General features: G+C 32.4%; 1 protein-coding gene across 1 annotated transcript; it reads left to right on the top strand.

The window, feature by feature from the left end:
- The first annotated feature begins 27629 nt into the window (after nucleotides 1-27629).
- On the top strand, nucleotides 27630-135108 carry LOC124357498 (fat-like cadherin-related tumor suppressor homolog). Its single transcript, XM_046809351.1, has 43 exons — nucleotides 27630-30994; nucleotides 48695-48801; nucleotides 49738-49945; nucleotides 51533-51594; nucleotides 52469-52624; nucleotides 56594-56746; nucleotides 60980-61187; nucleotides 64155-64294; nucleotides 65137-65378; nucleotides 67203-67447; nucleotides 67820-68006; nucleotides 68137-68365; nucleotides 68852-69104; nucleotides 69708-69928; nucleotides 70669-70862; nucleotides 71226-71493; nucleotides 73345-73500; nucleotides 74667-74838; nucleotides 75510-75731; nucleotides 78717-78953; nucleotides 83337-83525; nucleotides 83714-83899; nucleotides 83986-84291; nucleotides 86521-86729; nucleotides 92391-92535; nucleotides 94567-94728; nucleotides 96024-96323; nucleotides 96415-96678; nucleotides 101408-101659; nucleotides 107969-108139; nucleotides 108290-108529; nucleotides 108783-109169; nucleotides 110934-111148; nucleotides 111242-111376; nucleotides 117246-117389; nucleotides 128315-128566; nucleotides 129296-129627; nucleotides 129715-129865; nucleotides 130696-130906; nucleotides 131942-132161; nucleotides 133081-133168; nucleotides 134087-134189; nucleotides 134327-135108. The coding sequence occupies exons 1-43, from the start codon at nucleotides 27631-27633 to the stop codon at nucleotides 134443-134445; spliced, it is 11805 nt and encodes a 3934-aa protein (XP_046665307.1). The 5' UTR covers nucleotide 27630; the 3' UTR covers nucleotides 134446-135108.
- The last annotated feature ends 9071 nt before the right edge of the window (nucleotides 135109-144179 follow it).

The raw sequence follows: 144179 nt of genomic DNA, 5'->3' as shown, positions 1-144179 counted from the left end.
TAACCAAACTGCTAAAATAAAGGATAGTTGAATTCGTGTATACTATTAGATTCAGTAAGTTTGCCAACTCAGTAGTGCAAAATTGTACATATAAAAAGCAATAATTACAAAAAGAAGATTTTTCCGGACATTTTGCCATCGTTCAGTGAAACAAGAGTAACATCAGTAACACTACGTTTCGAGATCTGAAATCTGATTTCTTCTTCAGGTAAAGAACTAACCTAATACATGAAGAAGAGATCAGATTGCAGATCTCGAAACGTAGTGTTACTGATTTCTTGTTTCACTGAACGATGGCAAATGTCCGGAAAAATCCTGTTTCCTTCCCAATCCTTTCATCGTCAAAAATAAACTTCAAACAAAGTACAAAAAGAAGTTAAATATAACACATGTAGAAAGATCAAGCAAGATTTTATCATTAAACCTTTAAGTTGTTACTTTATTTACTTTATTTTTTTCCTTTCAGTCATAGCTTTTCTTAATTAAGTCTAAGGTTGTTTAAAAGCGGAAATCCCACTGTATAATAATCCACAAAAATATGTTTTACCTTTGGACTGCTCTTAATTTAATAACTAATATAAAACAAAAACTTCTTACTTTAATTTATGTGAGCAACTTAAATCAAAGTCTATCAATAAGTGGAATCATCAGCCAGCCAGAAATGTACCTGCATATATTTAACCAAGTATTAGACTACGTTGTTCGAGTTAGAAGCTTAATCTATACGTAAGCAATGGGGGGGGGGGGGTGGGGGGGGGGGGGGGTGGGGGGGGGGGGGGGTGGGGGGGGGGGGGGGTGGGGGGGGGGGGGGGTGGGGGGGGGGGGGGGTGGGGGACTCTCAAAACTAGCACGTGTAAAATATTACTTCTATCGCATCTCTGAGGTAGATGATAGTAATAGCCAGAGAAATCCATTTCGGCATCATATTTCTTCTCGCTGCTCCATGTCGTGTTTCGAATATCTCCGGAAATAATTGTTGATATAAGTCAAACATAATTTCCTGTATAGGGTAAGATAAGGAAATTACCCCGCTTTTTCCTATTTAAGCGTTCTAGGATTGATTCTTGTTGTATAAACAGTATTGTGTTCCCTGAATGTGTGAGATAATAAGTAGTTGAAAGAATGCAGCAACTTATTTTGTCTCAATGCTCTATTTATGTTTCAAAAGAATTCTAGAGGGGCTTTTTCTGATATCCTCACATAGGCTAGGAACCTTTCTACAGCTTTTTTTCTCTGTGGTAAAACTACTATTTAAAAGAGAATTACAATATCCGAACACAATCCTTTCTCATTGCTCCCAGTCACTTCCAAATGAGACATTACTCAGACATTTACTTAATATTACGATGCATACCATGACAGTGACGTATGTTATAATCGTTGAAAGATAACTAAGACTCAGCAAATTATTCCGTTTCGTTGCTCTATGTGGTGCTTTAAAGAACTTACATGAGAGATCTCAGGAACACTGTAATAGAGACACAGTAAATCTCAAGTAACTTATAGTGATTTGGTAAATTATAACTACTGCAATTATTTTTATGGTGTTGCTTCAACACGAATTATTATATTTCCTTCAATAAGGACGTTACTCGTGTCATGATCACTACAGATTATGCTACTAAACAGCTTTGAGGTAATTTATGGCCATTAAATGAAAACTACACCTCTATATCTTATTATATATTATTTCATCTCATGTTTCAAAGGAATCTTATACGAGTTTTTCACAAAGCGTAAGTTTTACACTACAACTTAGGGTAACATTTTATTTTAAAAGTAGCAATTTGCAAATTTGTGCCTTTGCTACAAGGTGCATTTTTTATTTTTAGATGGATCTAATTTGGATGTCATTCGGAGAAATATAATGAAGATATATGTTGCATAGAATATGTGATTTAAATAATGGCCATTGTAAGAAAACTACATCTCAGTCTCGTAATGTAGTTTCCAGAAAATCTTATTCAGTCTCGCTACTCGATGTTCTATTTCAAAGGACAGCTACAGGCGCGATTTATGGAAACCCAGAAGGAATTTCCCTCTGCAACTAGGAGGTTATAGAATTTCACGTGATTTGTAAAATTCCAAACTCCGTTCTCAATCTTCTCCCATTGCGCTAAGATGCACTCTTTTTAACATTCGTCCAATAATGTTGACATAACTCCGAATACTAAAAGTGATGTTTCCTGGCATTTCTGTTTCAATATAAATGTAAGACAACCGTACATCCGCAATATGCTTTGCCTGGCTTCTCCATAAGGATATATATATATATATATATATATATATATATATATATATATATATATATATAATTTTCAAAGTGATTTCTTAGTCAGATACTTTTCCAATAATTAAAACAATTACTTGGGACCACTCTGGTGCAGTCCCTATCTTTAAAAAAATCATAAAAATCGGTTCATTAATGTTCATATTTTCAAAAAGGGAATATTGAGAAAGAATAGAGTGTATACAGGTAAGGGACCGCGTTGGTTTTCAACGGTTCGTTATGAGAATTAATTGTGCAGAAGGTTTTGAATATATCCCAGAGCTTTTGTGAATGAAGGTGGGGTATTATGGATATGCTCTGTCTAAACACATATCATTATTACGTATACGAATATTAAAGTTTTAGTGTAAAATCGCCTTGGTTTGTACCACTCACTATTGAGTACCATTACAAAAATCGTCTTATTTCATGATTACGCAAAAATTACATTCTTTGGCTTAACACAGTATTACTATAGGCGCATGGTAATCAAAATTATCTTCTAGTGAATTTTATATGGCTGAATTTTTCTTACGTGTAACCGGTTCCTTATGATTCATGGTTGTGTATAGTAAGTTATTATAGTTTAAATAAGTTATAACAAACAAATAAATCTAAGTACAGATATAGTATAAACTGAAATAACCTTGAAAATCTGTAACAATACTCAGTATTAAATTTATATTTTTGGTTTTTACCAGATCCCTATTTCATACATACATTAAATATATGTAATACACATATGTATGTTTGTTGATATAATATGGGTAATGTACACAATATATATAAATACATATGGGCAATGTAAAATCGATGGCAAGTTACTTGTATGCGTAATGGATTCGAGGTTAGGCCGACATACAATTTGACATTTTTACTTGTACACATGATCTTACAGGTTCCCCAACGAAGTTTTTGTAGAGGTTTGCAAAGGGCTTTGATTCCCTATTTAACACTATTCCCTATTTATCAGTGCAGGCCAACATCTTTTTAATATTGATTGGCTTTTAAAATACATCTTGTAAACATTTGAAAAATAAATCTTTATTTATTTGACAATTTTGAGGAACATCAAAACTTACCTGATGATTCAGATTTTTGGGGGAAAGAATCATTCATTTCGTTTGTTGGTTGTTTGAGTCAAATTGTTTTTGACACCCTGTAATTTTTTTAAAGCCATGGCCATGGCTGAAGGTATTAATTGATGTAATTAATAAAATTGTTTTCATTGCTGCAAAAAAGTTTTTTATAGAAATATAAAAGCTCTTCGAAATACTTATAATTCAAATACTGCATAGTATTCGCGTATTTTACATGTATTTCAATTTTACCAAACTAAAGACACAAATACTGTGCAGTATTTGAATTATAACAGTGTTGTCACCTTATGAATATATTTAGTGTTGTTACCTGCTATACAAAGAGTGAACAGCAGTTATGTTATGTGAAAATTAGTATGTCGGATAATCATCAAATACTTTACGTATAAGAGTGCTGCCCATAGATTTGACATAGCCCATAGCGACGCAACGTAGAAAAATCTTTAGCTAGTCACGTTATAAATATAAACATATATATTACTAATTATTTTTAGATGGTGAATTTTAGAGAAATAAGTTACTTCGTCTGCATTTGGTCTTTAACTGAAGGTATGTGAAAGTTTCTTAATATCACAAATATTATATTTCACTACTGTTATACAGCTGTCCAAGATCATTGCATGACGTCATCAGCTACCCTTATCTGGTCCCTGAGGAGACATAAACCCCTGAAGTCTTCAGTCAATCATTGGTATTACTTCACAGTATCACAGTAGATTCCTTCCCGAGAGAAATCTACACATAGTCAATATCACCAGTTAGTTGCACCTGACTGGGAACACTTTGGACTCAGCAGTAGGAACTAGGACATAACTTTATTGCAGGCAAATAATGCGATATTTCAGAATTTCGAATAGCTTAAACCCTTTTTTGCATTAGTTTCCTTATACCTTTATTCACAGGTCACAAATGTAAGACAGAATTGCGTTTTAATCTGTGAGAGTTTTATTTCCTGCAATGTCCGGTCAAGAAAAAATCAGTATGTATAAAACATATTATGTACGATATATGGATGTAAAAAGATAAGTTATAAGAAAACTACTAAAATAATAGTTCCCATACAAGAAATAAGAATATAATTCATGCATATAATATTTAGTATACTTTTATTTTAATTATACGCAAATAATAACTGAATTTTTAAAACAGCATATAAACGTGAAATTATAATATATCGACCGGAACTAACGAGTTTTGTTTGCAGTTTGAATCAATAATAATAACTATCAATAAATAATAAATCTGATATAAAATGTGATTTATTTACAGATTACTTAATATTTTGCGTAAACGCTTTTTTAATAAATACAGATGTACGATTTTGTGGATATTGGAAACCAAATGAGATTTTCAATACTTTTTAAAAGTAAGCTTGTGTTACATACAAATATACTGTGAATTATTGAATGATTATTCTTTTATCGTACTAGTAAAAATAAATGTGTACAGTATGCTTTAATATTTTAGTTTATAATTATAATTATTAATATAATTATATATATATATATATATATATATATATATATATATATATATATATATATATATATATATATTTATCGTATTAATCTGAATGAGTTGTGATGTAGCAATAAAACGCCAGGTCTTCTCGCACAATTATTGGCGTATGTAAAGGTTTTAATCATTGTTTCTCACAGGATCGGTGCACGGTCTCAAAAACTACATACTTAACGATGCTGGTGATCGGTTTTCTGCTAAAAATTAAAAGTTGTTATATATTGTGAGATCTTTGTACTTCAAGTGCTACCGACATGAATACTAATAAAAATAACAAGTTCTTTATTGTGAAGCGCTTTACAGTTTACACTATTATACACTAGTATTCCTATCGAATCCTGCTTCATCTAATCTCAAAAGTTCAGTATATGTTGGTTAATGATGAGTAGCAGCCTTTGCTACTCATAGTAGATACATAGTACATATACAATGTGTAACCAAGGTTTCACAATGAAAAACGTACTAAAATAGGATGTATAAACTCTTAATTAAAAGTCATAAAAAATTTAATTTTCTCATCGATGCACTGTTTATATTATTACTACACAATAGATTCCTGCCAGAAAGAAAATTCCACATCTTAAGTCCGATACTGGTTATTGTTTTATGTGTTTTGGTCGCGAAGAACAAAAGCTGAGGAAGGTTTTCACCACGTTTAGTTAACATTAAAAGGTAGTCTGTGCCACTTCCAGAATTTATAATAAGTAAATCTGGAACTGGACCTGATATACCTTTATAGAACCACCATGAAGTGTAATGTTGGAGATTATATAAGTTATCCCAAATTAGCAGAACGGGTAGATTTTCCTGTTTCACAATTTACAAGGCAAGGAGGGCAGGAACATTCTTTCTCATTTAGATTTATAAACTTATTAACATAACTGCTATCCAAAAGCATCCTACATAATACAATTGATCGATAATATGAACTCATCTGTCTACACATTTGCCGTCATTGATATGTTCCTGAACATCCATTTGTTTGAATCCAAGTATTGAAACATCGCTCTTACTATTTATTGCCAGTGTAGGTACGTGTGGCGTGCATGAACGAAGTTTAGGTTGGTTGTTAGCGGTACAACATGAACTTAAATGTAAGTGAACACTACCAAATATGTGAAAGCTATCTTAAACAGTCTACGTTTCTAAGACGAATAAAGTACAAAAATAATTTATGAGGTTAAGCAAAGAACTACAGCATTCAATATTCAATAATGCTGCCTTACCGCTGCCGCGCTGGCCCCTTTTGCACTCATACCCAATTGTAAAACTTTTTATTTCTAACACGAAATAAGTAATATTAAAATAATGTAACCCCTATATGACAAACAACCCTAAACAAATGAAATTGACACGTGAATTAACCTTTATGGAATGGTGATAACGAAGGCACTAAATTTAATATTTTCATTTCAGCAATACAGCAATATTGCTGGTTGAGAAATGTATTGTCTTGTAAACTGTTCATCTGAAAGTCGGTTGTGTTCCAAATACTGTAAAATTCTTGTCAAATATATTTTTTTTCAAAACTTTGCTCAAATTAGCAAGATTAAGACCGGCTCGTAGTTGTTTGTGGAACTAGGATCGTCTATTTGAAAATTGGGCTACCGGTTTTAAAGAGTGAGGGAGAATTTCCTTGTTGAAAACAAAAGTTAATCGGTTGGGTTAAGGGTCTCAAAACATGTTTATAGCAATTTTTATGCGTAAATTTATATCAATTTAGGATCATTTGAGATTTTTACTTGGAGCTGCTGAATAATTCGGCAAAACCCTTCTTCAACGATAGGTGTCAATACGATTGAGGATACTGGTCTCTAATTTCGCGTGAAACCTGAGGCTTTAATGGTCGAGTGACTAGCTTAAAAGCCACAGATGCGAAGAACAGCTGAACTTATTTGCCAACTCCTTTGCAAAGTTTGTCTCCGATTTTAATTTTAATTTCTTTACAATGTTTTTTTTATTGTTGATGATGCCCCAAACAATTTTAAAAACATTTTAGGAAAAAATATTGATTTAGATATATCATATATTTTCACTGCTTGGATCATATTTTCATAGTTTTTGTTAAATAAAAAATCGTTTGAAATTTTCGTTTATTTTTTTAATTTCAGTTTTGCTCTCAAAACCCATATGCCTTAAAGGGTTCACTTGTTACCACATTAGGACAAACTCTGATGTTTTTGTACGGTAGCTTATATTTAAATAAAAAATTTTGACATCATAGTTTTGTTATTGCTAATAGCAGTTACCCGTGAGTTAATCGCGCGCAATTTCGTAGATTTTACACCTGTATATGCAATTATCGATCAATTGAATCATATTTCCGACTATAATGTTGATTTTGCCTTTTTTTCCGACAGTCGAGAAAATATGTTAAAAAGTGAATATTTATGGTCATTGTAATGTACTTAGATATTAGTATTTATTCCATTGCTGATTTTGCCACTTTTATAATAAAAAAATACATTATACATATATAGCTCTGAGAATCCTACTTTATTCAAAAGACAACCAAAAGTCTTTAAGTGTGCAAAAAGGTTAGACTACATAGTATCTTACACCTGCATTGTTAGCAGTTACCCGCTTCTTGTACTGTATGACGCAAAAGCGGCGTTTGTACATGTATGACCACAGCTAGTTCGAGTGAATTATATTTCCCATGCCAATGTTGAGTTTGAATTGTTGCTAAGATCAAGAAAATACGTAAAGAAGTTTATATTTATGCAATTTGAATGTACTTAGTTAGATATTTACATTGTCTCTTATATATAATAACGGGTTAGCCAGTGAAACGGGAAGATTTAATAAGTAACTAATTCTTTAAGAAAATTAATTTTATTATTTAATTGTTATAAATATAAAGAAAAAATGTAGCCATTTACTGTACAATAAGTGAAAACATTATTTTTCGACTATAACACTTGTCATATGTCCTCCATTGGAATCTATGCACTGCTGCAGCCGGGCCTGGAAGTTTCTCATGACATTTTGCAGCATATTGACTGGTATTCCTTCGATTTCGTCCCCAATTCTTTTTTTTTAGGGCAGGGATAGTTCTAGGTGGATCGTTCTGAAAAATTCTTGTTTTTAAGTAACCCCATAGAAAAAAAGTCACAGGCTGTCAAATCTGGAGAGCGAGGAGGCCAAGGGATATTCCTGTTTCGGGAAATGACGCCACTGTAAACAAAGCATTCACAGCTTTCATAGCAACTCTTGCAGTGTGGCTTGTTGCCCCATCTTTTTGGAACTTTGTGTTCTTCACTGGAAAATGGGAGAGTTGTGGCGTAAGAAAGTTCTGGGTCATTCCAAAGTAACGCTAACAGTCACAGCACTTGAAATCCTCAAAAAAAATGGGCCTATGATTCCTCTTGCTGACTTTGCGCATTTTTTCAGCATGGAGGCGTTTCATGAAGTGCGCCAGGGTTTTCCTCAGACCAGTATCAGAAGTTTTGTTTATTAACAAAACCAGAGAGGTGGAAATGCGCCTCATCGCTCATCCACAAAGTTGTTTACTTGGTCGACATTTTCTGGCCATTTCTCAAAAAATTCGTTTCTGATGATCAGTTGGTTTGAGATATTGCACAATCTATATTTTGTATAGGTGAAAATTTAAATCTTGAGAAGAATCCTTCTCACCGAATTATGATTTAATCCAAGGCGTAGAGCATGTTGTTTGGCAGATGGCGTGGACTTATGATATTACCTGTTGAACAGTAGTGACATTTGAGGGGGTCGAACTCCCACCTCATTTTTTAGACCGTTTGTTCAAGGTTTTATCTACAACGAACTGCGTTATCCGAAGGAGGCAGTTTCGCGGTATGTTTGAAATGGCGTCGAAAAGCACGTCGCTTTTCCACCAAACTCACCATCCGTATAATACGCTTTAAACCACGTAGCCGCGATATTCACCCGTCCAAAAACCATCTCAACTAAATGGTGGGACACCAGAGGTAGAAAGGAGCCGGCCACTATCATCCCCAACACTCACATTCCAACTGTCAAAGCCATCTCCAATCTTCCCCGTTTCACTGGCTAACCCTGTACTTCATATTTGATAAAAATATGTTTAAGAACTACATTAGCAATGACACTACCCATACCCGATTTGTTTCCTTATATCTTTTATCTTTTTTTACCTTTTGAAATCTTTTATCGTCTCGTAATTGCCGTTTATAATGTGCAGGTGCATTATAAATCTTTTGCAGCGCCACCGCCTGGTGGCGAGTTCATCAATGGTGTGAGCATACTGTTGATATCAATATTTGAAGGCCAACAAAACCCGACCAATTCCTTTTTGGTTGATCCAGTTTGTTCAAGGTGTTAGTTTTGAAGTTGCGTTATCCTCGCTAGGACGAATTCTTGTCGATGTTAGGCCAGGTCTGTAAGTTTTCTAATTAAGAAAATAATATTTCCTCTTTTCCGCTAGGAAATTCAAAGAACAATGATAAAGAACTTTTAATTGTCTGAATAAATTTTGACACCAACTTCTTAAAAACCTCGTTTGACTGTTTTAATAAATGTTCAAAGACATTGTTACGCCACCTCCTTTGGAATGGTTTTTCTACAAAAGGTGACACTCAATTTTGTAATTTGGAATTTATCAGAGGTGAAAGTTATAATTTTTAAAACGGTTTTTCAATCAGTTGGTTTTCATCCATTTTGTAGGTGGCTGATTGAAAGTTTTAAGAAGCAGTCGTATTTTTGGAACAACCATCAATTTACTCCTAATTGATACAGGCGGGATCCCTGAAAAAGATAAATTTAAATCAGTTGGGACTTGAGATTCACGGACGATCATCGCATATATTATATTGATATGAATGGCTTCTGTCTGGCAGCCTTCTCCCCCCCCCCCCAGGCAGCAACAGTCGTGGCAGGGAGTGTAGTGGATGCGAGGACTGTCCCAGGATGCGGGAGCGGGTCCCGTAGTCACAGATGGGGCTCAGCGATGCAAGGCTTTACTTAATCATCCCCGGCAGTAGCCACTTGCCCCGCATAGAAAGGTTTTGACAGCGTATCGTGAAAAGCCTTAGGCAAATTTCATCAAAGTTCAGCCCGGACGTTGTATCAGATACTCAGTGTTCACTAAAGTGAAAACTACATAAATGGGATTGTCAATGTCCAGGTCGTGGAAGTGCTGCAGAATGACAAGGACGAGCTTGGTGTTTCCGGTTTGGCTTAACACGATGTAAAATGTAATTACGTGTAATCATAATTCAAGGTAATAGTTGATTTAAAAATATTTAATCCATAATTTGTTTATGTTTATTGAATATCCATTTCTACATATCTGGTTTTTTCAATTCTCGCAATATAAAATGGTTAATAAAACGATCCAGCTCTCAACCTATGAAATTCTGTAATAAAAACAAGGTTGACAACCATCCAAGCGGCTGTTAATGAGCTCGCCCATCTAGTTGGTCCCTTAAGTGCGTGCCATGTGCGAGCTGTAGCTTATTATGTCAGTAAAAAAAAAGATCGTGGTGAACTCAAAGCAAATCTCGCAGGCGTTATTGAATATACTGATGTTGGCTATGATGTAAATTTAAGCCAAAATTAAATTATCATTTATGACTTGTTCGGGCCAATCTCCCTTTCATTGAAACACTGTTACATTCAACTGGACCTTCACCGTTTTCTGCCGCTGCTACACTTTAGTGAAGTACCCTCGCAGATGCCACTTATGGCCGCTCAAGTTCGACTCCCGAAGTTAGAGCTGCGTAACTTTAGTGGAGAACTCACAGAGTGGACGTCATACATAAATTTATATAAGTGCCCTGTCCATTGCAATGCTTTACTCCCTAATTTTCTAAAGATGCAATGTTTTGTCTCCACACTCAGTGATGAACCGACGACGTTAGTTCAATCTCGCAACTTGACAGCTGGTTAACAAATTGGTGAATAAACTAAAAAAAGCATCGAAATTGATGTGAACACGTCTAATGAGAAAACATATGTATGTATTAAATTTAATCTCTGTAAAAATACCATTGCTAAAGAATTAAAGAAACATGACATAAATATGGACATTAAAAAACCAATAAATTAAACAAGACATAGAATACTAATTTGCAGGTTTGTAACGTACTGTAAAAATCTGTAGTGTATGAAAAATGTAATGACTGCGCCAAAAGTTACGAGGTATATCAAAAAAGTACGTGAACTAAGGCTCCCACCACCGGAGGTATTTTTTGACATGTTGGCTACACTGCCCTGTAGCCTGATTTCACATCTACGTTGAGGTTCGAGTTCAGTGTATTATTAACTGTTGATGCGACAATAATGTTCAAAAAAAATTTCAATCTAACCTCCCTCAAAGTACTAAACTTTCGGCGTGATCCGTTATCTCGTTTGGAAGGAAAAAAGTCCAGGTAAAGCTTATAATGAGGGAGAAACTGCATACGAAGGAAAAGCTATGAATCATAAGAGTGCATTCAAGTGGTGTCAGAATTTGAAAATGGTCTAACGTCTGTGCATGATGATCATGGGCCATACCCCCAGGTTTCCATTTCACCTAGTAGCTACTAGGTCCTGACAATGAAGTTTAAACTTTGAAACCAGTCACCGTAAGACAACATGAAATAGGATTAGATTTAGCGTAGTATATAGCACATAGTACTAGTTTAGTCTTCTTTCTTAAATAATAACACACCAGTAAATCGATCTCCTTATATGTTTTCCACCTGGATTCTGTTAGAAGAAAAGAATATAACCTGCAGTAATGTTCTAAATATATGGCTTATGTTTCAAACAAGTACGGTTCTCTTGACTGTTCTAGTCACCTGTACACGTTTATGGTTATATTGCATTCTCAGCACTCTCTCCTATATTATACACCGTTATGCTACGATATATTAATGAAAGTATCAAATATGGCCCTTTTTATATCTAATATTAATAAAAAAAGTCATAAATTTATCTACTGAGCTATTTTTGGTATACCCCTACTTTACGTAATATTGAAACATTAAAGTAATATATAGCTTCTTGCAGAACTCTATGTCAGAAATTTTCGATAGTATCATAAAAATTTTATACATTTGTACGCAGAACTATACAAGTATTATAGGTATGACCTTGTTATTTCATTGGCATTTCTTGTAGGTATTGAAGCATTCTTGAAACACATTTAATCGTTCAAAGTAGTTCTCTGATAATCGTATGTATTGTAAAAAGATTATATTAAGATTTCAAGCTGATAAATTCATTGATTTGTGACAAATGATATGGGTATGTTAGATATTGCCAATTAAATCGATAAAGGTGTAATGTTTTAATTGCAAATGTAATGGAACAGATATTAATTATGATAAACACATTAAACATCTGAAGAACACCGTATATTATATCGTCTATTTTAAAACTAACACAAATGTATTCTATGCCTTGCAATGAACTCATAGTAAAAAGTTTGAGAGGCATTGTGGACCTTCTCATGGGTGGCTCGTTCTACTCGGTGGACGAGATCGTCAGAGCACTCTTGACTAATTAAGGCTAGACACCAGCTAGTTATACAGGATAGACTGTCCTACTTCCATTATATTTGGTATTCATTCATACTGTTGTATTGTTTTGTATTTATTATGTAAATTCTTGTTTAACATGTCATTGTTGAAGATATTCCCATATGAATATTTATAATAGCAAAATTATTTAATGTTAAAATATCTACAGTATTACATATATTCTTAAGTTTTAAGAACATCATGTCATTAGTTTATGACATATCCTATACTTATTAGTACATTTTTACTGCAATAAATCATGTTAGGTTTAGTATTCTTTGTTTATTTGCTGTAACACAGTACAATATTGTTGATTTGTTTACATAAAACACTTAACAGAACATTTCTGTATTTACACAGTAATGTTGATAACCATTACGAATCAATACAATTTTATTCATTTCATTGTGTAATAAGCATGCAAGTAATAAGGTAGTTACTGATTGTTTTCCAAAATTACTATTTATTGTAATAAAGCATTCCTGAAATGCATTTTTACGTAAATAAAAACAAGCCAGGAGCATGTGTTGCCCCTAAACGCTTCGCTCATTTCATTCTTAACATGTCCTGAGGACAAATAGACTTCTCAACTACAAAACAGAAAGGATATTTTTAGATCTCATTATAGACAGTATAGAAATAGTGTCACGCTATCAAATGCTAGGCACTATTGACGTTTAGTCAAATTCAATAATTGAACATGCACTATTATATAACCCATTCTTGTCGTATTCAGAAATTAAGTTTTATGCAAAGCTCTAAGTCTACTTATGAAACCTTTCTCGAGATATCTTTCTACATGATACATTGAATTTTTTGTTCATTAAGTTAGGTTTCGTAGCATTATTAAAAGAAAATATGTCTCGTGAGCTATGGAGGGTACTACTATGCAAGATTTCACTGAAATCTAGTCATTACACTTACTATTCAATTTGATATTTACCTCTGTTACTTTTTACGCTATAAATAGAAATTTCATATGTTAGAATCTAGTAATATTAAAAATGTGTGTTTTTGTATCTACGTATTATGCTATATTTTATTTGACATTATCCATAAGACCATTACAAAGATGTTCGCTAACACCATATTAAATCTCTTGTAGAGACATGCACTATGTTAAAATCGTGTTGTCTGTAATTATACGGAAATTAAGCTTTATCAAGCCCCCAAATATAAACCCTCAAGTTCGTTTTTCAGGTATCCTGTGGACAACCAGACACACCGACATAAAGAAAAGAAACTTTGCTGCCCTAGAGTGAAAGCCATTAAAACCTTTAGCCAATAAATCCATTTCAGCTGATTACGTTTACACTAATACTTCATTAAGCTGATTAGAGTTTTATTGTACAGCAACAGCAAACTATATGGTGGCGTTCTAAATTTATTGCATCACGTCCTTCTTTTATTCCATGGTAAAAATTCAATAAGTTAATGTTTAGATACTATGTGTCCAAATTGTTCTGACGACACTTCATCCTATGACGTCACATTTCCTTACTTGTCAGTAAAGCAATTATATCTATGATGATGTTGAAAAATTCACCGGTCGTATCTTGCTGTACTTGTCTAAATAAACGCGTGATATCTGATATAGATAATACTATTTTCCGTGGTTGATACACACGTAGAGGGATTAAAAGCACAACAGTTTAAAACGTTGCTTAGATTTTAGTTTGCTCTTATTTCCACGGCTTGATATCATATTTAGTCACTGTAATTGTATAAGAAATGCTCAACATAACGTTATGTCCCATCACCGATTAGGTTTTAATACATGTTGAGAAACTCAACATGATACAAGTTAGAATTCAATGCATTATCTCACAATTATCTTTTAGCTGAAAAAGAGCGCTTGAAATAAGATTTACCACAGCCATGGTATTGGTTAAGAAACTGTAAACAACATTTTCTAGAAAATCTAGAAATTTCAATAAAAACACAGCTAACATAAAATAACTTGTTTTAATGTTTATTCTTGTTTTATGGAACAATTTTTCCGTTGGGAAGGAATGCAATTGGGAATTATTATGTTTGCAAAAGTCATGTATTTTATTCATCACATATTGCATAATACCAAAAGCAATCTTCTATATAGCTACTTATCTAATGAATTAATCGATTTATTCCAAATTTTTATAAAATTATTTAGTAAAATGCATGAATTTTTCTTTTGCTTAAAAATATTAAATATAACTAAAAGTAATATCCAAGTATTTATACATGAATTTGGAACTGAATATCTACAAAACATAATTAGTTACAAAATATGATAAAATTTATTTGTATGGTTCGTAATAGACCCTTCGTAATTTGTTGCATTATTACCATGAAATAGTTTATTTCCTTCAAGAAAATATTATTTACTAACACATTTTTTCTTTAATTTGTAGTCTTCATCTTTTCGTTGTTTAAATTAAAGTGTTCTGAAGATGGTATGTTTTGGCTAACAGTTTATTACGTTTACATATTTTATTAACGAGTCTAACTCAAATAACAGCCATTTCGATATCTAAAATGATTGCAGACTCCAAAAATATAACATATAATGATGTATAGAACTGTAAACACATTAAAGACAAAATACCATGAAGATGGATAGCAAAATTTGCCGCTCAAAAATATCTTAATTATAACCATAACAGATGTATTTTTTCATTAAGAGTTAACCATCACAAGAGAAACCTACATTTTGTTTACCAAACTATTATCTTTTAAAATGATGAATCATAATACCGATTTCTTTCCTTAATAAGATGTTCTAGCTACGTATATTCTTACAATACAATACGTATATTCATATATTTTCAGTAATTATTGGCCTAGCTAGCGGAAGATTGGGTTAGGTTATAGCTGAGTCAATTTTAATAAAAAAGGAATAGAATATTTTATTATACTCTAGGTATATGTATTATATTATATAAATATTATGGTTTTATATTTTGGGGAGGAATAAAAAAAATAAGATTCCCGTCTGGTGTTATTAATTTTTTATCAAAATAAATACTCTGGTTTTAAGTAATAAAAAAAACATCGTTACGGAATTAACAATGGGGGAGTTTTTCGTGAATCACTAATTTAGTATAATCCGTTAGAGACGAAAAGGCAAAAATATACCGGTTAAATATTTGTAATGCCTTTCAATAACATGTCAGAATATCCTTTTAAATTGGACTGAAACTCGTACAGAGCAATCGTTGCTCGTTGGTTTACCTTGAGCAAACAAACAACCAACTAATTCCCTTTTCTATGTAGCTATCAGTCCATTCAGTTTACCAAGACTAACAACATTTTTCCATTATGTATCGTAAATTTGTTGATGTATGAAAGCATTAAGCTTATTAATTCTTTATTTTTTGTTTCAAATAATTCTTTTTATAACCAGCATTATTTTCAGCATCAGAAGTTTTTAATAAAACAATAATCCTAAAAATATTCTAGTTATAATAAGAAAGGAGGAATGAATGCTAATATGGTTTAGCTCTATTACACCTTCCTATTTTTGCAGCAAGTTAAATCAGCAGTCACGTTGGCTACAAAAAAGTCCATCTGGTGTACCCATGAGCTATCCATTATAAGATAGATAAAATTTATTCTCATTTTCTCATCGTGTGCACACATGATTGTCTCCTCAGGCCATTGTAGGTGGTTTTGATGACAAAGCCACACAAGAGAGTTTCATTGTTGACATTTTTGGATCTTCTTAGACGGAAATGGACTCCAAATTTTAGGAATCAAGTCTGTAAAAGTGTCAGATTTCACACGCTGCACAGAGGGGAAAGCGAAATGGAGTTAATCTCAATTAATTTAATTTCATAAAGATCGTTAAACAAAACCAATATTCATACATGAAATCAACAATACAAAAAGTTCCCTTTGTTAAATGGTGGCTACTAAAACAGTGCCTAAACGTTTGATTCTTAATGTCTTGCATGTAGTCAAATGAACATGTAATAACTCTGACCTCTGGTTTCATTCTCTTCCCTTTCTCACTTTGTCTATGTTGGATCAATAATAGGTAAAAATTCCTCTTTAATTGAACAAGGCGGTTTTAAAACCTAGGTAATAGGTACTATAAACTATTGAAGCTCGGTGGCGAGTATCTCATATACCAATTAATTATGAGGATGCACACTAGGGTGCGCTGAAAAAAACTAAATTATCGAGTATCGAGTTCTAATAGGGCTCAAAAGTTGCGTATTGTTGAGCTGAATAAGAGAAAAAATAATTTAAAAAATATTATTTAAAATCTTTAGTTCGCGCAACGAAGCTTAAAGTTTTGTAAAAGTGTACTTTTTTTGCTATTTTAAAAAAATATTTTAAAACCGTCTTATGATGATTTTTTAAGTGTACTACCGTATATATAATACTTTTTATAAGTCCATAACGTCAATAAAATATTTAGATACTTTAAACAAACATATAAGGTTTCTCAAGAAATATCGTAATTATTAGAAAATTGTTATAACAATTTTTCTTCAAAGATTAAAACATCACAGATTTGCAGCTCTTCGCCCATTTCACCAATGTTTTGGTGGAATGACCCAGAAATCACCACGGGGAGGTGGCTGCAACTCGAGTTCCACCCACACCCTACCCAACCATCCAACCAAATAGGGTGTGTTTGAATGTATTTACATTATTTACATGTTCTACGCTTCCCTAAGTTTACATACCTTAGAATGACGTCGAAGGTTTAAACTCCAATGTCCAAATTTTGGGCATGACAGACCTTGATAACAATGTGGTTTCTGATAAAATCCATCTCTGTTATCTTTGACCACACACTTTGTCCGACGCTTCTGTCACTAACTTAACACACCTTTCCACGGCTTGTGTGTGTGGCAAGGAAAGTTCATGAACTCGAACTCTAGTTTTGTTCCTCAAATTGGTTTATATTGTTTCCGTTGTTAATTTCCTCATCATAGGAGGAGGAGAAACTTTGCATTTAGACCAATCAATGAGCTCACTGTAGTCCTTAGCTTCAAACTTAAGAGTGAGTGTATGAAATATTCTTACAGCCTATTTGCTGTTATTTTCCACACTTCTTGCCTTCAAAACTTTTCTGAAACCTAAACTCTCTTATATGTAGTCTTTCGTCAGTTATCATTGTTACCCCCCAGCATGGTTTTCTGAGTGACAGAAAAAGGAGTTTCTTTCAATCACAGGATCGATAACTTTTTTTTATTTCAGCTGACAAATCTCTGGTAGTTTTGATTATTTTAAACACATTTTTTTTGGTCCATACTTCACGGAATGATGGCGTTTCATGTCGAACCAGACTGGTGCGTAGGTCTTCATTATGTATTGAACAAGAATTTTTAGTTTCATTTGAAGGATTTACTATCTGAAATGTACAAACGTAACACCCTATTAGCACAAGTCAACCAACGGGAATGACTTGGAGGCCCTGGATCCCTATTAGCCAGATCTGGAGTACAATTGCCCGTTTGGATGGTTCTGACGATATCGAGAAGGTACTGCTGATCTTTGCTTAGATCTTTTGTGTCAATATCTATGATTTCAAGATTATCCTTTTTTAAACTCCACAACAGGCATTTTGTTGCAATCGGGAAGACGTTTGCCAATAACTCCACTGAAAGTTGAAGGTCCTGTAGATTCTCCACCATCCAAGAACTGAAATAAATGCCTATATACGGTAGTTGATTTAAAGTGAAGTAAACAGATAAACCACTGGAGTGGACGATAAATTTTCGCTTCGATATTTCGAATTACTCCGTTTTTTCCAACCAGTATTAGTTGTTGTTCCATCACAACCCAACAGCTTCTACCTCATCTAAATCAAAGGAATTATCTTCAAGGTACTTGAGAATGCTTTCTGCAATCCCTTGTCCAGTTGAGCTGTCTGGGCTTACATGACCTATGTATTGGCCTCCTGGTTTCTCGTACAATACTTATGTGTTCTCTTTCTTGATCATACGGTACATTTTATTTCCAAGTTTATCCTGGAAAAAAGTATTGTCTTTTCTCCCATCAAAGTAGATATTCCCTTTGTTTCTGTATTTTCGAGGTCTTTTTTCTTTAATAGCCTGTCTTGCCTTTTGTTTTTCTCTTCGAATTTTATTTTTGTCAATTACTAGTGAAGTATCTGACTCTGATACTATTCCAAGATCAAATAGCACACTCTATGCTATTGCTGCCGTTGCTCTGTCAGATATGCCAAATCTGTCACTAACTAAAGCAGTTGATTGAAGACTGAGTCTCATTTGAGATGTATTGGATGGGGTTGTCGGTTGGATTAGGTTCAGTCGGATTTTTCTTGCGAAGATCTTCCTATTTCCTTGGCTTCCTTTTCAAAAACCATCATCAAGTTTTCCCGCAGGCTCTCTGCTTGTTTCCTTTCTTCTTTCTTCAAGAGTTGATTTGTCACTACCTTATCTACACCCCCAATGCATGTCTTCCTATTAGTTCGCTGATCATGCAAGAACTTTCTCTCTATGATAGGTATCTTTTTCTGTTTATCACAATTGCACTCCATTATAATGCGGCGGTCACAGGAACTTGTATTTTTTTCCCACATTGACAAGTGTAAATAATTTGACATTTTACAAGCGGCAATTTCGAAAAGTTTTGATTTGGATTCTGTAACAAATTTCTCTACTTTCTTCTGAAAAACGAGTCTTTTTTATGATCCCTATTATACGATTTTCTCAAGTTGTAATATGAATCGTGGTAAGACCGAATCATTTGGACAACTCGTGTGTGAGATACAATTAATTGAGGCTTTGACATAAATAGCTTCTATCTTAAAAGCAACATTCTCCGCAATAAGAGAAAAAGAAATGTTTTTATTTGTTTCTGATTTTACTGACAACTGGTAACTTTCTTCGAAACAACACAACAAAACATCCTCATATGTAGGAAGACTTAACCCCATTGAGGCCTTTGGATAAACCGAAAATAGGACACCGGTGCGACTGTTTTGTTAATAGTTTGTTTGAAACAGCCATTTCACCGCCACTACACAGAACACACAACTTTTCAGAACTAACCGATCACACAGTAAAAAAAACTAAATTCACTTGAAGCACAAAAACAAAGGTAGGTCAGGTAGGGAGGTTTTCATGTCGCGACTTGCTTACGGCGCCAGATGCCTCAGAGGTTTTCATGTAGTGACTTGTTTTCTACTCCGTGCCTAACTTCCTGCTGCTCACCGCGTGAGTCCATCAAACTACTAGATTATTTGTTTTTTAAGGAATTTGGTTAGAGATTTTCGTTACATTTTTCAAACTTTATATGTTGGTTTTAAAGTATCTAAATATTTTTTATTGACGTTATGGACTTATAAACGTAGTATATATATGTTAGTACAATAAAAAAAAATCATCACAACGAGTTTAAAATATTTTTCCAAAGTAGCAAAAAAGTAAATTTTTTAGAAAACTGTAAGCTTGATGCGTGAACTAAAGATTTTAATTAATATTTTTTTATTATTTTTCTCTTAATCAGCTCAATAATACGCAACTTTTGAGCCCTATTAGAACTCGATGCTCGAAAATTTAGTTTTTTTTTCATCCCACCCTAATGCACACCCTCGTTTGCTTCAGTGACACCTTTGAACGTGCAATAGGCAAGAATTTCATGAACAATATATACTTTCCTGCCTCCTTCCTAAAAAAGCTTACAAGTTGTAGTCAAGAAGTGATCCGATGTAATGAAGTAAGCGTGTACAGTATGGTTGTTCGCCCCTTAAGAATCACAAAGATGGACTAGAAATCTTTTGAATCCGAAATTATTCCATGGGATATGTTTAGCCGTTGTAATCATAAAATAAAAGACGTTTATTCATTATCTTAAAAGTATAGGATATTCTAACACCAGAACAATAATTTAAATATAAAATTTAATTTACGAGCTGAGCAATAGCAAAGCCTGTCAATCTATAGACAGAAAATATCTTTTTTTGTCTGTCTGTCTATACATAATTTCGAAAATGAACTCACATAAAACTATTTTTTTAGTCCATGTGATTTGGCTAAGTTTTTGTACAATGGTCTTATGGTTAAAAATACTGGAAACGAGAAAGTTTCTAAATAATGTACTTAAAATGAGGCATGTATAAACACATTTATTATTGAGTTAGGAACATATTTCTCACTGCTTTAGAATACTGAGAGAAGAGCCAATAGATATAAACGACTTATAGCGGAAAACTTTAACGATTGCATGCCACTGTGGTGAATCTCGGCTGAATGGCCAATCAAGAGACAATCGCCCAGTACCGTTCCGCTCGGAAGATTACATCCAAGGCACTTACTGTCACCTTTAGTATTCTATTGGGTTCACATCAAAGCGGCAGTTTCCTATCTTCAATATGAAAACTTTAACGATTGCATGCCACTGTGGTGAATCTCGGCTGAATGGCCAATCAAGAGACAATCACCCAGTACCGTTCCGCTCGGAAGATTACATCCAAGGCACTTACTGTCACCTTTAGTATTCTATTGGGTTCACTTCAAAGCGGCAGTTTCCTATCTTCAATATGAAAACTTTAAAGATTGCATGCCACTGTGGTGAATCTCGGCTGAATGGCCAATCAAGAGACAATCACCCAGTACCGTTCCGCTCGGAAGATTACATCCAAGGCACTTACTGTCACCTTTAGTATTCTATTGGGTTCACTTCAAAGCGGCAGTTTCCTATCTTCAATATGAAAACTTCCTCCCGAGTTTATTTGAAGTATTATTATCTTACACCACGGTCTAGATAGCAGAAATAATTTTACTAAGATCAAAACATAAAAATGTCTTCTAAGATCATAAGTACTAAGGAGACATGTTTATAGAGTTGATACTATGTTCGCCTACTTAGTGTGTACAATTATATGGTAAAGTGAATACTGATACACGTACTCTATGATTATCAGTATCTGTGTTAAAATTCATTCTCGTGTATCTATATAAATGGATTTAAATACAAAATTAAATACATTTAACTACGATCAAAATGTTTCCATGACTACTACGTCAAATACATCAGAAGAAAAGAAAGATGCCTAGTGAACGATTGTATTGCCTCCCAACTTTTCCTGACAAGTGCCCTCGTTCTAAATTACACGGTGTGGTATAAGGCATTTTCCACGTACAGAAGTAAGAGATCTACACCATCTAAATAAGCGTGCTGAATTCGTTTTATCTACCCATTTTCGCTAAAGATTATTATTAAATTGTTTAAGTGTACGTTGTCAAAATTGTCAATTAATAAACATTCATATTCATTGATTTCATCTTTCAGTTTAACTATAGCCCGAGAAGGAGAATATTTATGTATGATATGTATCACTTTACCTTTTTACTGATAAAATAATGTAGTGGTGTTTCAAACATGAATATATATTTAAAGCAGAATCAGATAATGCAACGATTAGATCTTTTTGGTAACTATGATCACGTATTAGTTGTGTAAGTATCAAAGGCAATACTGAGCATATACATTAGGAATGTAATTTAAATATTATTCTTTATAATATTTTTAGCAATACACAGGTTTATTCAAATTACCATTTGAACGTGAAATTTCCCCAAACAATTAAACAATAGAAATTGAGATGAAACATGAATTTTTCTATGATATATTCCGAAATACTCTATGACTATGTATATTACGTATATATTTTGCATGATTAGGTTAGGGTTACATTAAGGTATGGAATATTTTTTATATAAAATTGTAATCAAATATTTATTTAGCAGTTAAAATACAATTTCTACAATCTGTTCTGATACCCACACAAGAAAGACTGCTCTGACCAACATAACGTATGTGGAATTTATCTTCCGGTGTCGTAATATCGTTTCCATTATTGCAGGGCTTAAAAATACATAATACGTAAGTATGAATAGTTTATATTAGTTAAAACATTACTAAAATGTATTATAATTTAATTACATGCTTTATATGAATTTGGATGTTTATTATTTATGAACAAGTTTTTGTATTTTCATTATATTTATGAAGCATAACTGTGTCAAATTTGAAGTTTTTTGTTATTTTGGAGAATTTCCGAGAAGTGAGTGAATAATTGAGGGCCTTACCTTTTATACATAGGGATTTATAAATCAGGTCAGCAATAATGGGCAGCTAGGCGAAAGCTTCCATTTATTGATGCTGATAAAAATAATATTCTTATTGATCGAAACGTAAATATTGTGGGAACGGATCATTCATCGTCGATATGTCTAGCTCCAGTTTACCTTCCTCTTAGCGCAGTGCCTACGTTACGTGTAGAAAACTCTTCTCCTCCGCCTTGCTTAAAACTCGTGTCTAAGAAATCGTAGTATACACAGTTGTAAACCTGGTGAGACAATGAGAAAGCCATTTCATATGGATTAAACTATATGTCAAAAAGATGTAAGTGGTTCATTTTGTCCCCACGGTGGAAGATCTGATTATACTAGCCTATTACGAGTATTATAAAGCAATTTCGAATTAACATTGAAAATAATTTTATATTATTAACTTTTGACCATTTTTAATTTTCATATTTTATACAAACTAGAACAAACATAACTAATCCGATATCTCAAGGCTGGAACTGAAATAATACAATTCTATCTTTTAAACACATTCAAATTTTGTACTTACTGCTTATTTACTACAACATAATTAGATGTAATTAGATTTTAGTTTTTCATTAATCTTTAATATCACTATGATTCACAAGGCTTGTACTATTTTATGTACATTAAACTCTATAAGTTTAAAAGGGTTCTTTTCAATTTTCAGTTTTCTGGTTCTTCATCTGGAAATAAATTAATCATTTTGTAGACTTTTCTAAATATAACCCAATGTATTATTAATAAATAGACCAAATGAAATAAATCATAAATTAGTTAACATCAAAAAGTATATTGACTGAAAGCTCGGTACGTAAAAAGGAATAATATACAATTACAAGCTGTATACTGTACTTATATTAGATTTATTAAAGAACAGTTATGGAATTGTCGGGATAAATAAAATATTAAAAATAAAATCTAAAATTATTCAATCGTTGTAACCATTAATCTTCCTTAATAGTTACTGCTCAAACTGTGTCTTAGTTTGTATAAACTAATAACATTCAATATATCCCTTATCATAATTTAACCAAATTGATGTATTGAGGACGGTATAGTCTATGAAACAATAAAGAAAGGAAATATTGGACCTAAGTTTCGCTCTTACAGTAGGAAAGACATATAATAAATTTAAATGTCATACACAGTGTTAATCAAGGTCTTTGATTTAGTATTAAATAATTGCTCATTAATGAAGATTTGCCTTGGTTCAATAGGCCATATAACATAAGAAAACATACTTAATGACTCTGGTAAAGTTTTAATCCATGCTGTTAGAATCCACGTTTGGTAAATTGAAGTAACGAGCTCTTTTGTTTATTGAACCAAATGAGTGGACGTAAAATTAAATGCACGGTTTGTTTAGAGTTGGGCAAACACAACTTTGTTCATGTACCACTGCAAGTGTATTCCATTCCATTACCATGTTTGCTTTGTCTCGCCCTTTTCAATAACTTATGTGGAACTACTTTATCATGGTGAGTTGCTTAGTTATATTTGTGGAAACTTGCTGCTGATCAATACATCGATGAAAACGAAGTGGGTCGTCTAATGTCACAGTTCATGCTTATAATTTTTACTAGCAATATAGTTGTAAGCTTCAGAGTACGAGTACATTAAATACAAATAGCAAAGTTTCTATTACTTGTTTTGTGAGATAAATGTAGGGGTAAATTGTGTAACAAATCATGTAGAATCTTATATCTACAAACACATCTAATTCTTCCTAAATACTGTTGGACAAGAGCCGATACATGAAAAATATAATGCATTTTGACTAAGCAAACAAGTAATAATAGCGAATATGTCTGAGTTTAGTAATTTCTCTTAAAGTTAAAGTAAAAATAAAAATGTTACGTTGGATGTAAAATTCAGTTTATGGTTTATATGAATAAAATTGGGATTTTAAAATGACAAAAGTATTTGTTTAGAAGACCGAGTGTCTGTTTGTGTGTATAATCTGCAATGTTTCTCACCGTATGTCATGCTAAGGATCCAAGTAAATGGTAGCATACGAATACCTGCCACATAATCATTAATATTACACTGCTCCTCAAAACAATTTAAAAAATGCTCTATTTGTGGCCTGAGGAAGTAGTAGCTCATTGCCTGACATCTAAGTAACCATAAATATTACAGTATGACTTGTGTGTCCATGTACGCGAATGTATTATTTTTTTATACATAATGATGTAAAGTAAAGTAAAGATGTCTTTATTTTACCAGGCGAAGTTAGGGCAAAGGAGCCCTCTCTAACACTTAACCTGTGGACCAACAGCTTAAAAGTGACTTCCGAACCACCACCATTGGCCGGGCAGGCGGGCTACTATGACAGTAGAGTTTTTACTGTAGCAAACACGTAGAGCAAGTTCTTCAATAAGATGTAGTTTAACACATATCAGTTGAACACACTGACTGTAGTGCAAGAATTTATATTAAACTGAAATAAAATTCCCAAGTTGAATTCAAGCGTTGAAATAAATCACATGTAACATTATGAAGAATGTTCAGCTGATTTGTTTCAAAGCTTGACCTTAACTGGTGACTTTAAGTCAGTCCAAGTCTCGTAATCTTGTAAAATTGTTTAGTAATGAATAAAAAACAGTTTGACTATTTATTTTAAAACAATGAAATTGACAAATAACTCTTATTTACTTTTAAAATTTTGTATTCTTTGTCATTTAACTTTACTATAGAATCACAAAGCAAACAACTTTATCTGACTCTTCATTGTTAAAACATATGTTACATTCATTCTTTCATGCCTCTTCATCAAATAACATAGAAAATATTTGAGTCTATTAGATTTTATTTCCATAAACAGTCAACCAATAGAAGATAAATAATCCCTATTATTGATTCTTTACAAACATTGATGGAAATGATTTGTAGAGGATATCGAGAGTATGGACAACAGAAGAACTTAGTCAGCGTAAATCGAGAAAGAGTATAGCAGCCACTCTCCACGTCAACTAGCCAACATATCCTAGCGTGCTGTGAGAACAATGGCATCAAAACGAGCAGTACTTTGAACATTTTCATTTTAAATTGCTGCCCGAAAACAATTCTTTAAGATGCTAAATAGGAAATAAACTTCATGTGCAACAATAACTATCCATATCCTGAACTGTCCAAATTATAAATAATTACAGTACACTAGTGCAATTCAGTAGCACTTCATTCTACATCCATCCAGAGTTTTCTTTAAGACAAATATCTCCCCTTTCCTTATCTGAATGGCAATCATTATTGTTAACTATACGTGAAATAGGAACACTCAAACCATACATAAATACAAGAACATGAAAGGAATCAAGTAGAGGTGAATTTGAGGAATAAAATACGATTTAAAGGATTCTGACCCTGGGGCACGTGAGCTTCAAATTATGATTTATATTATTCATAACAAACCGTATGAATAGAACCTTTACAATGTACTGCCTGAGGTCAGCCTTATATTTCAGAATACTTAAAATTAAAACACTGTATGATATGGTTCAACCTAGTAAACAGCCTTTACTAGGTTTAGTCAAATCTGTCCAATGTAATAAATGTAAGGGCTGTCATCATGTTGAGTCTCATGAATCTTTTAGGTCCAAGTAGGTACCGTGAATATAAAGATTCTCAAACAGGTTTTACCACTGAACAATAAATTGTAGAAAATATAGAATTAAAGGCATTAACCCTAACACTAAAATATGTAAATATATGGTTCTCAAGCTTACAAGAGTTTCATAATATCCAGTACTTTCTGTGTTGGCACAAAATTAAACTATCGATTTAACATTTGCTGGCTGCAAATGGCTTTCCACTGCGCGACCAGAATATTTCAACATTTGATTGAGTAAGTAATGTTCTGGGCTGATACAAACAAGAAACCTTAAACGTTAAAAAACAAAATGAGCGAATAGTGAATTCTTTCTCCTAAATCTATATTACAAAAAATAGAAATAAAGTAACGCATGTTACCGTAGGATAGTGGCTTAGGAAGCAGAAGCCAAATTGAGCTACTTATTTGTTTGTATGTTAAGAAACAACCAATTTGTTTAACTTTAATTATTATATATAGAATAAATATCACAAGAAACAGACTTAAAATTATTTTAAGATATGACATGCAAATTCTAATTCACTACCATTGCTCTGAGTGTAGGTCTAGTGAAATAATAAGGAAATAAACAAAAAAACACCACATAATGCATTGCTTTTTCTCTGGAACGTGCTTTGTGCTAATTCAAGTGAAGATGCTTCCTGTCCTGTTTTACCAGCTTGGAGATGCCAATGCAGCATCTCCTTCCTTGTGCACAGATATTTATCGAAGCTTGCTGATCTATTGTCTGACAGTCATGTCCGGAGAGTTATAGCTATCTATATATAGGCTTGCCTTCTCTAGTTATCTAAAATGTGAAACATTAGCTCTTACATGAAATTGTTTTTATATGGAAAACAAGATTTGGCTAAAACAATCATGATTTTTATAAAACTTTTCTTATCTTCCTATCTTATTCCAAAAGATATATGATACCATAATTTATTCATAGTAAATAACAGAAATACCATCTTAAAGTTTAGATGAACCCTCTAATAAATTTTAATTTTTAGATATATGTGGGTTCCGAAAAGTTTCCATATTATAAAAAAATTTAGAAATAATTAACTACTGATTAACAAACAAACATATCGGAAGAGTCAGCGCACAGAATACGCACCACCTGCCTTTTATCTTTTTACACAAAAATCGATATTGTTAATTTTTGGCTCAAGTGGTGTACCAAGCTTAAAGCCTCTAGAATATACCTAATCGTGCACAAAGACAAACTGACATAGAAGCGGATAGATCACTACTTTGCGTTTTAACTCATAAATAAATACGTTTCTTCCTTGGAGTGAAAGAAAGTATTTATGATTTTTTTTGTTTCTAGGACCTTTATCCTAGAGTAATCTCACACACAGGCAGACGGACGAACAACGACGTAATTTTAATATACACTTACAAGTTCCTAATAATAACAGCCATATATTAATATTAGCAATAACTTATACAATAACACTGAATCTATGATATGTTATCAATTGAATAAAGTTCTCCTCGAATAGTTCATTTAAGAGTAATATCTAGTATTATTAATTACGTCGCGTTTTGTGTTGCAGGGAAAATTATGATCCTGCCTTCTGGCTTATCCCTGCGGACATGGGCTCTGATGGCAACTTTTATATTCCCTACTGTTCTGAGAGCATCACCCTCTCGCTCCAGCAAGCGTCCAGATCTACCATCTCATGTGGTAAACATCAGCTTCACACGCAGCGCCTACTACGCCACTATTCCTGAAAACTCACTAGGCAAGACCTATGTTACTGCGGACGAGAAGATGGGGATGTACCTTCCGTCCACAAGTGGTGAACTACAATACAAGATAGTGTCGGGGGATAGTGACAAAATATTTAAAGCCGAGGAGAGAACTGTCGGCAACTTCTTGTTTTTACTAATAAGGACTAGGACGGGAAACGGCGTTGTGTTGAATCGTGAGCGTAAAAATAGTTTTGTATTAGAAGTTAAGGCGACTTTGTCAGTAGGAAGTCAAGTAGTAGAAAATAGTACAATTGTAACGATTAATGTGAGTGATAGAAACGATCTGGGGCCTTTGTTTTATCAAACTTCATATCATGTAGCTGTAGCGGAGGACGTACGAGTACATACTAGTATTATCAGAATCCGAGCTGAGGACGCGGATCTAGGTAAGAGTGGGGAGATCTATTACAGGTTTAAAGACTCCAGTAGTAACTTTGCGATACATCCTATAACAGGGGTGGTTACCCTGACCAGGCGTTTGAGATATTCGGAACGACGATCTTACGATTTAACTATCCTTGCTCAAGATCGTGGGGACAGCCTTCACGTCAACCCTCCCAGTGTGGCCAAACTCACCATTACGGTGATACAGGTCAATCTGAATAGCCCAGAAATATTTTTAAACTACCCATCCAACTTTTATGAGACCTCAGACACGAATATTTACGCCATTGTTACTGTTGTAGATAAAGATACAGGTAGGAGCGGAGAAATAGACAGGCTAGAAATAGTTGACGGTGACAGCAACAGCCATTTTCGAGTCAGGCGTGTTCAGACCTCCAATCATAACACATCTGAATTTAATATAGTGACATATAAAATATTGAATAGAGAAAGGTACAAGAAACATTACAATTTAACATTGAGAGCAGTTGACAAGGGAATCCCACCCAGACAAACTCACCATTCAATAAATATTCTCATTGAACCTGGTTCACAGAAATACCCCATATTTGAAAAAGAAGTTTTTGAAATCGACATTCTTGAGAGCTCCCCTATAAACTCACCCATAATAAGGCTTAAAATGGTAGATAACGAACAATTATTTCGTAATGAAGTACATCTGGAAATTGTTGGAGGTAACGAAGGTGGGGTATTCACGATCAATCCACAGACAGGGATGTTATACACAGCGACAAATTTAGATGCCGAAGTAAAAAACTTATACATCTTAACGGTATCTGCTTTAGAACAAGGAAAATTTGGCCACATTATGCAATCATCAGCAAAAGTTAAGATAAACGTAGTTGATATTAACGACAATGACCCTATATTTGAAATTCAATCGATGGAGGTATCAGTGACTGAGAATGAGCCACCTGGTACCTCGATAGCTAGGGTAGTTGCCAAAGATGTTGACTCTGGAGAGAATGGATATATTTCTTACAGTATTGCTAATTTAAATCCGGTTTCTTTTGAGATCGATCACTTTACAGGTGTTATAAGGACTATTGAAACATTAGATTATGAAACGATGCGGAGAGAGTCTCTATTATACGTAAGAGCATCGGATTGGGGATTACCTTTTAGAAGAGAGACGGAGATGGAGCTCAAGATAAAGCTACGTGATATCAATGACAACAGGCCGCGATTTGAGCGAGTCAATTGTTCCGGCTCGCTGTCCCGATTCGCTCCTCTTGGATCGGAAATAATGTCATTAGCTGCAATTGATTTTGATTCCGGTAATATCATCAGCTACCGAATTGTTTCAAAAAACACAGAAGGTTGTTTCAATCTAGATTTAACCTCTGGAATTCTTTCTGTCGCTTGTGACTTGAGGTATGAAAACTTTACCGAACGTACCATAAATACCACTGCAAGTGATGGAATACACTTCGCCGAAATAAATCCCATTCATATAAAACTTATAAACGAAATGCCTTCTAGTGGTCCTCACTACGATGCTGACAATTTTGTCTGTAATGAAACCGGTGTAGCAAAGCAGCTTAAAAATATATTAGCAGCGGCAGCAAAAAGTAACATGGCTAGATCACCTGACGACAAAGACATATCAATAATGCCTAAGAGATATGGTGAGAATGTTCACGCACCTGAAATACTAAATTTACCAGCGATTGTTCAAATTAATGAATCTGTCCCTTTAGGCAGTAAACTCCTGCAAATACAAGCGAAAGATAGAGATCTAGGATACAATGGGAAGCTGGTGTATGGAGTTTCTTCTGGGGACAAAGACTCACTCTTCAGACTTGATCCGGAATCTGGAATTTTAAAAACAATCGGCCATTTAGATTATGAAAAAGAAAAGGAGTACAGTCTCAACATTACAGTATTTGATCTAGGTCATCCACAAAAGTCATCCACCAGTTATCTTACAGTAGTTATAATGGATAACAACGATAATGCTCCAATATTTCAACAGCCCATGGCCAGTTTAAAGATAAATGAAAATACTCCTAATGGGACAGCAATATTCAAGTCCATAGCAACTGACCTCGACTCTTCAGAAAACGCTCAAATTGCCTACTCCTTAATGACCGATACTGACGTATTTATTGTACACCCAACCACAGGTGTACTGTATATAAACAGTCCTCCGGATCGAGAAAAGATGGATAAGTACGAAATACGAATTCGAGCCTCAGATCACGGTATCAACAAGAATACAATTGAAACTTTACACGCCGAATCTGTAGTTCTCATTCATATAGAGGACGTGAACGATAACTCCCCTAGATTTTTAAAAAATTCTTTGACTGTAAATGTCAAAGAAGATATGCCTGTGGGATGTGTTATTGCTATTATAGAGGCAACAGATGAGGATCTGGGTGTGAAAGGTGAGGTTATTTACTCGACAACTAGCAACCAAAGTTTTGCTGTCGACCACCTGAGTGGAGTAATGCGGCTCACTAAGAGTTTAGACTACGAGGAGAAGCACGACTATGAAGTAAAAGTGACGGCGTGTGATCGCGGTTCCCCGGTTTTGTGTGCGAGTGCGGTGGTGAAGGTCAATGTGGTCGACGTCAACGAGAACGTACACGCTCCACAGTTCGATGACATGATGGTGCGTGCATCTGTGATCGAAAACCAACCTCCGGGAGTGATCGTTACCGTTGTTAATGCTACTGATGATGACCCGCCCGGTGAAGATTCCAGAATAAGTTATCACATCATAGGTGGAGATGGGGTAGGCTACTTCTCCATTGATGATAATGGTAAGTCCAAATCAAAATTATACGTAAATTACTTATTATTGGAATATAAAATGATGTATTTAATTCAGTCCCAGACCAAACTTATTGTTTGTATTGTTTTATTTTATTTTGTATGCATATGATAATTATACACAACCTAATTATACAATAAATACACAACCTACAATACGTTTTTCGATAAATTGGTGAAATATTGTATTAAAAAAGTTAAGCATTATAATGCTAGCCAATTAATATAATATCTGCCTTATTAATTCATATTTTATACTTACTTTAACCACTAAATATATTTTCTCAAGATATAGTAAAAGCCATTAAACCTATGAAATAATTTGTTTAATAATGCTCCTTACTACAAAGTACAACAAAAATTTTACCCCCATGAATTTCACTTCTGACTGGTTTAATATTCAAGTTAAATCTACGCTGGTCACACCAAAAACTGATGTGCCACTTATATCTGGATAATCGTAAGTATTTCCAGGAGCGGCAAATTAATAACCGCAAATGTGTGTTATATTAGAGTGCAAGGGTAAACCGATAGGTCTAGTCTACTGCCCGAGTCGTTCCAATACATTTGTGATCTAACACATCAAGGAGACATGACTGAGAATACTGACAAAAATCATTCTTCGTGGATATTGACAAAAGGCTCCTACCAACAAACTTACCCATCCTGAATATCCTGTCACTCCGAAACCAGCGCTAAGGTCCTTCTTGGAAAGAGAGACAAAACATACCAGTTATATAGTTTTTGTTCATGTATTCCTGTTTACCTGGAGTTACAATATTGAAACTGTACTATAGAGATCTATTTGAAAATATATTACAATGAATGATCATACGCTATTATTATTAACATTAACAAGAAGGAACGTCTAAATAAACAATAGTAATTTCATTCCCTAAAACAGTAATGCATTTAAATGCATTATCACCGTACTAATTGGAAATAGTTCTCCTAGCTAGTGTGATACATACAGGTAGATCTATTATTCCGAGGTACGGTACAGACAACTATACAGTATACGGTAACTCTATTGCTGTGTAAGTGGGTTGTCATGTGACAGCGACTACATGGTCCCGACACCGTCACTGAGCAATTACCTTGCGCTCAAGTGATCCAATGTGTGATACTACATTGTACTGCTCCAGTGTAACACAAATGGCTTCGAAAACAATATTGTTGATGTTATGGAACTAAAAACTGGCTTTGTTGGTAAACATACTTGTTAGCGAACGTAAAGTTATGTCCATCGTTAAGAATGCAGTTTATGCTTTAACTTCGACGAGTCAGTGCTTGTTCGAAGTTATTCTTATGTGAACAAAATAAAAGATTTTGAAACCAAAATTATTTATAATAATGGTACTTTTACAGTTTTTTTTATTATGATTTTCAACACCTCCCAATGTATGTAACATTACGTATTACAAAGTAATATTTAAAAACAATTATGAATAAAACGTGAGTTTCGCAGATGTAATAAATTGTTTAATACATCTAACACACAAAGTCTATCTCTTATATTATTAGAATTTAACTTAATGATGTCATCATTACTCAAAGGAACTCAAAGTAGTATTACATGTAATAAGTTAAGTGTTTTATTGAAATTGATATTAATGTGTGAGTAAGCTAAAAATGTTAGATCACTTTTTTTAAATTCCACTTCGTAGCATCCATACGCCATCTTGTTTTTTTATTAAAACAAGTTTATGTTTGTTACTATATTTACGATTGTTAAAAAACTTGGTAAACGGGTTCATGTAACAAGGTATTATATCTTTAAAACATATTTTTAACTAGTGTTAATGTTTTAAAAATAGCGACCATTTAATTTTTCTTTAATAAAATATTTAATAAACCAATGTTTTATAAGCATTTTAACACACACAAAGCTGTTTTAAAATAACGTTTCCTTTCTAAAAATATGTCATTTGTAAACATCGGATAAGAATTAGCTATTTATTAAAGGATTCGTATTACGCATGCAAACTAAATGGTAATAAAATTTGACATTTTTTGAACAGCTGATATGAAATCAGCTTTTACTGTGGTTAAAATGCTACACTGAAACTGACTATTTAACTTTTAAAATCTAATAAATATGAACATAACCAAGCTAACACGTTTGTAAAATAATTATTCAATTAGTTGAGCTATGGAAAATAACTATTTTTATAAATATAATTGCATTTTAATAACAGAATGAGTTAATTTAAACAACAAATGTTCAAATACTCTCAATCTATGGGCCTTTTAGTTTGCATGTGTAATATAAATCCATACAAACGACAAGCATCAGCCTCGTTGCAGTTTGTAAGGCTATAGATAGTTGTCCGTCTTCTCTTGAAAAGAATATATGTTTTCATACGACACTTCCAACTGGAAATTTCCTGATCTTAAAAACGTGTTAATTCGGTTTTGTTTATTTTTATTAGGTATTAAAGGTTCAATAGTCTGTTTTCGTGTTGAATTTTAATCATAGCAACGGCTGATTTAAATAAGAACTGTTCAAATACTTTCCAACTATCAAAAGGTTATACTTTTCGGTATTTATAATTGTACTGAGGCTTATTGTGAGCGTAGTGTTTTAAAATAAACACTTTTAATAATACGAATATAATTTCATTACTATTATGACTCGTAATGATTTCATATGTGAGTTATAATTATTTCCCTTGATGCACTGAGGAGATCAAGATGTAGAATTAGTATACGTGTGTTCAGTTACGAATCAGTATTAAAGATTTATAGAATGAACGTGTTACCAATAAGACTCATATGAATCAAACCTGTTATTAGTGTTGAAGAAGGATTGTATTACAGATAGATAGTTTATTGATATGACCTAAAAATATTTTTCGTAATTTATTTGGTTTGAACTTATTTATTTTTATCGTTACACTTCTTATAGGAATTTGTGGTTTTCAATAATGTGATCAATAGAACTAACTACGTTAAGCTACGAACAATCAACATCACTCGATTAGAATGGAATGCAATTTCTGACCGACTATCTACTCGCCTCCGGATACTTTGACTCTCGTGTTTGTAACGGTATTGAGGATTAAATGTTTACACCGAAGCCTTATCTTAAACAGAATATCTAAAATTTGGATATATTTCGGTAATGTCATATAAACTTTTAAAGAGGTTTGAATTGTAAATTATCAGAGGAAGACAGGGAGAATTTCATTCAACCTACTCTATTTTTAGTAACTGGATAAATAATTGCATATCTTACATATAAGTCTGTACATATGGGTACCAGCATAATTCTTATCAGTTGCTCTGTATTATTTCTGCCTTTTCCTCCTTATAATTATTTATATGCAGAGAACAAAACACGTTGTGGAATATTACGTCTTTATTAATACTTTAATAATATTAATGTTAATTTTGTTGTTTAAAAAATAATTAAAGTATAGTTTCATATATTTAAATCATCTTTATGAAATTAAATGATCTAAATTTATGAGTCTCCTATTAATACGAGAATACTTACAAATATAAGTATTTTCTCGTAATGCAGTATTTCTTTATTGCTCTTAATCGATACAGAATATAGTGATACACAGTATTCGACTACTGACCTACCTGGTAGCTGAGTGATTAGTGTCTTGCCCCAGTGACGGGAGTTCAAATCTGATTTAGGGGACTTCATATGCGACCAATAAACATAAACATCTAATCTGAGTCTTAGATATTGTGATAAACAATTCTAGACCATAGCTTCATATCATGCACTGTAGAAATAAACTTTAGAAATTAGTGCAATTACCTTTGAAAAAATATGATAGCTGAAATTAAACATAAGCATGAGAAATAATATAGGAAGCTATACTTCTTCTAATGCCTGGCAGGAAACGTTGTTATTCCTTATATCCTTGTACATCGACGGCCAGAAAAATACTATCTTATTGCGTTGAACGTTTTCACTGTTGAATAGATTTTCGTACAGTAAATAATAATACATCAGTACAAATGTTATGCTGTAAATATTGTTGGAATTTGTATACTAATGAGAAATACTGGAGTATTCAAATTATTTTAACGTAAGTGCATGTATTTAGTTATATAAATTATTTTGATCTGTCTTTGAAATATTGTATAGTATAGAAATATTATAGAGAAATCTTATCTCGATTATTTTTTTTAGTTACATCACAAAAAAATTACGGATCGGAACAACTCGTACAGTAGAATATTAGTTGCGATTATATTCCTGTGTTTGTGAAACATTATGCAATATCCACTACGTGGCAGTTTAAGAGAGGAAGATTTAATTTGCTAGTTTTATTTATTAATTTAATTAAATGATAAAATGTATTTGAGATACGTTAGTACTGTTTATATAATATATCTTTAATGTAAAATGGCATTAACTACAACTATATTCAAAATATGATAATATTTCATTATTTAAATGATTACTATTTAAAATGAGTAATTATTTCATTAGTACGTGATATAATAAAAAAAACGAAAGCTGTGTAAGACAGGAATGTCAACATATTGTTTTGGGATGTTGATATAAAGTGATAAGATAGTTCCCATTCAAAATCATGTTCTATCGTCGTTGTAAAATGTAACGGATGTTTAAAATCGTGTACATAATTCCATTTTCGTTGTATTTTTTCAATGATCCTGTCTGATTTGGATATAAATTCTGTTTCAATTAAGGTGTAACATTTTCACAAATATCGTATCTCTCGTATATATAACTTTTTTTTCAAATTGAACTGGCCAAAATGATCTAAGGTATTTGTACTTCCATTTGTAATTTGTAATACATTAGGTACATTTTAAAAATTTGTATAGCGCGATCTTATTACCTTAAAAACGATCATTAACATTCAACCCCCATATGTAATGTGTTCTCCATATTGCGTTGGTTAGCAGGTGAACTAATATTATAGATTTTCTAATGTTTAAATGGGCAGTATTTATATACATATACTATATCATGAAAATACGAAAAATGTTAAATATTTATTACCTCATTTTATTATGTTAATGATCCATAATAGGCGGGGAATGAATGTTACTAATATTGAAATAGATATAAATTTGAATATGTTTTTACGAGACTAGTGATAACGTATTCTGGGACTGTTTACTATGATTTTATATTGGAGTAAACAATTACTTTACTATGCCATTTACATGTAATGTAGAGTTATTAATATTACTGTACAGATTCCAATAGTATACAGTGCTTATGGTTATATAATCCAACAAAATGCTAGTTAAAGGAAATTACAATTTAAATGTACAATGCTTAATATTTCAGGAATCAATAAATATGTAATATTTGTGACTACAGTTTTTATTGTTATACATATGGACAAACTTCATTTGCATTGCATATATTTTGGTCTTGGCTTGGCATTTTCTATATATGACAGTTTGTGAACAAGAAACCGTATATTCTTATTGAGACGTATAGTTCGTCATGATTCTGCAACATATGAAAGTTTCAAGAAACATAGCAGTTTAATGAGCCACCACCATCTAAGTAAAATATTTCACAGCTTTAACAATGTACTTAAATATAAATACATAGCACTCTAGTTTTATCTCATGTACCCCAGATTTAACTACTTTGATCGTGACAAGTAAAAATTTTAATAATCCCAGCCCAAAAAATCATTGATTTTGTCTACTTTAATGTTTAAAACTACACATAGCAGTAAATGTATTCCTCAGAAAAAAACTTACTTGTTGAAGGGCTATATAATTATTAAGGTTGAATATACACAGATGTAGCATAAACTGACGTTTCAGTTATATCTGGGCTAACCTATGGATGTCAGGAGCGGCACATCACTAATAAAGATTGTTGAGATATTGGGATGGAAGGATTAATCTATATGTCTAGTTTACTGCAGAAGAGGACTATTAGATTGTGTGGAGTTCCTTTCGTATATAAGGCTGTTGCTAGCCTGGACATGAGGGAATTCTGTCCTCTACCAGTTTGAACGGAGAAGCTGGCATTGAGCTGGCCTCCCCATTGTTCCAAGCTTTCATGACTGAGATATTGCCCTATTTCTCCTCATAAGTTCTCAACAGGATACGCCCCACCACGTTACATACCATGAGTATTCTGCCATTCCGGAAACAAGCGCAAGGATCTATTCAGATTAAAATGTTTTACAAATGGTCTGACCTTCTTGTCATAAATTAAAACAAACAATAGTATATCTAAAAAGTTTTATTTTTATTTTTGAAGTTTGGGTAAACATCCTTTTACTAAATAATAGGTTATTACTAGCTATGTTAACGAAATAACACTAAAATATACCCCAGGAACATTTTACTTCTAGTTTGTTTATTCCTGCCTATAGATCCAAAACCAATGACAACAAACATAATTGTCATAACTTTATCCAGTCCAACCCAACAAATGATATTCTTATATTAAGAAATTAATACTGTAACAAAATAAATCGTATAAAAAACAGAATCTAATTATAACCGGAAAAAAACTCTTTTAAAATGGTAACTAAAAGAAATATAATATAATATAGTGTTGGAGTAATATTTATTGAATGTAAATATTAAAATTTGTACGGGATGATTTCAAAATATTGAAGTTTTAAATAATCTCGTGAATAAAAATACGTCGCTGAATGTGTCGATAAGCGCTAATCTTGGGATCGCCTTAACCAATAAGGCTAAATTTTTGTTTATATTCCATAGATTCAAAGGAAGGTTTTTATAAAGATAATATTTTAAAATTAAAAATATAGTGATAATATTTGCAAAACATAACCTAAATTTATTTGACAGGAAACATATTTTCACTCTTCGTACTGCTATGTATGTATATTTAATGGTAACTAAAACTAAAATTTTAGCCTCTCTGGTGAAATTTAGCTCGAAACAATGCAGTACGAAGAGTGAAAATATGTTTCCTGTCAATTAAATTTAGGTAATGTTTTGAAAATATTATCATATTTTTAATTTCAAATATTTTAAAATTGATTTACTTATATGATGGTAAATTTTAATATCAAACAATAATTTGTTATCGGATCATACTATATGTTTTATACTAACATCAATAAAACACCAAATAAAAATATATTTAACTATGTTAATTGAGAATATTATGCAATTTAACTTTATGAATGCACTTAAATTTGTAATATCTTTCAATTCGTTACTTATCTTTATGAATTGTATGACCAAACGTATCTATCCCGGGCGTTAGACTTTACTTCCGGATAAGTTTAATTAAGGTTTACAGTTGAGTGTGAGTTTTTACCCTTACTAAGAAAATATATGTAGACATAAGCAAAAAAGACTACTTAGGTTAAAAGGAATGTCTACTACCGTCTCTTGAGTTCAGTTATTTATATAGAATTTATATACAGTTGTTCTTAATCTATATAACATTTTAACACCAAAATGAAAATAATCAGAGTAGAAATAAGATGCGTTTTATTGTTAATAGTAGGTCTAATCTCGTATCATATGTTGCAGTAAATAGTACGTGGTCTAAGAAGCTTTTTAACATTGTATTTTGTTTCGGGAGTAAGGCTTTTAAAACAGGAAGCTTCTCCAGTTAGTGGAAGTCTCAATCAATACAAACGAGCACCACATCCAAACGTCACTCAAGGTAACACGAAACCCCTGACAGTCAAACACAACTCTCTGGCTTGGATATCATGTCTGTCTTTTCTCTCTCAAATATTACAAATATTATAAAATGTTCGGCACAGTATTGTATTTAGTGGAACAATTACAATGGTCACATATTATAAAACATGATAAAAACAGAATGTGTTTTACAATTAACATATTGTATTCGTATTACTGAAGTGTATTGACTTTAAACTAAACATTTTTAATATTGCCATATTATACTAAAATTCTATAAAAAGGTCTGTACATTTCCAATGCCTAAAAATTATATAATGTGTAACATAACAATCTGTTACACATTAATTTGTGTACAGATAAAGTTATAAACTGTATTAAATGTCATAAATATAAACACTGTAGGGTTCTATACCAATTGGCATCTATTCTGATGTATAGTTTTATAAAACACTGTTTTTCCTACAAAACCAAATTAAGTTTACATAAACATGTGTTATAACTCAACTCATTATTTGACAAAAATAAAAATAAATATTTAAAATCAACAGTATGCATAATAGGAAATTTGACGTGCCTTATTTAACACGAATAGGGAAAAATATAAAAACCTTTGTAATTTTTTGTATACAACTGTATTTTTAGATAATGTTTATTTCCAGATTCCACCAACTGTAAGTTGTATTTTAATTTCTGTTTTATAACATTCGGATTACAATGCATTGCTATACACATTAAAATCGGAACAAGATACCTGTAACATTCTAGTTTCTCGGAAATCACTGTTCTGAGTATTATCAGTGTTATACTATTTTCTTATAAATCATGCTCTCTCTCTTCTTACGAAACATTTGCTTAATTTCTCTGCTTTCTTAGGTTGTATGGGATACAGATATAAAACCCTCAATTCACCCACTGATTATTATGTACTCTCTTAGCACTGCAATAACTATTATATTATACCTTATATTATATCAGCTTATACTATAAAACCACGATAATGTATTTATATTCTATATAATTCTATGCCCAAGAGTACTCTCACCACTACTATACATACTACCTCTGATTATAGTAGTTACACGAGATATAACCCATTCAACGATATAAGTGAGCACATAAGGACGCTCTATGTGGCGTGATTCACGGGCATATGGCAGGCTGTACTGTGGCGCACCCAGGCTGCCGTGAAGTGAACTTATCAACTCTCTCACTCGCTCCGTTAATGGGGTAGCAAGTGACGAGTTGATGCCTCTATTAGGGTCGGCTCACTATAATCGCAAATAGTCCACTTTCCAAGTACAGCGCTGCTAACGGTGGATAAGGAATGAAGATCACGACGCTAGTGCTCTTACTCTGCATTACACATAACTAACTTTATACAGAGAGGCGGTTATTTTTATTGAGGTATGTCAGTATCATGGAAGAATACAGAATGTGCACACTCAGTAGTTTTAACACAGGTCCAGCACAAACTGAACTTACCCACTTCACCTCAGAACCCAATAACCATATGAATAATTTATTTCACCTCTAAAAACATTTCATATGTTTGTATGTGGTTAAACTAACCTACAAAGATATTTGTTCATACAGTTTAAGAATGGTTAATTAATATTCTATTTGTACCCTCTTATTACTCTCTTTTATATATTTTTGTAAATATTTCAATGAAAAAACTTACTCAGTATCGAGTGGAGAACAAAATATATGAAATGTAATGAAATCAAATCAATAGGCTGGGCCAACTCGCTTTGCTCACTAGCTTCCAATGTTCAATGATGCTTTTGCAACTATGATCATAACAAATGTCAACTCTAATATTATTTTCAATTACAATACATATTTTATACAAACATTTATTTTTAATATATGCCTTTCATATTGGTAAATCGTGCCTTATTAAGGATTACAGGCAATATTCTTCTTCACCGTTTCGTTTGAACTAAACATTCAAGTAAACACGGACGTATAATATAGCATATAAGCCAGGGTTTTAAAAAAAATAAATATGAATAAGAATTTTTATTTTATCTGAATGAATGAATGAATGAATTGATTTTATTTCCCAAATATATGTACAATATTACAATCCAAACCTTACAATTAACTTCTAAAAAATTTGTATTATATTACCGAACGGAGTTTGAAATGAGAACAAAGAATAAATATCATAAGAAATAATCATCATAAAATAAACATCATAAAAATAACATCATGTATAAAAACATTGTCCTCGGGAAATGAGCCTGCATGGGCTCAGACTCGAGTTGCTCACGCCCTGAAGAAATAACGGACTGGATATACATAAAAAAAAAATGAATATAAAATATAATACAAAATAATTTACACTATTATATACCACATACACACGTGAATCTGGAATGAATATATTAAAAGGAAAAAACCGTGTAATTTTAATATATGTACCTGTTTTAAAGAATTGAATATTATTAATTTTAAAAAACATTTTACATATTAGCAACAAGGGTAAATAAGCAGGGTCACCGCAGATTATAATGGGGTAGTGATAATGAATAATGATGGGATAGGAGTGGTGGCTGTTCAAATGTCAAACTGTCTGCCCGTAGTTCGTAGACAAACACTGCCTCGGCCCTCCTCAATAGACAAATGATAATATCCACTGGTTAAACTTTCCTTTTAAAGATAATTGTAGAAATTTCATTGAAAAAACTAAAATTAGGAAACTGTTTACTTATATTAATAAAAAGGACGTGAGCTAGATAGTATGAGTTGGTGTTTGAATAAGATTTAGTTAATTGCAGTGGTAGAATTCCTGTTGATCTAGAAATAACGTGTGTTATGGGTGTGTTGAGTTCTTTCAAATAAATCATCTAAATTTTTATACATGTGTATAAAAGAAATTTTATAAAAAGTTGTCTTATTGTAAAAATTTTAGTTTCTTTGAAATAAAATGGATGTTTGAAAATCTATGACATTTTTTAAAAGCTACTTTCAAAATTGATTTCTGAACCGTAAACAGAGGATCAAGATTTGATTTATAAGCTGCCCCCCAAGAAATTATCCCAAATGCAAAAAGAGATTGCATGTATGCATAATATACCATTTTCATTTCTTGAACAGCAAGAATATCACTAAGGTTCTTAAAGGCAAAGATATACTTTTCGGGTCTTTTGTTTGAGATATTCAATATGATCTGACCATTTCAAACGGATATCTATAATAACGCCAAGATATTTATACGAGTTTATTTTTTCGATTGCTTCGCAATTACAGGTACTGTTTACTATGATTTCCACAATTATGTATGATCAGATTTTCTAAGACATAATCCGACTGAGGATTCAAAGAGATTGGCATAAATTTTGTTTTAGTTATATTTAAGGAAAGGACATTCTGATCAATACCACTTTTTTAGTAACATTAAATCATTTAATGCTTCTCGTCTCACATCCGCCCATATAATTTCCTTTTAGAAAAATAATTGTGTCGTCGGCAAATAATGTTATTTTCCCGTTTAAAATTTAGCTTGGCAATATTGTTTATTATGTAATAAGAACAGAATTGGCCCCAAGTGTACTCCCTTGAACTACACCGTAGTCTACATTAATTGCATCGCTACTAACATTACACATTGAGACATATTGTTTTCTATTGGTAAAATAATCTCTGGAACCAAGTAAGGGTGATGCCCCCTAACGCCTAATTGTTTCTAATTTATTTATTAACTTATTTCTATCAACAGAGTCAAAGGCTTTTTCGAGGTCTAAAAAAGATTAGCATTGATTTTTTGTTTTCTGAGATTGCATTATTTAATTCTTTATTTAAATCAAACAACGCATCCGAAATACTCCTATCGTCTCTAAACCCATACTGACACTGAGAAAGCACATTGTTTACCTGGAGAAAGTGTACAAGCTGTTCCTTAACTACCTTCTCCAGTACCTTAGCAAAGACACTCAAGAGGGATATCGGACGAAAGTTGTTTTTACCAGTAAAGCTGTTTGACTTGTGCAAAGGGGTACACTTTAGCTAACTTAAAATTATCAGGGAATATTCCCTGGGTAATACTTAAAATTGATCAAGTATAGCAGTGGTTTCATAAAAGTGCTTAAATTGTCCTTGAGGACCCGTGCAGAAACGCCATCATGACCCGGGGCAGAGCCTCCACGTAAAATTGTTACATGCCGTATTATGTCCAGTTCTGTCACCGTACGTAACGTAAATGTCACAATCCAGTCTATAGTCGCTATCGCTCACCACTGGGTCCCCCACCGGGTTTAATTGTATCGGCTAACGATTTCCCAACAGACGCAAAATAATTATTGAAATCATTTGCTACTTGGGTAATTTTATCGTTAGTAATGTTTGAATTTGTCGGCAGAAAACTTTCGTATTGGAAATGAGTCCTTGGTTTGTACCCTACCCGCCAATTCATTTACTATTCCCTAAAACATTTTAGAGTCTTTTCTGTTTTCAGTAATTTTAGAACGATAATATTCTCTCCTTAGCGTGTTTTAATGAAGTGCTTAGAGTTTGTCTATAGTTGTGGTAATAATGTTTTAATGACACATTAAAAGGTTGTTTTTAGGTTGAAATATAATCTTACATTATATTTCATCTTCAGAATTAAATACAACTTTATCATTCACCAATGGCACAATTATTTACTAAATAAATTTTCTGCCGATAGTGTTCAAGCAAGAGCTTCTATGCATCAAAAAAGCACAGAGGTCTACATTGTCGTTACTCAATGAATCAACTGTAAAAGTTGTCTGATAACACCTGTTCCTTAATTATAAAGTTATACATTCCTATAAATTGAAGCTGAAACAAGAGAGTAAATAGTTGGAATAGGAAGGAATTGTTACAAAGATCCGTTTGTATCTAAAGATAGGTATGGTTTGATTTATACTACAGCCCGTTTCACATCAGGAAACTGCGGTTGTTTCCAAAATTTCCAATAATGTCAAACCATGCAGGATTGTTCTAAACGAATTCTCTGCCCACTACTCTCTATGTCTCGTATATTTTTGTAATCTAAATAAATAAAATAAGAATATCGTCTAGATAAAATCGATCCCTATTAGCCAAATAGATTAACTTACATTATCTGTTTGGAAGTAAGTAGTTAATTTTAAGGTGGATTAATACATAGCCTGCCATCTCCCTACCGTGCCGTTTTAGTCAGAATAGTTATTTTTGATTTGTCATTTAGTTTACATGTGACGGCAGATTCACAATTTACACATAGCCTACCATGCCCCTGCCGTGCACCTGCGCGCCTCTTCCGTTTTCATCCGATCGCTAGCGAGGGCGGGTTGGCGACAGTGGCAATGCAGGAGCATGGCAGGGGCGGGGACCGTTTTACAAAGATGACCTGTTGGGCACCCAGCCGGCGCCTCACCGGTTATTTTGTGACCCGACAGGGTGTTTTATATATAATATAAAACAAAATATGAATGTATATATATATATATATATATATATATTAATAATATTACATTAATATTAATAATACAAAGTTTACAACGACGTAAGGGTCAAGGCAAGTCTTCCTTCTTTAGAAATACATTTCCTCCATTTTGTGTTTTTTTCGACCTTGGAATTATGTGAAACACATACTTGAAATGTTCAAATCCCATCCAAAAGTTTCTCATAAAATAAAGCTGGTCTTCCTTCAACCTTCAAAAAAGAATTTGGAACTCTCCCTCCTCGTCTCCCGCCCGAAATACTTTGTGTAACCAATATGTCTTTTACGGTTAATTTTACTTTTTCGTTAACGTAACACGACATAAGCAGCTTTTGCAATCACAACGTCCACCTCGTCCGTGTCCAAATTTAACAACTGAATCCTTCAGAGCATCGTCACGTAATGTGTGGCACGGCAGCGACCGATCACCGGTTATCAAAATCGCACGGCAGAGACATGGCACGGTCACGGCAGGAGCACGACAGGCTATGTGTAACCCCACCTTTATCTATACAACGGTTTGTAAAACTGACACATACCTGCTGTTTTGCACGTGATTTTAAATTGAATAATACTTCAATCATAGGCGTATACTTTTTAAATTGCACTATAGAACATATTCAAATCTCGCGATATATTTTAGAATAATTTACCTTTCAATCATAACTCTTTTTGAGACCCTTAAGTTGGAGAGTGAAGTATCAGTACCAACGAAATTTTCAAACTGCTCTGCAGTAACCAATAACATATTAATAGACCAACTTCAGTCAAAAATAATGTAACGATATGGGGCAATTCTTATCTTGTACTAACTCTTTGAGTCATAATATGCATTATAAAGCATCTTCTCCCACTCCTTGTAATCTTTGTTAAGTCCTCTTTGTTAAAAAACTACTACACTCCTATAATAATCTATTTTCGTTAACTGGTATTTCCGGGCTATAGTAGCATTTGCCTTTTTCCGATTAAAAAATTATGTACATACTCTGATCTGACAAGTCTACTTCCAGACATAGGAATCTAATTCCAATATAAAATATTTCCGGTGCACGTAGACTTTTGACACCATAATAAACGTGTCCGTCAAATCTTTCCTATTTAAGTCATTTACAAGAAATTAAAGCTCTTCTTAGGGTTACATAGCCATTTCGTTCCCTATGGATTTTTAATGTTTAAGAAAGTTTTTTGCTTTTGTATTTATTTTATGAGTTATTATTTATTTAAGTATAACTTTCTAGGGGTTGTAACTCCATTTTGAGGATAATTATGAGACATTTTTTAGCCAAATTTCAACTTTATGGGATATAGGAAAGTTGAAAAACTAATTATAGTTCTTCTAGGCATAGCAATTTCATTGAAATCGTATTGGCTGTCGATCTTCACAAAACTTGTTTTAGTTATCTGCTGAGAGCATATTAGTTTCAACTTTAGTTTTTCTGGACATACGGAAAAAATTATTTACAGCTGTTCCAGTGGTTGTACCCCATTTTAAGGATAGGTATGAGGCATAATGTGTGCCAAAGCTCGAAATAACTGGGAGTAAAAATAAAAGTTGAAATGAACAACCAGAACTCGAATGTTTCTAGTATTTATCTACAAACTCCATTTACGTAGTCATAAAAGGAGCAGAGTGTAATAAAAATTCAAAATTCAGTGCATGAGCAGAATACCTGTAAGGAAAAGTAAATTTTATGTGTATTATACTCTTTCAAACTATAAAAAAATTGTTTTTAGTGATTTTTTTTTTTAAACAAGCTTCCAGATTTTCATCACTCAAAATATTGTTTTTATAGTAGGCAGATCAAAAAATTGTAATCATGCCTATTGCTAACATGTCATATTGTTAATCAATCAAAGTATTGTTTTGATAGTATGTACATAGATTCATAAACTGAATTTTTTTAAGAAATCTGGTCAACATATATAGTATATTGATTCAAAAAACTTTCAGGGACTGCTGTAGGTTGCAACTGAAAAGTGCACCAAGAGGAATATAAAGGGCTGCTGTGAGTTTGTAGTGCAGTTAAACGAGTCAAAGTAGGTGATGTATATATTCGAGGCGTAAAGGTTCCTCAACCATGGTTAAACAGCCTGATAAAAGTTTATATATGTATTTGTGGTGGCAAGTTGCAAACCAAATTAGAAACAAATAAACAAAATAACAACAATAATTTTACATAATAACGACAACAGTACATTGAAATTTATGCTTGATCAAATGACTTTAATATCGTTTTTAAAAAGTGGAAATGAATAAAAATAAATTGAGTAATGACATAGATAGAAAACAACATTCCTGAATTACTATATATAAGAGCTTATTGAATTCTCCATTAAATCTGTTAAACAATTCATCTCAAATTTTGCCTTTATTTCAAATTATATAACATATCCATATATCTGAACCAGTTTAAGAAACATAGTTCGACCAGCCTAAGAAAGCGGATGCCTAGCAATTTCTTTAAAATAATCTCTTACATCCAGAAATGTGAATTGAACAGCTCTAGTTTCCCTATACAACATCTTAATGGGATAACCCTGCAAGAGCCTATAAACATATCCTTACATCAATACGTTTAACTCATACACTTGTTTAAAAGTTAGGATATTGTTATCAGTGAACAAGTAACTAGTTTTGTCCATACGCCGAAGGCCAAATAACGTTCGCAAAACATGCATCTGCCTCATTACCACAGGCTCATTAATACTGTGCTAAAGATACCACCATACCTCATTGTGCTCTTGAACCATGACATTTATAACAGTATTAATAATGCGAAGCTCAAAAACTGTTCCATGTGATACAATGCATTATTGAGTTTCCTCAGTTTCTTAGCCAGATATGGAATCCCCATTTTAACTGATAGTCAACATACATTCCTAAATATTTTTCACTGTCGACTATTTCTACATTTGAACATTTAAAATAGCCACAAGCATTAGTGGCTATGCAGAACGAATTAAAGATACCTTGCAAGACAGATTTAGGCTTGATGCCATTAAAAATCAGAATACATTTAGTCTTGGATACATTAATTATCAACCTATTGGCAGTCAACGATTCTGATACCATTATTAAATATTTGTGAATATTTATCTTAAGAGAGGCTATGTTGCTAGATGAACTCACCAAAGCTGTATCATCAGCATATAAAAATAATGAGACGGAAAAGTCAATATCTAGAACGTCATTAATATAAATTAAAAACATACGGGGGCCCAACAATCGCCTTGAGCTATTCCATATTGCAATTCTAGAACCTCACTCAGAACATTATCTATCTTTACTACTTGTAGATGCTTGCAAAAAGATATCAACAAATTCAAAGCCTCAAATAACGTATTTTCTCAAATTTCTTATCAATATAGCTATATACTAAACCTTAAATACATTAGCATAACTTAATTCCTTATATGACATATGTTTATCAAGGACAGTTCGGTTCATTCACAAGGTAAAAACTATATTGTTTGCAAGAAAACATATACAAATCTTGAAAGTACTTTAATAATGTTTCTTTTATTAGAGTGTATAATATCTTAGCCATGGTGTTTATGAGAGAAGTCGGACGATATGATGACTGCTCCTTGCCGGCCCCTTCCTTGTATACAGGTGCCACTACAGTGACCTTAAGGGTAATTCGGGATTATGCCTCATGTAAGAGACTTTTCATACATGCAATACAATAACAGTACAATTATATCTACATTATTTTTAAGAACTGTGCTACTAATGCCATCTATCCCAAAACTACTTATGTACTCACCCTATGTACTATTTTATAAATATCCATCGCGTCGATATCAAATTTGTTTACCAAGACATCAGATAAAAGGTAGTTGTTCTTAAAAAAAGCATGTCACACCCGAATGTATTAATTTTAAGGTCCGGTATAGCATCAACTTGTTACTTGATTCATTTTCCATTACTTGCAGTGGACAATCGTTTACTTCTATGCTTCTATACAACTATTTTTTCTATACAGTGCTCCTTTACCTACACCCAAGTATGTCTTACTATGGCCATTACAATTATTTATTAACTTAGAATAATGATGTAACTTTTCATTGTTTATACATCTATTTACAAATCCAGCCAAATTAATGTACTCCTCCTTCGAGTCCATTTTTATTCTTCAGGACATGCAGTTTAAAAATAATTATAATTATTATTATGCAGTTTTGTAAAAATATATGCCTTACCTGAGTTATATAAAATGTATGGTTTATAAAACAGCATTTGTTTTTATTATTCAAATACTTTACACCTATTAACTTAATTATGCATGTATAAAATATATATTTCATTATATTTATTAAGGTTATCAGTTTCATATCGAAGTGAATTTGAAAATAAGTTGAATGTAAACTTTGAAATGTGTTTATGTGTTAAACTTATATATTTCTAGTGGTAGTGATGTGTTTGCATGAGTAGAGATTATATGTTTACCTTTTTTCTCAATTTAAGTCTAATGAATATTAATAAATACTAGCCGTATGATTTATAAGGTCAACTGAATGAATTATAAAAATGAATTCATGTGGCTTTTAAATTAGTATGATGATTTGAGTGTGCTATTTGGCCATAACAATTCAATTTCACGTTTGATGTATTAACCAACATTCCTTGTTGCAGGAGTAATTAGAACGATCTCCACGCTAGACGCAGAGTCTGAGAGCCACTTCTGGTTGACTGTGTTTGCACAGGATCATGGGATGGTGCCACTTCGAGCACGCCTTGAGGTAAGGTGCATGTTAGTCCTTTATTTATAACACAGAGACTGAAATTTAAATTAGCCCTGATTGTATTGTTGAGTCTTACAGTCCTTAATATTACACTTATAACGCTAGGTTTTAATGGTTCTAGTCCTCATCAAAATACTTTGGACACACTGTACACACTTATACAGATCAGGGGTCAAAAGCCAATTTACAATGTACAAAATACATTCTAATTGAGTCAGCACGGTAAATAAATAAATCGATATTCAACCATGATAGCTTAGGGGATAAAATATATTAAACAAAATTTTGTCTTTAATTATTATACTTATTAAATGTTTTATTAAAAAAAAATGCACATATAAACTGTGTCTGTTGTAATCAAACGGCCGATCTTTTAACTAAAAGCATGAATTTTTGTTTATTTTTATGTTATATTGTGAAACTGGCATTTCTGTGTTCGATGATTGATTATTAGGATATCAGGCTAAGGAAAATGTGATCTGAGAAAAGACTTGTTGTTAAAACATTTTAATTACACCAGCATGCTCCAATTTCGATTTCTATCAAAATGTTGCGCGGCTGACGATCGATTTATTTATAATAGGAGAATTCCTCTGTAAATTCTACGAAAAACTAAGTTGTACGCTTATCTAATGCACAATGGTGTCAGCTCCTAAACTACATTAACACTTGGTGTTTCAATGTTAAACTTTGTAGTGTGATTGAAGAATGTCATTAAAGGGATTGTGTTAGCATCACTTTTACATGAGTCGAAAAATGTAAAAGATATTTTTTACCCAGACCCCTGTAATATTTATTTCACGGAACAGAATTGATATCAAGTGTAATAAATTATACTTTGTGCTGTCTGTTGTACTTGTTGATCCTTGAAGCCACCTTCATAACGCTACCAATTTGATAAGTGGCAATGTCTTGTTGCACATTTCTGCGCAGGTATATGTCTCAGTAACAAATTTAAACGACAACATACCTCTGACTACGGAGCCTGTGTATTACCCCCACGTCCAGGAAAATTCGCCAGCTGGAACTTCCATCCTACAGATCACCGCAGAAGATGCTGACCTTGACCCTAATCAGAGGATAACTTTCAACATCACGGCCGGCAACGTAGAAGGATTTTTCGATATTGACTCTAAAACAGGTTTGGTTTTTCAAATAATTGTACACTAGTAAACTATTTTTACGGAATCTAAATTTGAAATGGCTTAAGAAAATTAAATGTTATATATAATTATAAAAGAAACAGTCCAAAGTTCAATTATAGTGTTCTATCAGTACAGTTTAAAATGAGTATGTTATTCAACAATAATTACATTTAATAAGGTTGTCCAACATGAACTATTTTCCCCTTATTATAAAGCGTTTGTCTTTATGTTTTGTAATTTTACATGTTCTTTGTTTGACTTTTACATACACTAAAAACTTTCATTGTCCTAATATATGAAATATTTGTTATAAAATATTTATTGTAGTGATAAAATGCTTTATTTTTAAGTAGTTCATGGATGAATTTTCAGAAAACATATTTTAGTCCTAAGGGTATTAACTCATTCCTACTGAAATAAATAGACAAGATAATTTAGTTAAAAATAAATCAAGTAAGCCTTTCTTTTGTTTCGTTAATTATTGGACACGAAACACAATCAAATACGAATTATGAAGTGAACTAGAACTAAAAGATTGGATTGTATTAGTACAATTTCCCTCTGTCCAAAATTCCAGCACTACAAAATGGAAAATTCTACAATATTCATTATTCTTGTTTATTAGTTTTTTATTCCGAAAGAGCTCTGTTACCAAACCACACTGCATGTTTTGGAGGCTTTACATTTTATATAGAACTTTTACTACGAGTATATACCATGTAATATCCTTCTAATCGTCTAATTAACAACTTTTCGTGTAAACGTGGATGTTTTAAGTAGTTATGAAAGTTTCAATAATGTAATGCATTAAATTTACTATGGTAGATATACAAAACATGCATATTACTTACATTATTCTGTATATATTAGTACTATATGCACACTCGAGACTAAAATACCCTTATAATTCTAAACTTTAATTGTAAGTACAAATTGTATTCGTGATGTCTGCTTATTACATGGATTCCCATTACAGACCAGGCTGAATGTGAACTGACTATGCAGGCTTATCTGGCGGAGATCATTTTGTAATTGGCAATTAAAAATGTAATCTCCGTAATGACATCCTGTTTCAGCCATTAGGCGCTCCAGCTGAAATTACCAATGTACTAAAACCGTTTGTTCTTAGTAAGTTTATGAATGTATAAAAAGTTTAGCTAATTGCCAATAAAAATCGTAGCAGCTTTTAATTTTTTGTCATTATCTTAAAGGCTTTCTGTATAAAAAATTAAACTTTGGAACATGTGCAATCTACCGAGAAAACCAGCATGGAAATTACGACCTTTACTCATGGAGTTGAGTAGTTTTAAATTTGACATGTTCAAAAAATGTATTATTCATTAGTTTCATGATCACTTATTGAAGTGTACTTAGTATAAGTATACTTATACTCTGCGCTCCATTGCTATTCGGCAACTTTCCTATTTCTGCAACCGAGTTCTATGGTTATTTCGGGTTATAGGATCAAAATAGTCACCATGAACACTAAACTTGTGTAAGGTCTGCGAGGACATCAAATGAAGTTCTGAAAGGTAAATAGGGCATGGCCCTTACTAATAACATTTTTGTCTGTTTTTTTATAGGAATTCTGTCTACAACGAGAAATAAAATCGACAGGGAATACCAGGCAGAACATGACATTGAGGTAAGAGATTTTTTTAATTAGACACAGACACATTTTATCAATATTACTTTTATTAGCTTGTCATCGTAAATGTTTAATAGAGTATGAATGTTTTAAGTTCCTACATTTATTTATTTACTCATGTTATAATGTTTACTTATTGAGTTAAGAGACGTTTTGCAAAGTTCACTGTCCCTATTTGACGATTTTTGAGTGTATGATGACCTTAATCTAAATGTTTTAAATTCTTACATTGAAATAACCTAGCAATAAGCTTGATGCATTACTTGGTCTTAAAGAGTTTTTTAATTTTAAATACAACGAAAAGTTACATGATTATTTATCGGTATATTGAGCCGTTTCACCGTGGTATTTAAAGTGTGCTAATTTCATTATTCCACGTACAGGCACCACAACGGACTAACCATCATTCAAGATTTCTATTTCTTCAGACATTCTACTTATTCTATAATACCTTTTACATTTAAATACATATTTGGCAAAGTATTAATTCATAAATAATTTAACGTTAATGTTTTAAAAATAAATTTCACTTATATTAATGCAAATTTTGACAAACATAAACACTGTGTACATAAATTGGTAAAGAAGCTTGTCGGATTTGCTGATATGCGAATATTGAGATGATGAACGCGAAGTCACGATTCCAGTTTTCAAGACAGGAGACTTTGCAAGAGATGAGCAACTCTAAACTTTATATACTTCACGTAACAACCTTAACTGAGAGATGTTGTATGCGTTATCTTCTCGGGTAGAAAGGCTTTCACATCCTCATCACACTTGGAGGCGCTGGCTCACCAATTCTTTTAAATAGATGTGTAGATCTTATACAATTTCGTTTATATGTATAATAAGAAGACAATATTTGTTTCAGATAACGGTCTGTGACAACGGCAATCCTCCTCTCTCGTCTACCACCAGAGTTGTAGTTATTGTAGATGACGTGAACGACAACCCACCGCAGTTTGAGCAATCCTTCTACCATGTGGCACTACCACAAAACACCCGTCACAAACAGTCAGTGTTCCAGGTGAATGTTGGTTATTAGATAATTATTATTATTTATGATAGTAACCGAATAGTCTGCACGGAAAGGATGATTAGCAAACATAGTAAACGGTGTAAAAGTTGTTTTGCGCAGTACACAGTACTATACGTTTGTCTATATAACGTAACTTTTGGGTAATAAGATTACATAAAATTTATAATCGTAATTAACATGACTTTATAATATCTTCAATATTTGTGCGTAACATTTTGGAATATACATTCCATGGCTCCCACCATAATCATGTGGTATTTGTTCAAACACCTGTTGGATTTCCCAGACAAGTGTTTTTGACTTTGATTTATAAACCTGTTAGTTGGCACAACTCCGAGAAAAAAACAAATGGTTTGAGGTTAGGGGTTTTTCAGTAGGCAAAAACTAAATCCTATCATCTTGTTTGGAAAAGTTCAAGAAGACAAACTCGAACGCCTACGTGAAAGTGTACCGGTGATCCATCATTAAATTCTCTCATTTTCTTCACATTCAGAAACAACCTTCCAGCATAATATTTTGACATTCCTGTGTATTTAACTCTATTGTTTGTTTGGCGAAACAGATATTGTCTAACGGAATATTTCTTTGTAATAATACACCATATACTGTTTTCCTGATCGCGACTGCATTTTTAAATTTTTTATGCCGGCTTATTCTCAACCCAGCAGACAGTTTGTCTGTTTGATATTCATCAACATGAAGAAACAAACAAACCATAAAAAGAAACATTTTTCTCAAACTCACATCTCTTCTGCCCACTCCAACGTGTTTTACTGATCTGCATTGGGCAGTCATAATCTTAAAAATAGGTTAGTTGTCCAGGATTGAATATTCAGCTCTTTGAACACTAGGAAAGAATAGAATGTTAAATTCCTTTCTCGGACCGCTTACTAGAGAGATGTTTTATGAATGATTTTCAAAATGTTCATAATAGTGTTGATTATTTTCATTACACAGGAAAGAGCTTTCAGCAGGAATACTATCTGAAACACTGGCTGAAGTTAACAACTTTTTGTGATAGTTTGTAACTGTCTATGGGACTACAATAATCATTCCGACGATTTTCTACTATCCAGTATCGTAGAACGTAATCAAATAATTGATTTCTAAACTTCGCATCCAGAGGCGGATATGAAGATTTGCCACCCCTGGGATATCCACGATTTGCCGATCTACTCCCCCACCATCAACAATGTAGGCTTACCTTTGTACCGCGTTGGGTCAACGCGACGTCTCAGCCTGGTCGTTGCGAGGCGGCCACGCTAAGCTTGTAATACAACTCAAATAAAATATGTTGAAATGTCAACATTGGAGTTAAGCTTCTTATAGATGCAGTTATTGATTTTACCGTAAAATATGGGTTTTTACCACAACATTTATCAACTGCCAAATACTTAAAAATTCATAAAAAGGAAGTCGAAAGATTTCTGTTGGATTAAGGACAGTAAAATTAAAGAAGATATATTTATGAATAACAATACAATAATTTGAATCTGATTTTAATAATACTTAGATTTAGGTAATCGGAAATGTATTATTTTGTCATTTGTACATATTTAATTAGAAATTTAATTAAAAAGAAAACGGGGAAAAATTTAATTCTGGATAAGAATGAATTGAGTTGTAATTGTTATAATGTTAAATTAAACTATTAAATATTACGAATGCAATGTAAATTAATCACACAACACAAATCAAAAGTTCAGCCTAACAAATAAATGAAGCGTATTTTCCTAATTTTTCTATCTAATGTCATGTACAAATTTTCCTACCCGCTAAGCAGTAAATCGTATTAAAAATAATAAATATTAATTACAATAAGTATATAAAAGAGATACATATATTCTACCAGATACGATCTATCCAATGACTGTAACAAATTCCCCTAAACGTGACATTAAAAAAGAAACGTTTTCTTATTTTACACAACTTTGCTTGATTATAGTTCCATGGTTGAGTGATTGAGAAAACGATACACACAAATAACCTATAAAATCAGAGTAAAATCCCAACTCAAACTGAACTGATTTTGGAACAGCGGCGGCGCATGGCGCTTGGTGGTTGGCACCGCGGATCAGTTAGTGGGAGAGGCGGCACCTGGCCTGACGGCGCCGGCGGGCTCGGCAACTTCAAACGATACCTTCAAGTCCCAGAGGCCCAGAGCTATCGGCTGACTACTTGCGGGCGAATACTGTCGCGTCCCATATTTCATTAATGTTAGGACTACAAAATAAATGGAATATATATTAAGTGAATGATTGTTTAAACAATTCCAATTTACAAATTGTTATGTATACAAATTTATTACAAGTAACTTTTTTCACATACTTTTAATTAAACTTTGCAATAATTAATTATTTTAATATTTTACCAAAATTTACCGCCCCCGTGAATTCTGCCGCCCTGGGCTATAGTCCATTCAGCCCTTATGTCAATCCAGCCCTGTTCGCATCACTATACACTTTTCAAGCATTCCTCAATATTTCCCACTATAATGTAAGCTCAATTAGTCATCCACAATAAATAATCATAAATGGTATAGGTTGACTCCTTATAAGTTGTTTTTGTAATTTTTGTTTAAGCATAAACTTTCAATACAGTAACTAGCCTAATACTCAGTAGATTTTTAATTACCCTATATGAATAAATATATTTTCATCGCTCCTATAAAAAAGGAAAATTCAGAAATATTTCCTATTATAATTTTAAATTCGTCGAGAGAAAGTTTAATATATTGGATTAGTTCATCATATGTCATACCTAATCAATGAATGTCTTTTTATGCACAATTGATTAAAATAAATAAAAACAAAAATTGAAATTTTGACAACGTACTGTATTAGTCTTTAAAATCCACTAGGTACAGTACATATTGTCTTCTAGAGGTTATGTGATTAGCAAAGAATCAATACAGGCATTTAGAGTGGCTCTCTGCATCGATGTATGTATAGTTTACCTTCTTGCAAATAATCGCCTAGACAATGTATTCTTAGATGGGAAAGGTTTAATCCAGTACTTACTTGTTATAGTGGTTGTAAGAGTATTAGGATATTATTCTGTAGTAATGAATTGTTAATGGTGCAGAGTGAAGACGAGTCTAGTAGTAGTAGTCTACATTCTGACACGTCTTCGGACCAAAGTGCATGGGATAAACCGTACTTGGGCGAGCCTTTCATGCGGGTAAATAACTGTGTAAATAACTCTATGTTTCCATGTTTCTAAACTTTGTTTATTGTTTTATTCAGTGTTGAAGCTATTCATGTAACTGATATTCTTCACTACTACACCTATACAACACAGTAGGAAATAACTTTACACTATATGACACAAAGGTACATAAGTTTGTATTAAGTTACACATTTCCGCAGGGCATGAATGCTTTGTCTTCGATTACTTGGTAGTTTTTCTAAGTGTGTTCTATTGAATGTTTATGTTTGTATTTCCGTTACAAAGTTGTTGTTGTTAAGTTATAAAGTGGGTGGCTGTTTAATGTTTGTTTTTAAGAATTCTAACACAATTCCTCCAATTTTATATACTTATTATAATGTTATATACCACATTTCAGATTATCAATCGTAAAATTAATGGTATGTAACAGATGTACTAAGTAGACTTGGAATTTTGTTTTCATTGAATAAAATTGAAATTGCTTTATTTTTATTTACTTTCCTAAAAAAGTAATCAAACTAGGGTAAGTGTTTTTTTAAATCCGTTATGGTAGTATAACTGTACATAATTAAATATTTCACTTCATCAGATAAGAAAATGTTTACAATAAGTACGATTTTATAAATTAATACATACTAAAACTCTTTCTTGCTTTAACAACTATAAACGATTTAATCCAAATAAGGAGAAACTTTTCTTTATAAATATTAGAATTGGTTATTAATAGATGGTGGAATATCGGAATATTTAATTTAGGAGTATTTATTTGAAATCTATTTATTTTTTTAGGTTTTAGCTACAGACAAAGACACAGGAAAGAACGCAGACATAGAGTACAGCATCAAGGCTGGCCGTGGCAAGGGGCGTTTCAACATCCACCCAGAGAAAGGAGTGATATATTCTCATAAAATGTTCTCGGCAGGTCAAGAATTTGACTTGGTGGTAAGGTTTCCTTTATCTTATCTAAAGATATATTTAGAGTGTAATATAAAACAATGTTTAAGTTACCAGTAAATTCTTTTAAAAGATAGGACAGCTTATGAAAATTAAATATTTGTAATTATACAATTATATTCAAGATATATAAAGCAAATGACAAAACCGTTTTCAATAAATATTTTATTAAACGATTCAAAAACTTACTACGCACATAATAGCGCTCAGAAATATGAATGAGGCTTAAATATTTTAAGAGAAGCAGGTATGAAACAAACAAGCTCATTAATAATGATTCCTTCAAAATTACAAATTATATAAATATGGAAAATAAATTGAATATGTTAATTCATTATAATTTATGGGCTTAAGTTTTTAACCACCTTAGACCACTAGTGTGGAATTAAAGCAAAAGCAATGTTCCAGACCAATATCCCCGTAAATTTTAGTTCATTTAACTTATTAAGCTGTGTTTAGGAAATATCTTCTAAAACACAACCTTAAAATCTCAATGAGATTACATTTTCTTATCAGAAAATAATGTTAGTACTTTATTACAAAAGATATTCTTCCAATTTTGTGTTTGAAATGTACAGTTTTAAGTGCAACTCCTTTGAGTTGTCTTACATTCAATATAAAGTAAATTATATAGAATACGAGAATATTTAAACTACCACCATGTTATTATTTAGAAGAAGTTAAAATTATATTTTGATTATATCTCAAGAAACACTTGTTTAGAGCATCATAGCCGCCAAGGGATGAAAGTGCTATATATCAATACTTAATGCACAGTAGCTTATGTATATATTATCAATACTCAAAAGCTAAAGTGCCCAAGTTTAAGAACATATTCAAGACATTCTTAAATCGTTGTAACCAAAATTTGGTATATATATACACTATGGTATTATTATATAAATATAATCAGAAACGAATTTAGCTGTATAAGATACACAAAACAAGTAAATGAAATTTGATGTGAATAAATAATATATATCATTGATTATACTGTTATTTGAAGTAGCATAGTATATATTTTCAGTACTCAAAGCTCCTTGTTTCTTTTCTTAGGGGCATGTTGCCCTCTATGGCCCGTGAAGAACAATTGAACGTTCTCGCCCGTAAGGTATACTCTGTTTAACTATAATAAGACGGGTCATCGCGACACCCTTTGAGGATGTCTTTTCATTTTTCTTGGCCTTGGAGGCATCTCTGAATATCTTGTTGACAAATATTCTACTAGGTTTCCATTTCTAAAACAAAAGTTTACAAATCTGCTGTGTTTAGTCATCTAGCATCTCTGCGATTAATTGGCACAACAATGTTTAGAAAATATGTACCTAATCGGTTTGTAATAAATACATTGGAGATGGGCAATAAAACATCAGGGTATTGTGTTTTATCGCACATAATTATAGTGTTATCGAAATTGTATTAATATTAAGTCTTTTTGTTGTACTGTGAGCCATTTTTCAACTAATGTTTCAAGTAAGGATTGCATGTGATCGTGAGAATCGGAGAACTATGATTTCTGAAGTGGCATAAAGAGGTCTAAAGATTACTGAATAATCCATGGTATCATACAAAACATAACATAATATAATCGTGATATTTAAAATACCACTATCTTAGAGTTCAAAATATTTTTAAATATATGATGTTGAGCGGCTAAACTAAAAACAATAAATAATTTTCAAATTATGTTGCTTTTCATTCACTAGTGATTTTATTAAATAATAAAAGTACACCAAACCACGAGTCGTAACGGGCTTCGTTGATAGACTGACACACAATCATACGGAAAATACAAGTTTTATAATCTTTGGAAGACATCAGAGAAATTGTGTCAGCTTCTGATTGATAGGCTTCATGGTGATCGGTTCAATTACGTGCTTGAACATGCGTCACCATTGAACCCATTCTTGGCTATGTATAAATTAAATCTTATGCACAATTTAAAAGTTACATACTACATTTTTCTGAAGATATCTTGTCAGTAGACACATACAAATTTTTCTTCGTGAAGTAACTTTCATGACGTTTTATGAGTGTTTAGATAGTAAAAAATGCCTATGAGCTAGACAAAATACAGTACTAAAACGCAAGAGGGCGCTGAAACCAAATCTTTTCATTTTTATCTACTTTTCCTCTATTTAATTATTTTAACTCCATAAATGATAGTTGCAAATTAAAATATGATATAATTAAACCCACTTTATCTAAAACAAAGCTTTTTTGCTATTTTCTTGTTCTGTTTATGGTTACTAATGATACAAATGAAAACATATTCGCTACCGATTATAGAAACCCCAAGCACAAGCATTAAACAGTTGCCGGTTGAGGCTATATATTAGCATATTAAAGCATTGAATGAGCTATATAGGTAAAATAGTTTTACACAATTTTCATTTATAGAACACATTTTCAAAAACAAATTACTCTCCTTTTTATTAACATTTTCATTTTTCATATATCATCAAAGAATAGCTCTTCTTATATTAAACTATATCATGCATTTTGAATACATATCACTTTTTGAAAGCTAACAAAAGAAATTGCAAACGAAAATGCATAAATCTGTTTTGTGTTTTTATTAGTAGACGAATACAGATTTATATACTCATTTTTATTGAATACTATGATTTTAAGACGTCATCAGAATTATAATCGGTTATGACCGTTATTATGATAACCATTTAATAATGTGTGTAGTATTAAAATCTAAAAGTTATAATTCTAAACATTTTAACAGTATATGTGATTTTATGAAACAAAATTGTTATTGGGTAACTAACTTTATTTAATTGCCAATAACTTTTATAACAAAAAATTGAAGCTAATCAAGTAACAATGGTAGACATACTAATTATCAGCTTTATATGTTGTAATATATGTGTAAAAATATAGTTAGATAAAATTTAGTGTCCAGGTAAATATAGTTTTTTATGTCTCACGTATGACTAAATATCGTTATAATGTTTAGTAAATACCCAACAAATGAACGTTAATATGCTTCTGTGTTTAATTTCCTTGTATGTAACAGCATAGTAAAAAGTATTTACTCATAAAGAATGTTTAAAATTATTTTGTTTTCCTTTACTTTACAAGTATATTTTTGTGAGCAATGCATAACATGTAGTAACTTTATATAGATCAAAGTAAAATGAAACTGTTTTGTAATGTACCTTGATGCGAGCTAAGGGACGCGGAGTGTCATGGTAATCGCGCAGTTCTACCGCAGTAAAAACGCCTCCGGCCGAGAGTTTTGACGCCAATACAACAATGTACCCTTGTTTTGCGAAACAGTAAGTGTTTGTTAAAGGTTGCTTGTTTACTGTTTGCCAATGGCAACACGGTCTTTATAGCTGAGACCCTTGTTATGAAATTGCAAGTAAAGTTATGGCTTTTGGTCAAAGCGTTGTAACATTTGACAAGTAGCTTCAAAGTAAGAAGAGTTTGGTATTAACATACTTATACATACTTGTACCAGAAAAGTGGCAGGAGTATACAATTTTTCTATTGTATGATTGTATAATATTGTATTTTTCTATATATGAATATATATTTTTATATATTTCTATATATTTTTCTATATTTTTGTATATGATTGTTTATAAATATATCTTTAAATTGAAAACAAAATATTTTCATTTAATTTCCCTCACATTTTTGAGTCAAGGCTTGTGGGAAAGAAAAAGTGTTAATAATTTTCTTACACCAAGCAAATATTATTTTAAGCTCAGCAGTGCCTCTTTGACAACTTTCGAAGGGTTGAAAATTAATTTTCAAACGTGCTGTGAAATACAAGCAAATTTTTAACGTGTCTTTCTCGTGTGCATATAGATAGTATACAGATTATGGATGTAGTTCACATGCTACTTGACAATGCCTTTGATAATACCTCTGAGACAGAACCGATATCCATTGTTAATGTACTTGACAGCATACATGTCATGGTTCAAGACAATAATAACTGGCCAAGTATCTCTCCACAACTATATCCGATCACATCGATATGAAGGTGTAAAATGGCATTTTATTTTTTTAATATAAAATGAGTTTCATTACAGTTATGTAGATATAGTTGTTAAATATATATGCTCATCCTTGTGGTAGTTGTAACATTAGACAGTTTGCTGTTTTGTTTCAATATTTGGTTATCAATTGCTTGCATGTTTATAATTCCAACTTTAAATGAAACCAGCTAGACATTTAATGTGTTTATATGTGCCTAAGGTGAAAGCTACTGACCACGGATTTCCTAACAAAAGCTCCACGGCTCGAATCGCTATCCACGTTGTTGCTGTGCCCGACGCTAAAACCCCGCCGTTCATCAAACTGAAGCAACAGAAGGTGGAAGTGACAGAGGCAGACCCTGTGGGCTTCCTTGTGGCTCTGATCCAAGCTACAGATGAGAACGACTATCTATGGTTTAAGATTGTGGGTGGGTTTACTGAGATTATTAATGCTTTAATAACATTGTAAAAGCTGAAAATGGCACTGATAAAAATGTAACTGTAATAAATCACTCTATTTAAGGCTATATCAGTACCTGTAAATTGTGTTTTGAGTTAAATTCAATACCTTTTAAACGTTATGATGAGAGGAATATATATCCAAACCGATATTTATATTAACCATGTAAATTAGGAAAAATTTTTAAATATTTCAATCTTTATTATTTCAGCAACCCTCCGTCATGATATCTATTTTGACGTCCAAGATTCCCACCGTCGCCCGATAATGCCGGCGTGGCCCGTCCACATCTTGCTCGGCTACATAGTCCACGCCATGCACTTTTTAATTTGCTTTAAATTCATTTATTATGTATTTAAACCCAACAGAAAAGTTTTTTTTTAACGAAAACATTATCCAAACAGCTTAGTAACTTATTACTCATTATAATTTTTCGATTACATTTTCATATATAAAACTCTTGTTTAATAGTTAAGAAAGTAAATCAGCACAATGGATCGTCAAATTTTTAAAATTAGTTTAAAATGCGCAAGATCAAGATTCCAACTTTATAGAAATAGTTCTCAGGAAAGGGCATTAATTTTATGTCCTATTGGGGACTCTTGATCAGAAATTTAAAATCGTCTTAAAAATCGGAGAGAATACGTGTCACAATCGCGTAGAGAGAGAGAGAGAGAGAGAGAGAGAGAGAGAGAGAGAGAGAGAGAGAGAGAGAGAGAGAGAGAGAGAGAGAGAGAGAGAGAGAGAGAGAGAGAGAGAGAGAGAGAGAGAGAGAGAGAGAGAGAGAGAGAGAGAGAGAGAGAGAGAGAGAGAGGGAGGGAGGGAGGGAGAGAGAGAGAGTCTAGTATAGAGCGTTCGCAGCGGCTTACTGTAAAAAAGCCCACCCGCGAAAGTCGAGTACTGAGCGCTACTCCGCCTTTAAGAGCAAAATATTAAAAATATACTAGCTCGCGCTAGGGAATCGAGATCTGAGCGTTCCTAACGATTTCAAGATCACACAGCTAGACGTCTACAATTATATTTTCGAAATCGAGTTGTAGCTTACAGTTACAGATTGGCTTTCAGATACCATCCACAGATTGATTGTCCTTAAGTGCTTTCCGTTCAAATATAAACCATGAATAAGATCTGCTCTAAGTGTTCTGCAAAAAAGTACCGATGAACCTAATAGTATGTGCTGTGCTTCTAGAAAGGTTAGTTTGCCCAATATTCAGGAGCCCCCACTGCCTATCAAAATTCTTTTGAGGAATAATCACTCATATCTGAAAATTTTTAATCCACATACGTAGGTATAAACATTTTTTTTCAAATTACTTCATTTGGCGTGAAATAAATTACACATGAGATAAAATCTGTACGCCCAATTTTAAAATAAAGAGACAAATATAGTATTTTATAGATAGTATTGTATCATTATCAGGCCAAAATCCACAATACTTGCAGATATATTTCATTTCAGACCCAAATCTACCATCGTAGCGGTCAAACGTTGCTCCAAAGCTGAAGGTTACTATTATTAACGAACTATACATAATATTCATCATCATTAACTAATTGCAAATATATCTGGAAGAAAAATATTAATACTGATCGTAGTATTATGTCTTTGCTTCACATTTTATTTCCAAATTTAAACTTCTCTCAGTAAGCAACTAGGGCAATATGTTGACGCTTATGATTTCATTGTTAAATTCAACAATACTTTATATACAGACAATTTACTTCCAACCCATCACTTTTGATTTCAAGATTCACCAATTTCACTTACAATATAGTTAAATAATTGAACAATAGGTTCACACAGAAGACATAGGCCTTAAATAAGCTTCCTTTTAAATTCTGTCGTAACAATTTTCTTTAGTTTGTAATTTTTCATAAAGTTTCTTTTTAGTTTGCTGGATCTGTTTAATCCAATAAACTATAATTTATTTATTATAATTTAATTGTAATTCGTCTCATAAGTAGTTGATAATGAGCTTTATATTAAAATCCAGTTACTTTTTAATTGTTAATTCTGTAACATAAAATTGTATATAAAAGTTAATACTTTCATCTCAGAATGAATATGCATTATTATTATTGTAAAAAGGAATAAACCAGATAAATGAAGATACACTAGCATGCCACGGTTTTAATACAGGTAAAGTACAATAAAAGGATCCGAGAACGAGCTGACTCAGTATTATGATGTGAACTGTGGAATGGGGTGAGGCGATAGTGAATGACGGATAGCAGGGTGAGGGGTTACCGCATACATAACCAGCCCTTTGACCGCTGGTTCGGTCACCGCTCCGCTGTTCTCTTATCTTTGATCATAATTTCAGGGTTGATTATGAAATTTTGAAACCATTCAGTAGTTTTGCAGTAACGCATCAGTTATTTCCCATAACAACAAGTACTGTGTTCATTTCATCATTACTTCAGACGTCCTCATTTGATTCCCATAATGACAATTTTATAACCACGGCTTTTAAATACATTACAATAGTTCTTTCATTGCTTATAGTTTTAATATGCGCGTAATATATCAACAGGATTATTCTTAATGTATCAAACGTGGAATATGCATTTTTAGGTATTACGAAAGAGGTTCTATTGAATAATCTTCATGTCTTTTCATGATGAAACAATCATGGACTTCCACAGATGTCTGTGAATGTACATGAACGTGCAAATCAACACTAAATGTCGGTGGATTTGTATTGGATGTGTCATTTACCCGCTGTTTTCCTCCTAGTTGCAGCAGTTTACGTCAACAGCACATATAGTTTACCTAAACTCAGATGTTTCAAGATAATCTGCGGGGATACTACCAATACTTCCACGGACGTTCATGGAAACCACAGATTTGTTTTTAAGAGGATACTAAGTACCTTTACGTTTATTATATTATATGGTATCTTGTTTTAAAGTATATGTGTCTTGGAATTTCCAGAAGGTGATCCACAAGGTGATTTTTTGATGGGAGGAGATCCAGGCAGTGTGTTACTCGCCAATCAGTTGGATTGTGAGCTTCGACCCGAGTATAATCTGACTATTGCCGTAACCAATGGTCTCCACACGTCCTTCACTCAGGTATCTTGTTTTAAAGTACACGACGATTATATACTGCATCGAGATTAAATAAACATGAAATTTATTAAAATATTATGAAAAATATGATTATTAGAACATATGTAATTAACAATATAGGAGTAATTCAGATAAACGTTTTGTACAACAGACAACTTATGCCAAATTAAAAATCAATAACTTAACTTGGACTTTAGATATTCTACATTAATTTAGTACCAAATTTCAGCCTACTAGAAGTTACCTAAGTAAAAATTAATTATTTATCTACATTCTTGCATCATTTCAGCTCTATTAGTCATTTATTTTTTGAGGTATCAAGTGGGCAGACAGAAAAGTATTATACCAGTCCCCTAAGTGTTAGACTTTGATTGCGCTAAACATAATACGCAACTTATTTTTAATATCATGAAACCCATACTGTAAAATAATTATTTTTAAATTTGAAACAATTTGAATTCAAAATTTTGTAAGATATGCATCTTACTTAAAAACTAAGATGATGGAAAATCTGTTTTTTAATTCCACAAGAATCATTAGAAATATGAAACATAATTTATAAGAATGTTGTAACCTATCCCCTTCTAACAATACGTTAAGTATATATATTGTTTAATGGATGCATGTGAAAAATTACTGGATGAAATTATATGTTTAAATTTATTTCACGAACTAAATTCCTCAAAACTTTATTTTTTACAGAAAATATAAAAATCTTTATTAAATAATACATTATTATTTAAAAGTCCTAAGCATTTAAAAACGCTAAATATTCAGTAAATCTTGATTCCTAAAAGTACTTTCTCCATCCATTTGACAAATTTTAACAGTTATAACATGTACAGCTTCAAGTAAACGTCTTGGACATCAATGAGCACCGACCTCAGTTCAGCCTTCAGGAGTACATCGTAAACGTGTCGGAAAGTGTGACGGTCGGCCATCCTGTCGTAAACATAGAGGCTGGAGACGCGGATCTCGGAGACGAGGTGGTGTACGATCTCCACAACGCCCAGAACCCGGGTTCTCTATCACTGTTCCACATGGACCACGAGACGGGTGTTCTTACTGTCACCGGTCCTCTGGATAGGTCAGTTCCAGGTAGTCTAGATGTTTTATACGTTACCATACTTATTGTAGATATACGCTGTTTGACATAGTATGTATTAGATAGTAGATTTTCAGAAACACACTGGATTCAAAACATATTTATTTGTGTCAAACTTTTTCTAATGGAACCATGTAACGAATAATGAAAAACATTTAAAATCTAATAAATACACATATGATTTTTAAGGGATCATTTACAGATCATTTATAGGGATTATTTAATTTAGAAAAAATTATAGCAACGAAACCACACCATAAAGTTCTCATTTAAAAACTCATCGTGCGTTCTGTTTTGGTGAAATTATTGCAAGAAATTGTGCTGTATTGTAGAATTTTAGTTACGATTCATAAAATATATGTGTATTAATAACTACATAGCTTACAATAAAATAAAAATTACAGCTCATTCTAATAAACCAGACTAAAGCAGCACGGTATCATGAATAAATGCATATTATCCAGCTGCAAGTACATCATTAAGTTTACTTGTGAACACCGTGTTAGCATAGAAATATTGGGTTTTCTATAGTTAAATATTTAAATTTACTTCATTTCACATTTTCACAAAATTGGAGTGTACAATTTCGGTTTAATACTTTCTTTGCGCATAATGCAATTAAAATTAATTATATAGATAAAATTACCTTCAGAATACGTAATATTGCTTGTTATCCATCGATTATAGATTCAATTGTTTAAGTAAAGGCACTGGATTTACATTGATTAATCTGATATTCCATCAGTCTTACACTTATTTATTTTTGCTCATCTGTTCTGCGACTTTGTATTTATCTCACCACGAGAATTGCGTTATTTTTGATGGCTGCTTTCCATTCCTATTATAGTAAATTTTATAGTAATATATTGGACAACCAAAACGTGTTAATTGTGTTAATATAATTTACTCTTTTTATCTGAATACAATTTACACTGACAAGTGGTTGAATTCTTACGATGGCTTACTAGTTTATATTGTTGATTTCTACAAGGTATTTTATGAAGATACCCACTAATTGTGAGATACAACTCACCCTAATTACAAATCTTATTTTATTCTATAACGGATGGCAAAATTTCTTTATTTTGCTGGGAAATCCTAAACTCTGCCTCCTATACTGGGAACTCAAGAGGTATGTCACGAAACACATTCATGAGGGACGCGTAATGTCCTGTAGTAAAAATGCGCATTAGACAAATTTATCTGGAACTATACTGTGTCACACTATACAACCCTGTAATTGTGAACTACCAGTCACGATTAATTAGATGCCTTTTACTTGTATGAAAAGATGATCCCGAGTTATTTGTGTTACATTTTATATATAAAGCGAGGCCGATTCCTTTTTTAAGCCTTATTCTGCTTTTCCGCATTTCCTACGTGAGGATTATATCTAAGAGGTTAAGGTGGGGAGTCAATGCAGTACATATTTGACAGTAAAAGTGGAACAGTAATAGACGGGATTGGAACCTGCGTTATCTCTCACTCAGACTCCAAGTCTGACAACCTAGACCACTCGGCTCTCACATAACCATTGGCTTGGAACAGACGGATTCGTTTTAGAGACTAACAAAGGCTGAATTGGGGGCGTTTAATAATCCCACCCTTTGGCAGGGTCGAGTATAATATAATTAAAGGGGCTAGTGGAAATGTATGTCCTAGTTTGAAGTATTTGCAATCCGTACGCATCGTACGATAGCTTAAGTCTTTTAAAATTGAGTCTTCTTAAACTATACTTAATACATGGCATATCAAACATATTGATGTTTACGTCTAAATTATTTATCAATGCGTTTTGATCACCAGGGAGAACTCTGCAGAACATGTGCTGACAATAGTAGTGAAGGACCAAGGAACCCCAACGAAAAGGAACTTTGCTCGCCTTACAATCCTCGTTGACGACGCCAACAACCACGCTCCAGAATGGAGCCACAGGCTGATACAAGGATATGTCCTGGAGACTGCGGAACCCGGGACCACGGTCATTACCCTCTTAGCCACCGACAAGGATCATGGGGACAATGCTGTGATCCATTACACTTTGTTATCAGGTAGGAATTCTGTATTGTGAATTTTTATTTGTAGGAAACAAGAAGGGATTATCAGTTGCCTTTTCAGATACTTACCATTGATGTAAAAAGATACTTAATATTAAATAGCATGCTACTTCTAGCACTACATGCAGGCATCGTATCCAGGGAATGGGAAGAGTAAATATGGCTGAATAACTTTATAAACTATTTAATTACTTTATTTTGCAATACAATCAGAAGTATTTTATAATTTAAACCAGAGTACGTTGCGATACTAAACACAAGAAACGCACAAGAAATTTAAAGGTATTTGTCTAAAAGGGCAATAAGTATACTAGCAATGCAGTCTGTATTTGTTTAAAAATAATATTATGATTCTTTTGTTGGCAGGCAATATAGGCAATACATTTGATCTGCACCCGAGTCTAGGAACGCTTTCTCTAGCCGGCTCTGTTGACGGGGCTCGGCTAAGTGAATACATGCTAACAGTCCAAGCCACAGACTCCGGCAATCCTCCACTCTCCACCACTGTACCTGTCCACATTCTCGTCATCATTACCGACGAAACAGTGCCAAGGTATGTTACGGTAGTCATGCTCTAAAGCTTTGCATAATCATTAATTCAACTTCCGTAAAATGCATCCTCTATTATTTCAAATTGTGAATTAAATGTAAACGAATACGAGTTCTGCAATATTACATTTCAGATTCGCTCAGCGTTCCTTTACAGTGCAAATATACGAGAACGAACACGCAGGAACACTTGTGGAGCACCTAGATGTTAGAGCGTCTTCATCGTTGTTTTTTGAAATTACATCTGGAAACGAGAAAAGTGCCTTTACCATCAACCCCAGCACTGGGTCTGTGACTACCATCGAACCTTTGGACAGAGAGGATATAGACTTTTATAACTTGACCATTACTGCTACTAACTCTGTAAGTATAGATTATTACATTTCAATAATGATCAATTCTTAGTTTATTCAGTGCTGAATCCAATCATTGTAGTTTAATTAACCTTGCTATAACAAGTCATTTATTGGATCTTTTAGTAAAAACTGTGTATAAGTTCTAGTCTACAAACAATGATGGGCATACGGAGTATTTTTGTTTTTTTATGATTGAAACCATTCTACTAGATAAATTACACTCCAAATGGAAAGGTTATAGTGCATATATGTTCTAGTATACAAAAGATTAATATTGCGTGAATGATTATAATACAAACTTATAATGACGGGCATGTAAAAATATACTTCATTTTCCAGTGAATACAATTTTATACAGGAGAATTAAAGCCACTGCAATAAATAATAATAAAAAATTAAAACATAATGATTGCCCATTATTTCATGCTATTGTAATGTTGTGTTCACATCGCTTCATTTGAATATGTTGCTAACCCATGTGTTTCAACCTTAGGCAGGTGCAAAAGCAGTGTGTAATTTACTCGTGAATGTGTTGGACAAAAATGACAACGCCCCTCAACTGTTAGTAAGCAGTTACGTTGGTTACGTCCTGGAAGATGTGCCCGTGGGATCCCTGATTCAAGGAAACGACAGCAATCCCCTGGTAGTATACGCTACTGACGCTGACTCTCAAGCCAACGCTTTACTTAGATTCAAGATTTTAGAGCCTTCATCAGACAGAATGTTTTACATCGATGGATTTACAGGTAATAAAGCGAAAAATGCAAACTTAAAAAAATATTGTCCTCATAACGAAATGTCCATGTTAAGTTTTCCCATACAATGCAGTTGTTATTCTTAAATTAACCCATAACTGTGTTATGTTATTGTTAATTTTGTTTTTGTTTCGTTTCGCATTATTTCCTTGCTAGTATACATGAATTAACTCTTAGCTCATATATTAAACTGGTCAGTTTAGAAGTAAACAAGTCTCTAACAGTTTGCTAAACGTCTAGAAAAACTGGAGGCCAAACTGAGATATATAAATAAATGTTATTTTTATAATTCATAAATTAGATTACCTCTTTCATTCCATCAATCACGATATAAAATCTCATCTGATCATGAAATACAATTTGTAAACAAATCATGTTGTTATAAATATAATAAAGTTCGCAAAGAACACCTAAATACATATGTAAAAGGTAATAACCAAAAGAAAGGCATGGTTATTTAGTACCAGATTTCAGAAACAAGTTTGAGTGTTCCCAATATTGTAATTAGGTAAAATGCTATTTCTGTTAGTAAGTGTAATTTTTATATTTATGATATGCATTTGCAATTAAATACTATGTTACATTTCTGAACAGGCACAATCAGGACCAAGACACGACTGGACTACGAGTCCATTGTAAGTGTGAGTTTCACAGTCCGTGTGGTGGACCTAGGGGAGCCTCAGCTCACCAGTGACGTCACGGCTAGGGTCTTCATCAACATCCTGGACGTCAATGACTGCATGCCTCACTTCTTATATGCAGAGTATAACCTGTCCATGATCGTGCCACTGTATCCTAACGCCCGTATCATCCAGGTATGTAGCTTGGACTGTTGTACGTACAATTATGTTAATAAGTTCTGAATTACAAGATATGTTCACAACAGAATAGAGATAACTCCATGATTTCTTCAATTCATATAGCCAACTTCAGCCATTCCAAATAATTCAAAAAACAGAATTATTATAACTCTTTTTTTAATATCACTTCTTATTTCTATGTTTTAAACTATGGATACATTAAAATAGAATTGACAAGGATAAATCGATTTGAATTTAGAATAAATCCTAACATATAAAACATTTTCAAAGATTTTCGGATGGATTTTTTTAAGTTATACATAATGATATAATCTACTTTATATTTTTGATTTGAGAGGAGGCATATACTCTTCACATCCTGTACACTTCATTCCTTTGAAATATACTTTGTAGTTATTTTCTATTATAGTGTCTTTAAATCATTAAATATTTTTTTAATTTTGTAAAACACCAACTTTTGAAAATTATAAAATGTTGACTTACTTTTCGTTATATTCGTGGTAATATAAGGTTTAACTAGGTAAAATTTGTATCTAAACTATACATTTTATGTTTGTTTGATTAAGGTTTAAAACTATTTATTTCTAATAATAGAAATTACTTTGTGTAACTACGTTCCAGATGATAAGATCAGTATTAAATATATTTGTCTCCTGTGATTAATATAATTATAATAATGTTAATATTTGAATGATTTGATAGCCGGCGTGACCTGAAGTAGTGTTTGTTCCCAGGTAGAAGCGAGTGACGAGGACACCCCAGCAGTAACTAACCTGCGCTACATGATCCTCACAGGCAACAAAGAGAACTGGTTCCACCTAGAGCCAGAGTCCGGCCTGTTGTCTGTCAACGGCCTGTTGCAGACTAAGCATGAGACCAGCCACTCCCTCAGGGTCGCGGTGTCAGACGGTCGATACTCGGCGCAGACGTAAGTTCTATAGTATAGCAGGATCATTAGCATGGGATAGATTAGCTGAAGAGTCCTGTTGTTGGCTTGGGCCGGATGTAGTCTCTATGAAGCCCGTTTGTAAATATCTATGGAGTTCAGTTAGGACTATGAATCAAATTCAGTTTTTCGTATTCAGACGTGAAGAAATTTACTCCTAAACTCCTTTTACACTAATCTTCCCGCTATTTGAGAATGCAAAGAACTGTGAAACTGCGTCAGTCATGTTCGTTAACATTGAAATTTACAATTAACTCAACTGTAAAAGAGAATTAAACCTATATAAATCTAAGTACCGTAGCTCAACAATGCATTTTTAAACTATCTTCCATAATATGTTACCAGGCATGTGCGAATCAAGTGGCAGGACACCAGTACCTCTCAGCTTTCGTTCCAACACTCAGTATATCAAGGCTATGTGACGGAAAACTCCACAAAACCTGTGGTTGTAACAGTAGTCAGCATCCTCGGCGGTTCCCTCAATCAGGACATCCGGTTCTTGGTGGCCAATCCGTCTCCACTGTTCCAGATCGGCACGACGTCAGGAGCTCTAATTACGACCGGAATTCCTTTTGACCGAGAAGAGCAAGATCACTACATAATCTATGTCCAGGTATTAAAAAAACTGTTAATAGAATTTAGAAGCAATTTAGTTATTCCTAATCAAATAATCAATAAAGTTATTTGTTGTGAGACGTAAATCTTGTAGGAAAGCTTAGATGGTCCACGACTAAGAATATAGGCTAATGAATCCTCCAAAATCAAAGGCTATGTACCTGAAGTATAGATGTATTTGAAAGAACAATCTTTAGTGCCTTTAAATCTTTTATTGAGATATTTATACCATTATAAATACGCTATATCACTTATATTCTTCTACTGACAAACTTGTTAATGTTCCTAACTAATGGTACTTATTATAGTATTGATATATTGTAATGTCTCTGTAATGTATATATGTACACACGAGTATGTACTCTCTTTTTACGAGGTACTTCTCTTCGTCTTATATTTATGATTGTTTGCCTGTATGCTTTTTATAAACTCAGAAACAATTTGACAGATCATTATGAAAATTTGTTTTCATATGGAATTTGTTTGTATGTGGAAAAATTCACGTAAAAGGTTTATATGTTAATGACATTGATGTAGCTCACTACCTGGTGCTGCTGTAAAATATCAAATTTATAATATTATATATAAACTGCAATTACGAGACAGTTACGTATATTAAATAGCTAAACCTTATTTGAAGGCGCTCAGTTTTTATGTATATTTTACTTTAAAATAAATTCTATCCCCACTTCCGGTGCAAGTATCGTGGGTGATATTCCTTAGAAAAGTTGGCCTATCTCTTTCACGGAACCAAGTTTCCGTGGGCTGGTCTGTGGGTTTATATTACAAGGATTTTATGAAGATTATATTATCTGGTCAATATTATTGGTAATCATCCATATTTCGTGGAGCCAAAGATTTGGAGTCGTCTAGTTCAAGGAAAGTATTTTTATTATAAATATTATTTGCAAACTTTGCGGTTTTAGAAAATTAGTGTTTAAGGGCTTATGGTTATTGGACTATATTTATAAAGGCTATGTAAGTTTCAATTTAGTCATCGATATTCTTCCCAGACAAAGAGCAAGTAGCCTATATAAAATAGTGTTAGAATAAATAATTATTATTTATTTATTTTCAAGTGCAACATTTGTTTATTAGTGTAGAAAATCCTATAGACATATTTATTGATCATTCTTTGTTTTGTTTTTCCATAATACTTTAAACAAACAAAGCCCGATTCGCCGATACACATTAAATGAATAAATGACCTATAATGATATAATTTTGTTTCAAACTAAATATAAGGCTAATATAATTACAAACTACGGCATATAATACATTTTGACTTCTATTTATTGTTAATAATAAATTTCTAATTGAATTTAGAAATTTTCCTACCTTATTCACGACTATTTTGTATTAAGCCTTCAAAGAACCATCTAATTAAGTCATAGAATAAGGTATCTTTAAAATTATATTTACGTAAATTTTTTTGAGTTCAACATTTTTTATCACCAACCGGTCTCCATGAAATTAGCTGTATAAATGAACTATTTTGTAACTGATTCTCTTAAGAAGTTGTATTTATCTGGTTATATACGACTCTAATACGAAAATTTATTTTATTTATTATAATTCCGTAGAGGTTTTCAGTCATTTGCGATAAAACTTCAATTCAGAATAACTTTTACTTTCTCAGTAAATTTGGTTTATTATTATTCATAAGATATTATAAATAATTGAAATAAAACTAATCATACATCAGGCCTCATAAGAATCAGGCGTGTGTTCTTCCTTTGTTTTAATTATTCCGTTAAAAATATTATTATAACATAAATGATACTCAGATAAAACATACTGCTGCAGGTTGTTAAACCAGCAACATTCAATACAACTGCTTCTGTTTCAGGCAGAATATGAAGATATGTCCGCGACTAGACGCCTGACGCAGACACTGGTCAACATTACGGTGGTGGATGTCAATGACAACTGTCCTTTGTTTATGAACACTCCGTACTTCGCAGCTGTCACTGTAGACGCACAGAAACATATCCCTTTTATCAAGGTATCTTGTTTGGATATTATTGCTTAACCATATTTACATCAGAGAACTGGTCAACATGAAAGTGGTGTATATGAATGAAAACTGTCCTTTGTTTATGAATGGATATTATTCCTTAACCATCAGATATCTGGTCATATACCGGGTTTCAGTTGTAGTCAGTACAAAGGCATCAGTTGTTTTGATATGTTTGTTGCTCCCAGCTTGTGCATGAATAACTTAATGGAGTAATACTCGCTAACGCGTAAACGTATTTCGTTGAACAATTACCCTGTTGGAATTGTAATAAAAATTGCAGAATGGTTGTATCATGAAAAGGTTTTATAACTATAGTGTATTTTTATTTGTCTTTAAATATTTAAAAAAGTACTATTTTGTTAATATAAAACAATATAAAATTACGTTTTTGGAGTTTTCACTTATTTGTCATAAACTTTATGTACGTTTTATTACAAATGGTTTTACTTCTTCCAGACAAATAACGTTTTGTATAAAATACAAAATGGTGACTGCTATCGACTAACTGACAAAGTTCACTACCTATTATTATATAAAACGTTTTTTTCTGAAACGGGCACTCCGTTGTATTTGGGTGAGATTAAGCATTGGTCTCATGTGTAGCAATGATTGCAACGATAAAATTGCAAAACATATAAATCTGTAAACAAAGTTAATACAGTGATATAACAGTTTTACACGTGACATATTAAAGATGTAGAGTAACTCTCCCAAGGTATGTCCATATATCTGCAGACTTTAAACTTTGCATGAACGTTAGTTTCTACATAGACAAAAATTTGTTTTTTGTGGTGCATGTCATCCATAGGATCTGGCTGCGCGTTACTGAATCACCGAGTAACCTTGAACAATTTTCCTTTTTTTATAGCTAATGATAAATATTAGATTTACATTTAGTGAATATTTTTCAGTTAATTATATAATGGTTAATTCATTCAATCCTTTAATACACAAATGCTTTAGGAGTTCAAATATCAACATTTTAATAATGTTTGAATGAATATAAATTTGCACATCCATAAAATGTTTTGACCCACAATTCTTTTATAACACGAAATATTTGATCTAGTTTGATTACTTTATGTGTTTTCTGTAAAAATATTATTAATAATGCAAATACTGTTAGAAAATAATTATTCTATGTGTTCCAGGTAACTGCTGTCGACCTGGACGAGGGAGATAATGGTGAGGTCAGATACGAATTGACACGGGGTCACGGGGAGCTGTTCAAGGTTGACCGCAAAACCGGAGATATCAGCTTGAAACAAGCTCTGCCGACCTCAGCAGAGTCATATATCATAATTATTACAGCGTATGACGGCGGTAAGTTAGAATTTCCAATGGTGAATTGTGATTCTTAGTTTCAACAGTGATTAAGTAGTCTTTTCTAATAAAAGAAATACATAGTTTTTTATTTTATTTCTTTGTTATTATTATTAATTAATAACAACTCGTACTATTAGTACACACACACACTTTATATATATATATATATATATATATATATATATATATATATATATATATATATAAAGAATATCCCATTTCGCCTGAATATTATAGAATGGTTTGTTTTAAATGAAAAATGTATCTAACATTCATTAATATATTAAATGTTTTATGGTAGATACATGGTTCTCAATCCTCTATATAGTCTTGGACACGGAAGGAGAAACTTACACGTACTCAGGGCCAACTCTAGTAAATTTACTGTCGTTACCACTTTTATAAGTGTACTTTAAAAAATAAATTAATAAATCTACACGGGTTAGTCTTCAGAAACTTTGAGAAAACTTCTTTTCTATGTCCAAAAATAATTCTTTATTATTAAAAAAGTTCATTATCGAACTTTATTTTCTATAAAATGTTGTACTAACATTTTGCTAACTTTTTTTACTTAAAAAAATTAAGCTTACATAGGTATTCTCGTATGTTTTCTTGGGTTGACAAATGAAAAAATAAATGTTTGTTACAATAGTTATATACTGTTCTAGGGATAACTCCATGTTCCACAGAAGTGTCCTTGACAGTGAGAGTACTCGAGGAGTCAGCCCCTAAGTTCGACCGTTCCCTGTACACTGTGACAGTGCCTGAGAACTTGCCTCCACACTCACTCCTACCACTTCTACTCTCGGCTGAAGCACCGTTTAGCCACTCTATCGTCTACAGTATACCAGACATAGCTGACCGCATCTTTTCCGTTGATGTCACGGCAGGTGAGAGTGACACACCATGAACTTCATTAAATGTTGGTAGTTCCTTGGCAAGTTATTTATTTCGTTTAAAAACTGAACAGTACCTGTGTCTTTTTCTTTTGTTGTTACTATTAAACAACTTACGCTAACATTAAAAGGTAGAGTACTTGTAGTCTTGTACTTGAGTACTCAATATTAAAATTTCATTAATAACTTCTGTTGCATGTATCAAGAAAACAATATGAAGATAAAAGAATTTAATTCATACCGATTATTTCACTGCTAAATATAACAAATCTACACTTACCTCATTTAATTCATGTTTCTACTAGTTCTTTTGCGATTCAGTAATTTTAACAACAGATTTGTTATTGGGTCAAGTAAATTAAAATTTATATAACAGACTATTCACTAAGTGATATAAATGAACATCTTCGTCCGGATTAAACTAACATGAACTTCAAAATTATGCACGAAAAATAATATATTTAAAAAGTATTCACTGGTTTTGAATCTACATTTAAGCTTTGTTGACTAGTTATTCCTTTATTTCATCTTTAGATCTTATCGTATTCATATTATTAATAAACTAGGATTATTTTTGAATACGGTGAGAGGAATGATGTATACTTACTTCTTCAAACACAGTCCGTAAAACTCGTAAACAAATTACTTTCAAGTTACAAATCATTTAACACATCTTATAGATTAAAGATATAATATTTAATCCAAACTCACAACAAATTACAAGTTAACAATGCATTTAAAACAAGAAGCATACATATAAAATTTGATAATTCTTTGTTACAATCTGTTGAGCCAATAATGTTTCTGAATTTCAACCTCGTTTTAATATTTATAGGGATTGTAGAAGATGTGTTACTGCTTGTAAATACCATACTCATATTTATATGATCAACTGCATTAAAGAATATTGAAAAGTTATATAAATGCGTAAGAAATATATCACAATGTCAAATTAAGCTAACTCTGAAATAATCGTAGAATGTTTTGATACCAGACACTCAAATAAATACAGAAAATTCCATGAGTTTCAATTTAATAACCATAATTGAATAAGTAGCAATTTTTGTTTCCTTAACGCAATTTAAAATTATATTTTTTATATACGGTATATTACGAAAAAAATTTTTTATTTTAATTGTGTATTTTAAGTATTTTATTATATTGCCCTAAAGTTAATTTATTTACATCAATCATTAGTTATAAAAGTTTAGAAAATACGTCTGTTTATCTTTTAAATTATAGATTAAGTTTATCTTGAAAATCATCTGAAAACAATTGCAATAACAATTGCAATATTGAAAAAGAGTGAAATATATGCTGTAGGTCTTGTGGCATAGGTTTGAAACCTACTGTAACGTACGTAGTCAATTATTTATACAGTAAAGAAGAAGTTCTAAACTGCTGACGTAATGTTTATATCCACGAAGCAAAGTTTCAAATCTTAACCCAACCAACTTTGTTGGAAGGATATATTCCTGGAATACAGAATAAATTAAGTGTGCCCAAAACTTGGTTGTTTGGAGTACGATAAAACTTAAACATGAGATGTACGGGTATATGAAACCAACCTACATTCAAAATGCATTAGGCAAAACAGCGCATACAATCTTTACGCGATGTAATACATTAACGAGTTCCAAATTAAGCATGCTCTCTGCTGGCTTTAACTTTTATATTTTATCACACTGTTATTGTATATTAAGGGCAGTTCTTTAGGCAAACCGTTATGCCATACGTAGTATAAATTTTAAGGTTTGAAGAAATGCTATATGATTGAAATAGTAAACCAATAGTAATTATGTAATAAATTTATTGAACCAAATAACTCGATTCTGTACTTACAACTGATAATGTAGTGGTTTTAACTCGTACAGTATGACCTCGAGACCAAAAACGTAGATTAAAAAGCGATTGATTTTATTCCACTCTTCCCAGCTATCACTATCATGTCCCCCCCCTTTTTTTGTTTCAGATAACATACCTATTTACCTACAAAATGCCTATATTTTATCAATTGTATCAATGCCTATTTTTAAATGTTCATTATTCTATCAATAGCGTGTTATTATTTTAAAGATGTGGTATTCAATATGCTTGTTCCTTCGAAGTAACAAGTACCCGAATTATAACTTTTTCTGTTAAAAGTCTGACGTATTCATTTGTAATGAATTCAGTGAGCTTCTTGGTAGTGATCTCTTTTAAATTGTTGTGCATTTAGAATCATGTGGCACAAGGAATGTTTAACACGTCATAAAGACGACAGATTAGAATATTTGAAACGCTGTGGTTTATCGTGTTGCTTGTAACGAGTGAAAATTTCATAAACCCCGTTATCCTTTGAACAACAACTTACCATAAAGACTTTTTTATTTACAAGACCGTTATACACCGGTTTAGTCACTAACGTGATGTGCGGTAGGAGCACTGTTCACGGAGGAAAGGTTAAACTACGAGACAGCGCCACTGTTGGAGGCTACAGTGTGAGCTACGGACAGCCAGACCGGTGAGAAGGCCGAGATGGTAGTGCCTGTTCTACTCACTAGCATTCTGTACGGATAGGTGCACTGTTCACGGAGGAGAGGTTAAAATGCGAGACAGCGCCCCTGTTAGAGGCTACAGTGTGAGCTACGGACAGCCAGACCAGTGAGAAGGCCGAGGTGGTAGTGCCTGTTCTACTCACTAGCACTCTGTACGGGTAGGTGCACTGTTCACGGAGGAGAGGTTAAAATGCGAGACAGCGCCCCTGTTAGAGGCTACAGTGTGAGCTACGGACAGCCAGACCTGTGAGAAGGCCGAGGTGGTAGTGCCTGTTCTACTCACTAGCACTCTGTACGGATAGGTGCACTGTTCACGGAGGAGAGGTTAAAATGCGAGACAGCGCCACTGTTGGAGGCTACAGTGTGAGCTACGGACAGCCAGACCGGTGAGAAGGCCGAGGTGGTAGTGACTGTTCTACTCACTAGCATTCTGTACGGGTAGGTGCACTCTTCACGGAGGAGAGGCTAGACTACGAGACAGCGCCCCTGTTAGAGGCTACAGTGCGAGCTACGGACAGCCAGACTGGTGAGATCGCCGAGGTGGTAGTGACTGTCCTGCTCACTGACGTCAACGACAACCCTCCCAGGTTTCCTCAGACGCACTACAACATAACCCTGTCAGAGTCAACGCCAGTCGGTGGCCGTATAGGGGTGATTCAGGCGGATGACATTGATACCGGTAGGTTGTGTTAAACAATTATAGTAATATTAGCTATGTAAAGTGTACATAATAACTCTGTTATTTTCATATAATTTATTTGGGTCCAAATATTTATAATGGCATAAACTATATTTTTCTTCGTCAACTAAAAATTTTGTTATTTAATGTTTAAGTATGTATTGTAGTAAATAACCTTTGTAATAAATAAAGGTATAAAATTTAAATTTTGCAAAATTTAAACACTAGTAATGTTAAGTTTCTCCTTCTATTAAATATTTAATCCAAATCCATCTCCGGTTTCAACTTGCCGGCCAAGCAAATCATGATGAATAATACATAATAATTAATTATTATTTAATATAACATTTATTGAATGATAATAATAATAAATGCTAGACTTTATAAAAACTTTATATAAATAGTAAAAAGGATACTTATGAACAATTTAAAATTAAATTTATTTTCATGCTACAAATACTGTCAGAAACTGGTAATAAATAATTTACTGATTCTTACATTAAATTTCAAAAGCTGAAATGACCAGCTAATTTTTGGTTATCTTCAGTACTTGGTGTTACATTTCCTTGCATTAATTCCATATTGTTTTGAATTTTTTTTTACTTTATTTAATTTTTTCTAAATCAAATTCAACACATTAATAATAGCGTAGTTTTAGATGGTTAACTTTAATTTATTATAATGTTATTTATTTATATGGGAAAATGTAATTGAATAAAATAAACAATACTGAAAAGTAGTTTTAGCTATAAAAAGCAATAACCAACTAAAGGGTTAGGATTTGAAAGTTGAAGATAATTAAATTTATTAAATTTACTAAGTTATTAAAAGTTATATATTTTAGTTACGAAATTATGTTGCGCTATAACACAATAGAGTAATTAGTGGATAGTTGGATAGTGTAAACTATACATATTATATAAATTACAAGTATTGATTGTCTAATTTAGAAAAAGTTCCTTATATTGTAATAATCTTTTAACATAATTCAATAAAGTAAACCCTGTTAGACCTCGAGTCGTAACCAAATTAAATTGTTAAAATTATATCTGAACATGAATAATAATTATATTAAAGCAATAATTGAAGTTTGAATTGAAGTACGAATAAAATATTTTATTTTATCTATAGCATACATTAGATGAAATAAAATATTTAAAAAAACTACAATACTAAAATACAACTTTAATATATAATAATTCCAGTTTTACGTTTAGTAACTGTATAGATGGATCTTTATTACATTTATTTTGTAAATCTGCCACGACATCATATGACTAATAGTACAGTATGGCAATTAATAGACATGGGTTATTCTCTCTCTCCAAACGTGATTATTAATTTTAAAAGCTACACTATACTCTATGTGTGTGGTAATAACATTTAACAACATTCACCAATCGTGGAACGTATATGTTAGACTGTAGATGGTGTGTTCATTTGTACAGAAAATAAAAGTATTTTCTCTTATCCTGGAAGTATATGATCCAATTTACAATTGAAATTAAGTCGCATTCACAGAGCTCCAGAGTTTCCTGCATTGACGGATGTGATTTTGTATGAGTTGCTGCTGCTGTGGCTCCGCACCTCGCCGCGACAGTGTGAATGTATTATAACGTACCCCGACAACATTCCTGAATGCACGGGTCAATTACGATTTTAATGACTAAATACCATAATAGTAGGTTTTAAATGCTTTTAGGGTGTTGTGTACGCCAGTGCGTACACATTTTATGTTCAATGTATACTAAAGTTATTACACGAAATAATGTAAACGAGTAATAATTTTTGAATCTAGGAACTAATATCACGCTTTAATTTCGGCTAACATAAATATAAAACTATAGATACTTTGTGTAATATAAATAGTTTTAAATATTGTAAAATACTACTTAATTTTAGTATCACTGTACTGATGCATTGTTTGTTTATTGATGAATACAGACCTTTCATTTCGCTAACTTTGAAACATTTAAACTAAGCTTCTTAGTCTCCCTGTACAAACTTAATTGGATTGATTAATATAACCACCATTTTTCATCAACCCAGAGAGGTTAGGTAGGTTTTAAATATATATATATATATATATAGATAGCTTAACGGGTCAGAGGTTTTATTCGTATTTTTTTACTGATAATACGACTATTTGTGGGTTTTAATAATTATTTTGTTAAGGACGGGAGTCTTAAATGACAATATTTTTTAAATATACAGGTTGGCTGGTCATCGGTGTTACAAACACTTTTGGTTCAAATTAAAAAGTAAATGAAGTGTAATGATGCATGTAAAAGGTTCCAAGTCAAACAATTGTCTTCAAAAAGAATTATTTTAATTTTTTCTAAAATAATCATGTTTTTTAAACATATTACAGCAATTTCTCAACTACCTGTAAACGAATTTGAGTAAATGACGTAAAATTCGTATTCTACATTAAATTTTGAATAGGAATAAGTGAAAATGTTAAAGGATTAATAATAAAAACCATTTTTAAAAGTTCCAAAGTTTAAAATTTAAGTATCTGTTAAAAATAAAAAAAACATTGGTCTATTGTATTTTTCAACACTCTGTATACAAGAAGGTAGCTAAATATTTTAAAAACTGCGCCATTTTATAAGCTTTCCAACCATACACTACACTATTTAGGTTCCTAGTCAAAATTTAATGTAGAATACGAAAATTACGTCATTTACTCAAATCCTCAATAACTATTTTGTTAACGACTGGTGTCTTAAATGACAATAATATTTTGGATATTTTACATCGTTATTTATAATAAAATGTATAACATTACTTGTTGCGGATTAAAATCTACCTTCTTTTTAGTTTAAGAAACTTATTGCATCATAGGTTGTCAACCCCACAGTGTGCAGCAATGAAAAATTTGAGAAAATTAACCCAGCCATTCACAATGCATACAAGTTATGGGTTAAAATACACGTCACTCACGCAAGCCATACACTAACAAGAAATTCAATATTGGCATTCCCTGTAGTATCGCATCGTGTCATCTGAAACAATAAGACAGGGAGGCACACGTCATAAGGGGGAGGGTACAAGAAGCCACCTCAGCCGTATTTTAAGGTCTCAAAATTTTGGTGTGGTTGACCTGTTTCATGTAGAAATCTTTAAAGGATCCATAGTTAATACAGGTACTAAAAGTGGCCTAAACTCAACCAACCTTACGGTTGACTTAGCAGTCTGCTAAGTTTGCTAATGTCATGTTGAAGGCGGGTATGATAATTTTTATATTTTTAAATCTTCAAGTGGCAGTACATTGGCTCAAGTTGTACACTTTTAGTATGTTTTATGCTTTAAATTTCTTACACCTTACTAAGAGGATATTTAACCTTCATTCCCTCGTATAGTATTGTTATACATTCTGTAAGTTTATAACGTCGGCAAGTGTCTAAATCCTTTTTCTTTTTACATTGAAGAGAATGTCATAAATAAACATTTTAGGCCCAGAACAAATTCTTGGAAGACCACATAACACGTTACTTATAAGAAGTGGATTTGTGTTAAAGCACACTTTATAGAAAAGCATAAAGAGTTGCTGAAAATTTCCCCGAAGGGTTATTTTTTAATGATTGACACAAAACAAAAAAATTATATTTAGATTTTGCAAAATCTTAATAATTTTTCTGTACATACATGGTACTCTGCTTATACATTGGTGCCGACAGAGCGTTTTTATACATTTTTAATAGAACTAAAATACACGGTACTCCCGCAAGCCATACACTAACAAGAAATTCAATATTGGCATTCCCTGTAGTATCGCATCGTGTCATCTGAAACAATAAGACAGGGAGGAACACGTCATAAGGGGGAGGGTACAAGAAGCCACCTCAGCCCTATTTTAAGGTCTCAAAATTTTGTTGGTTGACTTTTTTCATGTAGAAATCTTTAAAGGATCCATAGTTAATATAGGTACTAAAAGCACAGAGTAATAAGGTATATACAGAGTGCTCGCGCCTTAGGGAAAATTGACTCGGCCAGAGCGGCGACGACAGGGGTGGTGGCAGCTCGCGGGCCGTCTCGCTCGAGTCCTGTGTTGCCACTTCGTGCGCGCTCTGTACTGTAGTAGAGAAAGAATCTGAGTCGGTCGGCCCGGCACTCGTCTTTCTCTCAAACCCCTAGCCCTGTTGTTACGTTACTACTCAGCAAGTGTTTGATTCCTGCCTGTTTTGTTCTGCATTTATATGCACCTATTTAATCGTCAAAAAGTTATATTAGTATTAAAAAGTGACTTTCAAAAAAAATTATTGGCCGTCAGTGGAATTGTTATTAACTATGTATTTTAGTACTTAATAGTTTGATAATCTGATACATTTTTTATGAACATAAATTAATATAATTTTACAAACCTTGTTCGTGCGATAGGGGTGAATGGCCTCGTACAGTATTCGATATCACCGCAGCACGGCGCTGTCAGAGTTGATTCCAGTGATGGGTCGCTGTATCTCCAGCAGCCACTGGACCGAGAACTCAATTCCACGTTCCACTTGGTCCTTATGGCATCGGACAGCGGCTTGCCTAAACTGTATTCTTACGCTGATGTATGGCTGTATGGTAAGCCTTTTTACACCTAAATTCATTTTAAATCTTTTCAGAGAAGTTTTATATTTAAGTTCCATGGAGTTAATAATGTTATGTCTTCTGGGTGTAGAAATGATTAATGAAAAATATGGAAGGAGACTATGAATTATAATCTCATTCCTTTAAAGAAATGTTCCTAAATTTAAATATTTTTCTTTCAGTATTGGATGTTAATGATAATCCACCCAAATTTGAAAGACCTACGTACAACTGTAAGCTATCTGAGGAAGCTAAAAGTGGACAAATGGTGACATTAGTGCACGCTAATGACCCCGATCTCGATCCTCTGAGATATTTCATAGTCGCAGGCAATGATCTTCAGATATTCCGCATCGATCCAAAATCAGGTAAGCTAAACTTTTCCCAGTTTTTAACATTAAAATTAGTGACTTAAACTGAACTTTAGTTCTATTCGTATCGGTATGTGTTACAGGAATTATTACTATATTCAACATAGTTCGCCTGGCCCAACCTGAGCCCCATGTTTTGAACGTTTCTGTCAGCGACGGGGTTCACACGAGCTTCTGTACGGTCTCGGTCCATGTATTATTGGTTAATCGACACACGCCCCACTTCTCGACCAATCAACACGAGGCAAGCGTAGAGGAAGGCAAACCGGCTGGCACCTACGTCACAACAGTGTCGGCGAGAGATGATGATGTCGGCTCACATGGCAAAATCACTTATACCATTCCTTCAGAGTTCATGAGATCAATGTTCAGCGCAGATGCAGAGACCGGTAATGTCAAAATACTTATGGTTCAATAAGTATCAGAAAGCATTAATTTTTTTATTTGACAAATCTTTTAGTATTGTTAAATTTTTATTTTATATGTTTGCTATTGGAAAATCAAATAGAAATATTATATTAGCTGTTCAGTTTAATTAATTAATACTTAGGTAATGGTACAAATTGAAACTGTTTCTTTATTATTATATTGTGTGTCACCAATAAAGCTTAAAACAAATTATTCCAATAGTCATTGTCATACAGATCAAGCCACGTAATGATTTTAATTACTTATCATTATTTCGTTAACAAGTTTTAAGTTTTATTATTTGGTAATAGAAATCAACTTGTACTTGTTGTTTTGGCTGTTTTGTAGAACATTTTACGGCGTAATCATATATACAATTGTTACTTAAATTTATAGTATGAACTTCATGCAGGGTATGCACTTAAATTAAAAAGAAACTTGTTCACGTATTAGTATTGTAATGTAAACGAAAACATTCTCTATTGTGAATTTTTAACTGCATTAGCCAATATGTTTTAATCAATTTTAACATAAATGGTGCAAAACTAGTTACAAGTAAGGGAATATAACGTAATTTTGTTAAAAGAAAAACAAAAATATATCAAAATATACAAAACACTTTTTAATGCTTGGAGATATTAAAATATGATTAGGTGTATGGAACTGGATTTTATTTGTCAATATATTTGTTCGTATGATTACATACTTGCGTCATACGTTAGAAATAGGGTAAAGGGAATTCTAAACAATAATAATTTACTTTTGTTTTTTACAGTTATCCAAGTAATGTTGACATAGGCATATATATATATATATATATATATATATAAAATAAATAAATGTATATATATATATATAAAATAAATAAATATATATATATATATAAAATAAATAAATAAATAAATATATATAAAATAAATAAATATATATATATATATAAAATAAATATATATATATATATATATATATATATATATATATATATATATATATATATATTAAATCAACACTGTATATCAGAGTATGAAAGGAGTGATTTACGAACAGTTTTAAAACATTGTCAGATACAGTTTTGAGTGTAATAGATAAAAAAGTATTGACGGGTTAGACTCGAGCAAATTGACTCTTATAGTCCGCTGTGGCAAGCAGTTTCCTCAGTGGTTTTTATCCGCACTGGAGTAGGAGCAGTTCATTATAGATGGAAGCGACACAATACCACGTCATCGTGAAAGCCTTTTGTTAACAGACTTTTCATGACTACATCGCACAGAAATAATTTAAAGCGGTATTATAGTAATCCTGGATAATGTAATCTCATAAATGCATCAAAATTAGGCCGGCTCTGTAAAGATTAATAACAGATTTCATTTATACAGGATCCTATTTAAAAAACTAACTCAATTTTGAGAATTCCTAATATAGTAATGACCACATACTTCAATAGGATGTAATATTTCTGTAGTTAAGTATTGTACAAAGACATAAGAGCAAGTAATATACTACAAATTATATATATATATATATATATATATATATATATATATATATATATATTTATCTATTTATTTATATAGCTAAAAGTAGATAACACATAAAACATTCGTATTTCACATAATTAATTATAGTTAATTTCGAATTAATAATTTATATTTCAGTTACTAAATATATTGTTTTTATGAGATCAAAATTCATAGAGTGACAGGCACAATATTTTCCATTACTGCATAACGTTTTCTCAGGTTTTATTATAATTATAATATGAAAATGTAATAAATTATGAACTTAAAAAATTTGCTTTTATCCACACATTCGACAAAAAATCATGTTTTTGTTAGGTTAATCTTTTAATATTATTGTATTCTATGTTAAAATTCTATATGCACACTAATAAATATGCAAAAAGAATCGGTTCATACTGAGATTAGTAATGTACTTATTTTTTTATATATTATGATTTCATTAACATAATAAATAGAACAAATTACACAACGTTTAACATGTTTTAATCACATTTTCACAGCAAGGCCTTTTTACTACCTTGGAAAGGTATAGGTACATTTTCAAATCACTAACAATGCTAGTTTAATTAATGTAAGCTAGAAATGTAGGAAATTTTCATTTTGTTACTACAAAAATTAAGTTGCAAGAAATGTTTATAATGTTCTTCAGATGTTTCCAATTTTATTTTGTTCATTTCTTGTTTATTATAGGTAGAATAGTTACGGAGCAGCAGTTGGACCGCGAAAGAGTTAATATGCTGGAGTTGCCTATCTTAGCAACAGACGGCGCGGGCCGCTCCGATTTCTCCACTGTCAGAGTCACTGTCACAGATGTCAACGATAACGCCCCGGAATTCCACTTTCCCGAATACCACACGTGTATTTCCGCAAACCTTACTGTCGACTCCGTATTTCTCAAGGTAACGCTTGTCATTTTTATAGTTACTCTCTTGGGCTTGTTGTTTTTTGTGAAACAAATATACCTTTACTTGGTATGTGCACTTTTCGTGTTAATTACTATAAATAAATGCGTATTAAGATAAATGTGAGTTTAAATATGTGCCACTAAAACATTTTCATAAAGTTGTTTTAAATTTTACTATTTGTCCTGAATAGTTTACAATCGTTTCAATATTCTTTCGTGTATAATGTTGTGCTCTTATACACTAATGATAAACTAATGAAATACTTGGTATGCACCAAGTCATAGGTATGCACTGGCATGTTATATCCAGATATAAGACCATCATTAATTATATGTACGATATTTTTCATTTGCGCATAAACCAAAACAGAGAGGACAAATGTTTACGTTATGAACTGATGTTACAAATAATATGTTACACTGCAATAATAATAATAATATTCAGTGAATAATTTGACAGTACAAAGTTATGAAATCAAGACAAACTAATGTGCAGTCAGTATTAAGTTTATTTTACAACTCATCCAAAACAATCCGTTTAATCTACTATTGTTTGGAACGTCACAGCTCATCATTATGAATCTATCATCAGAGTATAAAATTTAACTTTATAAGTTACACAATTAGCACAACCGTATAGCTAATACGATCATGGGTGGAATATTTTAGGCAAAGATCCTCAAATAACTTTAAACAACGAGTTCGTCTTGATCTGTAGAACACGATTACCTAAAAATTCAAGGAAAATTTAAAAACAACAGCTTATTCTCAAACCTATGAATAATCGTTTCAGTTTCTTTTTAGTACACCTCAACAGTCTACTACATGTCATGAGTTTCGATGTATTTTGCTAAAATATAAAATTTTTAATCCATTGAAAGCATAGCTGTGCTGGATGGCATCAGGCATATATGTGCCTGAACTAAGTTAACTCTACCACACTCGCTATAAAAATGATGTTACCAGATCAGACCTACATCATAGGAACGTATCCACATTTAACCTCCTCTGAAAATAAATGATCTAAAAGGCAGTATTGATCATAGCGTCACGAGGGAAACAGTTATAACATTTTATTTTAAGTATTTATTTCCTATTAAGATAATATTTATTATATTTATCACGGAAACTCAGTTCTATTTATGAAGTTATTCGACATCATATGTTGTTTTTCTTTTGTGACCGAATCATGTAGTCAGCATATTGAAAGCCAATTTCCCATACTGCATTACTGATTTCAATCTTTTGTCATTATTGGGAAATATGAGAGGACTGAACAAACAGATGTCAAGGACACCACAGATCATTTTAATTCAAATTTCGAAATTTATTAAAGTTTTTTTCTTATCTTTTGGATACGAAGTTAGCCATACCATTAGAACACTCCTAACGTTGTATTTCTGTAACTTGTGCAACAATTAATATAGTGCAAACAATTAAAAGCTTTCATAAAATGTCAAAGTTAAGTAATACGCTAGCCACTTTTTTCAATTAAAAAGTTTTCGTACAACGTGAATTAAATATCCGTTTTTTCCAATATTCCAAGTGCTCTGGTAAAATAATTTTTCATTTGGTAGGCTTTCAAAGCAACCTGTCATAAAAACTATAGAACAAGGCCAGTTCTATACAAAGCGTTAAGAAATGTTATGTGTAATTCCATAACGAATTTGATCTCTTTTGAATTTAGAATTTCACTAACACGTGCTTCCTTTTCATCCAATACAAGAGCAACTACGTTCATGTGTTGGTTTTCTAAATTATGTTAAAGGTTCAGGTTCTATAGTAGATAATAGTAATAAAGCTGCAGTGTAAAGGTATTTAAGAAGTTTATCTGGGTCTTTTACCTAATCTTCTATAATTATTTATTAATTGAGTTTTAGTGTAATTGGATTTGGTCTCCTTAGCCCCATATCATAAGAAGTTTTAGTAGCCCGTATTACCTTTTGAATTATCAGTTGGGGTTTCAATGAATTATCTGTAAAAATATTTATGAATTAGACAGTTTGAAGTAATGTATCGTTGTCAATAAATAACAAAATTTATTTAAATTAGTATTACGTTTTTCTACTTGGAAATTACAGTTCGGTCAGCCGGTATAGTTATCAAAATAATCCTTTATATTGGACTAAAATAATCTGTACCACGAAAAACTTGTGACCATTACTATTTATATAACATACTCGTAATATCCACTTAGTTAAATCAGGTTGGCCCTAAACATCAAGTGACTTGGCCCTATGGGGCGTGTACATTTCTTGTTAAATGAAAACGTTTTTAAGGTAATTTGTTCTAGTAACTTAATTAACTGTAAACGTATAGTCTTTATCATTTTAAAGTATAAAGTACTACGGACAGACACAGGCGCGGCTCCAGAATGACTTCTCGGGGGGGGCAAACCGTGCAGGTTGCCTACTTACAGGGGCAATAAAACCCAAAAAAATCGTGAAATGAGAAACAGGGAATGGGGAAGTGTTTACACGAAGAAAAATTAGGGCACATTAATGGTACAGTGCAATAAGAGTATTTTATTCATGAACAATTCTAAAAACATAACATATCGAATTTCCAATTTCTACTACTACACTGTCAAGCTTAATTAATCCAAAGCAAATTCTAGCCGATGCTTACCACCTCTCGTCTTAGCAAATCTATCTATTACTTTTTCAATATCTACATTAACATCTCTGTGCGTAAGCATGAGGGCCAATCCAGTTAAGCGGTCTTGGCGCATTGTGCTTCTTAGCCACGTCTTAAGACGCCTCAATCCTGAAAATGACCTTTCTGGGGTTGCGTTGCTCACAGGGAGGGTAGTCAAAATAACTAAGAGGTGGTTAATTAACTGGTATGCCTCCTTATCGCAAGATTGAAGAACATCTGCAGATGACTTTGACTTTGGTAAGTTGTTTGGATCCCCTCTCCGGGCAGGGGGTAGGGGGAGGGCGGCGTCTTCTTGGAGGCGGGCGCGACGCGACGGCCGCGGCACCAACAGAGAGGTGTCTCGTGTCAAGCCAAGCCAGCTAGCCCCCAAGCGCGCGCGCGCGCTGGCCGCACACCGCGCGACCGCCCGACCGCCACGCGCTTTGGCGCTCTCTGTAGTCTGTTCTAGGTCTTAAGTCTCGCGTAAAATGCCTAATTTTTGCCATCCGAGCCTGATTCTCGGGGGGGGGCAAAAGCCCCGTGGCCCCCCCCCTGGAGCCGCGCCTGGACAAGGGATATGGGCCTGCAATTAACCTCCAATTGAGACCAAAAATATTAGTTTTGCTGCCCATTTATTCTCAAACATTTATTAATGAATAGAATTGTAAGAAAATGTACTACGTTGTATTCCCTAATTGAGTAAATCTGGTTAGTTTTCAGCAGTTGGTTGTTCAGTGTTAACATATTAGTGCCTGCATTCTTTAGTTCGGTTACAAATTTATTAGTGCTTTGGTTGTATTAACTACATGTTTAAATTTCGAAAACCCAAAATGTTTGTTGCAACCCTGACCCACACTCTATGCGTATAAAGGATTTGTTTGTGTTAGAGTGCATTTTAGTTTTTATTTTACGTTAGTTGTTCACCTGAGGAAGAGATTACATTGCAGGTCTGGAAAGGCACTGTTACTTCTTAATTCTATAGATGAACGAAGGTAAATTTTCAAACAAATGTCATGCCCCCTTAAAAATGTATCTATCATGTGAATTAAGTGTTTACAAGTATAAAAAATCTGGACCTAGACATAAAATTTTAAAAAAAAGATGAAAAATATGTGTAAGAAGATTTATTACAAATATCAAGACATAAATTATTGTGTTGGAGAATCAAATGTAGTGTTTAGGAGATAGTGCAGAATAAACTACAAAAAAGGTAACTTAAACAGAATTTAATGTACCTCTGCTAATTACGGTGGAGCTTTTATTCCATTCCATTTGCCGGAACAAATCGTATATAAAGATTTTTATTTAAAAAAATTACGTTATCTATTAACTTACATTATCCTATTCTTAAATAAAGTAAAATAAAACTCCATTTACCACAAGAAAAGTATTGCAGCTTAGGAACATTGTTGTAGCAAGAAATTAAATGTTTTGTACTAAACGTAATACTAAATTTTCTTTATATGGAATGTTTTATCTGAAGATTTATTCCTGACATTAAATTAGATTTTTTTATAATTACTGTGGTTTTAGTATGGTTTTAATATTTCTTTCATAGGTTTTCCATACTTAAATTTTTAATAGAAATTCACAGAATATTCAGGAATTTGCTTGCAAGAAAAAATAAATATGCCATATTCCTTATGAAAAAAATATTTTTCACGGACAGAGAATCGTTTTCAATTAATAAGCGATTGGCCTTCTTTTTTGTGGAATCGATAGAGGAATTTTCATATTAAAATTTTTCAACCACACGAGGTTTTGTGGAGTTCTACATAGGAGGATATCTACAGAGTAAAAAAAAACTAAATGATAAATTCTTTCAGTGCTGAATAAAGCAATCATATTTAACTAGATATGTGCGCTTACAAATAAAAACCTTGCTTACAGCTAAGCGCCTAGGATCTCCGGTTGTAATACATGGGCATAGGTTGAATCCCTGTTTAGGGACAAAGTTTCCTCACACTAACAATCTATTTATGTTTTACACGAACAATAGATTCTAGTATAAATATTGATATCATACATATACCGTTGTATTATTGATTTGCTTTCTCCAGTTGTTACTCTTAACTTATTCTTAAACTGTAATATTCAAAATCCAAATATCTCAGATATTTCTTGTACCACATCAAGAGCAACAATATTAATGCAAATTATTACTATTAATTCATAATATTTTGTTTAACTGCCGCATCGCACTTTCACTATTTCCTATCCGTTTTGTATCATGTTTGAAATTGAAATTAACTGTTAATAATATAAGATATATTTTTATGAAAATATTAATAATTTAAGGTTAAACAAAGAGATTTTTAAAAATATCAATAATCCTCTTAGCTTCACACAAACAAATTTCAGTATTTAAAATCACTGCGATATATATATTTTTTAATACACCAGATTATTTATTATCATTTCTTTGTAATGATCATGGTCTAGTGATTTACTGAAGGAATACTAATTTTAATAGACTAAATAATAAATCTCCTTTACTTAAATTCAAGACAAAGTTTGGTTTTACAAATCCAATCAATTCAAAATTTAACTAGTTGCATGAAATATTAAAGTTGTTAAAAATGATCGTTCATAAAAGTTAACGGTTTTAATTTTATTATAATAATATTCCTGAGAAATAAAATTCGTGTATCCAGTATCGTAATAACAAACTATGGCTGTAATGAGTAATATTCAAACTCAAGTGAAACATTATTCAAGAGTAGAAAAACTATTATCAATGACAACCGTGTAATTTCACGGAAACTGAACTGTTATTAAATTTATAAGATAAATACAAACATTTAGTTTATTTTTAATCAAGTCACGTACAGCCAAAAATATACAAAAAATGTCCACACATTGTTTTAATTAAAATAATATATGTATTATAAACCTGCAGTAGGCTTAACCTATAAATTTAGAGCAATCAGTTGAAAGCTGGCATTGATAGTTTCGTTACAACAATCCAATTTACTAGATGTACGAGTTTGGATTCGAACAAACTGTGCTTCTGTTTCAGGTCAAAGCAAGTGATAGAGACACAGGGCCTGCGGCATTGGTTGAGTATTCAATATACAATTTACAATCCAAACGAGTGAAACATCTGTTTGGCATCAATCCGCAGACAGGATCCATCGTGTTACTTCAGGCAGCTGCACAGTACGGTAAGAGTTATCGTACTATTACCTGAACACGCTTGATATTGTTTTCAATGTATGTCTATTAAATAAAGGTAATGGAAACTAGGAGTGTACTATCTAGATATTGGGGTAACATTTTTAAATTTAGCTCTGAGAAGTTGTATGACAACGTTATACTTAAGATGAATAATAATGGCAACGTGTTTTCTGAGGAAATAAATAAATATTACAAAAACAATATTTCACTAACAGTCCAATATTAACCGCTTTGGCTAGTATTTAACTTTCTCCGGCCCTACCAAATTATTTCGCAAAGGTTTATACAAAAACCTTTAATTTCTTATCTGTAGATTTACGAATTTCTTTTGGGAAATATATACTTCAGAATATATGGCAATTAAATGTCTTGAACTGGGTGTCAGTGATACGAACCAGTATTATTGATGCTTACTACTACTATGAATCTTAATATCATCGAGCAGGCTGTTTAGGAAGTTCATCCTTTTCCTTGCACAAACACCAATATAAATATATTTTATTGTACACAAAACACAAACTTTATTTGTATGTACGAATACAAAAATACAAACGTACGAGTTGTGCAGAGGTCTGGGCGGTTATTTCCGTTGAGTTACAAGGTTCAACGTGAGGGCTTTTCCTCGTAACTTTTATTGTTACTGTTTAAAAATTTACTACCCGATCTACTTGATCTTTTCTCCGCAGAAGGCAGTCCTAGCGCACACTTTAACTTGTACATTTATAACATTGGAGGAGTATTCTCGTGTGTAACTAATAGACTTAAAGGTAAAATACGCAGCCACTGTTACTCATTTGTTTTCGAAATTGCATTGTGCATAATGAGTTTTCAGATCAAGTTACAGTATTCTACTCCTCTTTGTACCATTAAACTGCTGATAAAATATATCCTCTAAGATATTTAATTTTTGCATTGAATCTCTTTAAATATATCGTAACAATTCGTAATGGAGTTTTTTTAATCTTAGGGAACCGTTTAACTGACCTAATTACCAAATCAACAATAATCTATAAAAGAACATTAGCGGATTAAAAAAATATTAAGGTAAACTCTGTGATTATTGTGACATATCAAGGTTTTACTTTATTTCTGGATTTCTCCTGTAAGCTTCTCCTGCATATAAAAAATATTTTTTTTTTAGAAAATTTACTTTTGCATACTTTGCAAAAAAAAATTTTAATAAAATGAGATTCCTCGTGCTTTCAGTACAGTTGTCATAAATTTATTATCATAAAATAGTAAACAAAAACAGTAATATACATTATGTTAAAATTCCGTGTTTCTTTGTTATATATTTGTATTATTTGAAATAATAATAAAGTTTGAACAGGTGTAATACGGTATGTTCTGTAAAATATACTACTAGACACATATTTAAATTTTATACTTTTTTTAAAGTTTGTATTACTTTTTAATTTGTATTACTTTTGATATTAAATTTTTTAAATCCATTTCAGAAAAAATATTTACTGCAATTTAAAAAGTAAATCGTAATGGAATACGTTAGTTATAAGAAGGTTATAAATTAATTATAATTATAAAGTTAAGATTGTTTACAAAAAAATTTAGATTAACATATTGCAATATATGTGAAATTTTGGCGTTAAACTGTATTAATCTATTAGAAACAATCATATCGTTAATTAGTTATAATCTATTGAACAGCAATAAGAAAATAAATTCAATTAATTACGATAAAGTTTTACAGTGTTACAAAGTTGTAAACAAAGAATTATTCAACGGTTTTAAATTAGCAAACATTTTTAAAACTAGATCTCTCTACAACAAGAAAATTACATTTTTCCACTCAAGCGTTTTACACTGACATGCTAAATACCTTAAGACACTCTTCACACCTACGTTTTCTTTAATATAAATTGTTTAATTTAAAAGTGATATCATCCTTATTCCACTATAATACTGCATTCATGACATGCCAGCTACAAATTTGCTAAAAATAAAACCAAAGTTTTTGGTTAATCAATACATTATTACTAATTGAGTGATAACATTTCAGAAGGGGCAACATTTCCAGTTCTTTGTGCGTGCTGCTGATAACGGTATTCCTCCTCTATTCTCTGATGCGGCTGTTCATGTTTACATCCTGAAGCGAGGGGACGTCCCACCCAATTTCCATCGTCGAGATCAGCACGTTTTTGTTTCTGAAGATGCCTCTCCAGGTGAAAGTATTTTTCAAACAATACAAACTTATTTATAATTATGATTGTGAGGTTGTCAAACAGTAGAGTTATCAAGGTGAACCTCTCCTTTCTTGACCAACTCTATGGAAACATTCCAGGAAGGATTACCGATCTTCCCATGTTCGTGTGTTCTTAACGGGAGATTTAACAAGTTTTTATAATCACTGGAACGGATGCACCACTGTCTCAATGGAAGTATTTAGTATTTAAAAGGTTTAGACCTTTTTAGCGGTCAGTAACATTGCAGTTTTGTTCCGTGATAAATAATTCAGATTTTTTGTCAACTCAGGGGATTAGGGAAAAATCACTTCCTTATTTTCCAAATTTTAATACTATGACTAGATTAGAAACATAAAATCCGAGGCTTATTCAGTAAAACACTTAATGAAAAACCCCAAACATAATGCTTTAGCACTGATGTTTCTGTTTTTGACACGTAATGGTGGCATCTGTTGCACTACTTTCACGTTAGAGAAAACATAAGGCTAAACATGTTTATTTAGAAGTGTAATTAAAGGTGGTTCTCACCTAATGCGGCAAAATAACTTTAAATAGGCGAAATATCATTTAAAAAGCAAAAATGTTGCTTTAAACAGAAGACGGTAGAGATTTGGACTCTTGGTTCTATATAATCTACGACATCGTTTGAATTACGTAGTGATAACTTCAACTAGGGTAATGAGAAATATAGCATTGCAGTTATTTTGCAGGAATTGCGCCCACAATGTTTAAAGACGAACAAAACCAGGAAACTTAACTCGTGAATTTAAGGATTTGTTTGGGCAAAGAGCGGACAATAATTGACCCTAATATTTCGGCTGACAAAGAAAAATTTAAATGCCAAATAGGATAGCTGAAGTAACTACTGGTACTGTATCAAAATTTTAAATCTAAATAAAGGTTTTTGTAATATATTTAAAAATATGAAAGACATTGAATTAGGAAACAATTAGTTGTTATTACTGCAGTTAACTACAAATATTTATTTTATAAAACAGTAGTTAAGTTTTTTTTAACAAAAATATATGTTTTTAGTTTTAAATATATCTAAACTTTCCGAAAAGTATAGTAATTTATTTTTGTTGAAACTGAAAGTATATTGTGTTATGTAACTTTACTTGTATATATCTTCCATAAATATGGTTTTTTACGTTTGAAATTTAAGTTGCCTGGTATACACTATTCTATATTTTGAATTTGTTAATGTTGATCTTTTAAATATTTAGAATAATATTTTCTGGTTTTATAAACAATATATTCTTTTTCTCTTCCAGGCACTGTGGTGACCCAGGTGAAGTTAGTAGTTCCGGTAATAGTTGAGTACAGGTTGCTCTCCGAAACATCCCAATTCTCAATAGATACAGAAGGAGTGATTAAATTAACCTCTAGTCTGGATAGAGAGGTTATACCTTCCTACACATTGGGAGTGCTCGCGCTGAAACCACCCATGTCCGGATTCACAGAAGTCTATGTCAGCGTTGTGGATGTTAACGATTGCCCTCCTAAGTTCCACAGTAGCTCTTACAGTGTTAATACCGCTGAGAATGTTCCCGAGGGTACTTCAATTGTCAGAGGTTGGTGCTCTACAATTTCTTGATTTAGATTCATATATTCATATTCATAATATGTGGTGAACCTTGGAATCATGCAATGTTTCCTCTTCAGTGGTAGCAGATGACCAGGACGAGGGTGGTAATGGGGAGGTACGCTATTCCATCAACAGTAGCGTGTTTACCGTAGACCCATACTCTGGCTGGATATCTACTGTGTCTGCACTAGACAGGGAGACAACGCCCAGACATTCGGTTCTTCTTACTGCCTTCGACAACGGAGATCCAGCCCTCTCCGCCACCGCCACTCTCAACGTTAACATCTTAGATTACAACGACAGCCCACCAGCCTTTTCAGATAGGACGTATGTTGTTTCAGGTGAGCAATAAAAGATTTATTGAAAAACAGTAATATTATAATCATGCATTGCCTACATAGCATGCTGCAAACCGAGCGTTAAAAATACATTTGTGTTCAGTATATTTTCCTATTGTGACTCGGTAAGGTTTAGTTACGTATTTACAAAGTTTCATTTGCATGAAATTTATGTAACAATAAATTCAAACATCCCCTTTATATACAAAACTTAAATATCTTATCTCTTCATTTGTAGTTTCTTAGCGTTATACAGATATTTTCCACTCGCAATTTATTTTTCAAAGAACAATATTATGTTAAACCAGAAAGTCTATTAATAAACGTGTAATTTTGAGAGCTTTCTGTACTTCTTATCTTTGATATTCTTAATTCAATAATTCATTATATGATCAATGTTAAATAATCACTCCGAATAAAAGATAAACTATGTACAATCTTTTCATCGAGGCATTACATTTTGTAATAGTAGTTTTTTTTAATATTCATACAACTATGTATAGTGTCAAAATCAACTATTCCAATATGTGAACCAAATTTGATGCTAAATTGTAATAACAGTTATGTTTACTTTTCTATGAATAAATTTCATGTTATGTGTAAATTTCATAAAGAAAGGTTTAGATTAATTTTTATAACACGTTGTGATGAAAGTGAAGAGTGTAATACCAATACATCCGATACAAAAGTTTATACATTACTGCTTGTCTGAGCAAACGAGAAGAAGCTGAATTATTTTTCCATTTGATCCAGAAACACATTAGGCCTTAAGTGCTATTTGTAGTTACCACGTTCCCTTGGGGATTTTCCAACTTACTTTGATATATTAAGGCTGAAATTGTTTATGTTTATACATCTTAAGTGTCTTTCTACGAGTTTCGTGAGTAATAACTAATTTACTACTGGCAATTTTGTACAAAATGTATTTTAGTTGCTATATAATGAAATATTTTGTGTTGGCAAATATTGAAACAATAAATTAAAATCTTATGTAATTGTGTTTATCATAACTTTGTACATTCATCATATTTTATTTAAACATTTATTAACACTGACATAATTTTTATTCTACAAGAAATATAATCAGGTTTAGTGCTTTACCATTAAATTACTACCCACACCACAAAAGAGTAATTATGGTTCAAATAACTATGGGGAATGACTTATTATTTACGTAACCCTCCTGTAGAACTAGAAGGTCGTAGTGTTAGACAGCCAACATAATTTTTTTTGTATGACTCAGAGAAATTACCTTGAGTTTGTGAAATACAAAACATAAAATTACTTCGATTTGAGAGGATCATATTCCAATATAAGTTGCAACTTATGCGCTTTATGTCCGTCGTCAATGCCTAGGGATTTAATGAGCAAATTGATTCAAGTTTCTTGTGTATGTTCGTTCCTCTATAATTAACTTTGGATATACTGTTATTGGTGATATATGGTTTTATTCAAACATAGATAGACATATTCAGGAGCTTTGTTTGAATAAATACCAAGTCCATCTTTGCATTTCAGTAAAGTATTTGATCTTCTTCAAGTTTAAAACAGTTCAGAGAACGGTCGAGTGTCTATTTGTTACTACTACTATCCGTATGTTTTGAATAAATGTGAGTATTGCCCTTTAACACAACATGCATACTATGTTTTACACAGATTCTTTTACATTTTTAAGCTGTAAATAAAATTAAGCTATGATAATTAATAATTACTCAGATTTCTTAACCCCAGAGAGGTAATAAAAGGTAATTATGAATAAACTGAGTCCCTTATCAGTATTGTATTAAATCGAATTTTGTTTCAATTATAAAGTTACTCTTCAGTTTACGGGACAATCAGGTTTAACTCAGGTTACCTGTCAGGAACATCAGAAATTAAGTAAGCGTAATAAAATGAAGAATAGATGAAATTATGTAAGTGTCTTACAGCAAATTATGAAATATTTTATAATGAGAATGACCTACTTATCCCAACATTATTTATGGAATTAAACCACGCTGTTAATAAAATAAGTATTGAAATTAGATATTGATAACTGACTCAGTTCTCACAGAAATAAATTGTTGTCAAATATACAGTAAACGATTATATCATAACTTTACGTAATGTTAATTTAGTTAAAGCAACCATCTAATACCGAATCAACCAAAAACAATCGAATTTAACTGTTATATAGAAAGTATAATAAACTTAAAACGTTTTATCTCTTCTTTTTTCCGTTGTATAAAACAATTATAAATGTATGTATTAATATTTGTCAACACTCAATAATTCGAGACAAATAAGCATTTTCCAACGTAGTATGTTAGCACATAGTTATAAGCAATAGGTATCTCCACCAAAACATATTGTGCATCACACACTCTTGATATCCAGGGACGGATTTCCCACTAGGCACACTAGGCCAATGCCTAGGGACGGCTCAGCCTGACGGGTGCCGCCGCGCCGCGCCGTGCCGGCTGGTCCGAACTGTCTTGTCGGCGCGGCGGCGGCGACTGAAAACGGCAGTCAAGGAGCGCTCGCATTGCAATATTGAACGTTAACCAAAAACATAATTACAGTAATGCAATTCATTTTCTAACCTTTCCGTTGAAACGTGCAGATTATTATTTCAAAACTACTGTAGGCTATTATTTTACTGCATGAGGTATATTTTAAGCTGTAAATTTAACAGTTGGCAACGCTGTCCACCAAATAGATCACCTTCATAAGTGTTTAGTGACTTGTGTTTGTCAAGTAGATCCTTTTTAATTGACATTGAGTAGTGCTTAGCCTCATAATTTGTAATGACTCGTGCTTATTAAGTTTCAAATTAGCTTTATGTTAGCTTAATTTTAATAGTTGTTTTGGAACACGTTTTGGAAAGTTTTTGCTGTCGTGAAAAAGCTAGCAACCAGGAGACGTCCGTTTCGAGGGTCGGATGAGATATCTGGGTCGATACACAACGGCGTGTACATGATGTCCTTAGATTTAATAGCCACATTCGACTCTTTCCTTGCTGAACATATACGAAAATTTTTTTGTCCAGGTTCAGGGAGAACTTCTTATCTTTCATCATTTATTTGTGATTAAAGTGATTGAACTGTTATCTTCTAAAGTAAACTTTTTCATAATTAACGTGGTGAAACAGGCCAAGTATTAATCCATAATAGTGAACTCAACACCTGACATAAGCCACGCTGATCAATTATTGTCATTTGTTTTGAGGTTTGTTAAAGAAAATGGCATTCTTGTTTTCACCGAATAAAGGAACAAATCTGTGGAGTTAGCAATATATGTAATATCTATGTTAGCTTTAAGTTCCATTGATTTAGCAAACTGCAGAGGGAAGTCAAATGATAATGCAAGCAACATGTCAGGCGTATACAGCGGCTTGCAAGCTAGGATAAAAGATAAAGCAAAGTATAACACTCCTAAAGCATTATTTGTCCCTTGCTCGGCTCATTCATTGAATCTTACAAAAAGGTGGACACGTCCCTAGAGAGAGTAGTTAGATTATATGACTCATTGGTCATTTTCGTTGACTACCTTAGAAACATGTGTATTAAGAAAGGGTATAACGACGACCCGTGATAACGGAAACGTCTGATGATGATGATGATGATTAAGAAAGGGCCAAGAAACGGTGTGATGTAGAGTATGAAACAAGCTACAAAGATCAAAAAAAGGAAAATCCAGGCAGACGAAACCAATTAAAACGAAATCACCCTTAAATGTCGTGATAAATTTAGAGTAGAAACATATTATGCTGTTCTTGACGAACTCAAGTCAACTGAAGCGCAAAAACGCTTATAACGTTATTGCGGATATAAGTTCTCAGTTTTTAACTATCTATAGTCGTCTTCAAATGAAAATATTATTGAGCGTGCTGAAAAACCTGTATCTTTTTATAAAAATGATCTATAAAAATCATTTGTAAATGAGTGTATACACTTCTGTGGCTTTCTGAAGAGTGGCGGTATTAAGAACAACCCTTTATCGATGATAAATCTCATAAGAGAACAAAATCTCCAAATAGCAATTTCAAATATAATATATATATATATATATAAGAGCTATATATATAAGAGCTATATATATATATATATATATATATATATATATATATATATATATATAGAGAGAGAGAGAGAGAGAGAGAGAGAGAGAGAGAGAGAGAGAGAGAGCGCCTTCATCTGTATTTGTGCACAGCTGTTTCAAACTGCTCGGCAGAGCGTTAATTTTCTGTATTAAAAAGAATAAAATCTTGCCTTAGATCCAGAATAAATTAAGAACAATTGAATTTGGTTCTCATACACATCTCCCGCTGAACTTTTGAACTGGCGATCAAATAAAAGTAAAGAGTTAATAGAGGAGTTCGCAGTGATTAAAAGGAGGAGGAAACCAATGTAAAGAAACATAATGAAGACTCCCTTAAGTAAGAATCATTGATAAGTTATTTTTGTAAAGTTGTATTATAGTATTTTAAGAATACATTTTTAATTTGTAAAAGTATAAACCTTTTAAATGTAATTAAAATATAAATAAAGTAAATTTTGGTGTTTTTATTACCAACCGTTTATGAACTCGTTAGATTTAATTTTTTATTTAAATAATTACTTTGTGACACATGTAGCATATTTCAAGGAGCAGCAATCAGAAAAGTGCCAAGGGGAAAAGTGCCAAAATATTTATAAATTCTTCCCTGTTTATATCTTGTATCTGAATTTTTAATACTTACAAATATTTACAGTGAAAGAAGACGCTCTTGTGGGGGCAGCCATCCTGCAGTTGACAGTAGTGGATCCCGACAGCGGGGGTCTCGACTATTACATAACTGAGGGGGACAAGAACTCACAATTTGCAATACGATCCTCGGGTCAACTCTACCTGACTCAGCCTCTAGATCGGGAATCTGTGGACGGCTACGAGCTTCGTGTCGTGGTTACAGACTCGAAGTATGTCGTCGAGACAACCGTACGCATTGAAGTCATCGATGTTAATGGTAATATTGTGCTATATTACATGATAATTTATTGTTTAGCCGATATATTAATAAATCCTATTTATATTTACCGAGCATTCAGAGCTTGTACAGCAATTATGTATGTAACAATTGATTTATAATTTACTTTCATTAGTATGTTAATACCAATAGTTGTGCCATATTTTATATGTATATATATATATATATATATATATATATATATAATTTCAATAAACATTCAATCGCAAAAAGCACTTGCTCCGCTGGGATACTATATAAATTATATATATATTTAATCAGACGTAATCGTATCAATAGGTTTAGTATTAACAGAAGTATGTTTACTTTACACATACTTTGAAGTGAGTTTGGATAGAATATTAAAATTTTCGTACAATTTGTACCTATGTGATAACAGAATATCGGTTATTTTATAAATTTGTGTCAAAAAGAAAAGTCAGTCACCATGTTTCAAGTACTTTTCTTCTATACCACAATCATTAGATTGTTAGCTTAAGTTTATGATAGTTTACCAATATGGTATTAATTCTCCCTTACAAATTATACCTGTTTTTGCAGCGATAACATAGCATTTTATCAAGGATTTCGTGTGCTTTCATTTCTTTTTTAAGCGTAAAACATTATGTATATTAGTTTTATCTCCACTTACGTACCTTCTTCAATCTTTGCGTTTAGTTACTCCTAATACACAATTACACAATATTTTGTCTCCACTATTCACTTCTGACGTACCCAGAGTCACAGTTCCTTTTTCACATTTGCATGAAAGCACAAAACATGTTTGGGATTTAAAACCTGGAAGTTTTTTCTTCACAAAAGCAGGAGGATATTATTTTTTTATATTGCGTATACTAAACCATAAGTGGAAAATGTTCCGTTGCAATTTAGAATCATCCATGATCAGTTATGAAGTGCCTTTTTTATTGGCAGAAAATATTGGTACTGAACTAGTTGTCAACAAAATCGCCTACACTTGAGGTAAAACAATCAATTTACAGTTTTGCCTCGATATTATTGTGACAAAGTTTAAGAAAACCATTGATTATTTCACAAGGAGTAATTAAAACTTTAAATAAAATTTTTCGACTTCTTAAAATCAGCCGACATATTATAATTTTCCTAAACAGTTTTCGTTAATACCATGGGCGTCATTTCAGCTTTTTAACTGGGGTGGCAAGATCTACTGGGGGGTATGGGAATACCCCCCAGGTGGAGGGGGGGGTCCGGGGCCCTCCCCCGGAAAATTGTAAGAAACTGGCTTTAAATTTGTTAGTATTTTAAGCTTTTTCAAGCTATTTTTACAAAAATTTTTACTGCTAACAATTTAGCCTAAAACAATAATTTTTAATGAATTGAGTTATTAACTAAACCACAAGGTCCACAAGTGAGGTAATTATTGTTCACACACAACTCAAAAGTGTGCCCAATTTTAATTTATGTGTGCCCAGCCCGTTTGTTTTTTATAAAAGGAAAAATCAAGTAAACATGATCAAACAAAATTTCACTTTATTCTATGTAACCAGACTGCATCCACAAGTTAGTTTTAAACAAAATGAAGCCTTCTCTTCTGGCTTGAATTGAAGTCATCAATTACTTTTGAAATGTCTATTTCTACACTCCTTTTCAATAGCCAAAAGGGCTAACGAAGACAACCTCTCCTGGCCAATAGAGTTTCTAGTATATGTCTTTAACCGCCGTAAGCATGAAAAGGATCTCTCACACGATGCCGAGTTCATTGGAATTGTAATAGTACAAACGAAAAAGTTCAAAAAGCATAGGGAACACACTTTTCAAGATGTTTGTACAAAAACGTCAGCTCTTTCTTGGATACTTTTGCTTCTTGATTCCTCCGTTCTGTTAAAACAGTTTAGTTCAGACAGAAGAATGTCATAGTCTAAACTATAGTATTTACACACATACTGTACACTGGCTGTGTCTATATCACTTCCACCTAGAACTTTGCTTAAGTGGTTTAAGTACATCTAGGTTGTTTTCTTGAAGCCTGGCCTCTATCTCCTCGCTTAGGATATCAATAACTGGCCAGAGGATTGAAACTTTGTAGTACTGTTGTACAGATTCAAATGGAGCTTTACTCCCACCCCCGATTTTTGAGGGAATTTTGCCCTTTCTTGGCAACTCGGCAGCTCTAAACCCGCACGTGTCAGCAATTTCTGTGCAGTGATTGAACAACTTGGTGAAAAACTCATCTGTTCTGAAGGATTGCAAAACTTCAAGGTGTGCTGTTTTTTTTTACAGATTTCACAAACTTCATAGGTCACACTGCTTGACTGAAGGGTCTTTGACAGTATGTCACATTGTGTTAGAACTCTCCTGAGTAATAGAAGGTCAAATACAAAGTTGAAGTCCTCCATATTTTTCAACAAAGCATTGGCTTGTCCACCACTGTCAGGGTCTGTTTCAGAAATCTCTCGTAGTGTCGTAAGAGTGGCATCAAAATTATCTAACAAAGAACGCACTGCTTCGACACGGCAAGCCCATCTGGTATCACTCAAAGACTTCAATGTTGCTGTTCCACCACTAAAGCTTTTTTGCACTTTTTTGAATGTTTTCAAAAACAGCATGTCTTTTAGTTGATTTCTCAATGAAGTTGTAAAGACTTTGAAGCACAAAGAAGGTGTTTCTTATTGAATTCACGCTTGTGCAACAGCTTACAATGCACAAGTTCAATATATGTGCATTGCAGTGAATGTACATTGCCATGGGGGCTTCTTGTATAATTCTAGCTGCCACTCCTTTGTAGGGACCCCTCATGTTCGAAGCCCCCATCATAGCACTGAGCACGCAGATGTTTAATATTCAAGTCCAGTGAAATCAAAACGTCCTTAAGTACATTTGCCAGTGTATCGCCATTCAGTTTCTTCTAGCACGGTAAAAACCCCACAAACGACTCATGAACTTCTAGTTTATCATTAACAATGTCTCAAGACAATAGCTACTTGCTCGTGCTTTGCTATGTCTTGGGTCTCATCAGCTATAATGGCAAAAACATTTGCATCTTTAACTTCTTTGGCAATGTGCAACTTAATTTGTTCCCCAATTATGGACAGAAGCTCATTCTGGAAAGTCGCTGAAGTATATTGAAAATTTTTGCGATGCTCTACAAAGAATTTGTTTACTAAACTATTATCTTTGGAACGAAGCCTCATCAGCTCCAAAAAGTTTCCTCTGTTTTTTGAATCTGTAGATTCGTCATGACCTCTTAGAGCAATAGATTGTCTCCCACAAAATATCAGGGATTCACACAAAGCCTCTAAGTACAATCTGTTTTTTCTTGTACTTCTTCTGAATACTTTTGATTTACTTTTTCAATAACAGTGCCACTTTTGTCGGCTTCTCTTAAAGAACTGAGTTTAGTGTTACTACTTCGATGCGAGTTACTCTTTTCATGATTCTCAAATACTTTTACAGCTTTCTTCCATTTGGAAAACCCACTGAGTGTAAATACATTTTCTGCATTTTTTTTCTTCTGGGCTGTAAAACGAACGGCAGGCAAAACAGAACGCTTTGTCAGTTAGAGGACTGTATTCCAGCCAAGGATACAGTTTATACCACTCTGGCCTAAATTTCCTACCATCCGTTTTAGGGAAATTTAATTCTCGTGGTTGGAATGAGCCTTCCCTAAAAAACGCCTTAGCCAAACCTGGGCCATGAGCAGGATCACGTTTATTAATTACAGTGATTGTCAATTGGTCAGATGAACTAGAGGAACAGCTAGGACTCTGCACTTCATCTGTAGGAGTAGTTGTGGTATCTTCATTTGTAGTTGTGGTTGTTAACTGAGCCGATGACGAATCTAAAACGTCTACTACAGCCGGTTCTGGTTCATGTTCCAAAACAACTCCTTCTGGTAGTTCATCTTCTAACCGTTTTCTTTTTGTTTGCTGGGCCTGAGCTAAAGTAGGACAGCAACGAACTCTGCCCTTTTTGTTCTTCTGAGCCTGAAAAAAACCCCATTAAAGAATAGCAAAAGAACATTTAAATAATGGCAAAATGCTACTAGAACACAGAGTCCTAAAACCTAAAATTAATACAAGTCTAATATAACATGCATAGGCTTTGCACAATTTTTTTGATTTTGGGCGCTATTGTGTGTGACACTATTTCTCATCTCTTTGTTTTGACATCGTACCATTTGATAGGGGATTGAAAGGGCAACAAAAAAGATGCCCTGACATTTCACTTCAAGTTTATGGTTTTCATACAATTTAGGTTAAGAAATTTTAAATGGCAATCATTTTGAAACTAATGATTGAATTAAATTGGTAATTCTTCTGAATATGGATATTGTATTAGATAAAAACCATGCCAAGTTTTGAGTTAAATCGGTCAAAAACATTCTCGAGATATAAATAAAAATTTAATAAAACAAAATGGTAGATATCTCAAAAACGGTGTTTTTAAGAAAACCATTATTCTTCATTTTTACTTTATTTTGATTTATCTACCAAAGTTTTTTTTTTGTAATTTTGGGAAATTTTGTGTAAAATTTGTATCGGAATAAACACAGCCTAAACAGCCAATGAGTAAAACAGTCATACTTTTTATTTGCATACTGTAAACTGTACTTAAAGAAGCTGTAGGCGTACACGAAAACCCAAGTCTGCCTACATTACCAGGTTTCGAAATAGTTTAAAATTTGCTATTAATCTGGTATTTTTATTACACATAATCTTTTTTTGCCTAAAGATAAAGTTCATTTAGTGCCTTACTCTACGAGTTGATTGTAAAACATGTATTTTAAATAATTGCAAGACCATAAAAGATCTGGATGTTTACTAATTATTTTTGTATGACCTTTTTAGTCATTGGCTCTTCGACACAAACGTCTGCAGCCTGACAGCCACGGCATTGCAAAAACAGCTGTCAAACACAGGAAGGCGGGAGTTATTAAAATGACAGTAACATAAACCTAATTAGAGGTATAAGCGAAATTACTTAATTTCAGGTGATTGGATGGTATCGTTGTTATTTTTACATATATAGGTTAAAGTAGTGTTGCGTTAAATGTGAGGTTATATGACATCGGTAAAAGCATTTAGGTGGCCAAACAAACAAAAATAAACCTAGTATTCCATACCGTACTATAAAACAAGCTACTTCCCTTATATATGCAAAAAACTTCTCCTATAACCAACCAATTACACCTATAAAATGTTTAAACAACTAAAACCATAACCGTAACAATGCAGAACTAACTGGCAGAACTAATAAAGTTAGAAGTTTGAGGTTATGTTTTTTGGGGGGCCATTTATTGAAATCTAGTCAGTAAAAAGATTTTCTATTTTTCAGCATTAGGCCTAGTTGGATGTAAACAAAGATGGGGAAACTCCAGAAACTGACCAACACCTAAGTTTAACCTACGAAATAAGAAATAACTGAACTAAACTTACCATCTCTTAGTCCATGCAATCATACGACGGTTCACTTGAAATGTAATTCACATCGTACTGCAACTGCACTAATCGAATACATCTACTGAGGAGTAAGGTTTAAAGTAGGCAGGCGGGACAACGACAGACGTTGTCTGCTTCTAGCTGTAAAGACAATATACTACAACAGGTGCCCTGTTGCCAAATCTCCCTCGCCAACTGTGTATTACAGAGTTGCCGTTTCCAGACGGCAGACGAGAAGCAGCCTACATTGCTCATTCTCGCTCTTCACGCATTTAATGTTCCTTATTTCATTTCGTAAATTCTACTACACCAATATTTCATTTTTAAGTTTATGATTTACAAGTTTTTTTAAAAGACGTGCTATCTTTCTGTGCTAAACTAAGCAAAATTAATGGAGAATTGATAAAGTTAAAAGGTTCCCTATTGGTAGACTTGTATTTTCCAGTTTTAAGTAAGTTATATGTAAATTATTTAGACATTTACTTCAAAATTCTGGGGTGGCAAAATACCGGGCTCCACAATTCTGGGGTGGCAACTGCCACCCCTTGCCACCCCCAAATTACGCCTATGGTTAATACATAAAGTCGTAAATAAATAACATTTGTCACGCCCTCAAGCAACCCAACTCAGACATATATTATAAAAGTGACAAAATTATCTTCAACTGTTTGAAATTTGACTTGATTAGACATTTCCTAATCCATACTTTATACTTAAACTTCTTGGAATGATAATAAATGTCTTTAAGTATACAACTATCTTAAACGATTAAGAGTATTAAATAAAATAGTATAAAAGTACACATAATAAATTCACCAAAGATATAATGCACCACCTTAACATGTTGTATAATTAGACATTTAATTCAGTTTATGCTTGTTTAATATTTCAGACAACTATCCCAAATGTCAAAAATCGAACATAGAAGTGGATGTGGCGGAGAATATAGTGCCAGGGTCGACAGTACTGACCGTAATTGCTGAAGACCCAGATCTGGATCCTCAGTTAACATATTATCTGACGGGTGCATACGCCTCACATTTTTATTTTAACCAAGTAACTGGTAAGTTCATATTACCATTAACTGCCACTTAATAATACTAGGTATACAATATCTAAGTATAAACTTTTCAGTTCAAATTTTTCATGTTTCTACTAATATAATTTTAATGTATACACATTTATCGTAGTAAAGTAATTTCTTGCACTTTAGGAGAGTTGAAAACAGCGCTTCCATTAGATCGTGAAACAGTTGGTACGTACAGTCTGGTTGCACATGTACAAGACCGCGAGAGTCCTAGCTGGGAGTGTACCGCTCTGCTGACAATTATGTTGAATGACGTCAATGACAACCCTCCCACGTTTCCTACACGAAACTATACCGCAGCCATCCCCGAGGATTATCCAGTCGGCAGCTTCGTTACCATTTTACACGCCATTGACGCTGACTTAGGTAAGTAAATTGTATAATAGCTTCATTTGTCTTACAAAATTAAAATTAGTGGATTCAAAATAAATTTTTGATCAATTCTTCGTACATTAAAAACAATCAAGTTATAGTTATTCAATGCATTTAACACAGTTTTAAAAATAACTAGAGCTTAAAATAAATAAAACAAATAAAGTTTTGTAATCAATATGTTTTCCTTCAAAGACAAGAAATGTTGCTAATAAAGTAAAAAACAGTAAATAACTTTGTTTTACAGGGATAAACAGGAAAATTCGCTACTCAATTCCTAGTACAGACGAAGAATACTTTACTATTGACCCAGCGAGTGGTTTAGTGCTGATCGCTCGTCCTCTTGACAAAGGACTAAAGGCCAAGTATTCCTTGACCGTTGAAGCCTCAGACTTGGGAGATCCACCACTGTCCTCCCTCGCCCATCTCCAAATATTGGTAGTTGATGTCAACGACAACCCTCCAGAGTTCAGCTCACGATCCTACCACGCTCTCGTGTCTGAGGATGCTCCGGTCGGTACCGAGGTGACGAGAGTGTCTGCCACCTACCTGGAGGACGGCGTTCAGATGGCGGTAGTCTACTCCATAATAGCTGGGAATGAGTTTGGGAAGTTCCTTATTGAACCGGGCACCGGTAAGTTGAAAGTATAAACTTTATATTTAATTTATATTATTATAGTGTATATATATATATATATATATATATATATATATAACTTTTATTTTTAGTCATTTTATACAATTAGTATCATCAATATCACTTTCTAATATCAATGTTGTCATGCACGGATAATCAATTTACTGTTTGAATTATAAAATGTATTTATTATATACATTAGAGATAGTTATATAATTGTTTCTGAAACATTAAAAATCTATCTCTTTCGAAGAGAACTTCACGGGCCAGGGAATCGGACAATGGATCTCAGTTAGAAATCCTATCTGGGACCTTACCATTTATATTAGTACCGTCTACCCTATACCGTATCGACCCTCCTCTTTGTGATTGATAAGATCCTCACAAAGGCCAGTGACCCATGGGAAAGGCCAGAATAAGGTTACAGAGGCGATAATCGTCTACATATTGTATAAATACATATTCTATACACACCATTCAAAATTTCAGCGTAGGCAGTCTGTGTCTCGTAAAGTTTCTCGTTCAACTGTCATCAGACATTTAATAAAAACATGTTAATGTATAAATATGTAGTATTTTTATCTGTAGGTTTTTAAAAATTTCATCTTACCATCTAGTAGTATCATTAGCTAGTAAAAGTAGTTCATATTCCAGAGATACAAAACTATCGTATTTTTTAATATAATTAGACTAGCGTTTGTAAAACTCATTTAAAATATTTCTGCAGAGGAAAACGTACAACACAGTTTTCTTATAGTATTTCTAACAGCATCTTAAAAACAGGTTGTATAATACAAAATATTCTATCGAAAGCACTATCGATTAGCTATCGGCTGCAATCTTTTCTCGTTATTTCACGGTTATGAAATCTATCGACATTTAATTACCAAGTATGTAAAAAAGTGCAATAGAGATAATAATATCTTGTGTTAGTATTAGATAAGAGTATTAACTATATGTTATGTTAAAATTCAACAATCGCATGAAAAATGATCTATGTTCCTAATAAATCACTAAATATATTACATTTAAGGAGTGACTCTTTTTTTGAACAACTAATATTCATTACCAACTATGAACTAAAATTAAATAATTTTAACCTGTCTTCAAACAAGAAAGGGTTTTTATAAGTAGGAAATTATATGCTCTGCCAATATATAACAAACAGTATAGTTTTATTTGACCTAATTTTTTTTTATTATATATGATTTTATTATTGGGTTTAATATTATACCTAAGTGATGTGTTTACATTATTATCTAATATTGTTTCTTAATAAGTTTCTTTTATTTGTGGAAATATTTTAAAAGTGATGATCAAATCTTAAAATATCATTTACCAATCGATATTATGTGAATTTGGGCTTTCAGTATGTTTAAGTGTTAAAAAACAAAATAAACGCATGTTATAAACAATCGCACCACTATTCTGGAAAACAACAACTACACACGTAAAGATTCGCACATTTTATACTGTGCTATCCGATCAAAACATAGGAAAATTTGTTTTCATTTGAGTAATGAAATACAAATATTTGAATAAATTATTTACACAAGAATAAAGAAGTTGACCGGATTACTAAGAAAAAAGGACATTTTGAAATGTATACAAAATCTGAAAAATAATGTCATCATCATTTAAAGGGATGACATTATTTACGTTATCTTTATTTGAGGATAACATTGTTAAATCCCTAGAGTTCTCTTTATAAAATATTTTATCGTTATATCATTGTATTTACATTGCCATGTGGTGTTTAAGACCGTATCCGCGTGGCCGAGACTCTGGACTACGAGGAAGCTCGGCAATACCTTCTGACTGTGCTGGCGACAGACGCAGGCGAACACCCTCTCAGCACACACACCACCGTCAACATTACTGTGGTAGACTGCAACGACAACGCGCCTCAGTTCAGCCAGCCATCGTATAGCGCTGACATAAGCGAATTGGCTATTGTGGGCGCTACAGTTATACAGGTACTTACAACTCGCTCACCACAACATTCTCAATATTCGTTTTGATACAATATTGTATTTTTGTAACTAATGTATTATTTTTCGATGCTGTAGATATCTGCTCTGGATGCAGATAGTGGCAAGAACGGGTTAGTCAGGTACAGCCTGGTGGGTGACAAGTCAAAGGAGTTTCTTGTAGACTCTCACACAGGGGTTGTGAAACTCATGGCATCCTTGGATAGAGAGAAGGTGAGAATTTTGTATAGTAATAAAATTTTAAGGATTTGTACATATGTGTCATAGTTATAATTTACCATGATTTTTTATATTGAGTTTAGCTCCAGTTCACCTTCTTCTTAGTACAGAGTCTGAGATCTGACGTCGTTTCAGACTTGACTCCCGAATATAGAGTTAAGTTCGTCTGAAGAGGCCCAGAAAAGTCTGCCATGAAGATGCATAAAATAAACGATTTACATCGTTTCGATATTGGAGACACCCAGCTACAAAATATTGTGTAATCTAGGTGTAATCTCATTGTCACATCCGCACTCAATTGTGCAAGTGAGAGGGTGTGCTTAGTTGTGAACGTCATAAGACAAAGAGTATAAGGCAATTGATTCAACCATTCTCACAATAGTTGCATTATGCGTAGAAAACGCAGTTCTTTTACGATTGTTTTTACAACCACCATAAAATACATGTCTAAAGTACCTTCGTACAGAAGGAATAACGACTTGGATTTTAACAACAATACACGTCTATGAATTGTTGAACAAATGTAAAATTTAAGAATAAGTTTCAAATCTAGAGAATTTTTTTCATTTTAGCCGTTTTTTCATATATTATTACTTATGATATGCATTTCTAATATAAAAGCACAGTTACCCTTATTTTCACTCCACACCTTATTCCTGAGCAGTTTCTCGTACTGTTTTCGGTATTTAGACATCAACATAACTGAATATTCTATTTACTGAAACATAAATAATACCTTAGTATATTTTAAAGTAAGCTAAACAGTAAGTATATTTAATACATAATGTACACATATTACAATATTTAGGATAATGTTTTAAAATTTACAAGACATTTTGAATAAATAAAATTTATTGTACAATTAAAGTTTGTTTCAATGCTGAAGAAATTAGTGTTTGTCAGTAATTGTCTGTGTTATTCATATGGAAAATGTTCATCTCCGCATATTGTTCAGAATATTACAAGAGTATATGGAATAGACGACATCGAAACAGTGACATCAATGGACATGGGTAAAACCAAGTGGCCAGTTTTCTTCACTGCTATCACTCCACGTAACTGTAACTGGCATCGGAGTGGAACACATTTTTCGAAAGATTCCATCTGATTATCGTATACTATCGCGTTACAATCAAGATGGCCTCTGAAACGACTTCTGCACACTGCCAACAGGGTGTTGATACAAAATTGTTTTACTTCCTTTATTTATTTCATGACCAATATTGATAAATATTGATTTATTCCGCAAAAATACAAATGGAAAGTAAAAGTTACATACACGGAATACACACTACCCCAGTTTCAAAATGCATTGAACTGCAACACAAACAGAAATAAAAAATAATGTCAGTCCAGCTTCTTACTGTTCTTTGGTAAGAGCTTCAGTTCACTCTGCGCCGTCTGTATTCCTCGCTTATCAGACTACACTAACATGATGTCAATATATCAAAGCTTATTTCGAATGTGGATTTTTTCTACAACCGATACATGAAACTAAAACAAAACTACGTTTAAAATAAAATTGGTAAAAAACTACTTATTTCGGTTTTTAATATATTTTATAACCATAAACATAATAAGCAAAACATTGCAAAAAACGTTATACTTATATTTGAAAGAAATCAAATAAAATATAAAAAATTATCAATCATTGTACATCTCCAAATGTTTAAAACGTACGTCACTATAAGTCAACAAAAAAAATTTTAATTTCAAAAGGAACATCTTTATATTAGGATATAGTTTGGTATCACAAGTAAAACTATTGAAATATTTTTGACCTTCATAAACATTAGATTATCTAATCAGTTCTTTCATTACTTTAAACTAAAAAAAATTTATTTCTATAACCTCTTCTACTGTAAAATATTTGTATCGTTCCCTTTGTTATCACTTATACAACTTATTACCACTAATATATGACAGGCCCAGGCGCGGCTCCAGAATGACTTCTCGGGGGGGGCAAACCGTGCAGGTTGCCTACTTACAGGGGCAATAAAACCCAAAAAAAATCGTGAAATGACAAAACAGGGAATGGGGAAGTGTTTACATGAAGAAAAATGAGGGCACATTAATGGTACAGTGCAATAAGAGTATTTTATTCATGAACAATTCTAAAAACATAACAATTCGAATTTACAATTCGGGCAGGGGGGAGGGCGGCATCTTCTTGGAGGCGGGCGCGACGCGACGGCCGCGGCACCAACAGAGAGGTGTCTCGTGTCAAGCCAAGCCAGCTAGCCCCCAAGCGCGCGCGCGCGCTGGCCGCACACCGCGCGACCGCCCGACCGCCACGCGCTTTGGCGCTCTCTGTTCTAGGTCCTAAGTCTCGCGTAAAATGCCTAATTTTTGCCATCCGAGCCTGATTCTCGGGGGGGGCAAAAGCCCCGTGGCCCCCCCCCCTGGAGCCGCGCCTGGACAGGCCCAAAACTGTATCTATAAACAGGTGCTGTATTAGTAATATTTTTAATAGACAGTATAACTGAAAGAAAGTTTCTTTGCTTTATTTGCTAAGAATTAGTCTTGCATAATCATTTTGAATGACTGTAGGTTTTTAATATTACACTTAACACTTCAACCAGAGCATTGAATACTTTATTGCAGTTTTTAATGTACTAACGTCTAATATAGAGTTCTAGTAAGTATTGAAATTAAAAATTTATAATCATAAGATTTTATCAATGGTAGTTTTAGTTAAATATAAATGTGTGAAATGCACTTGTTTTCGCACGTAAGTTTCTCATATAAAATTTCCTAAAAACAGTGACAACTATTTTCTTAATTTATACCTAAGCAGTCACAATTTTATCAAAGCATTCTGATTTTTTAATATTTTAAATATGACAAAAAATTGAAACCTCTATAATGGAAATTTACATATATCTTTTTTAATGTTTACTTTCATTTTATTGTTGTAACATCCGTTTCTCAAAAGGAACTGGATTCCATTTATTGGACACATATTGTTTTATATATACATACTGATTTTATGCAAATGTTGTGTACTAATATTATATTTTCATTAGAATTAAAAACAGCATTGTCATCGGATAAAAATCTTAGCTTTTAAACTTTGACTCTTATAAGTCGTTTATAAATAATAAAAAAGGAATATCCCAAGGGAAGAACTATTTATTTTTACACGCTGCTTCCTCTCTGTTAAGGATATTTCAAACAAATGTAGAGCAATTCCCCTCACTCCTATTGATTTTAGTTTGACTAAGTTAATTGATTTATGAGATAAAATGGCATTTTATAAATCTATGAATAACACCGTAATCGTGTTATATTTGTTAAATATGTTATACAAAATAAGATTTTGTCAGTAGAATTGCCCTTAAAGAAACCATATTGCTTAGAGTAAAAAGATTATATCATGTCGATATGTAACTAATCGTACAATCATTATATTTTTAAATACTCTTGGAAAAAGTCACAAAAGACAAACTATATCGAAGATATCGATTTTAATCCTTCATATATTTTTAGGAATAGAAAAAACTATGCTTTGTTTCAAATTTTCAGGAATAATTTCATTTGTGAAACTTGTGATAATATGAGATACAAAAAAAATAATTAATTATTAGTTATAGTTAGGCTAATTATTTTCCATTTAAGTGGAAAACTTTTCCTATAAACTTGGAAAATATTTTCTTCTTATTTCATTTGTTCCAAATGTTTTCATTTATACAGAGGCTAATATATGTAGCTTTCATATTCTTATTATATTCATTTAATTTTTTTATACAACTATTTACAATTCTAGACAAAATGCCGTGAAAGTGAAGAAAGCATAAGTTTACTCCCAACGACAACATCTCTAGTTAACATTATGTAATTCTTCTTTTATTTTCTTTTGATATAGTATAGCCTACTGTGAATATGATTAGGCCTATAATCTGGAAATTAGTTTTGTGAGAATTTTTAATTTTTAAAATTAAAAATCAACTAACATTTAAACCTATACTAACGGCACCTATATCAAATTATCCAAAGATTTATCTCTTATAAACCTGAGGTCAATGCAAGTTTAGAGATTAGAAACATCTTGAATTCGTGTTGGTTTATTGACAATTTGAATAAAACTGCTGAGTAGGCTCAAATAAGTTTGAGTACCTATATTATCTACAAACGTATTTTTGTTTATTTCACCTAATAATATAGTATTGTTTAAATTATATAAAGTCGTGTTTAATTCATTTAAAATGTTTTTTCCTAAAGCCTTATACAAACAAATAATTAAAATATGATTTTAGAAGTTTAATGTTAATATAACAGCATTAACAGTATTAAATTTGAAAATGTCTTTGATTAAAGTTTCCATTTTCATCGATGAAACACAAAACGTTAATAAAAATTCTGCTAAAAGGAATTAAATTTATTTTATGTTTTACTTAGTTTAGTTCTAATGAAAATTCATTGAAGTTCTTTATGTATGTTATTATATTTACATAAATTTGATTTTTAAAATTAACTTGTTCATAAAAGTAACTTTCTAAAATGTACTCATTTAAGTATTCCCGGTCAATCATTTGACTAGTTTTCATATTTATCAACATTTATAAAGGAAAATGCTTAACCTTAAATAAAAGAAATGAAAATAAACCAGGCATTCGTAAACCAGAGGAAGCTGTTACCAACGTCCTCTGTTTCTCCTCGGTGTAGAATTGATCATTGGCAGGTGAAAGGTGGTCACCTTTTTTATCAAGATACATCTCATTGAAGGGTAGAGAGACATAGACAATACGATGGGCTCTGATTTGACCATTTGACCCCAAAATAAATAGGATCTTTCTTTGAACCAAGAGGGTCAGGTATATTACGGGTTATAAAACAGTTATATAACATATAACGGGATATATGTTTCTAGTTTCAAGTTCTCCCTTTTTTATCAAGCGATATTGCGTCGATGGGCAGACCGACATAGACAGTACGAGTTCACAAACACTCTGGTACTCGGGAACGCAGGGTTTATCTCCTTGCCAGTCAGCCATTCTTCCTGGTTATCACAATTCACCGGTCCTTCCTGGCATGATTGTTGTACTGCACGATGATGGACTGTTCGTGGCCTCTTTGAAAGAGGGTACGTGATGTGTGGGAGCAACGTCTGCAGGCTGAACCTTCAACCCAGCGCAGCACTCAAATCCCTCACCACCACTTCCATGTTTTCTACATCTATCATTGGCAGGCCACTATATTCGATAATATTTCTTCTAGAACACGGCTCGAGTTCTCTCGTTGCTGTCCGTAGTTCGGTGAGTTCCTCGTAGATAACTTTTTTCACTGCCCTCACTTCCTATACTAAGGTCAGAAAATTTGGACTTTGGTTCTTTCATTAAGGTATTTGAAGAATCAAACTCGTCGATGATGAAGTGTGTGGACTTTCTTAGCTCCTACATGCCATTCTTTACAAATCTTCAAACACTTTCTTCTTGAATACTCCCATGACCCTAACTATAATGTCTTTGGTTAACTTATTAGAACTGGAAGATGCGGAAGCAACACTACCAGCTGATGAAGCCTTCTGTCCACAGTGTTTACAACTCCACTCCTTGTTTAAACGCAAATTCTTCATTCCATCGACTTTGACACAGCTAATGTGTGCTAAAGCGCAATAAATTCAAAAAACACCTGACACCACTCCCGTCATCGCACTCCTTTGTACAGACGACACAGACCTATATTTTCACTTTTTTAACACACAAAATAACTGTATATATATATATATATATACATATATAGACAAAATATAGACTGTAATGTTATAAAATGCCACTCCGTGCACGAGGAACCGACCTTAAGTAATAAATATCTTATATTACCAATATTTATTTTACTAACGATCTTCTCTTAATCTTCACAGGTGAACAGTTATGTGTTGAGACTGCAAGCAAGGGATTCTGGACAGCCAACGTTGTCGAGTGTGGCCGTAGTTCATGTGTCTGTCACAGATGCTAATGACAATCCACCAATGTTTGTCCAGCCAAATATGACAGCCATTCTACAGGTAAGGTTATTATATATTTACATATACTGTGACAGATTCCAGGTAATATATTTTATTTACATTCACATTTGTCTTACTGTTAGTTAGAATTAAACCACAATTGTATGTTCTATCAGACAATGACAATTACGCGACAGATGAGTTTATCTGCAAAGCGATGACGCCGTCAGTAATTTTTGGTAGCTTTACTGTTAAGTTAGCTGTGGTTATGTATAATCTTTTGGTCATTTTACCATACGATTCCAATGACAATGTATCTCCTAATGACAGGAAATGCATAGTTTTTAATAAGTTTTAATTTTAGTATTAAATATTTAAAATGGTATACAGTACTTAAAAATAATTGCATGATAACCCAGCAAGAACCGTGCTGACAGAAGAAGTTTTACATAAACTTTTCTTTCATATTATATAAAATGATAATGTCAGTATACCATTTTTATTTTCCGCGTTTAAAATATACGGAACATGTTGCTTCCTACTGTGGCTGTAGAACTGGCAAAAGTTTGCTCTATGGTTTCTTAATTGAGGAAAGTTTTTTATAATTCTACAAGAAACATAATATTATGAAACACCCGAGATCCGGCCAAATTGGACCCTAGTCTCAGAGTATACAGGTAAACAACTTTAAAGGTATCCATACTGGAAGTTTTCTTTCATTTGTGGCAATTTTTACACTCTTTGGCCTGTTGAATCTTGAAACGTTTGGTGCCTATGAGTTTTCAAATTCCGGCAGCTTCTGTTATTAAGTTCCATACTATATACTTAATAATATGTAATGTCGATGATAAACTGCCAATACAGGAGTTACTATTGCAATTTTGAGTTCATGACGGAACTAATATTCCATTGCTGTGGTATTTTGTTTTATTCCGTTGCAAAGAATTACCTAACTAACTTCACAATAGTGATCATAGGTTGGACATTTTCTGTAAAAAGCAGTTTTCTTTCTTATAAACCTTTGCATGTTGTCTCAAGAACCGTATTTTTCGATATGGCCTTAAAAATTAAGAAAAGTAACTAATTTTTTATTTTTATAATGCCTGATATTTTACATTTTATTTGTAGTAGATATTCCATTAAATAACCTCAAGATTTAAAGAAGAGTGTGGCCTTTACTTTTATAATCGTTTCTCATCAAAATTTATCCACTATCTCACTAAATCCACTATCGTAATCTATGAAAATAAATCTAAAAGAATAATAATACAAATTCGTTTAAATAACATTTTATATTTCAGACCCCAAATCGTATAATTTATTCTCAATATTGTAGTGATATTATTTAAAAATTGCATAAGAATCACAGAGCTTTAAAAAAAAGTGAAACACGAGAGGCAACGCTGTTTAGTTCATATGTATGGAAATGGAGTATAATTGTTATCTTTACAAAAGGGTGTTAATAGCAACTAACCAGCATTACGTTTAAATCTAATTATCATTGAAATGGAACTAATTCTTAAAACAGATCAAAGACCGGAGTCAATGAGATATAAACCACGGGCTGTACAGAGATTGTTATAATTTGCTAATGGTTTAAATCCTTTTCAAGCCCAGCGGTTTAGTTGAGGTGTAAGACCTCTCTACTCACTGGTTATCATGGTTCTACCACAGGACCATTACCATTTGTGAATTAATTATTTTATATTTCACTGACTTTGTACAGGTCTTTAATTTGATAACTAGTACATTATTGATTATGTGTCATATTTAATGACTGGATACATTGAATTATATTATAAATATCAGATAAATGATTGTATGATTGGATTACATTTTCATTGAATGAGTTATTTGATTTCTTTTATAAAATCTCTTATTACAAAGGAAGTTTTGAAAACAACTACACCATTCAAACGTTAGTTGAAAACGTGCACAATACATATTAGTGTGATGTATTGCACGTCATGTTAAAAACGGCAATTCTTATTTTAATAAAGTTTTTAAAATATTCTGAATGTCAAAACTTCCTTAAGTGCCCCACATGATTCTATAGATATGCCACAAAGTCGAGCATGTTTCCAAAACCAAACGCGAGGACTCGTAAAGAAACCCCGATAACACAAAATTATCAATTCATTACGGTTTCTTTGCTCACGTGATTTCAACATTTTCACTTACAAAAATGAATGTATTGTGCTGGATAGTAACAATATTTGACAACGATATTACGAGCTAGAAATATTTACTTCTCTGTATTTTTTTGGTCAACAGTTAGTTCTTCAAACTAGATTAAAATTGTCATTACTGTACGTTTAATATTGTGTAAATTGTATTTAATGTTTGACCGAATGTATGAAACACATGGGTTGGAAGCATCTGAGGTATTAATAATAAACACTTGAAATAATTAATTTTATATTGTCAGGAAAGCATTTACGCACAAATTATTGGCCTAAAACAAAATCTTTACCTCACAATGCTGTATTCAATGTAAAATAAAAACATAAAGAGTATCTGAATGAAGGCCTATGGATTCCCATGTTCTTTACAATATTTCTTACAAAAATTGCCAAAAAATTACATCTGAGTTAAAACTGACAAACTACATAGTCCGTTGATTTGGCTGAACATAAATTTAAGATATTAGGGCAGAACATTTTGTATTCCAAATTAATCATGGTAAACTTGAAGTTAGAAGAATATATCACGAATTTGAACTCGTTTAAAATAAAATTGTGACGTGAATACCTATTTTTAGAGAAAACTTACATTTACGACAACGAGGTCTCTTTAAAAGGACACAACCACAAGTTTAATCATTTAAAAACTGTTAAATAGTAAATCGTCACTGGTAGTTTGTTTTAACATTATTATATTTTATACTATATTAAAATAGCACTATCGCATTAAAGGACTATTTTGAAATGCGAAATTTTATTTGCGGACAATGCACGCAAGGTCTTTTCCGGTAGGGTCTTTGTCAAATACGAAGTTTAATAGAGAGGAAATTACTACGATTGCCAATTAGTTATCAATCCACCAAGAATGTTGTCCAAAAACCACCAGAAAAAATATTGATAGCCATAATCGATCAACAGTTTTTTGTATAATATAAAAAGATAAAGAAACGGATGCCCCTAACACATGGTGAAATAAGCCCCTAACACATTTCCAAAACGGTTTATCGCTTCGTTTGCAAAAACAACTGTCCGCTGTCCCGATTCGGAAAAACAAATAAATACGTAGGTCTCAAAAACTACTTATTTTACAAAAATTATGGTAGGTATTTTAGCGGTTTTAAATATGAAGTAAAAGTTAGATAGTACATTGTATTTTTTATCTGCTTTATACTACGGATAAAGTCCTGCATGCCTAATATTTGCTGAAATTTACAATAAAAAGTCTATCCTATAAATAAAATTGAATCTTAAAGTATGCTGCTAAGGGCTAATTCAGCTAATTACATTTTTCATATTCGTTGAAGTTAAAGAAATGTTTTTATGGACATGAATATTACAAAAGTTTCTGCAATATTTATAATTAAAAAAATAATGATAATGGTTACAAAACATAATCCTAAATTAGCTTACAGTATACAACTGTTAATGTGTTCAGCAAAAGTTCGCTAAAGGGACAAATACATATATTTACATTTAAATTTTGGAACATATAAATATACAGTGCTGATCAGTAGTCTAATGCAGATTGTAAAGATGTACAAAATATTTACTTTTTGCTACATATAACGGCAGTGACGAATTAAAATCGTCTAATGTATTAGAAATATAAATTAAACGCTGTTATAAAACCCATTTTAACGATATTTCGCACTCTAGGTATTGAAAATTGCTTGGGTACCTTGACATTATGTAAGACGTTTATGCAGTTGCTTGAGAGAAAGCAGGGAGATGGGAACGAAAACGTCCCAACGAGTAATTTATTTTCTCCTAATGTAAAAATTTCAGAAAGAGAGAAAAACATTACTACAATTAACCCTAAACTTTCTGTCGTACGTCTCAAGTGCACCTGAATAAAAAAAAAAATTGGAACAGCCATAATTTAAAACTAGAACTGCCAATTCCACCCGGTATCCTTCGGCTAAGGGCGGGTTCCTAATGAAAACCAAGAAATAAGACTAAATAGCACTTAAACTAAACTTAAAAACTAAATGACAAAATATAAACTATATTAACTGGCAACAATAACAAATAAATAAATAACAAATAGCAGGGCATCACAGATGTTGACTAGGAGGTTTCAGCTCATCATGGACACCAGCTATCTAGCAGAGCAGGAAAACCCTGGAAACTGTCTGCGACCACCCATGATGAGAGGAGAGCAGCAGGAGGCAAGAGCTCCTCTCCTGGAACTCGTCAGTGCGAAACAGCTACTTAAGCCAGCATGTTAGTGGTAAAATTAAAAAAAAGAATTAACAAATATAATTTAAATAATGTAAAAAATGCAAAAATGTATAAAACATGTAGGAATCTAGAAGTTCTTACCACTCTGAAGAGGATGTGCAGAGCGCTCTCAAACAGCACAGTCATTGCTTTCTGTAGCCACAAAGAACAAAACTTACAATACTATATAAATACACAACATATATAAATACACAACATGAGCCGGGGAGAACTGGGCGCGTCTCATAACCGGCTCAGTTTAAGTTTGTTTTTATTTCAAATCAATTCTAATTAAAATACGAATTATAACTATCAATTGTCTGTTGTTTAAAATAAGCATTAATATCACTAAATATTGAGTATTATGGTTATCTATTATCTATTTAAGTATCATAATTATTTTAATTGAATTCGCATCCAGGTAGCATTATACAGTGTAAATAACTAAAATATGGTTAAAAGTTGGTCCTAGCTGAAAATTCTGTACTGAACTTTGTATGTTCATGCGCAATTATGGATAAAAACTTGATGCTACAAATTTGTACTCAGTTAGACTCCTTACTTTGTAATGCAACCACTCAAGAGACCAATTTAGAGAATATCACTAAGTCGTTCCTTTAAAATATATATTATAATTGGGCTTATGAATATCGTTGTAAAGAAATACTCGTATTTCACCATTTTAGAAAATGTTCTAAAAGAACCAATTGGAAACTAACACTTTACACATAGTGTTGCTTACGTAGTATATCCTATCATTATTATTTATTCCGCTAAATGGAAGTATAACTAAAATTATATTTTATCATATTTTAATTCAAACAATTATCAAACAAACAAAAAACGTAAGTACAATTAAAACCTTAATATTATGTTAGAGATGTAGCCTCTAAATATATATATATATATATATATATATATATATATATATACAGGGTGAATACAAACCCAACAATTTCAAATGTAAACCCCTATCAAGTGATCCCTCATTTTAAAGAGCATGAAAAAACTTAAATAGTGGTGAAAACCAGAGATTGCTATCTCTTTCCTAATCCGAAATAATAGCCAGTATTACCAGAACAATTTCAATAACTCACCACATCACGAAGTCAAATCAAATGTTCAATCTGAAGCCCTCCTACCATTTGGCAGTGAGACAAGCGTAGGGTGCCTCTCTGACGTTTTGGAAAGTCTGAGGTGGTATTTGGTTGCAAGAATCAATAATCCTGTTTCTTAAATCGTCAAGGTTCACTACTGGTGTTTTGTAAATTGTGGATTTTATGTGACCCTATAGAAAAAAGTCCATGGGTGTAAGGTCCAGAGACCGTGCAGGCCATTCTAGTACACCACGCCTACCAATCACCACGTAGCTGAGTTCCCAGGAAATGTCGTACAGCACAATGATAATGTGGTGGGGCACCATCTTGCTGGAAATGAACGATTTCTTCTTCAAATTCATGTTGATCCTCCCTAATAACAGTATTTATTGCAGAAAAAAATGATTCTTGTAACATTTCCAAATACAGTTACAATTGAGATTCCCATTAATAAAAAATGGTCCTATAATGTGATTCCCAAAAATCCCGGCCCAAATATTAACTTTTTCTGGGTACTGGGTACGGGATTCACGGAAAACATGGGAATTTTCTGTGTCCCAGTACCTGCAGTTGTGTTTGTTCACGTCTCCATTGACGAAAAAACTGCATTCATCACTAAACACAACGTTTCGAACAAACAATGGATGAGCAGAAATTAGTGCTTCCATTTCTTCACAAAATTGTAGACGACGGTCTGGATCGTCTTCGTTTAACTAATGGATAAGCTTAATTTTATAGGCGTGAAATTTATTTTTTTTTTCAATAACTTTACCACAGACATTTGGGAAACATCACAAAGATTTGCTACTAATCTGGTGGACTGCTGCGGATCTTCAACAAATTGTGCAACAATTTCAAACTGTTTGACACCGCCTAAAGGAGGCCGACCTGAGCGTGGGGTATCTTTGATGGAACCAAATTCTCGGAACTTATTTACTAAAGTTCTTAAGTATTTCCTTGTCACAGGTCTATCAGTATGTGCCAAATTAAACCGCCTTTCTGCCTCATGATAATTTTCATTCGAAGCCCCGAAAGTAAATATCATTTCTACTTTATCTTCGTGACTACGTGCCATTTTTACTCGTAATCAATATTAATTAGATAATATTATTTAAAACTTACAATGCGAAAATGCATCTAAATAAATTATTGTAATAACACTAAAACACATAAAACCTTCTTAAAATACTTCACGGAACAGTAACCACACAATACCACTGGATAATAATGATCTACTAAGATAATAACTACACTGTCAAAGTATGACCTGTTCTCACAAGATTGAAACAAGGAATGGACTAGTTTGTACTAACTGTAATTCTAACTGGGAAAGCCCAGTCACTCATTGACAATAAACTCCTTATCAGTTTACTTTCTAATATTGGATTCTTCGTCTTGCATGCCTCACTCATTGAGAACACAAACAACCAATAAACCCGTTTCCACGCGGACGGAAACTGTACCCAAACAAAATAAATTTAGGTGTAAAGACTTAATTACAATTTTTATTGGCTATGTTGTTGGAAAAGAGATAGCGATCTCTGGTTCTCACCAATATTTAATTTTTTTCATGCTCTTTAAAATGAGGGGTCACTTGATAGGGGTTTACATTTGAAATTTTTGGGTAGCCACCAAAATTTCACATTTTTGGGGGGGAAAAATTGTCAATATCATAAAATGAAACTTCCTTTCCATATTGCAATACTACCCAAAGGATATCGCCTTATATTACCTATAGAAAAAAATAGAAGGGGGGTCCTGACTTTATATTCACCCTGTATTTATATGTATATGTAATAATAAATAAGATGACTAAAATCTATTTATCCTACAAGTACTTAGACTGTTTTTAGTGTTAGAAGATATAATACCTAGTAATCGATATGGAAAAGTCAAATATCGTCTCTAACTCGATATTGTAAAATTTTAAATATTGGTCCAATAGAAAACAAAAATAAATAAATATATACAATATATATATATATATATATATATATATATATATATATATATATATATATATATATATATATAGAGAGAGAGAGAGAGAGAGAGAGAGAGAGATAGCTTAATTTATTATGTTTAACTTTCATACGTATTATATGAACTTAATGTTATAATACTTACTTATCAATATTATTTAGATAAGTAAGTAAAATTTGTATATCTAGATTTGTATATCGTTATATATTGCTTGTACAACAAAGAACAGACAAAGTCACAAACGTCTATTCATAATTATTCTGCATTTCAATATAAAAACATCATTTACACTTTTTTTATAATATAGAAGATATACATGGAAGAAAGTCATCTTTCTTTGAGACAACTAGTCATTTATATATAGTTCAGTTAATTTAAGAAAACTTGATTCCTGAGATTTTACCCTTGTGTACAACATACCGTGGAATCTTCTTTGCTAATACGTGTGCAAACATAATAATGTTTTAAACAATTTTCTGCAACAGAACCAATTAATTAAAATTGTAGGTAACATCAATCAATGATTACTCGACATTACTAGCAATTTTACAAAGATAAAAATTGAATTTTATGGTTTAATAATGTAATTTCCACATTGAGTTTTATGGACCATTCATCTACGTTATACTTTTGCAAGTTCGATTTGTGCCGAGATCGTTCTAACATGGGACAGTAAATTTGAAAGACTAAACAGGGGCAAATATCCGGAAATACGCAAGGACTGAACGGTTCACATATTAAATAGAACCTATAAGCCAAAGCGGCAGTTCATTGCCAGGAGAACGGAAATCGCATTTAAGCTCCTGAATGTTTGTTGTCGTGGAAAACAGCACAAAGGCGGGCAAAGAGCCAGCTGTTTCTGGTTCAGAGTATTCATTGAGCCGACGCAAAGGGTCGTCCCCTGGTGATGGATAAAGAATACTGCAAAGAATTACGAGCCACTCGTGTGTTCTAATTATCTACCCTCTATACTTTAAATATATCCCACAACTCTTCCCAACATATATATATTATCTAGTTATATTAATAGTGCATTATTATAGATTTAATATGTATTACTTATAAGTATGAGATCAGAAATGAATCTGCTCTACTGTCTTAACTTTTTAATTTCAGGAAATATTAAATCCCCTTCCGGTATCAGTAATAAAGTTACTATAAGTTGCACGTCCTGTTTATATTAACAGTTATTGGGTTTATCTTTCCCTCATTAAAAAATAAGGCAACTGTAAATATTTCATCGGAAAAAAGTTTTATTTTATTTACGGATGTAATTTCCAACCATCGAATGGGAGTTGATAAGTATATGAAGTTTTTAAGTTGGTTTGAGGGCAATGATAAGCCTTTAATCGTTTAATGGATAGCATGGTAATAAACATCGTTAATTACAAATATTTAAAGGCTCAATATTTAAATTTTTATTCAGAAATTTAAAAATTTTAGAAATAAACTATATAAACCTTTACAATTTAAACAACATTATTCTATATAAAAGCTTACAACACGTTTTTATGAATTAAAAGTTTCACCAAACTGAATAGTTTTCTAAATTATGTAAACTAATACCATTATGAAGGTAAATTAGGAAACTGATAGGTGTTAAAAGAGCATAGCTTATGCATTACAGTTTTAAGTTTGATTGTATTTACTTAAAAACGATCGTTTTTTATTATTTTATAGAATAGTATTTCTGTTAATAAATCCTACATTTCCAATTGACATCATAGTTTTAAATTCTTACGATATATTAAAATTTTAGGGCAATTATAATTTATGTAAATGATCGAAGAACTCTAAAACAATTTATGTTTTGGTTTATTATGCCTTATATATAAAATTAAATTATATATTCATTGTACAATTTAGCATCTACATTATCATCATTTTAAAAGGTGTCAAGTAAATATAATTTTTTTAATCGCTAAACTTTTCTGGTACAAAAAATAACATAGTAAATAGTTAATACGATAACCATTATGAGTTGGAGTTGGTTTTCTCTAAAAGGATGTTTTACGCTATATATTAAGCAATAGGATTTTAAATCTATGCATATTACAAGGAATAAAACAACAAATATTTAATATGTATTTTACAGCTATATATAACCGTCATAAATCGTAGAGCACTTATTTTAAAGATTAATATCAACCCATTTGCGTATTATAGACAATAATTATTGTAATTAAATCAATTACTATTAATTAATTATTTACAAATCGAAGCGTTTTATTTAATGACCTGTTGTCCAACATCAAGGGAAGATCTTAATGGTCAATAGTCGGTAAAAAAAAAACTATTTATAACATATCTGAAATGAGCATTTTAATCCGTTTGATACGAAGTAATTATTTGCTTTAACCTATCTATCAATTATTCTTTTTATCAAATCTTTTAACTGCCAAAACATTGAAATATTAAGGGACATAAAACTGCTTAAGTATAACAGATATTTTTTTAATAGTGTGGTGTTACGTTTTTATTTGTTTTGGAACAGACAAGATATGTTACAGATTAACCAGCTGCCATTTCAAAAATTTATATTGATTGATTGATACTGTCTACCAAACCTATCCTAAACCTAGCGAGAACAATTTATTATTATTATAGCTTTTGTTTTTTATTACTCTAAAAACATTATACATAGACCATTTTAGAAATTACGTCAAAACAACTTAAAGCATTAAACTACTCTGTAAATATCCTGAAGATTCTGAAAATCTATATCATATTGATGCCCAATTCATAATAAATTATTTATTTTCGCACTCAAACCTGCTGTCAACAGAATTTAAAGAGAATTGCAGAAGTTTTCACAAACAGTTTTATATTTTAAAATCTGTTCATGCTTTATTTTTACTATTATATCATAATATTCTGCAAAACATTAGCAGAAATATTGCATTAACGTGAATGGTCACCATTGTGAAACTTTTAATGTAAGGCTTGTGTACAATGTAGATGCTAACATACGAAGATTATTTAGAATAAACCAAATATTTAAAAATAATTAGGAATTTGGTCGAAAAAGATTATTGCAATAGATAAATTTGTGTAAAACTTACAATAAATAGTTAACAATTTAGGATTTTGAGTTACCTTAATATCTAGGAATTTTAAAATAAAATTAATTAATTTTTTTAAATGTTTAATACTTTAAAAAATGTTACTGATAAAGCACGTAGTTCTGTGTATATTGAGACGATTCCATTTCAATAACAAATATATTTATTTCGAGAAAAATTCAGTGCAACATCCTAATATGTCTCTGATTTTATCACTAAAGAAACTGCAAAATTGACTTATAACTGTTTATCTACTTATTAGCTAAATTTAATTTTTGTATTTAAAACAATGAAATAAATTTTTTACTCTTTAAGTATTAGTCTCCTCTTAGCTGATTATAAGTAACTATGGGTAAATCTAGTTATATTCCCAGAAAGCCCTAAATAGATGTATAGATTAATCGTGGTTAGAATTTAACCATGAAGCTATGTTGTTCCAGGAAGACAAGCCAGCTGGTTGGGCAGTCAGCCAACTAGTTGTAACAGATGCTGATATTTTCCCAAACGCCGCCCCCTTCATATTCGAGATACTATACGACGACTCGGGAGGAAAGTTCCGCATCGACTCCAAAGGAGTTCTCCAAACACTAACTCAATTTAGCCTGCAATCAAAGGACACGTTCCACCTCCAAGTTAGAGTTTACGACAACGGCTCGCCACCCTTGTACTCTGACTCTTGGATTACAATCAAGGTTCGTGACTGAGTTAAAGCACTTCTTTATTAAACATTCCCTGATCTATCAGTCCATCAACAAAATATTATTTTATTACTTAATCGGTTCCTCGCTAGAACTAATACGAAAATAGGAAAGTATTTTAATCAATGATTTAACACGACGTGTTGCTTTGAAAAAACAATATATATTGTGTATGAACCTATAGAGTTTGTGGAACATTTTCATCAAATTTATCGACATTGTTTTAATTTAAGGTATTAATTAAATTTGATTAAAATATCATAATTACTTTCATTGGTTGTATTTATGAACCAGAATTAAATTTAATAGTTGTTTACCAGTTCTTGCAAAGCAAACTAATCTATGTGTGTTTGTAAACTTTGAACATTAAATTGATGATACATTATTATTTTGAAGGATAATTTATACAGGATAGGAATGCATCTACATCGGTAACAACGAGTTCGATAATGGACGTTTTCTGAGCCATTACGTAGCCTAACTATCCGTAGGATATCTCGAGAACGATTTTATCTGAAGAAAAGTGCAGTTTGTATTTAACTTTATTTCTACATGGACAGGAATGAGTCCCAGAAGGTGCATGTCCATTTATAGGATTTTACGTAGTATATTAAGTGATTAATGTCTATCACTTAATAGACTAGCATATTTTCTGCAGTATATTTATATGCAGTATTAGTATTTATTTTTCATAAGGAATGAGTAGAGTACTTTTCTTTGCAGATCATAGAAGAGTCCAAGTACTCACCTGAAGTGAAACCTCTATACGTGACGGTTGTATCATATGAGGACCGTTGGGCAGGAGGAGAGTTAGGTCAGATTATTGCCTCAGACCGAGATCCGTACGATGTCCTCAGTTATGAGCTGCTGCCGTCATCTTCGCTCTTCTCCATCGATCCCCAATTGGGCATCATCGAGGCGTCTTCCGGTCTGGACGCGGGTCGCTACACTCTGAACGTTTCCGTGAGCGACGGCAAGCTCAATCGTCAGGTTCAAGTGAACGTCTCCGTCCTGCCACTGTGGGAGGAAAACCTACAGCATGCAGTCAGTCTAAGGTGAGATGGAGTGATTCAGCTATGATAAAAATCATATTGGTTTTCATTAGCGATTTTAAAACAATTATTTAACGCAAATGGTTGCAGGTTGATTGGAATATCATCGGAGAACTTTCTGTTAAACGAAATACAAATCTTGAAGAAGACCATAGAAAATATTCTGTTCAGAAATGTTTCAATTGTGTCCGTTCAGAAGACTACTGCCAAATATCTAGATGTTCTTCTCATTGTGATGGGGGTGAGTATTGTTTTAATACACTTTTATTTACAAAATCAATTAATAATCTTTTTTTATTTTAAATTGAAATAAATTGTATATTCACCATTTCGGATTTTCTATCTGCGCCGGTAGAACTTTAAATTATTTGTAGTAAATGCTCTTGAAGAAACAGAACAAACCCATTTTCAGATTATTATTAATCTTCCCGAATATCCAAGCCATGACCTAACTCTGTATTAGATTGCCGCAGCCTTATCCCTATGGTACGTTGGAGAGTTTTTGTTGGAAGTTTACATTTTTCGTTCACGTTTCATGTTTGATTTCAGCATAGCTAGTTAAATGAATTTAAATAAATGTTGTACTTAAAACTCGTCTTATTAGCAAGAAAATGTATATCCCTGAAAATATTTGTGTTTAATATTTACAAACTGTTTGTGATGTAACAGTTTAATAACCTATTGTAATTTAATTGTTATTATAGTTTAACTTTGATATAAGCAATTCACTATTAAAATTTTAAGATTATATCATAATTTCCAAAATAAAAACTTTAACAAAAATTTTGAATTAAGCAGATAACAAAACATTTGCGAAATTAAGTTATACTGCTTTATTTATTTTATATTTCAACAGTACTGCCTGTGGATACTAACGATGTTCTTGGTTTTCATACTTTAATATTGTACTCTTTTGAAACACTTCCCAAAATACTGCACATTCAGAAAAATCAGAATAATATTATATATGAGTAGTTATACCTTTACGTGGTTTTATTCCTATGCAGCATAACAATACTATTACGACACGTGTGTTTTAAAAGACTACTAATAAAATATTTCCTTGTGTAGGGCATTGACTTGGCAACCGTAGAGGAAATCCTTCAATCTGTAGGTTTGAAGACTGCAGCACCTCCCTGCAAATGTCAGAACGGCGCCAAGTGTCGCCAGAGAGTACAGGTGGAGGCAAGCAAGCAAACTAGAATAGTCACCAACTCCTCAGTGTTCATTGCGCCTGCGTATTCAGCCACAGTTTATTGCGCTTGTGCCTTAGGATTCACAGGTATGTTCGTAAGTTCTGATTTATATAAGTAATAATATACCGAATTAATATTATTTTGAACAATCAATTTTTATTCGTTTTGTGGCGTTGTAAGAATCGAATTTAGTTCTATTTCAATAGCCAGGTCTAAAATGCACTTTAATAATCTGTGTATAGCTTTACCTCTCTTGATCTATGATTACGGGTTTTACGTTGGGTTAGTTCATTGGTGTTTTGTGTTGAAAACTGGTATATTTAAAATTTTGAATATACATTTAACATATCAGAGCACGAGAAAGCTAAGCATGAAGCAAAAGGCTGTTGAAAGCAGAAAAGTTGAGGAAAGCATCCACGCCATTCCATCATAAAATTGTTTATTTTTACAAATACCTTTATTGCTATCAGTGGTAAAATATTTACTATTAATGCATTTAATTCTACAAGATAAAGAATGCATCTTTCAACTTTTTAATAATACTGACGACATCAGAACACTTCTAAAAATTCCGATGGGTTTGAAAATAGGAAATTCTAAAACTAATTCAGAAAAAAGTAACGTGAAAAGAATCCGTATTTATTTATATAATTTACAGCATAACTGGATTTTTAATGTTATATTATTTATTATCTTCTGTATGTGTATTTAGGTTTTTACATTAAATTAAGGATCCTTATGGGTAACTAAGTGTAGTTTTTTATTCACCTTTTCCATTTCAAAATACAATTCACTATCTAGTAAGTTTATATGTTAAAGAAAACACGTATACGGTATATAATTAAAGTAATTTATTAATCTAGTTACATTGACATTGATTTGTTATTATATAGTGTACAATGACAATATCAAGTAAATTAAAAAATATTAGCTGCCGGATTAAATTTATTTTAACAGTTCGGTGTTTTAGTTTAACATATTATCACTGTTAAACTAAATATATAATTATATTGTCTTTTCACTGTGGTATATTGTAGTAAATTAAGTATTAATTATACATTTTTCGGTTTCAATTGGAATTTCAATCTATAACATAGTAAGAAGGGCCATATCTTAACAAGGTGACCTCTGCGAGGACAACCTGCACGTCTCAGACTGTGTATGCTCCGGACCCCAGACATGTCACAACCCACCGTGTGTGGCGCCATCTTGCTCTAACAACCACTCGTGTTTTCCGCCCAACATGTCCACTAGTCAGCCCATTACCTCTGAGGAATTAATTGGGATCGCGGCCACTGCCATTGCCGTTACCTTCGCTGTGGCACTCTTCGTTATTTACAGGTAACTTTATTCATATTTCTTGGTGATACCACATCCGGTATTATATAAACACGTCATACAAAAAAATATTTTTGTAACGGTTATGTACGCTTAGTGAGTTATTTCACATTATCCACTCATTTACTATATTTTTGAAATGAATTTAAATAGAATCAGTGCTCAAACTGTAACCCTACATGTTTCTCCGCTAATTCAGAGAAAGTCCATTAACCTCTGTTACTTATTCACTAAAACTTCACATTTAGAATACAAGTACTAATGTGTTACTTATAGCGTCTCTTTATATTGTATATTCCGATTTGAAACAATTAAGATTCCATTGTTGTAGTTGCGTTCATAATTTGAAATTTATGAAAAGAAACCAGTATTATTAATTGACCAATAACCTAATCTTATCCTATTATAGGACTAGTAAATATAATTTATAAAAGCATTCATGATACAAAGACGCAAACTAAGGGGCGTATATAACCAGCCTAAATTATTATGTATTTTTGTAATTGGAATATACATAATATACAATTTAATATACATGATTTTAACAAATAGACAGTATATTATGTATGTACAGTATTATATAAGTGATCATGCAAGTAGAACAAACAAGTATTATTTATATTGTTAATGTCATAAACTTAATTTTTCCAAAATATAATAAAAATATTCTCTTTTATGATTATGAGTCTTTTGAATTGCACAAAAGAATGTATTATTACATTATTACAATCCGATATATATATATACATGAACTCTGATACATAATATCAAATTCAATTGTAACGTGCTTTAATCCAATTCGCGTGGGGAATAAACAATGAGTTTTGGAACAGGTTTATGAAGTTTAAACTTGTAGACAGGGAGACTTGCAGACACATACTGTATGCCAAAAGGGCTGTATTAATCAGAGCTGCGGTTATAGGAGATGTTACGGGCAGCTGAACGAGGCCAAACAAGGGAGAGGCCACATCAAACAACCTGGGGCCCTAGACAAGCTCGACATCACACAGGTAGTAGTGATTAAACTTGACTTACACAATTCATTGTTCTCTGTTGGTATCCATTTAAAATCTTATAAATACAATAGACGCTCTATACGACTTCTTGGTTTACCAGAAAAAAACGCAATTGAATGTATTGAATATGTACTGAAATTTGCACAATTATTTAATTTACACATATTGAAAAACATTTAACAGGAATATACAAAAAACTGTAGATACATACGTGAATATTGCAACATAAAAATTGCTGGTTATTGATTCCAATTTAGATGTAGATTTGCTAAATACTTTGCCCTGAAGTTATCTAACGCAAATATTATACGAGACGTAAAGCTACTAAAAATCTGCGACAAAATATTTCAAGGTGGCCATAGAACTGCTTATTTCGAAAACTAACAATTTTGCTGGAGCTTTCATACTATTACAATAATAAATTATATATACTATTTATATTAATAGAGAATAGTATTTGTGACCATTTATTAGCGTTGAGTCACAAAACAATGTAGTAAAACGTTAATGAATTTGAAAAAATTGTTTTACTAAGGCACTTTTAACCCTTAGCCTTAATTTGAAAGTGGAGGCTCTAATGCGTAAACAGCAACAAATTATAATGCGAATTTATTAACTAGCATTTGATAAATATTTGACAATATTCTTCTATAATAACATTAATTACAAGTACAAGTAGTACCCTCTGAATGTAAAATTTAAACGAGTATATATATATATATATATATATATATATATATATATACTGGCCACGCACGCTATCTATGTTAACTAGTCACAATTAAATAATATAGACTCAATCCTAATCGAACAAACATTTGTATTTAGATTATATATCATTATACATTTATACATGTACGCAAAACAATGTGATATATAGAATAATTACAATTGCATTAATGTTTCTGTCAGATCTCTGGGTCGTATTGTCAGCAGGACATTTTGGCTGGAATTTCCCTTAACAGCCTTCCTCGCTCCCGTGCACAGAGTAACATTACTCTCGACGTCATTGCAGGTATTGAAACACGTGGGAAAATCATAATAAATTATATATTAAACTAACATTACAGTTTATATAGCTATTTTTAGGATTATGTAGTCAAAATAATCATATTATTTTATAGCAAGATCATTATAATATTTCGGTTACAGGAGAGGAGCAAGCCGTCACGACAACTTCGCTTCAGCGAGACGACGATGTAGAGAGCTACGGCTTCCCGAGCCATCGACATCCCACAATACCTGACCTGCAGACCTTCCAAGTGTCATAGCGCTCAACCTTGCTCTCTGTGACTGCTCATTTGGCTCAAATTTATTACCTGATGAAGCCTCAAAGAGCACATTGTAATTATTTATACCACTTAAAATCTTTTATTAAAATATTGTTTTGGTATTTTTTGATATTATTAAAGTCATAAAGAATATTACTTTAGTATGCTGGCCAATCTTTTATACACAAACATCATAATTTTATATTGTAACATCTATAACATTATGCATATTAAAAGGTTATAATTTATTCAATATATTTTTAAAATGTGACATTGTTATCAACTTCTGCGGATAGAAGTATTACATTGTGGTATTTAAACATTATATTTTTGCGCAATGTATGTAAAACTCAAGAAGAAATATCAACTTCTATAAATGCAGTATAATATAAATTATAATTTAATGTATATTAGTTATTAAAGATATTTTGTTTCATGTGTAGTCAGCTTTATTGATTTCAAGCAGCGACTTATAATGAGTTAAAATTAGTTTAACCTTTGAATTGTGTTTAATTTTATTTACTAAACTATTGCTACGTTGTGGTTTATACAGATTTTATACAATGTTGTATATGAGAAATGATATGCAGTACCTCTAAGCGAATTATTTTTGTATTGATGTAAATACGAAAACCTATGAGATTTGTAAAATAAACTTTCGTACAAGAATACTTAGTCATATTTTCTTATCCCTACATCAAGTTCAAAACACTGTTATTGGCATGATAAACCTCTGTTTTATTAAGCAGTTTTTGATTATAACGTACTGTGGCATCAAATCTCGCTTATCATCTACAAACCTATCTCTCCTTCTTTTATCAATTGCTGTTAATGACAAATGAAATGTTATTTCAGCCTTTATATCTTACCTCAATACAATAAAGTAAAAATTGAAATACTTTTCTTAGCCATTTTAGACCCGATGCTCATATTGATACCATTCGCATAGGAAAAACTAAATTTTGCTATGTTGCACATTTAATTTTGGGTTATTATTATGATATTTTTTTTATGAAACTAGGAGTATGCTACAGTATTGGACTTGTGTCTGCTGTTGTACGGAAATTACGTATGGTAACAAGTCAGTCATACCTACCGCCTGGAGGGGATACAGAAGTATGTTGTACCTTGTATTGAAACCAAGTTGAAATGTGGTTACTCATCTGCACTAGATGTGGTTTTATTACGTTGTTTATTCTTTGAATTTTCAGTCTCTGATTGACGGATGAAAAATGCATTTTTTGTAATGTTTTACAAAAACCTTAAGAGTCAAAGATATTGCCCCTATCTCGTTAACTTAAACATTACAAAGTTTTGCTCTTACGTACAGACTTGACCATGTATGTAGTCATCAGTGCTGAGATAACAATGTCTGACACTTTAGTTTCCCTTAGTTTAATCGTAATGGTAACTCTGATGAGGATAAAAAAACATCTAGAAACAAAGGTTGACATAACCACAACAAAAAAGCAAAAATACTTGAAACCATGTGGTTATTAAATTATTGCTCGGTAATGTAATAAGTTTTTCATTGCTAACATCACCATGGTCGAAGTTGAAATTCTTGAATGCCGTTTATAGGTCAGGGGAGAGAGGAGGTAGTAGTTCCAAAATTTATGACTGCACTACAGCAGACAGCACATTGCATGATTTGAATTACTGAGGCAATTTTGTTAATAAACAGTTCAGTCCAACTGTTATCTCTATCATTACAGCAGTTATGCATCTACAAATACAAATTTCTCTGGAGGTTCAAAAATGTTACAATTACAACCAGTATGTTAATTAGAAAGCCTTATAAAATCGTCACCATATGAACTAAACTAGAATCTGATCGAAAGGTATTTCAATCGTGGCCCAAAATAATTATTCGCAAAGGTCAATGTAGAGTTGGGAAACGAATACTCTTTACAAAATAGATTTACATTTCTTTTGAACCCTTCAGTACATTATTCTTGGTTCTTGTGAATATTTTAATATTTATAGATACACGTCTGTTCATAAAACCGACTAATGTGGATGCCTTATTTATATTAATTCTCCGATAAAACGGAATATCCAATGATTCAACAAAATGAAGCAAAAGACGTAACACAGGTGAATACGCAGGCGGCGGGATTGCCGTTTTTATTGTTTCACGTTAAAATCAAAGATTCAAAGATGTTATGAATCTATGCACTACTCACTACTTGTTGAGTAGTCTTTTTGACTACTCAACAAGTAATCACAAATAAATAAATAAAAATATATATGTATTTATATGTATATATATAATTTATACAGACAGGCAGAATATCCTTCGTTTTTTTTATCGCAAAATCAATATTTTATTCCTTGTGTGTAGAGGAACTCGTATACCAGTTTGTAAGTTTCGATGAATTTCCTGTCAAGAACTAACGCACAGACGGTCGGGAAGACAGAATAAAAAAGTACCATTTTTAAGAAGGTTGTGTTGTTCCTTAATAATAAAGGTAAACATAATTATTTGCGTACTCAGATCATATTTTTAATGGGATGCGATAGTTCTAATCTTAAGTAACAAACTACTATGGAAATTGGAAAATGTCACGAAAATAATATAGTGGACGTCGTTTAACTTTTGCACTTTTAACAATTCTCAACATAAAAAGAACAGATTTTCCATTTTTCTTTTTTTCGCCCATTAATTTATTTCTCTAAAATGTGTCTAAGCTGCCATTACTTAATATTTAGTGTATGTAAGTGTATGTTTTGTATATGGATAGTTACTGTTAAATAATAGTGTATGCACACGGTCAGTTTAGGGAACATGATCTAAAGTTATTGCTGCACTTGTCCACTACACTACAAATATCGTGTCACTTCTAATTTGATAAGAGCAGTTAATTATTCTTAAATTTTTCTTGTTTTTTCATTTTCAAGATTAAAGTTACTTATTATTTTTACCTCTAAAATTATTACTCTAATTCAAATCATATTTGTAATTGTTCCGTTTTCACATTTAACGTATTCATGTTGCTTAAAAAAGAGAAGATTCCTTGTCGATTTCAGCAAAAAATAACTAGTCAGCAAATAAATCGATCGGTAATTTTATAAGCTTGAACAGGAAAGACGATGTCATCTTAACTCTTGGCCAATCTTATCTATAGTTTTCTAAAAAAGAATGAATATAATACGGTGATCTAAAAGCTATACAGGTATACTACTCTTATGTCCATGAAAAGATGTTTATATAAAAGCTCTACTCTACTAAGCTCTAAATTGTTTTACCCTATATTCTGACATACCCTTTTACAATACAGTTGTTTAAGGAAACCTATTGCTAATTTTAACGTCCATTTTCATCCAGAATATTAAATAAAATATTAAAAGCCTTCTCAGATATTACTCTTGAGATACAATGTATATTCACTCTTCCACACTGTGAAGGAAATATGTCACTTCCGTGACGGTCTCTCTATATATACAAGTACACTCTCTTTGCCTCGAGGTATCTCCAGCTAAACTGTATTATATTTGGTAATTGAATTTTAGAGAACCTTTTACCTCTCCTTTTATGTTGGAGGAATACATTTTACTCTTACTCTTACTAATGGACAAAATGAACCTAGTTAGAAGTTTGATAGTCATCTTACTTCTCTGTAATAAGTTATTACCACCATCTACAGACTAATTTAATATTATATTTGTATATATATATATATATATATATATATCGTCAATTTAAACATACATATTTTATAACATATATATATATATAAAAGATTTACCTGTACAAGTCTACCTCAATAAGAATAACTATATTGTCTAAGTACTATGTTGAAAGGATTGGTTTATTTATCTCCCCTTTAATAAAAATAGTTTATGATGAATTCAAATCGACATATAAAAATTTATATCTAATTCGATGAAATTAGCAATTACTACATACAACAACTTTGTTACAATTGTAACATCTTGTACATTTTAAATGTAAAACTGTGCACAATACGAAAAATATACAGTTTACACTCTTATCAAGAGAAATTGTATTATTTAAGTATATACAAAATACTGAGTTTTATGAGACCCATAAGCCAAAACAATAAATGACGGAATTCAGTAATAAAAATATTACAAAACACTGGTTCAACATCTTTTCGTATTACATAATTAAAACATTATAAAAACGAACTTCTTTTTTGTAAATGTCATAATAGCAAACGCAACTAGTTTAATTTCACCACCATGTAAATACTTTACTCATTACAGTTTGTATAAATAATAATTTGTGCAGTGTAATGTGTAATGCCCTGGTTTTAATATTATTTGCCACGTTAACATTATTTTTAGCAGAAATGCTAATTAATTTTTTTAGGTATGTTTTATACCTAATAAAATTGTAAAACATATTTGTGTGTACTTGCAGCCCCTAAGAGGTACGGTATTGTTTAGAAACTTACATTTAAGTATATTTAGTGTAATAATGCGAGCCTATATTGAAAGGATAACACGTGCTACGACCTGTGAAAATTAACATATTTAGGAAGATTATAATGTTCCGTTAGTTCAAAGGCTTAATTCAAAGTAAAATCGTTGAATACATACTAATCAAAACGGGAATATGAATGAACCAAATTTACTGTATTTATATCAGAATACATTGCAATTGGTTTAATTACGTTATACCATAACTGATAAACCGTGTTTATTCCATACAATGCAAAATGTAGGCTACATTATTCATTTCTTAAATAGAATAGTTGATTTAAAGAATTGTGGTTTTTACTATACCATCTCATATAATTGTCCAAAATCTATGCAACCTAATTATTAATGTATTAACTAAATATTTGTCTTTCTTACAAATTTGTGTTGTATGACTTTTTATTGTATAGCAATTACTTTTCAATGTCTTATAATGTTTCACAATAGTTAAACTTGTAAGCTTATAAAACAATGCATAAATATTGTTTTATATTATACAATAAACTGATATTCTGATATCAACTGATATTCTTCGTAGCATAAACGTTGTGAAAATCATCCCTAAAAACTATTAATGCATCTTCAATTTGATATTAACAAATTTCATCTCCAAATACAATGTATCTTTACTGCAACCTAAAGTAATATATGTAATATAATTACAAATTTTAGGTATGTCTTGTGCAGTTTTAAACATATTTTTATTTATTAAAAGAAGTAACGTATAGAACAATTTTCAAAATCAATATAATAATCATAAAAATGAAATAAATACTGATAGAACTTTATTATTCTTTTACATAATATGTATGAAAGGTTCCTAAGCCAGTTCAATCTGATTAAAAGTCTACGTTGTTGGCTGGTTCCCTACTACTTTAAAATGTTTATTTTTCCAACGCTGGATGAAGAATAAAAATAAAAATAAATTTAATACACTTTTAAGGACGCTTATTAAATCTGTTTTTATTTATTTCTGTGTGCAAACGGGACATACATTTTTACATTATGTATGTGAAAGATATGTAGAGAGATTAAAGATGAGATAAAGAGAGATGTGCCCTTTACTTACAAAGATCAAATCTTGTTAAGACAAATTTGTTAAAAAACACACCTTAAATTACATTCCTATGAAATTTTAATTTCTTCAATGTTAAAAATACGCTACTTGCACTTTTTATCATGTTACCATTTTAAAATTAATCAAATTTTCTTGTACATCCGGGTTTATTTAGTCCTGGTAACAAAATATACTTAAATTCCTAATTTTATCTATCGTGAACTAATATAAACATTTTAAAAATAAACACTTTCAGTGTGCGCTATATTAATGGGCTGTGAAAATATTATTCCAATCATACTAAGAAGTTAAAATTTCATTAGCGTATTTTTTAGTTTACATGCCAGTCAGAAATTTAAGCCTTACGTTTTCTTTTTATAAATGTTATGTTTGATATCAAACGTTAATTTATGGTTTGTGTACCCTTTTTTTGTAAACTCTTCATTTCAACTACTAAACGGTGAAGAGAAAAAATGTATTTACCTTAAAAAATACTTTGTAAAAAGTGTTACTCAATTAGTCTAAAATATTATATAATCATATCTATCCTTTTGGTGTAAACCTTCTGAATTTCTTGAGAAAAGTATAAGAGAAAAGTATTATTTTCAAAAATATTATTATTAATATTCTTAGAGATTTTAAAAAACACTTGTAGGTATTAATGGCTACATATTTTGAATAATTTTTATTTTCAGACAAAGCATTAAAATTGAAATACTTTATCATAGACCCAATCATCATTGCTGCTACCACTGAAAGTTACTTTATTTTCTATATTTTAATATATTTTATTTTCTTAATCGATACATGGCAAATTCTTTTATTTAGAAAGTTCTTATCTCAAAAATTAAAGTATCGTTGGGAGATTGTGCCAGTAATTACTAGCTTAATAAGAATTGTCGAATAACTTATAATACAAAAACTGAAATTATGTCTGAAAATTCCATACGTTTATTGAATTTTACAACACCAATACTGTCCTTTTCATTAAAAAATGAAACGGGAAGTTTCTAAACAAAAATTTTAAATAATAGTTATAACCGGTTCAAAGAAAAATTATATTTTTATTTATAGGATCATTGGATATAATTCACATTTTTTATTTTAAGAGCATATTAAACTTAATATTTAAGTGTAAATTAAAGTTATGCAAAGTGCGGTATTCTTTCCTGAGCTAAAAATAAAGTAAATGTTTTAAATTAATTAGCCTTGAGTTGCCAACGACACGTAATGGGACTAAGCTAATTATGCCCGTTACGTGGGTAAACACAGACGTGTTGAGCAAACTAGGCCTTATGAATTATGTCCATATTTGGAATAACACATGTACTAAGTGTATTATTTTGAGGAAAAAAAATTATGTTTCATTATATAAATACTAGTTTGTGTAATGAAAAATGTTCTAGAATAAGGTAATATAAAATTAAAGGTTAATATTTGTTTCTGTCTGTTGCAACACGGAGTGTCCAGATTATAATAAGATTCGTATTGTTGAATAATTTATTCCATAAATATTTATGAACTTAATTTAATCTAAATTATTAACAGAAACCACATTAACAAAATCTTTTAGACATGAATAAAATATTTTATCTGTTTATTTTATACTATAATAATTTACGTACATTACTTTAAATGGGAATGGTTGAAGTCACTTTCACTCTTCTACTCACAATTAAAAATATTTATATTTTAGTTTGAGGGATAAAAAACCATTTTATTAATAAAAAGATATGTAGTACAAGAAGAAAAGTACTATAAAATTAACAAAATTTAAAGTTAATTAAATATTAAATGTGTTTTATAACTCTGTACACAAACTTTATTATACTATTAAATAGACCAACAATAGCTAAAAATAAATGCAACAAATAGAATCTCTTTTTGTTTACGGGTCAGTCTGTCTGTATGAGATTGTTAGTTTTTATTTTGAAACCAGTAAAAATATATAACAGCCAATTTTTGCAGTTAAAAATTAATATGAAAAATATATATTATCTTTTCTTATAAAGCATTAAGATAGCGGCTGGTTTAATTATTGCCTTATTAGTACCTAAAAAATGCAGTCTTCGGTATTGGGAGCACATTCAGGCGGTGAGTGGACAAAGCCTCTAAGATGGCTATGTCTCTCGGCAGGCTGATGGATAACGTAGGAAGCCCTAGGTCAAGTACGAGACGCCTCCTCATGTCTACTGTAAACTCAACCCTTCTGTATGGCGCAGAGAGGTTTGGGCGGGTGTCATGAGGATAAGGCGATACAGTCAAAAGCTGTTATCGGTACAGAGATGAGCGGCACTTAGGGTCGCCTGCGCCTATCACACCGTTTCCGGTTCGGCCGTGGCGGTCGTGGCTGGGGGGTGATTCATATTGATCCGCTGGCCATCGAGAGACAGACCGTCTTCCGGCAGGCTGCCGAGCGGGGTTAGAGGACTCTGCAGGTTTGGCAGCGGAGGTGGACGGAAGGATCGGACGGTCGCTGGACATTCCGTCTCATTCGAGAGCTTCAATCCGGGATAGATCGTGGCCACGGGGAGATAGACTTCTACCTGTGTCAGTTCCTGGACGGGGCACGGTTACTTTAGGAAGTACCTCTACAGGATGGGGGAAAAGTCAGGTCGCCTCGGTGTGCTTACTGCCCGGAGAAGGATGATGATATTTCATCACACCTTCTTCGCTTGCGGGCGCTTCACCGGGGCCAGGCGAAACGCTCGCCACCACAGTTGGCGATGTTTCGGCAGAGACCATTGTGGAGATGATGCTGCAGAGTGGAGGACGCCTGGAATGCGGGTCCACCACTCATGTACATGCGATCCTTCATCAGAAGCGTGAAGACGGATGCCTGGCTGACCCCTAGCTTCCGAAAAAAGTAGCTTTGTCCTGGTTGGAACATAAGACACACGGACCAGCAAGGGTGGGGGGGCAGATGTCATCCGAAAGGGTTCCGGCCTGGGCCCTCAGTGGCCCGTAGGGGGTTTAGTGGGTAGTCCGCAAGGGAGTCCCACACTCCGTGCGCAAATGCATTCCCCTACGTTATAAAAAGTACCTAAAAAAATTAATTAAAATATGAACATTTATAAATTTTAATAGGAGTTGTGCAATTTAATTACAAACAATTCGACACCTTGACCATAAAAATCAGGAAATTATTTTATAATAATTTTGAGCGTCTGTAATGCGTGGTTAATGTTGCTGTAAACACGTAAACAATTACCATTTTGCATGCATTATATCATTTAAAAGTTTAGATCTACATTTATTTTAGTCCTATTTTATGATTTACATGTGGGAGTGTTTATAAGTATATTTAGAATTATTTTAACTCTTCAAAAGCGTTTGTAGTTGTATTACTTTTTACAGAATTAGGGTTTAAATAATCCAACGCGCCTCCATTTTGAAAGATGATATGTCAAAGTAACACAGTTTCTTATTGATTTAAGACTGAAAGAAAAATTGCATTTTTACAGGTTTTAGAAATAAAAAATAAAAACTAAAATCACATACAGATAGTTTTTTTTTTTTAATTTGAATAAAAAATGTATAATTTGAAATGAGATTTTCTTTGAAACCTATCTCATGCTAGTTAATTGTTTATAGCATTTTTCATAATATAATGTTAATTGAAATAATCCATCCACGAATTACAAGATCGTATTAAAAGATGAAACGAGGAGTATGAACCAGAGATAAAAACAATGATGTTAGTCTAGCTAAGCTCATTAAACAGATAATAGTCATACACGATGTGGAATTATTAATCAGCCGGTAACATCGCCATGAATGTTGCTGTGAACTCCGTACATCTCCGCTTTCGTCGTGAATACAAGCTTATATCCCTTATTAGCTTAAACGTGCAAAACTAAGCTCAGAACTGAATATTCTGTAACAAGCACTATAATTAGTTAATATAGGTGTTATTTGATAAGAGATTTAGAATCCCCCGCCCGGTGGACCAAAATGTTAAGTGGAGTAAGTAGCTACAAATAATATTAAAACGAAATAAAAATTAAAAACCTGAGATAGAAAGACGAATAAGACATAAGGGATTAAAGGGTGTACTTTGGGATAGATGCAAAATCACCGATTTAGATCTCGGTTCATGTCTCGCTTCGTCTTAGGGGGAGGGAAACTTCTAGTTCTTCTAGGGCTTCCAGGGCTCTACTCAAGAACGAGTAACTTTCACTGAGAATCGTCAATGGGGTTGATTGTAGAAACAACTTTAGAGAGGAACCAT

This window comes from Homalodisca vitripennis, chromosome 3 (genome assembly GCF_021130785.1).
Source record: "Homalodisca vitripennis isolate AUS2020 chromosome 3, UT_GWSS_2.1, whole genome shotgun sequence".
In the NCBI taxonomy this organism is placed as follows: Eukaryota; Metazoa; Arthropoda; class Insecta; order Hemiptera; family Cicadellidae; genus Homalodisca; species Homalodisca vitripennis.
The sequence above is the reverse complement of the archived record's forward strand: the minus strand, read 5'-3'. Positions and strand labels throughout refer to the sequence as shown.

What these genes read in the sequence shown, in the direction of transcription:
- LOC124357498 (XM_046809351.1), top strand. Translation starts at nt 27,631, where the DNA reads ATGATCCTGCCTTCTGGCTTATCCCTGCGGACATGGGCTCTGATGGCA. An exon ending in GTCACCGGTCCTCTGGATAG is followed by an intron (nt 65,379 to 67,202) that starts GTCAGTTCCAGG and finishes TTTGATCACCAG; the next exon opens with GGAGAACTCTGCAGAACATG. An exon ending in TTCCGTTGATGTCACGGCAG is followed by an intron (nt 75,732 to 78,716) that starts GTGAGAGTGACA and finishes CTGTACGGGTAG; the next exon opens with GTGCACTCTTCACGGAGGAG.